Source organism: Oncorhynchus mykiss, chromosome 3 (assembly GCF_013265735.2).
Source record: "Oncorhynchus mykiss isolate Arlee chromosome 3, USDA_OmykA_1.1, whole genome shotgun sequence".
NCBI classification, from domain to species: Eukaryota; Metazoa; Chordata; class Actinopteri; order Salmoniformes; family Salmonidae; genus Oncorhynchus; species Oncorhynchus mykiss.
In genome coordinates this window covers 45,486,496-45,630,674 of record NC_048567.1, presented here as the reverse complement: position 1 = coordinate 45,630,674, position 144,179 = coordinate 45,486,496, and the positions used below count along the sequence as shown (strand labels likewise).

General features: G+C 41.6%; 6 protein-coding genes and 1 long non-coding RNA gene across 14 annotated transcripts; 2 read left to right on the top strand and 5 right to left on the bottom strand.

Moving 5' to 3' along the window:
- The first annotated feature begins 43,003 nt into the window (after positions 1-43,003).
- Positions 43,004-50,572, top strand: si:ch1073-416j23.1 (rac GTPase-activating protein 1). Of its 3 annotated transcripts, XM_036974256.1 has the most exons (18): positions 43,150-43,201; positions 43,381-43,484; positions 43,600-43,691; positions 44,240-44,442; positions 44,706-44,842; positions 44,934-45,006; positions 45,148-45,201; positions 45,281-45,379; positions 46,538-46,682; positions 46,772-46,938; positions 47,057-47,212; positions 47,302-47,397; positions 47,498-47,696; positions 49,058-49,163; positions 49,428-49,560; positions 49,789-49,915; positions 50,093-50,195; positions 50,334-50,572. In XM_036974256.1, the coding sequence occupies exons 2-18, from the start codon at positions 43,423-43,425 to the stop codon at positions 50,386-50,388; spliced, it is 2,007 nt and encodes a 668-aa protein (XP_036830151.1). In that variant the 5' UTR covers positions 43,150-43,201; positions 43,381-43,422; the 3' UTR covers positions 50,389-50,572. The 3 variants fall into 3 exon arrangements, with proteins under 3 accessions (XP_036830159.1, XP_036830151.1, XP_021452670.1); XM_036974264.1 differs by lacking the exon at positions 43,381-43,484 and having other exon boundaries at positions 43,004-43,201; XM_021596995.2 differs by lacking the exon at positions 43,150-43,201 and having other exon boundaries at positions 43,272-43,484.
- Positions 50,573-50,671: 99 nt separating this feature from the next.
- LOC110520030 (mannose-1-phosphate guanyltransferase alpha-A) lies at positions 50,672-59,025 on the bottom strand. 3 transcript variants are annotated; one of them, XM_021596996.2, is made up of 13 exons: positions 58,857-59,010; positions 58,264-58,361; positions 58,081-58,184; positions 57,551-57,743; positions 57,343-57,402; positions 54,243-54,373; positions 54,055-54,069; positions 53,154-53,294; positions 52,969-53,066; positions 52,846-52,892; positions 52,671-52,763; positions 52,326-52,494; positions 50,672-51,971 (listed from the first exon to the last, which is right to left on the bottom strand). In XM_021596996.2, the coding sequence occupies exons 1-13, from the start codon at positions 58,894-58,896 to the stop codon at positions 51,871-51,873; spliced, it is 1,290 nt and encodes a 429-aa protein (XP_021452671.1). In that variant the 5' UTR covers positions 58,897-59,010; the 3' UTR covers positions 50,672-51,870. The 3 variants fall into 3 exon arrangements, with proteins under 3 accessions (XP_021452671.1, XP_021452672.1, XP_036830169.1); XM_021596997.2 differs by lacking the exon at positions 54,055-54,069; XM_036974274.1 differs by lacking the exon at positions 50,672-51,971 and having other exon boundaries at positions 52,349-52,494; positions 52,575-52,763; positions 58,857-59,025.
- Positions 59,026-63,628: 4,603 nt separating this feature from the next.
- Positions 63,629-90,831, top strand: LOC110520026 (protein lifeguard 3). 4 transcript variants are annotated; one of them, XM_036974236.1, is made up of 12 exons: positions 63,629-63,944; positions 84,491-84,722; positions 84,850-84,920; positions 85,023-85,087; positions 85,214-85,267; positions 85,401-85,451; positions 85,555-85,594; positions 87,067-87,104; positions 87,227-87,314; positions 89,497-89,592; positions 89,734-89,787; positions 89,913-90,831. In XM_036974236.1, the coding sequence occupies exons 2-12, from the start codon at positions 84,512-84,514 to the stop codon at positions 90,060-90,062; spliced, it is 918 nt and encodes a 305-aa protein (XP_036830131.1). In that variant the 5' UTR covers positions 63,629-63,944; positions 84,491-84,511; the 3' UTR covers positions 90,063-90,831. The 4 variants fall into 4 exon arrangements, with proteins under 4 accessions (XP_036830131.1, XP_021452667.1, XP_021452666.1 ...); XM_021596992.2 differs by lacking the exon at positions 63,629-63,944 and adding an exon at positions 81,938-82,540; XM_021596991.2 differs by lacking the exon at positions 63,629-63,944 and adding an exon at positions 82,555-83,177.
- On the bottom strand, positions 69,293-80,763 carry pnkd (PNKD metallo-beta-lactamase domain containing). The gene is made up of 9 exons (XM_021596994.2): positions 80,576-80,763; positions 80,273-80,388; positions 80,047-80,159; positions 79,295-79,353; positions 78,935-79,027; positions 75,558-75,721; positions 75,269-75,355; positions 75,008-75,123; positions 69,293-70,496 (listed from the first exon to the last, which is right to left on the bottom strand). The coding sequence occupies exons 1-9, from the start codon at positions 80,731-80,733 to the stop codon at positions 70,323-70,325; spliced, it is 1,080 nt and encodes a 359-aa protein (XP_021452669.1). The 5' UTR covers positions 80,734-80,763; the 3' UTR covers positions 69,293-70,322.
- Positions 90,832-91,376: 545 nt separating the features above from the next.
- dars1 (aspartyl-tRNA synthetase 1) lies at positions 91,377-121,210 on the bottom strand. The gene is made up of 18 exons (XM_021596990.2): positions 121,040-121,210; positions 112,225-112,327; positions 108,880-108,909; positions 108,646-108,703; positions 107,210-107,302; positions 105,988-106,090; positions 100,796-100,898; positions 100,431-100,511; positions 99,349-99,408; positions 95,686-95,797; positions 94,907-95,041; positions 94,059-94,206; positions 93,258-93,404; positions 92,941-92,983; positions 92,740-92,820; positions 92,500-92,611; positions 92,240-92,311; positions 91,377-92,005 (listed from the first exon to the last, which is right to left on the bottom strand). Exons 1-18 carry the CDS (start codon positions 121,060-121,062, stop codon positions 91,914-91,916), a joined length of 1,596 nt encoding a protein of 531 aa, XP_021452665.2. The 5' UTR covers positions 121,063-121,210; the 3' UTR covers positions 91,377-91,913.
- Positions 121,211-128,535: 7,325 nt separating this feature from the next.
- LOC110520024 (C-X-C chemokine receptor type 4-like) lies at positions 128,536-130,537 on the bottom strand. The gene is given in 3 exon segments (NM_001124342.2): positions 128,536-129,074; positions 129,076-130,139; positions 130,481-130,537. Coding segments are annotated over 2 exon segments (1,088 nt in total). The 5' UTR covers positions 130,505-130,537; the 3' UTR covers positions 128,536-129,074.
- A 4,157-nt stretch (positions 130,538-134,694) lies between these two features.
- Positions 134,695-136,366, bottom strand: LOC118956876. Its single transcript, XR_005046279.1, has 2 exons — positions 135,912-136,366; positions 134,695-135,265 (listed from the first exon to the last, which is right to left on the bottom strand). It is a non-coding gene; the product is annotated as an uncharacterized LOC118956876 (long non-coding RNA).
- Between the last annotated feature and the right edge of the window lie 7,813 nt (positions 136,367-144,179).

Below are 144,179 nucleotides of genomic sequence, written 5' to 3'. Positions count from 1 at the left end.
TTCTATGCGATACCCTTTTGATTTGAACATGTGAAAAGTTTTAGATGGGCTATATGGTCTTCTAAGGTATGTGTTGAATGTGATAGTCTGCCTATAACCAGCCAGAGTAGGCCTATATCTCCATTTCTATTTTCAAGCATAGTGGTGGCTGCATCATGTTATGGGTATGCTTGTAATCGTTAAGGATTGGGGAGATTTTCAGGATAAAAAATAAACGGAATGGAGTTAAGCACAGGCAGAATCCTAGGGAATCCTAGAGGACAAACTGTTTCAGGACAACCTGCTTTCTAGCAGACACTGGGAGATTAATTTACCTTTCAGCAGGACAATAATCTAAGACACAAGGCCAAATCTACACTGGAGCTGCTTACCAAGAAGACGGTGAATGTTCCTGAATGGCCAAGTTACAGTTTGATTTAAATCTACTTGAAAATCTATGGCAAGATCTGAAAATGGTTGTCTAGTATAGCAAATTTGACAGCATTTTGAAAAGAATAATGGCCAAATGTTGCACAATCCAGGTGTGGAAAAGTCTTAGAAACTTACCCAGAAATAGTCACAGCAGCCAAAAGGTGTAAATTAGATATTTTTGTTTAATTTTCATGAAGTTAGAAAAAAAAAAAATCTAAAACACGTTTTCACTTTGTCATTATGGGGTATTATGTTTCGATGGGTGAGAACGTTTTATATTTAATCCATTCTGAATTCAGGCTGTAACACAAAATGTGGAATAAGTCAAGGCGTATAAATACTTTTAAGTATGTAGTACGCTAGAATGGGTATTGTCTTCATTAATCAACAGAAGGAAGCCCCTTCCCTCTGAGGCAGACAGGTAGGCAGTGCTCCATGGTGCACAGTGCAGTGCGGTGTGAGGCGAGGGGTACCGCTAGTGTTTCACAGCCCCGTTTCACAGGGAGGGCATGCTCTCTGATTGATGATTTTATAAGTAAGACCTTGCACCGCGTTCCCCCTGGGCCGGGCCTGTGCTTCCTGGCATCAATCACGTGTCATTTCCATTCCTGCACCACTGCGTGACAGAAATACTGTAAGGGTGATCTATGTGTGTGTTTTAAGTAATTATTAAGTGTCCAGCTACACTTATAAATCATTCACATCCACTCACCTCCCCCCTCAACACTCTCACATTCTCTCACTCCCGTTATTATACCCCCCCCCCCCCCCCCCCCCCCCCCCCCCCACACACACACACACACACACACACACACACACACACACACACTTTCTAAAATAATAACAACTCAAAGCTAGGGAGCTAGGGTTAGTGCTGTTTCCATCTCCTCTCAGTTCTCTTTCAGGGCTTTGTTTAATTGAGGTAGGGAGGCTTGGCTTAAAGGTGAGCTGAGGGGTTGGGCTGCCGGCTGGGTTGGGCTGTATGGCTCTGGACATGCCTCTGGCTGGTGTGAAGGCCTTGGCCTGGCGTTAATGAGAAGCCTGCCATCAATCAGAGGCTGCGGGATGGGAGACGACTGCAAATAAGTTAGTGATTACAGGAGGCCAGTGACAGGCAGAGGCCAACAGGGGCAAGGCGGGGGCAGGACCCTCCAATCCTCCACACTTGAGCTAAGTAAACACGTGTCAAGGTGACAGGGGTCAGGGCACACTGCTGGACCTTTATTAGAACCTGACGCAGAACCCAAGATGCTCTCTGTCATCATGGTGACCACACTGCTGATTGATGAAGCTGTGGGAGGGGAAGGTTAGAGTGGGGTGGGGGCCGGAGTGGGCAGGCGTTTAAATCTCTAGGCTTTTAAAAAAGGGTTCTTGACGGACAACATATTCAAATTACAAAAGGTAATGCAGACCCGATCAACGCCAAAAGATTCATCAAATTCAGTTGCTACTTCACATGGAGATGACTGGATTGCAGTTGATCACACTATGCACAAGCAGCGTCTCTAAATCAACATGATACGGATGGCAACCAAGTGCAAGTCCCTTGTGGAAGAAATATCTCCAAAATAACTGCTACGTGTGTGATGGAAAACAGATTAGAAATGTTAGCCAGCCTGGTGATATTTGGGCCAGTGATGCGTTCACACACTCTTTTACTGAGCAATGGTTTTGTAGATTGCTCAGGCTTCCCGGAGCATCAATCAACTTAGCAAATTAGATTCGGTTTAAAAGAGCTGTCTGTTGGTTAGTCAACAAAACCTTTATCTATTCAAAGCCTAACAAGGGGAATGTATGTAGTTCAACTCAACAGTTCAAACTATCACATCGAAGTTGAATATTTTTTTACAACACAAATTATACTAGTATACTAAATCTAGGCCTACCAATATCCTTTACCTACTTCTGTTCTATAGTTTTTCTAAGCAAAGTAGCTGAACGTCAGTATACTCAATTGCCTCCATTTTAGCATACCCAAGCTCCAATATGTTCATGCTACAAGCCCAGAGGCTGCTTAGATGAGTGCGCCTGAACTTCATGACTGAAGGCACAGCAGCCCAGACATGTTTTTATGCAAATTAGTCACAACATGACTTCTTTCATATAATCCACTACGGCGATTGCTAAATACCATTATGATTGTGTTTAACTTATCTTTAAGATAAGGTATAGAGTTCAAAATGTATCTTCAGAAGAGTAATGATGAGCCCCCCCCCCCCCCCCCCCCCCCTTTTACTAGCAATTTGAGAATGTAGAACTGGAGAATAAATGTTCAATGTAATATCTGACTGAGCTACTGGAAGACGCCAAGTGGAGGAATGTTGTGTTGTTTACACAGTCAATCCCAGTACGTCAGGGCAATGGTTAAAATAGAAGCACGGCAGTAACTACTCATTTTACTGTAGGCACGCAAGGAAAGAGGACCCACGTGTATTTCGACCTCCCCTCAAGAGTCCTGTCCAGGGTGGGTACTTGTACATCAAGCTGCCTCACGTTACGGAAACAGGAGATGCTGTCCTGTCCTATGGCCTGTTCTGGCTCGGACAAGGCTTGGGCTTAGCGTTTCCCAAACTTTGTCATTGGGCGACCCCAAGGGGTGCACTTTTTTTCTTTTTTTTTTGCCCTGGCACTACATAGCAGATTAAATTATCAAAGATTGATGATGAGTTGATTATTTGAATTGGCCGTGTAGTGCTAGGGCAAAAACCAAAATGTGCACTGCTTGAGGTCCCCAAGTACTTAGTTTGGAAAACACTGGTATAGTATATGTGTAAGAATTAAGGTGCACATCCTCTCCGGCCCAGGGGAAGTCTCATTGGATACATTTAAAAAAATGTAATAACTGACAACTTTCTGCTTTGTTTGTGTGTTTGGTAATGCCACTGTCAGTCAGGAAAAACATGCTGAGACGGATTATCACTACAGCGAGCGAGGTACTTGGAGTCAGACAGACAGGCTTGGGTTGGATCTTTAAGCAAGGGTCACGGAATCCTTTTAGACCCAAGCCACCCCCTGTACCTGGAGAAGATCTCAATTGCATACTCCTTGTGTCCTCTCGACTTGTCTCCTTATCAAAACCCATGTGAAAAGCAGAGGTCCCTCCCTTTTGATCTTCTCCTCCAATGGGTTTTGAGAAGGAGGCTAGGAGAGAGGATGCGAGGAGTAGGCAATTGAGATTCTCCCCTGGACCTTGAACTATTCCCCTCTGGGCGCAGATATGGGGGCACCTCCGTGCAGGAAAGACAGATCTAGACAATTGTTTGTGCCATGTGTGATATCCCTCCTAAAAAGCTTGAGTTAATGTTGATATCAGGCTGGTGTTCTTTCATCGTTATATACTGTATATAACTGTCGTGAGTTTGTTTGTTGTCTATGGTACATTTGCTTTTTCTTAACGCCATTTTAAACGTGTGCATAATACTGCGACACATTTTTCCACAGGGACAATGAGGTCCTTGTCAATGTCGGACCTTGTCAAACAATCTTTCATTGTGCCAAACTCTGTCCAACAACAACAAAAATGTATGGGGATGTATGACCAGAATAGCCAGTAAATATGAAAACACAGTTCAGTAAATCGTAGAAAATGAATCACAGATAACTGAATATTCATTATTAATCTGGATGCAGGAAGCACGATGTGCTTCAATTTAGTACAGCATATGCAACATGGATAACAAATCCTAATGAAAGGCTACTTCAATATTTAAAACAAGTCCTTAATCCAAATGTAGCTGGAACCCTTTCCAGTCCATCTGTCAGCCTGTGAGTCTCAGAGCCGGCATGGACCCCTGTAGATTCCAGGGGGAGTTTTGGATAAGAGTTTAGGGGTTTTGAGTTGTAAATTAGTCCATAATACGCTGGCCTATCGTTGAATGAGTGGGATCACAGTGAAAGTGAATGAAAGTGAAGGAGTGGGATCATAGTGAAAGTGAAGGAGTGGGATCATAGTGAAAGTGAAGGAGTGGGATCATAGTGAAAGTGAATGAAAGTGAAGGAGTGGGATCATAGTGAGAGTGAAGGAGTGGGATCATAGTGAAAGTGAAGGAGTGGGATCATAGTGAAAGTGAAGGAGTGGGATCATAGTGAAAGTGAATGAAAGTGAAGGAGTGGGATCATAGTGAAAGTGAAGGAGTGGGATCATAGTGAAAGTGAATGAAAGTGAAGGAGTGGGATCATAGTGGATGAGATCCGTCAACCCCAGAGATACACATATCATCCATCCAGTCTTCCAGCTGTACGGGGCCCGCTGGCCCCTGTCCTCACCTGGGAGGACCCTGGCATTGGAACAAGGAAAATAAAGCACATTTTGTTGAGATCAGATGAAGGATGACACGGTGTGTCACAGTAAACTGAATGAACAGACTATCGGTGGAGAAGGATACACTTTGATAAGATTTTGCTCAGTCCGTCTTATTTTTCAGTCGTAAAATAACACCGCTCAGCAAAACTATCGGAAACGTTTCATGTCAATCCCAGACGACACCAATAGGACATTCTTAGATCCTTTTCATATAGAGTATTAGACAGTATACTCAGTGGAGGCTGCTGAGGGGAGGACGGCTCATAATAATGGCTAGAAGGGAGTCAATGGAATGGTATCAAACAAATGGTTGGGGCTGATGCCATTCCAATGACTCCATTCCAGCCATTATTATGAGCCGTCCTCCCCTCAGCGGCCTCCACTGAGTATACTGTATAGTCAATATAATCATATGCACTTCTTCCAACCTCCACAAGCAAATGCCCTGAAACAGTACCAATTTCAGATTTTCTTCTAAAATGACTTCCCGTCTGAACATAGTTTTTTTTTCAAGTGACTGTGCACCATTTCAGATGTGTGTTGGCTGTACTATGCATACACACCATGCCTTTCAACTCATCCTAGAGTAATGAAATGACTGCACTTCATCTTACCGGTTTGAGACTGGAAGTGGAGAGGCAGGTGTTTTTAGTCACACCGCAGGCTTTAAAGCTTCTTCCTTTGGTGAGAGCGACAGAGTTCAGGTTGATCCCAGCATGTCACACACATTCAAACCCACTTCCATCGGGGGTTGCCTGATGAACCATAAAGCCCAATGTGACGCTGACCCTCAGCACAGCTAATCTCAGTGACTCAGAGTCCTGCTGGGGGAACCTAGACAATCTCAGTGGCCTTCCTGCCTCCCTGCCTTGCCATTGCCTGCATCCTTCAAAACTTCTCCATAAACATGAGGCTCTGGTCTGCTGGACACACACAGGAAGCCGCTGCCTCCCCCTTCCTCCCTCTCTCCTGCCTCTTCCACTGCCCTGTGTTCTCACTGCCCGGTAGATCCATCGATTTTCTAAACTAGTGTATAATGCAGGATGATGTCGCGCCCGCCCCCTCTGGGCCAGTGGGTCTGGCATGTCCAGAGGAGGACAGAAGGCCAGTCCAGGGTTGAATAATTCCCAGTGGCTGATGGGTTTGGAATGGATGAGACCTTGTCTCGGTCTCCATGGCGGCGGTAGTAATGATGACAGCAGTGGCTGCGATAATGGCAGCACACATGCGGACGGGAATCCATCCCGATAACAGTGAGATAACACTGATGGAGTCTTTCAATGTCATTAGTGTCCATCACGTAGAATTACAGGGCAAAACCTCAAAGCCATATCTGTAATTATCAGCATGGCAGCCTGGTGTGTGTTTCTCCTGAAACAAGACAGAGATTAGGCCCATCGAGCTGGTCAGGGAATCTAATGTCATCTACTCAGACCTGGAATGCTTCTACAGCTGGACATGCATGTGCCTCCTTTATCCCTGTGCCTTTTATTTTCATTACAGCAATTCTCTACATTCATGTGGACGTGCTGATACAAACCAACACAGACAATGCAGGGATAAAACCCATCCATGTCTCTCCAACTTTGTCCTAATCTTTAATAGAAAACTCAAACGTGGGATTAAATAATCTGCGCGTTGAAATGTTTCAGAAGCTATTGGATGTATTTTATCTCTCGCTACCTTTATAAAGATAATTGTTTGTTTTTTCACCTTTCTTTATACATATATGTCAATTAAGAACAAATTCTAATTTACAATGATGACCTGTCAGGGAGTGAGCACAGCACACATAACATACTAATAGATTAAACAATAACATACAAACAATAGTCAAAAATACACAATGCACAGTCAGTAAAACAGGCGGTAAGACATTTAGTAATAGGCAGTATTTAAGAGGCAGGGGAAACAAATGCAGTTATCTTTTCAAATCTCAGACAGTTTGTTTTTAAAAGCAGCAATGGACACAAAATAGCTTATTTTCGGTGTTTTTTTTTTTATGGATGGTCCGGTCTCTAGAAGCGGATAATTGAAAAGCATTTTCACCAAAGATACTGCATGTCTTGGAGATTGCCAGGTTTATGTACAGTAATTGCTGGATCTCAGGTTGCTGATGGTGGTGGGGAGTCTTCGTAGTGAGCTGAGATAAAGAGGGGTCTTGCTGAGGAGGGATTTGTATATGAATGTGAGCCAGTGGGTTTGACGTTGTACATGTCAGTTAAGGGATGAATATACTATAAGTCACAGTGATGGGCTTGGAATGGAGCACTAGTGGCAAAGCATATGGCAGAGTGATGAAGCACATCTTGTTTGTTGAAGGCGGACTTTACCACAGAATGTAAAATATTAACACAAGTGAATTTTGGCAAGCATCAACATGTGTCGCTATTAGCTTTGACACATTAAGAAAAAACGTTAGGAACGAACTTCTTCAGAATTGGTGACCCGTCCACGGGACGGTTGAGCTAACGTAGGCTAATGCGGTTAGCATGATGTTGCAAGTAACAGGACATAGACATACTCTATCTGATATTGCCAGAAAGCTTAAATTCTTGTTAATCTAACTGCACTGTCCAATTTACAGTAGCTATTACAGTGAAATAATGCCATGCTATTGTTTGATGATAGTGCACAGTTTTGAACTTGAAAAGTTATTAATAAACCAATTAGGCACATTTGGGCAGTCTTGATACAACATTTTGAACAGAAATGCAATGTTTCATTGGATCAGTCTAAAACGTTGCACATACACTACTGCCATCTAGTGGCCACAGTCTAAATTGCAAATGGACTGGAATAATACATTATGGCCTTTCTTATATTCTCCTACATTCGTTCACATTTCCACCAACTTCAAAGTGTTTCCTTTCAAATGGTATCAAGAATATGCATATCCTTGCTTCAGGGCCTGAGCTACAAGCAGTTAGATTTGGGTATGTCATTTTAGGCTAAATTATTTATTTTTCAAAGGGGTCGGATCCTTAACTAAAAAAACAATCTCTAACCAAATAAAATTTTAAAAAACATTTTTATTAAAATCACAGTGCAGTTATCACAAAACTACCACTAACAGGTCCCAACTATCATCATAACGGGGAAAATACTAAATTAAACATACAGCACCTAACGCAACAACGCTGTGACGTTAGTAGGAGATATGCCACTTTCAAATGATTTACCACGGATACAAAGCCCTCTGCACGTCATCGTCATTTAACAGTTGGAAAAATGTCAGAGAGTGAGACAGGGAAGCAACAGCAGTTAAGTTCCATATGACAATATTTTGAGGAGTTAAATGAGGTGTCGGTGAAATGCAAACTTTGCGAGGTGGAATTGAGTAACTGTGGCAATGCAGGTGCAATGCTCAGCTATATGAAAGGGAGGCACAGTGAGACCCAAACCGTTGCTGGCAGCAGTGCAGGTCTCCAACAACAGACATTAGACAGGCTCTTCACACAAAAGAAGTGTGATGAGGGACAGAGTGATAAAATCACAATGCTGATTACAAACAAAAAAGACCAGCATAGGCTGGTGACAAGCCTTCGCTGTGTTTTTGCTGCTAACCAGCCTTCATACATGCAAAAACATAGATACTGAAACAAACAATTATTTAAAAAAAAAACTGCAATAAAGCAGGCTGGCAAATCTAATACTGATGGACGTGGTTTTGCAGACCAGCTTGACCAGACAACGCTGGACCAGCATACACACAGAAACAAAAGGTTATTGAGGGGTTCTTTGTTAGGGGTGAGGGTGATGTGTAACCATTTTTTTTACATACCAGGAAGGGTTCTTTAGTGCTGTGATGGTTGTGAAGAACCCTCCTGTTCTTTAACTCTGCACCACGTCATCCTTTTATGCCATGTTATGCTACAATGTTAAAAGGTTCCTGTAATTTGACAGTACACTACAGGCCACTAGTTGCAGTGAAAGTAAGGTAAACATCAAGTTACTGCATTTTGACAGCTGAATGAAGGTGTTATTGCTGTAAATGGACAGTATGCTGCTTAATTCTGGTTACTTGAGACTATACCTCATTTTTTGAGCTTACAACCTCTTGGCTGCTAATAACCTGAATTTCCTTCTACACCACCAGGTCTGTGGGCATGACAGAGATTGGCCACACATTTAACGGCAAAAATACATTTCTACACTTTGCTAAAAGTTGCCCAGAATCAAGTCAAGTGCTCAGGCACCCTTGATGTAAAACGTGCATACATTCTTAGGGGATTTAAACTTGAACTTGCCAAAGTTTACAGTAATGCAAACTTTGGCAAGTTACCAAAGTTTACAATAAGTTACCAAAGTTTACAGTAATGTACTGTTAAAGCAAAGTTTATTTGGAATTTACGGTAACATACTGTACCATTTTTACAGTAACTTACAGGTAAATGGCTGTCAGTAAGTTACCGTAAAAACAACATTACTTTTTTACAGTGTGGAAGTTGCTCTGAATTGTACATTACCTAATTGGCAACCAGCTGTCAGTAAGTTATTGTAAAATTCACAGTAACGTAATAGCCAGTGACTACTAGTAACTCACTGGCAAAACTGGCAACCTAACTGGCAACAAGATGTCAATAAGTTATTGTGAAATGCACAGTAAGGGCCTCCCGAGTGGCGAAGCGGTCTAAGGCACTGCAATGCCTAGCAGTGCTAGCAACATCACTACAGATCCAGGTTTGATACCGGCCGTGACCAGGAAACCCATGAGGCACCGCACAATTGTCTGGGTTATGGGAGGGTTTGGCTGGCTGGGATGTCCTTGTCCCAATGCGCTCTAGCAACTCCTGTGGCAGGTAGGGCACATGCACATTGACAGGTATACAGTTTTTCCTCCGACACATTGGTGCAACTAGCTTCCAGGTTAAGCGAACAGTGTGGCTTGGCGGGTTGTGTTTCGGAGGACAAGACTGTAACTACCAATTGGGGAGAAAAAGGGGTAAAATGTACCAAAACATTTTTTTTACATGCACAGTAACTCACTGTACCTTCACTTCACTTTTCTTATTACAAGAAAGCTTATAACAGTAGGTGAAAACTACTAAGAATTCTTTGTGGTGAGCACACACAAGGCTCACCAGGCCTCAACCTCTCAGTTGACAGCAAAGTGACCTTCCTGCCACACCCTCAGGTCAGTGAGCATGACAGAAATCAGCTACAGTAAGTTACTGTGAATTTTACAATAACTACTTGCAGCAAGCTGACAGTAAGTTGAAAGTTGAATGAATTTCCCAATGACCAACTGCCAATAAAGGAAAAATCCACCCAAAACCACAAATTCCTATCATTTACAGTGTTAAATAACACTAATATGTGAGAACAATATTTTTGCTGAACAAATATTTTTTTAAATCCGTCATAATAAGGTTGGTAGCAATGTGAAAATCGTTGTAAAGGTCTGTTCAAGTTCAAGTCATGTTCAAGTTCAAGTCGACTACAAAACCCACAATGCAATGCTTTCTCTATGGGCTGGCTGGCTAGCTAGTTAGCAAATGTAGCTACACACGATAATACCAAAGCATGTGAAGGAGTTGTAAAATAGCCTAAACAAACAGCACTATCACCATGTTCAACCTGCAGATCGATGTGTCTCGCAGTTTGACATTCGCAACAGCAATACAATGCACCATAGAATGAAGAGGCAGACAAATAGGAGATATGTGGTGGACCCTCTGTTAAATTACACATATTTTTTTGCGATAGGAAGATCTAAAAAATATGATCTATGGCTCATTCGAGAGTAGACAACCTCCCGTGTTATGACATTGGCCAGTACTGAAATCTGACATGTATGATAGACATTTTTGCAATCTAAAAGTCGTATTCATATTAACTTCCAGTTTAGTGAGAGCAACTTAATCACAATAATACGTCATATCAGACACATTTTGGCCTGCTTGAACAGCAATAGCTCAGATACACATGAAAACATGAAATGACCCCGGAAATCAATAAAACTTTGCTCATTAATACACAAAAACAATATAACACTCAAAATGGGTGAAGATTTCCTTTAAGATACTGGAAAATGCACAGCAGTCTCTTAATTAAGAGTGCAGCTCTTGATTGACACCCGATTTGACAAAGATTGTAAAACTCAATGTGGACAAATGAGATGCTCAACTTTCATCAACATAACGATTAAACAACTTAAACTGGTACAACACTTCCACTAACGGTTGGCACAAATGCAACATTTTAGACCATGCCATTTTAGACAAATCAAAGAGTTCTATGTGGCACCCAAAATAGTTCCCCCATAGAGACAAATGACAGAATGTCCATTGGTTGTATGCTTTTACAATCTTTATTATACCAACAGATCCAGTGACGTAGCAGAAAATGAAGGTTGCTCACACGAGAGGTTCATATCCCAAGTGAGGTTGACTCCCAACCAACCCAAATTTTGCTGGTTTGCAAAACCACACCCATCATTATAATATTTACCAGCATGCTCTATTGCAGTTTGATTTTTTTTAAATTGTTTGTTGCAATATCTATGTTTTTGCAAGTGCATTAATCAATCAATAAATTCATGTATCTTATGCTGCACAAAGATATATAACATACACTTTTATAAACTAATCCAATATGTTAGTTGGATTTATTGCATCTGTTATTGAAATGGTTGTTCCAGTTTAGAAGGTTTAGGTAGTCTCATTAATTTAACTTTCTAACCCCGGTAGTCATTCTGTATGCAGATTGTGGGAATCTACTCTGGCTGGAATCCAATAGGAATTGAACAACATTGTAAACCAGCATAATGTGAATTGATGCTGGTTTAGCTTTAGCTGATGCTGGTCACCAGTGTCCAAAACACAGCAAAGGTTGGTCACCAGAAATAAAAAACACAAAGAAGGCTGGTCACGACGAAAATACAACGAAGGCCGGTCTGCCAGCATAACCAGCTAGACCATGCTGGTCAGCTAGCAGAACCAGTTAGACCATGCTGGTCAGACCAGCTTGACCAGCATCCAACCAGCACTGACTAGCTTAGACCAGCATGGACCAGCTTGAAATGTATGCTGGTCTACGCTGTTTATTTTCAGCAGGGATGATTACAATTGATATGCAGCCATTGTTAATGGATGTCGGCTTCAATGCCCTGATGGCATATCTAGAACCAGACTACAGGATGCCAGGTCTAAAAACCGCGACGGCCCGGATGGAGAAATTGTACAATGATTCCTCTGCATGTACAAAGCACAAGCTCTCAAACACCACATACGTGGTTACAGATGATTGGACCTCTATGAACATGCTGTCATACATCACTGCATCGAGCCATAATATAGATGACAGGTGGGACATGAAGTCCCATGTAGAGACCACTGAGAACATGGAGGAATGGCACACAGCACAGAACCTAAAAACGGCATTAACTACCATTATTGCTGAGTGGGTGGAGGACAGCAGGAAGGTGAGCGTCATCTGGTAGCCTTGACCGCGTAGATGGAACTAAATAGCCCCCTTATTGGTCATGAGCAGGACAATATCCGCATTATGAATTGACATGGAATTGTACAACAAACAAAAAAATCTTATAGTTCTAGACAAAAAATGGCTGTTTAAAGTTAATACTGCATATTCCAACTTCCACGAGGCGTATTTCAAACTCATGTTTGTTTTGCATGAAGAGAGGACGGAGAGAAAAAAACAGAACGGTCTGGGTGAGTAGCTGTAAAGGCATCATTCCTCTTTGCACCCACACTTCAATCTAAAATACACTACATGACCAAAAGTATGTGGGCACCTGCTCGTCGAACATCTCATTCCAAAATCATGGGCATTAATATGGAGTTGGTCCACCCTTTGCGGCTACAACCGCCTTGACTCTTCTGGGAAGGCTTTCCACTAGATGTTGGAACATTTCTGCGGGGACATGCGATACAGCCACAAGAGCATTAGTGAGGTTGGACACTGATGATGGGCAATTAGGGCAGGCTCGAAGTCGGCGTTCCAATTCATCCAAAAGGTGTTCGATGGGGTTGAGGTCAGGCTCTGTGCAGGCCAGTCAAGTTGTTCCACACCGATCTCAACAAACCATGTTTGTATGGGCCTCGCTTTGTGCACGAGGGCATTGACATGCTGAAACAGGAAAGAGCCTTCCCCAAACTGTTGCCACAAAGTTGGAAGCACAGAATAGTTTAGAATGTCATTGTATGCTGTATCGTTAAGATTTACCTTCACTGGAACTAAGAGGCATAGCCCGAACCATGAAAGACAGCCCCAGATCATTATTCCTCCTCCACCAAGCTTTACAATTGGCACAATGCATTAGGGCAGGTACCGTTCTCCTGGCATCCACCAAACCCAGATTAGTCCATTGAACTGCCAGAAAACAGTTTCCACTGCTCCAGAGTCCAACGGGAGCGAGCGTTACACCACTCCAGCCAACGCTTGGCATTGCACATGGTGATCTTAGGCTTGTGTGCAACTGCTCGGCCATGGAAACCCATTTCTTGGAGCTTCCAACGAACAGTTCTTGTGCTGACGTTGCTTCCAGAGACAGTTTGGAACTCGGTAGTGAGTGCTGCAAACGAGGACAGACAATTTTTACACACTACGCACTTCAGCACTTGGTGATCCCGTTCTGTGAGCTTGTGTAGCCTACCACTTCGCAGCTGAGTCATTGTTGCTCCTAGATGATCCTACTTCACAATAACAGCACTTACAGTTGACCAGGGAAGCTTTAGCAGGGCAGAAACTTGATGAACTGACTTGTTGGAAAGGTGGCATCCCATGACAGTGCCAACTTTGAAAGTCACTGAGCTCTTCAGTAAGGCCATTCTACTGCCAATGTTTTAATCTATGGAGACTGCATGGCTGTGTGCTCGATTTTCTATACCTGTCAGTAACGGTGGGGCTGAAAGAGTCGAATCCACTAATTTGAAGGGGTGTCCACATACTTTTGTATATATAATGTATCAACAAAGCTGTGTATATGGGGATATCCCATTACTAACACAGGGGAGGGAGAGAAAGCAGGAGAAATAGACTATTCTTCATGAGTTTAACATTCCAGGCATGCAGCTACCCAGAGATGACGGGGAGGCTGAAAGGTTTTTGGGTGCAGAATAAAAAGGACTTGGGAGGGTGATATAAATGTTGAGGTTGCTCTATGATTATTAGTCAAATGATGGTTCAGTAGCTTTAATAATATTTTTACAAATCAATTTTCATGGATATGAATGAAACAGACTGCAAGACAGACTATAAGTCATGCAAACCTCATTAGGCTTTCCTTTTGTAAATGTGTGTGTTCAGTAGTTATTGCATTTAACCATAATACAGATTACTTGATAATGGCTTATTAAATCCAAAGTTCACCGTGGTCCGGAAAATTAATTTCAACCGGAGCGCAGGCATTCCTGTAACATTTCGATTTGCCACCCCCCTAATTGCATGACAAACAGACACAGTTAGTACAGCAGATAAGCTCAAATAAAATCGTACCGCTGTGGTATAGACATGTGAAAATTGGCACACTTGTATAACTAAACAATTACTGATATAGTACCATTTGATCCAGGCATCATCGAAGACGGTAGCGCCACCTATAGGCTAAACCTGCAAATTAATATCGACATTATCTCATTATATTTTAGACTCCTGCTTTACGTATGTCAAATATTAACAGATGACTGTAATTACCAAAAATACCAGACATGTCTATTAACAGAGAGATTCCAATAGAATCTAAAAGAGATTCCAATATTATCCAAAAGAGATTCCAAAAGAATCCAAAAGAGATTCCAATAGAATCCAAAAGAGATTCCAAAAGAATCCAAACGAGATTCCAATAGAATCTTAATAGATAAATCCTCCAAAGCAGCAGGGAGTCAAGGGCCGGACTGAAGTTCATTAATTCGTCTCATGCAAAGATCAAACACATAACTAACGTGATAAGATGGGTTTAATAACAAAAGGCATGCTCATTTTGTACCAGATAATAACACATCCAAGATAGGTTATTTATAGTACTTAAAAGAGTAAAAGACAGATGCAACCAGGTTTTAAAAATCAGGTCATAGGGGCTAATGATGTAACAGACCATGGAGACAACAAATCCATGTGGAGCTCATTTGGGGAGAAATCAGGGTGGCTGAAATATTATTTTAAGAAACATCCTTCAGGGTACTAGAAGCCATAGAGTTGAGACCCTAGCATACCCATAATGCTAAGGATGTCCAGGTGTTTGGGTTCCTGGCCAGTTGATGATCCAGCCAGTTGTTGATCCAGCCAGTTGTCTGGTCCTGAGAATGATACACCCTGGTCCTGTTGACTTGTTGTGTGGGAGGTTCTTCTCTCAACTTCCAGCGTAATCACTTGGTTCAATTCATGACTGCATGGCTTCCTAGAAACACATGAACTGATTTTCCCTGTAGTGGATTTAAAATAGCCAGGGTCTCTCTGGACTGCGGCTTTCCAGAGGCAGGCCTGAGAGCTGCAGGTCCTTAGGGAGTCCCTTGGTACAGCACATCTGGCTCCATTAAGCCTGTGAGGCTGGCTCTCTGTGAACAGCACCCAACACACACATCGCCTCACACAAACTGCTTCACACACACACGCCACCTCACACACACTCCGGGTTGGGTTGCAGACGGGTGGTGTCAGATCGCCTCGCTCTGCAAACAAGCTCCGGAAGACATCATCATGCCAAAACACAGCTCATTAAATGCTATTAGCGAGTCATTTAAGCAAATTGAGTCCCCTCTCGACTCCTCTGGTTAGCAAACAGCTTTAGGGTCATAGCTAAAGATGGGGTGGAAAAGCAGGACAAATGAAGCTACTCTAGGTCACTCACCGTAACGCCGCAGAAATATCATGTTGTTAATGATCACAGACCAGTCTTTGACTCTAATGATATGCCAAGAGCAAACCAATGGGTTGTTTGAGGATATATCATATCCATGTGGCCAGAGTGAAAGCATGCCCTCAAATAACATCACAAACACCTACTGAGAGACACACATCAAACTTTGACAAAATGCTGTTTTTGATACTAGAAAATTGGAAGCTGATGCCTTTTCCCTCATGCTGCCGGAACACATAGATAATCTGAGGATTCTGAATCTCTGATGATAAACACTACGGATTTCTGATGCATAGGGAGGTAGAAGCAGGGTAGGAGGCATCTTTCCCTAACACTCTAAGCTACCAGCCCAAAACCCTGACAAGACAATTTTATACTAGTCAGAGGATGGTAGAAGCTTCTCAAAGATTAATCTTCTATTAGTAATGGGTCTTATGCAAGTGTTCTCAACCAGTCTGGCCCAAAGACGCATGTGGTTCTAAAATAGAATGTTCTGAACCAAAAAACTCCACACGTGTCGGACTGTGAACAAAAGTTTGTACATTTTGTTGAATTAAATAACTATCATCAATATGCCAATTCACTATAAGTTTGAGTGTCATGTAATATTCTGAAAGCGTTGTGGGAATATTGTAAGAAATACAAGACAACAATGTTGCAATAATAAACTTCTAGGCTAGTTATAAAATCAGGTCTGGCACATTCGTTTATGTCCATGTCGATCCACTTCCAACTTGATATCATTGCAAATGTTTTATCCACTTTCAGTGATTTACTGTCTTTTCTATTGGAAATGGAAGATGATCCAATCAAAAGTGAACTAAATGGCCGACAGGCCCTTCATAACCACTAAACCAACAGCAAAGGTTCAGTGACAGTCAGTTGTTTTCTTTCTTTCTGATAGACGGGATGAAATGATGACATTCACAGGCCTGTTTATAAAACCTGGTGTCTGGAGCCTGCCTCCAGACACTGCAATAAATCAGGATGACGTTGCCGAGTCCGACTAATGGCGACTAAACAGAAGATTAATACGACTCAAGGTTTTGATAAAGGTCAATTTGGTAAAAGTATGCATCCGTTTGAAGCAATTACCACCAGCGATCTGGCTGTACCTGCAGAATTAGGGTTGCCATGGATACCTGCTGAGCTGGAAATGGGAATGTTCCCCTGCATGACAACATATTGGATTGGTTCATTACACTCCTATTTACCACTGCTAAAGCCAAGCACGCAAAAACTTAAAGACACTGCCAGTCAGGTATAAAGACACTAGCTTTGCATTTAATTCATTAGATATACCAACATTGTAAATATATTTCAGCTTGTGCATGTCTGGGAGATTTAAGCATCATTCTTTCTTGACATGAAAGTTCATATTTTGTGGTTTATGCTTAAAGAAAAAGGGCAACAACTGTATTTTTTATTTTATTATTATTAATGTTGATTGACCTCCAAACTGGTACATAAGCTTGCATTTCCGTCCTCTAAAAATAAATGATAACCCTGGTGCAATGTGACGAGACGCCAATATCGAGCAGCCAATCAGAGTGCTGAGGCACCCTCTGGTTTGTTTTCCATTGTAAGGCTGCATTGATCTGATCATCTGTAGTAGCCCGGTACCTACCACTGTAATAGACAAATCGACACATCAAACCTCTAAAACAAGCCTAATCTAAGCCTTTTCTCCATATAGAGGGCGACAGGTAGCCTAGCGGTGAAGAGCATTGGGCCGAAATTACGCTGCTTCAAATCCCAGAGGCCGACTAGGTGAAAAAATCTGTCAATGTGCCAATGTGCAAGACACATAACCCGAATTGCTCCCGTAAGTCGCTCTGGATAAGAGCATCTGCTATAAATGACTGAAATGTACAAATGTAAATGGATAGACAATACAACTGACCTAACACGCCCATCAATCAAGTCAGAATCGGTCAATACCAACTGCAAGGGACTCTGTTTACATAATGTCAGTAACTATTAGGATAAAAGGTCTGCAAGTCTAATCATGTACACTAGTAAATTACAAATCATGAATGTCTGTGCCGAGGCATTTCTGGGGGTGTGCTGTTTACACGGGTGAGAGAGAAGGATTTCCATATGTCAATTAGACTTGCTTGATGAACGCTCCATGACAATCAACATGAATAATCTAGAGACCAATTACTTGTCTACAGGCCACAGGGCTGCAGAGAAAAACAGTTCCCCCCACAGGCACTGGAACATGAGATGTGCCGGCATAAACGACACGTCCTACAGGAACCTCAGATACCGATTAATAAAGAGAAGGAAACGAACTAGCCGACTTACTATACCCTTGTTTTTTCTCTGTATTCATCCCAGGGGTCAAGTGGAGTAGCATTGTGAGAAATAGTCAAATTATCAAGTGTTGACCATCTGCTACTGGACATTGTACAAATGGGCAAACTGTACAAATGCTGTAGTTCATGGCACAAAAAAAATGTACCCGCAATATCATCGTATCATTATACATTTCTCGTTCAGCTAACATGCCAAAGGAACATTGTATTTGTAAGGTACGAAATCCGTCAAAGCTTTATTCCGATGTTTGTGTTTTATCCTCTCTTGGTAAGTTAATGGTGGTGTTTCTCAAGTTCTCCAGTGCAGTATGTCTAAGGTACTGTGCGGCTTTCATTAAGACGACTCACCGACACAATATACCGATATATTACTGGAGGTTTACGACAGTCAGATTGATAAGATATGGCTGGAACCTCATCTTTTCGGGAGACATCTCTCTGTGTGGTGACACACTCCCCTGAGTGAACAGAGTTTTAATTAAACCCCAAGCACTAGAACGGAGGATAAAGTCTTCACGACTTTAATGCCTTGTCAGTCGCTGCCGTGGAGGTGAAGAGAAAGCAGGGAAGTTATTTACACCAAGGGGAGAGTTCATCTGCTTTGATGATCTTAGATCTCTAATCACATAGAGAAAGATTGTAAATATCATTGCAGAGTAACCCACCCTACCAATACACTGAGATGCCAGGTAAGGGCAAAAAGTTCCTTCACAAATATGAGTACATCTAGCGAGAAACAGGTAGCTCAGAACATGCGTTTACGTCATACTTATTTTCCACCATCATTTGCAAATAAATTCATTACAAATCCTACAATGTGATTTTCTGGATTTTTTCTTCTCATTTTGTCTGTCATAGTTAAAGTGTACCTATGATGAAAATTACAGGCCTCTCTCATCTTTTTAAGTGGGAGAACTTGCACAATTGGTGGCTGACTAAATACTTTTTTGCCCCACTGTAGCAGTGCAATGAATTACTTTATTTACTGACTGTGGGCTAATACGGTGGCGTGTGAAGTGTATTAGCACAGTATGGTATGTGGAAAAGGCTTATTCTGAGTACTACTCGTATCAGATAGGGAAGCTGAGCATGACAGACTACTCTGTCTGCAACAGTCTTACCAACAGCCTCCTTTAGCCCCTTATTTCAGGATTCATGTGCACTCAGGAGTGTAAGACTGGTGGTCTAAAAATGATATGAACTGCTTTGGAAATACCAAAGTAGAAAAAGGGGGACTTCAAACAGAATATATTTCAAGCTTTGATGTGTAGTTAGTGCCTTTATGGGCCCCAAAAAAAAAGCAAGAGTTTGCAGAGAGCTTAGTCAAAAAGGTAATAGAAGTCTTGCTTCTCAATACTCCAAAGTAGCCATACATTGTTCTTTGACTATGAAATCACTTATTTATTTATTTTTACAACAGTTGATTGGTCAGTTGGAACATCTCTGATTCGTGAATAGACGGAGGTCTGTGTGCATATTTCTTGGTTCATTGACATCTTCCATACACCCTGCAGGCCTCGGGCAAAACCTCCACTAAAATGATTAAGATCAAAGGCACGACGACAACAACAACAAAAATGACTCACTGACTCAGTCGTCGACCGCGCAGCGGGCTTCATGCAAGCGACACGACGTTCGTACAGGTCGGTCCAGTCGAACGCATGAAGGTGGCGCTCCTCTTCGGTCATGGAGAACCGGTCTGCTTTGCGTTCGACTGATCCACATGGCTGGTCAGGTTCGCTTTGTGTTCAGCGGAAGGAGCCCACATCTCCCCAACATGCTCCACATCGTGGGCAGTCAGCGCAGACAGTCGAACCGTATTGACAGGTTTCGGCAGGGAAGTATCTCTGTTGGTCTCTTCTCATCAAGTTTGGTGATATGATGGAACTAGAAGTAGTAAGTGAAAGCACCGATGCGGTGGTAGAAGAAGTAGCAGAGTGACCCGGAGAGAGCCAAAAAGGCAAAGCCCGATGCTGGAGGAACCGCGGCTGACTGCATGTAGTAGAACATGGAGAGACGTTCTGCTGGAAAACCGCTGCAAATCTTCTGGCATATTCAGCTCCTCGGGGTGAGTATGGATAGGACAGGACTCTGGGGAAACTTTCATACCATCCACCCAAATGTGTTGTTAACATTTGATACCTCATAGCCAAGTAACAAGACTGAAGTGGATTTAATGACCTTTTATACACAGCAGCCAGTTTATTCAGTACACCCCCCAATTTACAAAAATGGTTCGCTCCGACAGACAGCAGACAGTCATTGGGGCATTAAGTTACTGTTCCGTTGCATGTTAGATTGGACAAAACAAGTGACCGAAGCGACTTTGAGCGTGGTATGATCGTCGATGGCAGTTCCAGTATCTCAGAAATGGCCGGCCTCCTGGGCTTTTCATGCACAACACTTGTCTAAGGTTTACTGAGAATGGTGGGACAGCCCTGGTAGGCTTGTGGGTGAAAACAGCTCTTTAATGAGAGGTCGGAGGAGAATGTCAAGAATCATGCAAGCTAACAGGCGGGCCACAAACAGGCAAATAATGGTGCAGTACAACAGTTGTGTGCAGAACGACATCTCGGAATGCACAACTTGTCATTCCTTGTCACGGGTGGGCTATTGCAGCAGACAACCACGCCGGGTTCCACTCCTATCAGCTAAAAACTTAAGAAGCGGGTCCAATGGGCACGCGATCTCCAACACTGGATAATTGAGACGTGGAAAAACATTGCCTGGTCCGACGAATCCCAGTTCCTGTTGCGCCATGCTGATGGCAGAGTCAGGATTTGGCGTAAGCAACATGAGTCCATGGCCAGTCCTGCCTAGTGTCAACGGTACAGGCTGGTGGTGTAATGGTGTAATGGAATGTTTTCTTGGCACCTGTTAGGTCCCTTTGAGCAATGTTTCCGTGCCCGAAGAATTCAGGCTGTTATGGAGGCAAAGGTGGGTCCGACCCAGTACTAGATGGGTGTACCTAATAAACGGGCCACTAAGTGTGTATCTCTGGCATCGGAGAGACACAGCCACTCCACTGTTTCAAAATTACCATCGGCGGATTACACACAGGGAAAGAAACCACAAGTAGGAAAGTCAACCACATTACCCTTTCCATCAACAAACCTTTTATCATCAACGAAGCTCCTCACAACAGGAAAAATGCAATCAAATATCTAGATCATAAATGAAAAACAAAGTAGAATAGAAAAATGTCCATATAAAAAGCTTTCTCTTTTGGTTGAATGAGTGCAGGAAGCTGTTCTAATGGTCTTTGTTCCCTCTGGTTCAGATAGCAGGCATGGTAAGGGCTTATTGATCAGCAAAATGGGACATGCTTTAGCAACATTAGAACAGATTTGCGTGAAAGCATCCAAAAACATAGTATTTGTTTGAAAGCACTGTTGAGCAACCTTGAGAAAATATGTTTTAGGCCTACAGTTTTTGTGGTTCGTGTTCCATTTGAGCATTACTCAGTAAAATATCTTCAATGAAAAATACTCAAGCTAAATATTGACTACAAACGTCCTTGTAGATAGATTGTTCAACATTATGGTTATATCAAAAATAGATATTTTCGAGTGTTTGCCATCCTTCCACTCATGGCCAGACAATGATTTGCTGTTAAACAGAGAAGTGGGCTCTGGCTTCCTCCCAAACAACCCCCAACCCAGTGAGACATCTCACTATAGGGAGCGTGATGTCCTGCCGACACTGATCAGAGTGCAGCCAAAACACAGCATGTCCTCTCTGCCTGCCATCTCTACAAGATTAACACCCTCTTAGCCAGCCTTCCAGTACCCAGGTAATACTCTCAGGCTAGATATTGTACTGTATTGCCTGACAAAGGATTACAATCATCTCCCTCGGCGATGCTCCAACTTCATCCAATAATACATCTAAGAAACTCTCCGAAAACAGGATGATGCTTGGAACCTCATCAATTCTTCACTCTGAAGGTCACTACAATTTGCATGGTTGACATAAAGTTCATATGTTAAATCATTTAGGAGTTAAAGGGCCGGAAACTATTGCAATTAACCAAACATACCTCAAGCTGGGTCAAAAGATTTGTGGTACAGTGTTTGGAGAAAAACGTCCAAGCTCCCGGGAAAAACATGTCCTGTAGAATCTTAAATCATAGATTCCTATAAAAAAAATAAACTGTTCAATATATCATCTCCCCCATAACCTCTGTCATATCCCCTTTTGTAATGCATGAGTCTGTGAGAGGACAGCAACATGCCGCCTGTAGAACCTAGGCTCTTAAACCTGCTCAAATAAAATTGATCTGGCATTGGCCTAGCTAGCTTCCAATTAACTCCAATGCCTTTCATTTCTCTCTCCTGCGGCTCCAAGTCCCAGCTCTACCTCTCAACGTAGTATTTCTATGGCTGCTGTGGGTACAGGGTCATGGAAATGTCCAGGAGAGGCAACAATTTAATAGAAGTTGTGCTCAAGCTTGGATAGCCCCTATACTGCGCTGGATCATATTATCTGTGGGAAGAAGATTGATGTCTGAGTATCTGTTGCAGACATCATAGTCCATCTTTATATTGCCGTAAATTGCTGTAAACTTGGGCACAGAGAACTTTATACATCCAGAATATCTAGACTCTGTTAGACACTGACCATTGTTCTGTTTAGGCAAGTTACTAAACACAAATACTTTCTAAGAGAGTTGTAAATGTTCCCCATTCTCTCCTCAGTACCTCTCCATTACTAGATTTGGCTAAATTGTGCAGTTTAGATTAACAAATACTTGGGGGCGGGGGGAAGCGGCCAACTTGACGCTGTCTCCCATTTGTTAGAACAAACTGCATTAGTCTGAACCAGCAGCCAGCAGGACACGTGATGTATGTACAAGTGAGCAGTTCATTAGCAGCCCTATGAGAAATGACAGTGCAAAACTGTCCCATAGCGAATTAAAGACATTCTAATTGCTGGACCGGCTCACCACTTTCATTCTTTGAGGCCTTTTTTACCATCACAGGAATAGACTCTGGAACGTATTCACTCAAGTGAGTTCTAAATGTATCATTCCGCATCGCAGACAATTGGAACAAAAATAAAACGCACATAATGTGAAAAGAAACGGAAGAAGACACCTCTGGCCAGATATCATTTGACTTTCCAGAGAGGAAGTGTGGCCCATGAAATAAAGAAGAGTGTGAATAAATGGAAATGATAATACACACGGTCCAACAGGGGCAAGGACATTTAATTAAAACATATCATATCTGCCTCAAGCAGAAGAGACATGGACAGGTTTACCTGATGCCTTTCTATAAGACCTGCAGTGATTCGTGTGACATTCCCTGATTAAATTGTGCTGTGACGTTTGACACATAAATATATAGAATAAATTGTGATTGTTTGCTGTAATCCCTTTCTCCTGTTTGTTTAGAATTGGGCTCACAATTAAATCACAGGCCAAACTGCATGTTCATTAGAGACTGATAATGATTTTGTAATCCGACTCAATTTGCTAAAGTTCCCTTATAATAATCAAAATTACCCCAAGCAGGCTGAGCAGAAATATCACGATTTCCTACTCCTTATCCTCCCAGATATGCCTAAAAACCATGTACTTTGTATAATTAGCTTCCATAAATGATGAATCCCAACTAATTAATATTTCCATGTCTGGCTAGGGTAACAAAATTATGAGCTGAGTTTTTTTCTCACACTGAAATTCTCTTCTGCGTTTAACTGATTGCAGACAAATGTAAATAATAGGCTGTGTAATAAGTCTAGAAGTTTAACGCTTCCTAAGGGCTTATTTAGTGTTCAACATGATGATTAAACTCAACCCTCTCAGAAACTATTGTAAAAGGTTGCATCAGTACTCTATGCAAATAATTGTCCTTCCACCAATCAAGAATGCGCACACTAAAAAAGGGGTGTTAACTTACTATCTTGACCATATATGAAGATAAAGGCTCATTACTTTGAGGGTTAGTGTGTAAACAGTAAACACAGGTCTATATTTGGTCATTCAAAAAAAGTATTTGAGAGACATTTTGAACAATGAAGCGAATTCTAGCAACATTGGCCTCTGGCATGTAATGAATTGTCCCTTCTTACCTTATCAGCCAAGGCACCAATAAACACAGTCCTTGGAGCTCCAACTCTGAACAAAATGACTTTGAGGGCTTTCAGCCACCTGGAATTGTGCCATTATTTATGAAATATCAGGAAAAAAATACCCAACCTCTTGGGCTGATAGCAGTCTAATTTATGCAGTCTAATGCAAGTGGTCTTAAGGGCTCAACCAGGAGAGAACAAACATTTCCAGGAGCTCATTGTATTTGGAAAGATGCCTAAAACTAAAATAAACAACCTACATCCTAGAGTTAATGTAGTGCCATGTCCAGACTGGGCTCTATTCATAAGCATGAGCATTGAACTTCAAGTGACCCGTTATCACTAAATAGAGACCACAACACAATTTACATGGGAGTATATAATACGTTGACATAACAGAACAGTATATTTGTGGCATCATCACCTCTCTCACAGGAAATGTGCACGAATACCAGTCTTGTGTAAGATACAGTATTCAGATGCATGTGTATACTTCTTATCTGATTCAGAGCAAACAGAAAACACTACATAATACATATAATGCAAACAACAAACAACTGCTGGGCCTACAAGCAGCCGCCCAGCTGGGAGACTATCCTCAGAAGTCGTTATGACACAATTCCACTTGTGTCTTCATTCATTCGACAACCAAACGAAGACGCATTCGAATCAACGCAACATGAATAAAGAATAAAACGGGCTTCCTGAGATTGTAGAACAGAGATTCCTTCAGTATGTCTGGTTTACTTTCAGTTCATTCCTGAATTCACTGTTTCCTCTTGTACCACTCTCTCCCTCCCGATTCACTCTGAATTCATATGGGCCCTGTTTTCACACTAATTGTGTGTGTGTGTTTTTGCAAGAAAAAATGATGGTTGCTCTCAGGAGAAACATCATGAATGAAGAAAATAACTTGTAATAAATGAAACGAACATGTCCGATGGGAGCTGAGGGATGCCTCTCAACCTTAAAAGTAAATTGACAGTCTTACTAAGTGAGCAGTTGCAGCGGGATGTGATGTTCAAATAGAAGATTTGGGAAACTGTGACATTTCCACAAAATCAACAAATGAAGTGCTCGGCTGCCAAGTGTTCTATTAAAAGCTTGTCAGTAGTTCAACATGCTTGCTGATTCCACTAACATATCAGGGCACATAGTGTGGTTTGAAGTCGCATAAAACATGACAAAAAAATCTAATTGGGACACTTCATTTCGCTAATACCAAACATCTCGGGAAGGCTTATGGGAAGCCTATGCTAGCGTCCTTTAGTTAAATGGAATGGCAACCAAAAGGTCAAATAGTGACATTTGTACTGAACATCTCCTACTCACTGGAAATAGCCAATGGAGAAAACCATTTTAAAAGGGCTGCGTACGAGACGGAACAAGATTTGCGTGTTCAAAGTTGACATTTCGCCCCCATTGTAGGTTATCTTTCAAGCTTCCTTAGAATACATTAAAACATGACAAAAAAACTCCTCTGTTGACAAACATTCCAATAATTTGCATCTATACAAAACCCATGAATTCATTTATGCATTGCTTTGCCACAGTCCAGTGAATAGTCACCTTTCATTGGCTTAACTGAGACAGAAACACACCTCAACAACTGTTTGAAGCAATCAGTATGCCACAAAGTATTTGGGGTCTTATTCTGACAACTAGCTAAAAAAAAAAGACCCAGGTTTAAATACTACTTGAAATCTTTTAAATACTTAGCCTCCCCGAGTCTGCCTGGAGTGTCATAACTCAGGCGATTATTCTATTGGTTCTATTAAGCCAGGCAAGCTCAATCAACCACAGATAAGTATTTGAAATAGTATTTAAACCCATGTCCTCCTGAGACATGTGCCGCCAGATTGTCAATTCCGAATGTCCACTCGACTCTCTGACCACTGCAGCTGACTGACATGCTTGTAAGCTGAGCATACTCAAAACCCCACTCTCGTTTTCATCTCATTCCAATGTCAACGATCCAATGTCTTGAATGCTTTCTACACTAAAGAACTGCTTCAATCGCTCTCCTTTGCCTTCTTATCGACAGTCCCAAGGTCTCCCGCAGCTTTTTTTTTTTAAAACAGCACTTGTAAACTTACCTGCTCCGACCTCCCCTGGGTGCGGTCTGTTAGTGGCCCATTTAAAACAAATTAATTATTCAAAGGTATTATTTTCGACATTGAATCTATTCCCTGCATCGGCGATTGCTGATAATGGATCCCAGAGGATCCCTTGTTTAGTACACACCTTGACCTTCATAACAGCACCACAGACAAAAATGCTACACACTAAAAATCAATGTTTCAGCAGCAGGCCCCGGCAGTGTTTAAGCAAAGTACGCCACTAAGTGAATGTTCTGTCCGTAGCAGAGTGGCGGCTCTCGGTGTAGATGGCGTCATTCCAGTTGAAGAGATTTGACGTAGACTCTGGGGTGACCACCGTTCCAGATTGACACAAGCAGGCCCGTCAGCTGCAGGCTTCAGTATCAAACAGTGATACTTCTTCTGATGGTAAAAAAACAAAAACATTTACAGTAAATAGCCTACCCGTGACCATGGACAAGAACCAATTGTCTTCGACTCAATGATGCTTGCATAACAACCTTACTTAAGACATAAGACATAAGACCTCAACCTAATACTACTCAACTTGCGTCAGTCGTCTTGGCTAACCGTGAACTTGAACAAAATTCTATTTTGTGCTAACAAAACTGCCTATTGTAAGTGCATTGCCACTGATAGCTACTGGCTAAGAAGACAAACAATATAGCACAAATTGATATATAAAAGGTATAATTTCCTTACAGATGGTTGAGATTGTGTTCACGTCTAGCCTTAACGCTTCATCATACTAGATTCTCTTAGGGACATATTCTTCCTTTTATTTAGACTCGTTGTGCTTTGGACTAGATGTGAAACCAGTTTAAATGAATTATGAGGACTCTGAGTGAGACAGAGGAGGTCAAGACTGTAGAATCACTGAGGCGAGAAACAGAAGCTGCCCAAATGGACTCTCATTAAAAAATCATCTTTAAAATGCGCAAGTGACATCTTTTATTTTATTATATTTTTCGCCTTTATTTAACCACTTAGGCCAGTTGAGAACAAGTTCTCATTTACAACTGCGACCTGGCCAAGATAAAGCAAAGCAGTGCGACACAAACAACACAGAGTTACACATGGGATTAACAAACGTACAGTCAATAACACAATATAAAAGTCTATACACAGTGTGTGCAAATGTAGTAAGATTAGGGAGGTAAGGCAATAAATAGGCCATAGTGGCGAAATAATTACAATTTAGCAATTAAACACTGGAGTGATAGATGTGCAGAAGATAAATGTGCAAGTAGAGATACTGGGGTGCAAAGGAGCAAAAAAAGAAATAACAATATGGGGATGAGGTAGTTGGGTGGGCTATTTACAGATGGGCTGTGTACAGGTGCAGTAACCAGCTAGTGGCCGTCCCAAGACTACAGAGTAGAGTAAAAATGGAAGCTAAACACGTGGCTAATTCTGAATACATTTGGGTTGATTTTTAGATGGTCATTTCAACTAAGTTTCATCTGTGTATAGTTTGTTATATAGTACATTTACATTGACATAGCATCCCTGGTGTCCAATTTATACATTTGGCAGAAACCAATCAACAATAGTGGAACTCATACCACAATAGAAAACTAAGCTTTAAATGGTATGCTTATGATGACGCAATTTTCTCTCTACAAACATTAACAGCAGTAATGTGTGTTAATCCAAGGAAAATCCTTTGCAATGTCAATTTCCCCCACAAATGAAGGCTTTCATGAATCAAATGTCTTATTATCACCAATTGATTATTTTTAGGGTTTTCTAAACAACGCAAATGGGAATATACTCCAGAGAATAACAGATTTTGCATTCAACGCAACACTCCCTATCAGAATTACATTTTTATCAACATGGCACTGGGAGAGCATTTAATTTAGAGACCAAAACTCCATTTCTAAAATCACACTGGAATTATATGCCTGGGGTGAAGAGAGGGGGGCACAGAGAGAATAAAAGTGTGTGAGAAAGAGGGAACGGAGATAGAGAGGTGGGTGAAAGAGAAAGTTTAATAGAAATTGCTTCATACAAAGGATTCATTAAAATACCTCTAGTCTATTCTCGTTCAAATAGACATACTGCAACTAAAATAGGGTAAGGGTGTGGGAGTGATGGCTCACCTGCAAGATTACACATTATCTTTCTCCTAGATGTAGTGTACCATATTTGCATCACAGAGAGTCAAAATTGAGATCTAATACTGCACCCTTTCTAAAAAAAATGTTCTTAAAAACATGGAAAATTCAGATTTGCTCTGCACTCAGACTTGTGTTTAGTATTCAAAAACATTTACACATGCACTTCTGCTAAGCGTTAGCCATAATATGAAGTGCTTATTACATGAGTTGTAGCCAGTGTACTTTCCTTATTTAAATTTTTTGGAATGTTTGTGTTACAACTGACAGGCCATACACATTCTTGTGTTAACAGCGGAAAGCTTAAATTCAAAGATAAAATCTCTACCAGTGTCACATGAAGAGATAGATCCACTGTAATTTAACTTTCAATTACTTTCCAATCTGTCTAATAATAGTGATATTGACTTTCAGTCAATAATCAAAAATCAGTATGAGTAGGAAGCTAATTGTCTTCAAACTCATTAAGAGCTTAACAACCAGTGTCTGTGCTTACCTCAGAATGAATAAACGCTCAAGGCAAAGAGTAAAATCACAGTTTCACACCTGTGTCTCAAACTTGGAGCTAACCAAGCAGCGTTGCTTGTGATCTCGCGTTAGACTCAAGGGCCTCATTTCACGTCAAAATATGGGTCTCGAATTCAAGTGATTCCTAGCCAGCTAGAACTACTGTTTGTGTAATAGAGTCATTTCAACACTGAGACAAAAAGGACTAACACCTTTGATATCAGCAGGGAGCTTATTTTTTTCTTGTGAGTAGAGTAAAGCCAACCAAACACAACAAAGCTTTTCTCAAACATCGTCCTAATCACTGAGGCCACACAACCACACATTTAAACGAGGTACTGGCTACTGGACATCCTACAATGAACATCCACAGTGCCCTCTACTGGGGGAAAAAAACAATATCCCATTTCACCTTGACACTACAGGAGCAGTACGCAAGTGTTATGTATGGAGCTATGCAAACACCATCTGAGGCCATTGATTAAATAAAAAAACAATAAACTCTGCTGTGGCCTTCTAGACCTTACAGCGATTAAAACAGCAGATTGGTTTGATTTGGTTTTCTATACGCCAATGTAGAGAATCAACAAACAATGCAGAAAAGGCCTTTTTGGCCTGTAAAACGCACCATCAATGGCCATTATGTCATCACCCAAGGCTATCCCATGCAATCATTAGAGTGGTTGGTTTGTCCGGTGGTTGGCTTGTCCGGAGTCAATAAAAAGGCTATAAGTAACTGAGTCAACGTCAGACTAGCCGGGCACACATTTATCAAAATAGTACATTATGGTTTGTTAAAAAAATATATACTATTTGCAACTATTTCAAATGGCTCTTAAAACAATTAGCCTCACCAGTTTGTCTGTCTAACCAGGCTTATACAACATATTTTTGCAAACATTTCTTCTTCTTCTGTAGATGAGGTAGGCCTACGAACAGTATAGTAAAAATGTAATGGGCACATTGCTGAATATGTTATCCAGACTCCATGATTTACAGTAAAACCTGAAACGCGTTGCTTATTGATAAAAACGTTCACAACTGTTTGATTTTGAACGCACCCCTTGTACTCAGTCAGCTGAGATTTGTTGGTGAACATAACTACAGTTTGACAACACATCAATGTAACACGTATTATCATGCAGGGGCTGTCTGACAGCTGCTGCAAGCAAAGCCGTAAAAGACATCCCCCGGAATGCCAAGTCCCTGATACACTTTCATCTTAAATGTACCGAATGTGCAAATATTATGATTTTATGGAAATAATGAAAATAACCACACGGCCATCTCCTGTAAATAAGTGACAGCGTTACTTTCTCCAATCAAATGAATGATGTACCTTCTTCAGAATAATGTGTGAATGCATTGCAGCAGCATTCATTAACATCACGATGCTTCTGAGAACATCCACCCTCTGCTTTCTGGAAACTGGCAGTGCTTGATCTGATTTGATTTTATTAGGATCTTTTTTTAGTCCTCATTTGGACTAATATTCCAAGAGTCCTTAAACATTCAAATGCAATTTCTAATCCGATCACATTTTCACTGTTACAAACATACATAATACACTGACAACTTGACCAGATAGTCAATGTGTCGGTCTGAAAAGATAGATTGATTCCTTCATCTACCATAGTCCCACACAACCTTCCAATTTATTATAGTTAAATGGTTTTAAAGTATTGTTTGAATTTTATATATTGAAAGGTTTCTGGTTTGCTCAGATAAATCATTCGATTTCTTTACCGCTCTAAATCTAAATGTTCTTTTGCCTATTTCTCTTTTCTGTCAAGGTAACACATAGATGGTGGGAAATCTATTCCTAGTATTTACAGAACGTCTATCTCTTACCAACTAAATACTGTTGTGAATAGAATTTGACCATTTCAAATGGTGTGCATAGTGAAATAAAATAAGCATGTTTTTTTTTTAAAATGTATCTTGTTGATTGATAACCAACCAAGAGCATGACTACAAGAGAAGAACCATATCTCCACCTTAAAACAATCCCTGCTGCTTTGTTCTGTGCAATCTCCAGCCTCCTAATTTCACTTGACCACAGAACGACAGTTCACCTGACTCCCGATTAAGAATCTTTCCAGGTAAATATTTCGCTATCCTTCTGATCATTCATACAGTTTTTAATATTTTTTTTTACATGGATTAGTTATTTGAGCTGACCATGATAAGCAGTTGTCGAGCTGCACTCCTAGTAGTTTGGTTTCTGCCACTTCCTCAATTTGTGCTATGGATATGGAAGGGACTAAAGCCTCACAATAAAATCAACCTTAGACTAGGCCTACTCATAGGCCTACAGAGGTTTTCACAGCCAACCTACATAACCCAACCCTATATTTTCTTGCACTGCAATAATGCACATTACATTATTCATGTAGGCCTAGTAATCAAAAACAATGTAGCCTAGACATATTTTTTTGCATATTTCAATTCAACCTCACCTGATTTGTTGGCAGAAGAGTAGCAAGGTGTTTGCGAGGTGAAAGGTTTGATGATTTTCAATCCCAACTAGGCTATGCAATAAATGTTTGCTATGGAAGCTTGTTCCCACCCACCCCCAAAAAACTTTTAGTTATGAGATATTAAGTCATAATTATGAGATAGTAAATCATAATTATGAGATAGTAAGTCATAATTATGAGATATGTGAGTCATAATTATGAGATAGCATGTCGTTATTTTGAGAATGTAAGTCAATAGGTCATGACGGTATGAGGTGTATATCCTATAGTCAATCACACATTGTGTGTGTGTGTGTGTGTGTGTGTGTGTGTGTGTGTGTGTGTGTGTGTGTGTGTGTGTGTGTGTGTGTGTGTGTGTGTGTGTGTGTGTGTGTGTGTGTGTGTGTGTGTGTGTGTGTGTGTTCGAGAGAGATTGTTTGTGGTGATATTGTTCCATATTAATGGATTGGAGAGATTTGTTGAGCTGAGTTGTCGATGATCTGTTTGACATCAGATTGATTGATTCAGCTTGTTTAACTCCATTGTTTGTAAACGATGTAATTGTAGACAAAGACAGTATACACTGTGACCTACTATCTGATAATTATGACTTCTAGGTGGTGGGCCGAAACCAAAAAACTATTCCCGTCTAGGGAGGAGCAGATTTTTGTACTATAAAATGTATTGGCAATTCTTGCACATTTTCTCATAAAAGTATATTTCAACACTGTTTCTCAGGCAAATTTGCCGAAGTGCTAAACTTGGAACCAATCAGAACTCCCGTACATACGCCTCGTGATGAAGGCAGCCAATGGCCCGGCTTCTATTTAAGATGTAAACACAGACAGACAGTCATTGAAACACAGCCTCACATGAAAACTCTGGCTGCTGTCTGTGTGTTATGACTGAAGTAACCAAAATATATGTTTGAGTGCACTTGAAATATACAGCATGCAATGCAAATTGTCTTGATCATATGAAGAGGTAACTCTGTTGACCACTTAGCCAATTTATTGAACGCTAGCCAATGTTACAGTTTGACTAGCCTAGCTATTGTAAATGTCAATTTTCCTGATCAAGAAGCTAGTGTTTCATTAGCTAGCACTCTGTCTGTGAATTACATTTTTTCATAATGTGTTGGCATGGTTACATGTCTAATTTCAATTAACTAGCTGCAGGCTTAAATAAACATTCAATCATATAATGTGCATAGAAACACAATTAAAAGCATGTACTGTAAATGGAAAGACATGTGGTGTGTCATGTATGCTACAAATGGAGGTTTAAAAACCAACGTTACAGCTGCAAATGCATATTATCCAACACTGCATATCCTACACATATTGCAATACAGTGTTTAAAAAAGGCTGGGCAAACTGTATACAATGTGCTCTGCGATAAGATGACCAGAGTTTGATTTCTATACCAGATGAGTCCGCCGCTGCCCAATACCATGGTGGACATGCACAATGTTGAATGCATTGGAATATAAGGTAGGGAGAATGATAAAGATCTTCTAGGATTTTAGAAAAAGCAGTTGGGGAATGTTTGAGTTTCAAATACTAAATGTTCAGGGATTGTGAATATATTTAGGTGGTTTAAATGATTAGGCTAACACGGAACCCACACCGGCTGCGCGCGTGCACCATCGTGCATAAATGTCTTTTGTCCCCATACACCAAACGTGATCACGACACGCAGGTTAAAATATCAAAACAAACAAATTTGGGGACATGTCAAAAAGTATTAAACATTTATGGCTAGTTAGCTTGTTAGCAAATTTGTCCTAATTAGCTAGCTTGCTGTTGCTAGCTAATTTGTCCTGGGATATAAACATAATTTTTTTAACTAGGCAAGTCAGTTAAGAACAAATTCTTATTTTCAATGTTGGCCTAGGAACAGTGGTTTAACTGCCTTGTCAACTCAGGGATTTGATCTTGAAACCTTTCGGTTATTAGTCGAACGCTCTAACCACTAGGCTACCTGCCACCCCAGTTGTTATTTTACCTGAAATGCACAAGGTACTCTGACAATTAATCCACACATAAAACGGTCATCCAAATCGTTTCTAACCATCTCTCCTCCTTCCAGGCTTTTTCATCTTTGAATTTATATGGTGATTGGCATCTAAACTTTTATAGCATTACCAAAATGACTGGCAACACAGTTTGTCTTTCAATCACCCACCTGGGTGTGACCAATGAGGAGATGGCATGTGGGTACCTGCTTCTATAAAACAATGAGGAGATGGGAGAGGCAGGACTTGCAGCGCAATCTGCGTCAGAAATAGAAAGGACTTATATTTTAGCCCTTGGCAACGCAGACGCTCCTTGAGCACGAGCAGTGTGGGTGCAATAATTGAATAACATGGATTTCTACATTTATTTTTCAAAGTCAGGTTCAGAACTTTCCGACTAACCTTTTAAAAGTTCACGGCCACAAATTCTTGCCAGTCCATTATTCTACGACTAACTTTGACTGAGTGTGAGGGACGTTTTCCATAATGTACAGTGGGGAGAACAAGTATTTGATACACTGCCGATTTTGCAGGTTTTCCTACTTACAAAGCATGTAGAGGTCTGTAATTTTTATCATAGCTACATTTCAACTGTGAGAGACGGAATCTAAAACAAAAATCCAGAAAATCACATTGTATGATTTTTAAGTAATTAATTTGCATTTTATTGCATGACATATAAGTATTTGATCATCTACCAACCAGTAAGTATTCCGGCTCTCAGAGACCAGTTAGTTTTTCTTTAAGAAGCCCTCCTGTTTTCCACTCATTACCTGTATTAACTGCACCTGTTTGAACTCGTTACCTGTATAAAAGACACCTGTCCACACACTCAATCAAACAGACTCCAACCTCTCCATAATGGCCAAGACCAGAGAGCTGTGTAAGGACATCAGGGATTAAATTGTAGACCTGCACAAGGCTGGGATGGGATACAGGACAATAGGCAAGCAGCTTGGTGAGAAGGCAACAGCTGTTGGCGCAATTATTAGAAAATGGAAGAAGTTCAAGATGACGGTCAATCACCCTCGGTCTGGGGCTCCATGCAAGATCTCACCTCGTGTGATATCAATGATCATGAGGAAGGTGAGGGATCAGCCCGGAACTACACGGCAGGACCTGGTCAATGACCTGAAGAGAGCTGGGACCACAGTCTCAAAGAAAACCATTAGTAACACATTATGCCGTCATGGATTAAAATCCTGCAAAATCGGCAGTGTATCAAATACATGTTCTCCCCACTATGTTTCATGCATATACAGTTGAAGTCGGAAGTTTACATACACCATAGCCAAATACATTTAAACTCAGTTTTTATTCCTGACATCTAGTAAAAATTCCCTGTATTAGGTCAGTTAGGATCACACTTTATTTTAAGAATTTGAAATGTCAGAATAATAGTGGAGAGAATTACTTATTTCAGCTTTATTTCCTCATGATGCCATCTATTTTGTGAAGTGCACCAGTCTCTCCTGCAGCAAAGCACCCCCACAACATGATACTGCCATGTTTCACAGTTGGGATGCTGTTCTTTGGCTTGCAAGCCTCCACCTTTTTCGTCCAAACATAACGATGGTCATTATGGACAAACAGTTCTATTTTTGTTTCATCAGACCAGAGGACATTTCACCAAAAAGCATGATATTTGTCCCCATGTGCAGTTGCAAACCGTAGTCTGGCTTTTTATTGGCAGTTTTGGAGCAGTGGCTTCTTCCTTCCTAAGTGGCCTTTCAGGTTATGTCGATATAGATCTTGTTTTACTGTGGATATAGATACTTTTGTACCTGTTTCCTCCAGCATCTTCACAAGGTCCTTTGCTGTTGTTCTGTGATTGATTTGCACTTTTTGCACCAAAGTAAAGTACGTTCATCTCTAGGAGGCAGAAAGCGTCTCCTTCCTGAGCGGAATGGTGGCTGAGTGGTCCCATGGTGTTTATACTTGCATACTATTGTTTGTACATATGAATTTGGTAATTTCTCCCAAGGATGAACCAGACTTGTGGAGGTCTACAATTTTTTTCTGAGGTCTTGGCTGATTTCTTTTGATTTTCCCATGATGTCAAGCAAAGAGGCACTGAGTTTGAAGGATCCATGAAATAGATCCACAGGTACACCTATAATTGACTGAAATTATGTCTATTAGCCTATCAGAAGCTTCTAAAGCCATGCCGTCATTTTGTGGAATTTTCCAAGCTGTTTAAAGGCACAGTCAACTTAGTGTATGTAAACTTCTGACCCACTGGAATTGTGAAACAGTGAGTTATAAGTGAAATAATCTGTCTGTAAACAATTTATGGAAAAATATCTTACAATGCTGCAGTCCAGAAATTTGATCTTTTACCATCTACAGTACCAGTCAAAAGTTTGGACACACCTACTCTTTCAAGGGTTTTTCTTTATTTTTACTATCTTCTACATTGCAGAATAATAGTGAAGAAATGAAAACTATGAAATAACACATATGGAATCATGTAGTAACCAAAAAAGTGTGAAACAAATCGAAATATATTTTATCTTTGAGATTCTTCAAAGTAGCCACCATTATCAGCAACCATCACTCCTGTGTTCAAAAAACGTGGTGTTAGTTAATCCAAGTTGATAATTTTAAAGGGCTAATTGATCATTAGAAAACCCTTTTGCAATTATGTTAGCACAGCTGGAAACTGTTCGTCCTTAGACTCGTTGAGTATCTGGAGCATCAGCATTTGTGGGTTCAATTACAGGCTCAAAATGGCTAGAAACAAATAACTTTCTTCTGAAACTCATCATACTATTCTTGTTCTGAGAAATGAAGGCTATTCCATGCGAGAAATTGCCAACAAACTGAAGATCTCGTACAACGCTGTGTACTACTCCATTTACAGATCAGTGCAAACTGTCTCTAACCAGAATAAAAAGAGGAGTGGGAGGCCCCGGTGCACAACGGAGCAAGAGGACAAGTACATTAGAGTGGCAGCTTCAACTGGCAGCTTCATTAAATAGTACTCACAAAACACCAGTCAACAGTGAAGAGGTGCCTCCGGGATGTTGGCCTTCTATGCAAAGAAAAAGCCATATATCAGACTGGCCAATAAAAATACAAGTTTAAGATGGGCAAAAGAACACAGACACTGGACAGAGGAAGATTGGACAAAGGTGTTATTGACAGACAAATCTAAGTTTGAGGTGTTCAAATGACAAAGAAGAACATTCATGAAACACATAAAAATTAAAAGATGCTGGAGGAGTGCTTGACGCCATCTGTCAAGCATGGTGGAGGCAATGTGATGGTCTGGGGTGCTTTAGTGGTGGTAAGGTGGGAGATTTGTACAAGGTAAAAGGGATCTTGAAGATGGAAGGCTTTCACTCCATTTTGCACTGCCATGCCATACCCTGTGGACGGCTCTTAATTGGAGCCAATTCCCTCCTACAGCAGGACAATGACCCAAAACACAACGAGAACTATTTAGTGAAGAAGCAGTCAGCTGGTATCCTGTCTATAATGGAGTGGCAGGCACAGTCACCGGATCTCAACCCTATTGAGCTGTTATGGGATAAGCTTTACCGTTTGGTACATAAGAAGTGCCCATCAAGCGAATCCAATTTGTGGGAGGTGTTTCAGGAAGCACAGGCTGAAATCTCTTCAGATTACCTCAACAAATTGACAACTAGAATGCCAAAGGTCTGCAAGGCTGTAATTGCTGCAAATGGAGGATTCTTTGACATAAGCAAAGTTTGAAGGACACAATTATTATTTCAATTAAAAATCATTATTTATGACCTTGTCAACGTCTTAACTATATTTCCTATTCATTTTGCAACACATTTTATGTATGTTTTCATGGAAAACAAAGACATTTGTACGTGACCCCGAACTTTGGAACGGTAGTGTATATATATTTTTCATATACTGTTTTAATTAAATCTACTATATTCACTGAGCTTGTCTGATGCTTTAAGCACAATGTTTGATGAAATAATTAAGACACAAATGACTCATCCTGCTCCCGCTGCACAGAATCCCCCTTTGCCGGCACACTCCTGAAGTTGTCGGTAATAGGCTAGAACCAGGGGTCGTATACCTTTTTCATGTGGAGTGACAATTTACAACTAATCTTACTATCTTTCTACTGATCTGCATGCTAGTTATGAATTTCATGTGCACATTTTCATTGAACAGTTAATTTCAATTATAATAATGTATTTGTATCTCAAAATCATTGTCATGTTGGTAATCTAAATTACCTAAATATAAATGAAAATGATACAACTCTAAAACTGAAAATGTATCTAATGCAAGAGCGCCTCCCTCTGCCAAATGGACACATTGTATGATAGCCTACACCGTGAGCAAATGGCAGCTAAAGAATTTAGCACAGAATGCAGAGATAGGCTTATAAACGCAGAGGCTCTTTGATTATCGAAAGGGAGAGAGCTGTAAAGATTGTATAAATACACTGAACAAAAATATAAATGCAACATGTGTTGGTCCCTTGTTTCATGAGCACCTGTGTAATGATCATGCTGTTTAATCAGCTTCTTAATATGCCACATCTATCAGGTGGACAATTTATCTTGTCAAAGGAGACAACAAAAGGCCCCACTAAAATGTGCAGTTTTGTCACACAACACAATGCCACAGATGTCTCAAGTTTTGAGGAAGTGTCCAATTGGCATGCTGACTGCAGGAATTTCCACTAGAGCTGTTGCCAGAGAATAGAATGTTCATTTTTCTACCATAAACCGCCTCCAACATCGTTCTAGAGAATTTGGCCTCACAACCGCAATGGCCTCACAACCGCAGACCACGTGTAACCATGCCAGCCCAGGACTTCCACATTCATCTTCTTCACCTGCAGGATTGTCTGAGACCAGCCACCCGGACAGCTGAAGAATCTGTGGGTTTGCACAACCAAATAACTTCTGCACAAACTGTCTCAGTGAAACTCATCTGCATCCTTGTCGTCCACACCAGGGTCTTGACCTGAATGCAGTTTGGTGTCATAACTGACTTCAGTGGGCAACGACTCTCCTTCGATGACATGCTGGAGAAGTGTGCACTTCACAGATGAATCCCGGATTCAACTGTACCGGGAGATGGCAGACACCGTGTATGGTGTTGTGTGGGCGAGAGGTTTGCTGATGTTAATGTTGTGAACAGAGTGCCCCATGATGGCAGTGGAGTTATGGTATGGGCAGGCATAAGCTACGGACAACGAACACAATTGCATTTTATCGATGGCAATTTGAATGCACCGAGATACCGTGACGAGATCCTGAGGCTCATTGTTGTGCCATTCATCCGCCGCCATTACTTCCCGTTTCAGCATGATAATGCACAGCCCCATGTTGCAAGGATCTGTACACAATTCCTGGAAGCTGAAAATGTCCCAGTTCTTCCATGGCCTACATACTCAAAAGACATGTCACCCATTGAGCATGTTTGGGATGCTCTGGATGTAAGTGTACAACAGCGTGTTCCAGTTCGTGCGAATATACAGAAACTTTGCACAGCCATTGAAGCGGAGTGGGACAACATTCCACAGGCCACAGCTAACAGCCTGTTCAACTCTATGCGAAGGACATGTGTCTCGCTCCATGAGGCAAATGTTGGTCACACCAGATACTGACTGCTCTTCTGATTCATGCCCTTACCTTTTTTAAGGTATTTGTGACCAACAGATGCATATCTGTATTCCCAGTCATGTGAAATCCATAGATTAGGGTCTAATGAATGTGTATCAATTGACTGATTTCCTTATATGAACTGTAGCTCAGTAAAATCTTTGAAATTCTTGCATGTTGCGTTTTATATTTATGTTCAGTGTACATTGAGGAACTAGTGTAATTTTCAGAAAGTATTCAGACCCCTCGACTTTTTCCACATTTTGTTATGTTACATCCTTATTCTAAAATGTATAAAAGTTTTGTTTACCCTCTTCAATCTATACACAATATCCCATAATGACAAATCAAAATCCAGTTTTTAGAAATGTTTACAAATGTATTAAAAATAAAAAACAGAAATACCTTATTTACATAAGTATTCAGACCCTTTGCTATGAGACTCGAAATTGAGCTCAGGTGTATCCTGTTTCCATTTATCATCCTTGAGATTTTTCTACAACCTGATTGGAGTCCACCTGTGGTAAATTCAATTGATTGGACATGATTTGGAAAGGCACACACCTGTCTATATAAGGTCCCACAATTGACAGTGTATGTCAGAGCAAAAACCAAGCCATGAGATCAAAGGAATTGTCCGTAGAGCTCCGAGACAGGATTGTGTTGAGGCACAGATCTGGGGAAGTTTACCAAAAAGTTTCTGCAACATTGAAGGTCCCCAAGAACACAGTGGCCTCCATCATTTCTTAAATGGAAGAAGTTTGGAACCACCAAGACTCTTCCTAGGGCTGGCTGCCCGGCCAAACTGAGCAATCGGGGGAGAAGGGCCTTGGTCAGGGAGGTGCCCAAGAACCCGATGGTCACTCTGACAGAGCTCCAGAGTCCCACTGTGGAGATGGGAGAACCTTCCAGAAGGACAACCATCTCTGCAGCACTCCACCAATCAGGCCTTTATGGTAGATTGGCCTGGCGGAAGACACTCCTCAGTAAAAGGCACGTAAAGGACTCTCAGACCATGAGAAACAAGATTCTCTGGTCTGATGAAACCAAGATTGAACTCTTTGGCCTGAATGCCAAGTGTCACATTTGGAGGAACCCTGGCACCATCCCGACAGTGAAACATAGTGGTGGCAGCATCATTTTGTGGGGATGTTTTTCAGCGGCAGGGACTGGGAGACTAGTCATGATAGAGGGAAAGATGAACGGAGCAAAGCACAAAGAGATCTTTAATGAAAACCTGCTCCAGAGCACTCAGGGCCTCAGATGGGGTCGAACGTTCACCTTCCAACTGGACAATGACCCTAAGCACAGCCAAGACAATGTTGGAGTGGCTTCGGAAAAAGTCTCTGAATGTCCTTGAGTGGCCCAACCAGAGCCCGGACTTGAACCCGATCAAGCAACTCTGGAGAGACCTGAAAATGTGATTATTTATGAATACCTATGAAACGAGGTCTACTTGCGACCGCAAATGGACTAGATTGTGAAAGACTCTTAGAGGAATGCAATTGCTTGGCAGCCGCAAGGGAGATGAGCACAATATCGTTCGCGAACTGCATTAGCCCCCCCCATGTGATTAGTTCTCCAGTTTGAGTGCTAAGCAGAAGCAGGCTGTGTATGTTTTGGTTCTACAAAGCTGTGTCCATCGATAACATTCAATAATCAATTAATTGCATTCATTATTGCACCATGCAATCATTTATCAGTACTAAACATGCCCTTTTCTTCTCTATGCTGCCTGCATGCATGATCAAATTTTCTGCGTGCACATGATAGACAGGTGGAGCTGCTGAGCCGGAGGAGCATGTATTAATCCTCCTGTATAAATCATTACTGCAAGTCAAATGAATGACTAAAATTAATGAGTCACTCTGAAAAACAGATCATGACTCTCAAGTAAGTAAAAAGAGTTGTTCAAAAAGAACACATCATTCGCAAACTGCACATCATTAAGGCACGTAACTTGCAGGGGGGATGGGGGTCATGACCCCCCCCCCCCCCCACCACAATATTAGAAACAGGTAAATTTGACCCCCCTTTTAACATCCTACCATGATTAGTTTGATTGATTGGTGAGAGAAAAAATCCCCACTGTAAAGTGCCAGGAAGCTACTGGCATTATGTGGCATCGCACCGCAGTGACTCAGTTCCTCATTTTATGATTGTATCCCCCCACAGACAAATATGCTTTTAGTTGCAGGTAGTAGGCTTCGTACAAATGTTCCAAAATACAATTAGCGGTAACACGCTGTTCTAAAAAGCGCACTGCACATTCAGGCGGTTTCATGTGACAGAGAGGAAAATATCAGTTTAAAATTTAGAAAGACGGGAGATCCAAAGATGCAACATACCACCCTGTATCCCACTGCTGGCTTGCCTCCCACTGATGGCTTGTCTTTGAAGCTAAGCAGGGTTGGTCCTGGTCTGTCCCTGGATGGGAGATCAGAAGCTGCTGGAAGTGTTGTTTGAGGGCCGGTAGGTGGCACTCTTTCCTCTGGTCAAAAAATATATATCCCAGGGCAGTGACTGGGGACATTGCCCAGTGTAAGGTACCGTCTTTCGAATCAGACATTAAACCGGTGACTCTTTGTGATCACTAAAGATCCTATGGCACTTATTGTAAAAGGTGTCCTGGCTAAATTCCCAATCTGGCCCTCATACCATCATGGCCACCTAATCATCCCCAGCTTCCAATTGGCTTATTCATCTCTCCCCTGTAACTATTCCCAAGGTTGTTGCTGTAAATGAGAATGTGTTCTCAGTCAACTTACCTGGTAAAATAAGGGTAAAATAAATGTTCAAAAAACAAGCATGGGTTGATAATATAACTAGGATTGTGTCTTTGGCTGCTGGACAATGAAAATAAGTTCATTTGAAATCCAACAGAACATGAGAGAAATGTTGGTTTCAATGGCAAAAAGAAGTGTTTATAAAATAATTCCCTCAACTAAGGTCTGATTTTGCATAGGCTACTTTAAAACAAGTTAAGACATGCCTCATAAAATGGCATAACACCTCCAGGATTTAAACAATTAAGTGTATGATTAAATAGTTTCCAAATGCTGACGGCTTCTGCTCAGATTGCAAGGTGGGTGATGTGTGCTGGCCTTTCTCTCCACTCTTGTGACCATTTGATCTGAACGAACTGTTCCTCGAGTATGTCAACAAAATCAAGCTTTTTAGATGTTAATATAATCCTACATTATATTTGTCAAACATGAATGGCGTTTAGCCTAAATGTAGGTCATTAAAAGTTTGGCTACATTTTCTGGTGCCTCCCTCATATCAGTGTGTACATATATCCGAGGCTACACTTTGAAATGTAGGCTACTTATTGATGTACAGGTAGGCCTAACTGACAAAATAATGGGAACACCAACATAGTGTCATAATAGGGCGTTGAGCCACCAGAACAGCTTCAGTGAGCCACCAGAACAGCTTCAATTTGTGTCCGGGACTCTATTGGAGAAATTCCATAATTTGGTGTTTTGTTGATGGTGGTTGTCTCAGGCCCTGCTCCAGAATCTCCCATAAGTGTTCAATTGGGTTGAGATCTGGTGACTGAGATGTACGCATGCACACCCTTTAAACACCCTATGCTCCTTTGAGACCCCTGAGCTCTCTTCTTTTGCCATGGTAGAAAAAAATAATGGGCAACCTGGCATTTTTACATCCTACATGTACAAAACCCTAAGCATTATGGGATGTTAATTGCTTAATTAACTCAGGAACCACACCTGTGTGGAAGTACCTGCTTTCAATATACTTTGTATATCTCATTTACACAAGTGTTCCCTTTATTTTGTCAGTTACCTGTACATTTATGCGAAATAGACTTGAATATTATTACAATGTTGGCCTTTTTAGAGGTGAATTTCTGGCTTAGTTGACAGCCCCGTTCATCTATTTTAGTAATACTCTTATTAGCCTTTAAAATCACTGTGAATTACCTACTGTAGGTCCTACAGTAGACCCATGTTGGCATATCAAACAAAAATAAATGAAGTATTTTATTTTGGGAAGGTTAAAATTTCACTTTGGGATGGTAATAAAAGAAATGGTGATTGGGGTATATTGACCAAATTATCAGGACATTTTTGGATGTATTTTGCCTTTTGACACTGGAACACATTGACCCATACCCCCCAATATCCAAAACAAAGTTATGCCCTTGACATCACTACACTCTAATGAGGAAATGAATGGTAGCTAACTGGGCTAGACAGGAGATTCGTCATTCATCGTTGCCTCCTATGCCCAGATAGACCTACTGGTTCAGCGCCGACAGTTTTTGTAAATGTTTGTGATGTTACTAGCGTGTAGGCTAAAATGTTAACATCAAATAGCATTGTTAAGAAGTTACATTATATTGCCGACCTGTAGGCCAGGTCTACTAAACACCACAGCTGTTTGTTGGACAGGCAACGGGATCGCGCTGGGTGGTCACGTCCACATATCCAGCAGCAGGTGCGCGCACTTTGTAATTAGAATGTTCTATATTTAGGTGTGTATTCCTATATTAGTCCTCAAATGTTAATGTGATATTATATCACAAATTGTCGTAATGTATTTATTGGCTATTGATTTTGAAACTAGTGATACGTATTGATTATTGATAGATTTATTCATTTAAATCCATGAAATAGCCTACCTGTTTCGGTGCAGTTTGGATTATCCCAGTGATAGGTATGGGCTTTTATTTGGCTCCCCGAAAGCATGTTCATTTGACACCCTGCGTCCTACCTGAAAGGTAAGGAGGAGCTGTAGTGTAGGCCTATTGATAGTTTTCGATTTTTAGGCCATCGCTCTATGCGTCTCTGAATTTAGTCTCAATGTATTTAGATGCAAACTATTCTATCCATCAGTAAAATGGGCGAAGCCTTTATCAGGGAGCTTCTCTCTCTGTGCCTTCAACGGATTGCTGTGGAGGAAAATGCAATGAACAACACTGAACTTGGTAAGAATGCAATCTGAATAGCCGTTGTGAACTTGTTGCAGAATGCAGGTTTTCTTTCTGGCTCTACACTATACATTTTGGTTTTGGCCAGAGTGTCTGTTTCAGACTTAGAAGTCCATTCTGCAATACCATATTCCTTTTCAGATGTTTACAGTCCATGGGCTTACCTGGGACTTATATAAGTGAATGTCCAGTCAAATCCATTTTTTTGTGTGTAAGTGTTATTTTGGGTTTTTTTCAGTTCAGGAAGTGTTACGGCTCCTAAAATGTGAACAGACAATGTTGAATGGTACACTACAGTATAGTCTCAGACATGTGACTTGAGAACCTTTTCAAGGTGTATTCCACTAAAAGACATGTTCATGTTTTTTTGTTTTTTTTGTAGTGAGATGTCATGGCCAAACTTTGCATGTACTCATTTATTGTTATGGTGTATCCTTTTTGTTCTGGCGTTTATATACACAGGGAACAGGCAATTATTGCTGCCCAGGGCGTTCAAATTGGTATCTGACCTAAGCCTCGTCGCTTTCGTCTTCTCCTTCTGCCAGAGTTTATTGAGGTAGTAAATAACTACGATGCCACAAGGAAGAAATGGTTACATGCAGAGCTGGAGCTGAAGAGGCACAAGGCGCTACTGTTGAAGTCCGACATAGCCCAGGCTGCCCTGGAGGTCAAACTAAAACACTGTCGCAACCAGGTCGATGTGGAGATCAAGAAGCGCTACAAGGCTGAGGCAGACTTTCAGTACCTGGTATGGCTCCTTTTAACCTTGTTGCTCTGTCCTATTGGAACTCGTGATTTACACTGTTCGAAGTCCTTGACTTTCACAATGTCATGGTCGGTGTCCAATTCATGGAAAATGTAGTAGCACCATTATATCTTGCGTAACACTTGTGAACTTATCAGTGATGCACTTCAACATTCATAAATTAACGCATGGCTTGATTTGTAACGTATGTAATGAAGACCGGACATGTTCCTCCCTTTTAACTGTCATATTGTATTCCTACGCAGCAGCGGCAGATGCAACTGATGTGTGACATACTGGTCCACGACAGCAAGTCCAATGCGTGTCTGAATGACGAGCAGAGATCTCTGCTGGCCAACTTCAACCACAGGGGAGCCAACGTCACCCAGCACAAGAGCAAACGGTATCGCACGTACAGCCGTTACTTTTTAGATGACTTCACATTTCCGTTGTTTTTTTGTGTTTTTATTTTGTTTCTTCTGCTCTCTCATTAGATTATCTGTCATCGATGAGTCTTCATTCCTGTCTCACTCTGATATTAGTTACGATAGAACTGATGATGACATGGTAGGTGTTTTTTTATTTTATTTTTTAAAATGTTTTTGGGGTATTTATGACTGAACATCCACATAATTAAATGTCAAAGCTGGATGTGACTTGTCCATGTGTCACCTTTTGCCGTGAATATTTTGTTTTCAATATGAACAGGACCTGGATGTGACAGCTGTGAAACCACTTAAGTCGAGAGCAAGGGAAAAAAGGGTAAGTGTGGACCTCTGAGGTTGAAGCTATGATTACGATGGTGCTTTGACCTATGTTCTGCACTTTTGGGCATTACCAGCGCTCCTCCATGGGACCGACTGTCGGTGCGCACGCAGCGAAGAGGGGAAGAGTAGGTGGCCGTTCAGACGATCTCCTTGAAAGAAGACCAATGGAAAAGGTAAGCAAAGGCTAAATATGAGTGATTTTTGACCAAACATTATTTTCATCAACCTTAGGCTGCAATGTGGAGGTCCATGGAGTTAACTTTCATAATAAGAAATTCACTGGGGTTTCAGTTTCAACCACACAAAATGGACTCTAAATTGTTCATGTTGCAAATTGATGCTTATTCCTTTGTTTAAAAGTGGACGCCCTCTGGTTTTACACCATCATCTGCTAAAACGTATTTGGCTTCACAATGCAATGGCAGTCTAGTTTTTCTGAAAGTTATTTGAATCAGCTGGAGTGGAACTAAGGCCTTTTCACCGGGGAGACAGTGACTAGGTTCAGCCAGTCTATCTTAAGCCCTAAGCACAAAAATATGAAAAGTTTTTTTTTTTTTTTTTTTTCCAAACGTATACATTCATTTTATCAGCAGGTCATTAGAGCTTGTGTCTTTTTGAAAATAAATCATTGAACATTTTGTGGTATAGAAAGAACCTTGCTGGATTAACAGAGAATTGTTCATTTGCACCCAGGATGGTTTAGAATGCAGTTAAGACATTAGCCGTTCCTGGTTAGACGTTTAATCTGCGGAATCATCTGTGTTCCTGGCCATTGGGTCCCTGGACCTACCCACTCGGCAAGAACTGTGTGAATCAACGTTGTTTCCATGTCATTTCAACCAGATATCTGTGACTGAATTCACATGGAAAACTGATTGGATTTGAATTGGTCACCGCAAAGGAATTTCATATTTTTAACTTAAATCCAATGACATGGTGACATTTTGTTTGTTGCATTCGCGCTACTTGACAACTCAGTCAACTAGGCGTTGGACTGACGTCTGTGCCCAGTGGGTTGTCACTTGCTATTAGGTGGCTCATTCGTCAGTTTCCGGGCCCTCTGCTCGGTGTCATCCTTTCAGTGCACAGGTGGAAATGTCACCCTATTTTCTATGGTGTACTACTTCAGTATATAAGAAATGGTGACATTTGGGATGTAGTCTTTGTCTACTTCGGTCACATTCCTTCTCCTCCCACATGCGCTTTAGAGACCACTTCACTCTGTGAACAAAGACAATTCAGCACTGACTAACTCCGTTAGCATGGCATGATCAGATTAGTTAATGAAATACGAATTGTGACAATGGCAAGTGTTTCGCACTCTTATTCAGGAAGTTGAGACTACGATTGTGACCGCGTCCGTCACAACCCCAGAGAGCGGAGGTCAAATTCACATGGTGATCGACATCACCCAGGAAACACCTGAGAAACTACCCAGGACTTACCGGAAGGAGCACCAGATTTCATCTGTTGGCGGTAAAGGAGATTTACTCCACGGTCGCTGTGGCTCAAGCGACGTTTCCCAATTCCCATTCAAATAAATTGTCAACATTTCTGTTCTTCAGAGCAAACGTCCGTGTGGACTCCCAATGATGAAACCGCTGTTGAGCATGATACTACTGTGGAGCCGGACACCATGACAGAAATGGAGTCCACCACAGAGCCTAGATTTAACCAGGTGTTCACTCCCACTGTTAGCAAAACTTTGAGACACTACTTCCTGTCTAAAACGGTAAGAACTGTTTCATGGATTCCCGTCTCATGTTAAACAACATATGGACTCTTGAATAGGAATTGTTAGTACTATTTAGAATGTGAATGCAACTTCTAGCCATCTGGGCCCTTTTCAGGTGATTCGTCCAGAAACGTGTGTTCCATGTGGGAAGAGGATCCGGTTTGGGAAGATGGCTGTGAAGTGCAGGGACTGCCGTGTGGTAGCTCATCCCGAATGTAAACCGAAGTGCCTAGAAAGCTGCTCTGCCTCATGTGGAGCTCATGGAGCTGAGGTACCTCAACTCAATATTCCTTAAGGTTCCAACCTTGCTTTGTTCTGTTTTAAGATAGATATATATTATATATTTACATTCACTTGCAGGACACGTTAGAGAGCTTTGCCCCACCTACCCAGCCTAGGATCCCTCAGATTATTGTTCAGTGCGTGAATGAAATTGAGAAAAGGGGATTGGAGGAGGTATGTTATTCTCAATCTGGAATACTTTCCATTCAGACGTTTTTATATTTGCCTAGTTATCAACATATATAAGTTTGACTTCCTCCTCCCTCTGTTTCAGAAAGGCATCTACCGTGTTCCTGGGGGTGAGCGTATGGTGAAGGCGCTGAGGGAGAGATACATTAATGGGAAAAGGCCGCTCATGCTCAGTAGAGTGGATGAGATCCACGTTGTCTGTGGACTTCTCAAGGACTTCCTGAGGAAACTGAAGGAGCCTCTCATCACCTTCAGGCTGCATAGAACCTTCATGGAGGCCTGTGGTATGTGTTCCCTGGTCAACAGTAGTACAGCAGTGCACTATATAGGGTGCCATTTGGGACTCCTCCACTGTCACGAAGATGTCACACCACCAAATGGAAGGGACACTTGGGCTGCGTCTACAGACAAATTCAGATTTTTTTTTCCCCTCACACATTTTGACCAATCGCGCGATGAGCTCTGAAAGAGTTGATGTGAAGAGCTGACATGATTGGTCAAAAGACCAGTTAGTGGAAAAAAATATCAGAATTGGGGTTGCCTGTCTAAATGCAGCCATAGTTTCTCAAGTGGAGGGTATACAATAGTCATCCTCTCTTGAGGTGGTCTTAATTGCCTGTTGAGCAGCTGTGATTACAATTGTATTGGATTATTAACACCGAAGAGCACTAGGTTATAACCACTGTGCAGAACCAATACAGTAGTAGTCTGTCCGCAATAGAGTTTTCAGACTACATAAATGGTACCGTAGAGCTGTCGTGACACAACGGGATGCATTAGTTCCGGTGCTTTGTATAAATCATGATTTTTGCAGGTGTTGGCATCTTTCAAATTTCAGAAGTGACATTTTGGCCCATAGACTTCCCCGTAACTTGAAAAGAGAAGTTTTCTCTGAACACGTATGGACCCAGAACTTAAACAGGATCTGAGTGTTGAACTCAAGACTTTGCGATTTGGCCTCTGGTTTTAAGCCGCGCTAGAGTATCTGCGCTATGTAATCTACATAAATGGAATGCTTGATAGAATGCATTTGGCAGTAACTCATGGATGGACTTTTAATGATCTCAATATCGCCTTGGAAAGCTTTAGGTATAAAGTGCTGGAGAGATGGAATGTGTTTACTTAAGTTCATCCATTTAGGGCAGATGGTTATTTCGTTGTGATTCCTGACCAACTCCCTGATGACTGTAAAACAATCAACACTCAATATTTCTCCCAGCCCAGTTTGTCTACTTTCAGCATATTCGCTTCAATCTTGTATATGATCTTGAGTGAAGGGTAAGTGGTAATTTGCACCGTGCCGGGAATTATCCAATCTAAATCAGTCTTTCTCGCTGCCTCTTAGAAAAGCCGATTTGACTTTAGGACATAGCACCTCTCTTTTGTCAATTGCGTTGACGTCTGAGGGAGCTCAGGGTTGCTTTTGTCTAATTTCCTTGGCAGCCAATAATAGATATATGCTACAGAGAACTCTAATTTCCACACTCTCGAGGCCTTCTCGGTCATAATGAAGTGAGCAAATCAGCTGAAGGATTACAATCCGCCGAGGGGTTATAGATTTGAGGTGTACTGTATCTCTAGGCATTGTTACCTTTATCTTACGGTGTCCCAAGGGCCTCGCTGATGGGATGTGTGTCAATTACAGAGATTCCAGATGATGACGACAGCGCAGCAATAATGTACCGAGCCATAGGGGATCTGCCTAAGCCCAACAGAGAGACACTGGCTTTCCTCATGCTTCATCTACAGAGGTAACACCTACGGGTGATGGGATACCTCTGGCTTTAGTGATTTTATTGGGTTTCTCTCCATGATCGGGCACTGATGTGACGTTGACCCATTTTTCTCAACCTGCAGTTCCATAAATGTCGAGTTCCATAAGTCGTCACGATAATTGTAGTTAAGCAAAATTGGACCACTCGGCTGCAGTTTATTGCATGAGTAAACAGGAAGTCTATATTCAATAAGAGTTTTGTCTTAATAAAAACTGCACACTGCCTTCCCTCTCACTGTAGAGTCATGCAGAGCCCCCTCTGTCAGATGGACAAGAACAATTTGTCCAGAGTGTTTGGACCAACCATTGTTGGACATGGAATGGCAGAGCCCTCCCCAATGACCATTATGAGGGACACAAACATTCAGCCAATGGTGGGCACTGTCTTGTGCATGAATGTAATGCAATTGATATCACTATTCCAGTATTTAGCAGTGTTCCTGAAGGTTTAAAAAAATATATATTTTAAGTGCCACAGTATTTCCAGTGATTTGGTGCTGAAACACTTGCACTGTCAATGTCACCCATAGAGATGGTAATACAATTTGAATTCTGCGTGATGCCTCTGTATTTGAAACTGGTTTGTTGATTTAATCTCTAAGGTCATAGGCAGAATGCTGTCGTTCCCTGCTGATTACTGGAAACGCCTCATCATGGTGGCGAGGGACCAAGTTATATCATCAGTTGTCGACGCCAACATCAATAGCGAGAGCCACAGTACAGACAGAGGTAAACGCACAACTTGCCAGCAACACTAAGCTGCTGTGCTATTACATTTTCCCCCATCAATGGGGACTCAACAGCCCTCACCCAAATGTCACTGGCGTTACTTGTGTACATGATGCTGGACTATGACAAATGCTAAATCATCATGGTGCCTCTAACATGCATGTACCACCTCTTCAGATCGTCTGTTTAAACCGCTGACTTCCCCTGAGCTGAGTAAATACCCCAAGACTCCTACCAGTGGTTCTCTTAAGGGCAGAATGAAGAATGCCTTCAACAATACGTAAGACCACTTGATTTTTTTCTTCTTAAATTAAAACATTTTTGTAAATTGCTTAACTATTGTGGATGGTATGACAATGATGTGCTAGCTCTTCATTGTTTCTTGTGACTTGTGGTGTTTTTTTGTTTGTTTTTTCAGTAACAGGGCAAAGACTGACCCGGGCAAAAATAAGTTCTTCACATCCCCCAACTGATATCATTGTGGCATAGACTGTTGGTATATTCATGAGTAACTAAAGCACTTCACATTTGGCTATCTTTTCAGTGTTTAAAAATGTTTTGTATCATAACATGGAGTATAAGGGTTAGAATGGTGTACATTTTAGGAACCACACTAATGCATGAGAAACTTTAAATAAACTACATTATGAAACTGTTCTACTGTTTCTAAATGGAGAGATCTGTGAAATGAAACATTTCTGCATGAACGTGAGAATCGACACCTTTTCTCCTATACTTGGCGCACAGACATTGCAATTTAGTTAAAAGTTTTTATTTTATTTTTTTAAAACAAGGAGTGCTTGATTTTGAAGCAAATTAGGCATGCAGCAACAATTTTATACTGGGTAACAATCTCCCATTTGATTGTCACATGTACAGAATCAATGGCTACTCATTAAAGTAAATCTCTCCTACAGCCCCGAATCTAAGTTCCCTGCCATGTTCAAATTGAAAGCAAACATTTCTTGATTGCAATTGGTACATTCATTTTTGGACAAACACTAGCCTCAAGGTTAAACTTTATCTCATGGTTGGTCAGTCCTTGCATCCCTAGCGCTGTCTATGAATTTGAAGTGGTAGAGTTCAACAGCCCCATCCCTCAGCTATTTACCAAAACGGGCAAGGTTGCCACTTATTTCGAACTACTGCTTGCCCCTTTAACCAAAAACATGAGGCAGTCATTTCTTTCAGAATGTAAACGCTTGCAATTAATTGTCATGTTTTAATCAAAGCGCGTGTAAAAAGGCCCCCAAATTACCCCTCAAAATTAAACAGCAAACCAATTCCTTTCATTTTGTAATCTTACTAGATCAGCTGCAGACTTTCACTTCTTTCCAAGATGACATTTCAGTAACTAGGCTAGCACCAATGAATGGTAAGTACTGCTACCAAACCCTATGCCAAAATTACCATTGTTTTAATTTCCCTTACATGGTAGTGAATCCAGAGCTAATCATAGGGATAGTGCAGAAATGTAAAATTAGAATCCTTTAGTTGCTCCATCAATTTGACTTAATTGTGTGCACACACCCTTTTGATTCTTGAAGATTAACTTATACCTCGTGCTTAGCTCAACTGTCGTACCCCATCAGAATCCAAAATAAAAGCTTGTTTTACGCAAATGTTTAAACACTGTCTAGCCTCAACATGGTTGCATCCATAGCTCTGAAATTGAGTGGTTTACATTTCTCCAGGCTCATTCCTCAGCTTTTTAACAAAACACAGGCGGGCGGCCGCTCAAAGTTACGGGATGACATTCATGTCGAGGTAATCTAACCGACCCACTATCATCCTCCAAACCATCTCATTTACATCCTTTAATTTATAAAGGCTAAAACCTACAATCTTTCCAAACACCTAGTGTCATCTTCTATACAATAACCCAGAGGCAGTGACATTGATCTTCAAGCTACAATCCTTAATTAGTTTGACACTAAATGAACGCAGCAAATTAACTACAGTATAATTTGGTTTTTGAAACTCCTGTTGAGGTCTTTGTGTGGCAGAACAATTGAGTTGAGTATGATCACCTCCGATGGGATAGTCACATTACAACCTGGGGGGAAAAAAAGCAATATTAAAACATTGTCAACTGGAAATCAGCCAATCCTGTCGTTCACACACTAAATACTGAAAAAGCGTGGACAATGGCGAGAAACAGAATGGTGCAGTTTGAGGCCATGTGGCAGAATGTGATGAGTGGGGGCAAGTGGGTCTGGGCAGGTGATGTATGTAGTTTAACTTCTGTATACAATGATTTCACATGATCTAAACACGTATCCAATATCTTTTTCACACTAACGTCAGACTGTGCTAGCTCTGATAGTTTCTGAAACCGTGCTGGAAAGGACTATGGTGTATGCGTAACCAAGCCAGCTCAGTGTTAAATGTGAAAGTATACGAAACTTACCAAGAATGGTGATTGATGGTGTGAGTTTTCCATCTCTGAAGAGTGTTTCACTGTCTATTTTTGCATAGGGGTCATTTGGATTTGGGTCACTGGGAGTTCCTTCAACTCTGGCCCACTTGCCAATAGTGCTGTCCCACCCCACTATACAGTTCAACACACAACTGTGATCCTAAAAGAAACATGACAATGGAATTGGGTCACTCGATTATCAATCATACTTTAAAACACATGGACATGATCATAGCTCACATTTTTATATTTATCAAGGGAAGAGCCATTTCAGCATTTTTCGCCTGGGGAACTGGCAAATTTAAACAATGACATTTGCCACTGGCAACTGCTTGCCTGTAGGGTAGCCCCGTGGAGGATGACGGACTCTCTTACACGCACCCCAGCCCCGATGGTCACTCCTGTGCCTATCGAGACGTTGGGCCCCAACTATAGAAAAACATTATTAGGAATATGTTTGTGTCTTGTGCTGTATGTGTAAGTAGTAATACTGAGGAGAAGAAGCACTTACCACCGCAGTAGGGTCAATATTGGCTGTTGGGTGAATGTAAACATTTCCTGGGACACAACAAAACCAAATCACTGGTGTGAACAAACCAGAAACTGCAAAGCTAAGAGTACTGGATTAGTTTACCACTTATTCTAGGCCCTCCATCCTCAGTTGTAGCCAGTCTTTCAGGATGTGTTTTATGGTACTGGTTAAGGTACAACCGACTGGCGTATATTGCAGACCTGTTAACAAAAATGAGACGAAGCCGATTCATGACAGTACAGTACGCCGACGTCTTCAGGTTTCACAGATGGAGACGACTTACTCACCCTGCAGATTTGATCTGGCTCCAGAAGGCAGGTGTTTTGTAGACGTAGAGCTTGCCCTGCCCAGCCAGGGCTGTGAAAATGTCCTGTTCTAACCGAATGGCCTCAGCCCGATGCCAGCCGTTGCCATTGGTCTGCTCATCTCTGAGGAAGAGATCAATGTATGAGACTATTCTGTAGTATTCTGTAAAGTGTTTACCAAAGGTAGATCACAACTATTTCTGATTGAATTTTGAAAGGCAAAAAGACAGTTAAGGGCTGTAAACAAAAGTGAGTAGAGGATTCACGGAGTGTTAAGTTGACAAGCTCAGTAGAATTAAAATGAATTGTGACAGGAACATTTATTTGACAGAAGAGGCAACATGGTTGACTTGAGTAATGGTATACATACTCAAAGAATCACTACCCCTTTGTGTCCAAATGTTATTGAAATGATTGTACATGTGATTAATAACCAATTGTATAGATCTGTATGCCAACTTATATTGAAAAGTGATGAGGATGTGCAGTGTGTGAAAAGTTTGACAAAACAAGCAATGTCTAGATAATCATTGTACAATCTAAACCGCTGTGGAAATATATTTTCAATAACCAAAAATATTGTATTTTCAGCTGTTTGAAGCTGGTGTACAAAACACTGAAGCACAGGCGGCATAGAAATAGTGCACATAGAACATCTACCGCTTCTTAGACTTGCTTTCCATGAGAATGAAAGATCTATAACTCACAATTCTGTGAATTGTCAGGTCGCCCAAAAAGTGCTACATTGCAGCTTTAAGAATGATCTACTGTCATCACCCCCCGTGCTGGTATTGACTCCATGAAGAAACATATTTTTGTGTGACGTATTTTACTAATGCCCAGCTCTACAACCACACTGTGCAGCCTAGCTGTACCGACTTACCCCTCATATGGATATCTGGTGATGGGAAATGGAATGATGGCAGGAAAGGGGAAAGGAAAAAAAAGACATGAAGGACAACCAAGGATAGGAATTGATAAATGCACCACTCCCACGCACAGAAATCCTAGGATCTTTATAGGATCTCTATGCTCCCACGATAGGGTCCCCGAGGGATTCCTCCCACTTACAACAGCATGTCCTGCTGGTTCTTCTGGAAGACTGCCCCAATGTGTTGGAAGATCTCCGGGGTAAACAGGTATATTCCACAGTTGATGATGTCACTAACAAAAGTGCTAGGCTTCTCCACATAATGTAAAACCTGAAATAAGAGCAGAAGATTACTTTCTGAATCAGGTAAGAACTGTCCAATGTTCATAGAAAAGCACCAACATGAAGTGGATGGCAAGTAATCTAGCAGTTAAGAGCGTTGGGTCAGTAACCAAATGGTTGCTGGTTGAAATCCCTGAGCCAACTAGATGAAAAATCTGTCCATGTGCCCTTGAGAAAGGCACTTAACCCTAATTGTTCTGGATAAGCATGTCTGCTAAATGACTAAAATGTCAATGTAAAGTTCATAGGAGTATGTCAAATGAAAGGTAAGTCTACTTTAGAAAAAAAGAGACATTTTTCAACCATTTTCCATCCTAAAAATTACAAATAAGCAAAGGCTTTGATTTTAGGTCAAACAGATGGGTAAGAGGTCATAGAATACATCTAGGAGAAAAAGTCTTAAGGTATTTACATAAACACAATCATGAAGTAAAGACCCCTGCCAACTAATATCAACACATATTTAGTTTGAGAATTTGTTCTGCCTTCTGTAGGTTTAAAAAACATTGCCTTAAAATTCCATTACCAAAAACCCAAATCATTAAGATATTTTCACATTTCTCTCCCTAATAATGAAAGGTAGACCTATCAATTAGTTAGTTTGTAATGATATCAATTTTGTTTATGAACTATTACGTGATTAACTCGTGATTAACTCAATTCCATTACCAAATTTCTGGAGAGAGCAAGAGGACAAGTACATTAGAGTGTCTAGTTTATTAAGAAACAGGCACCTCTCACAAGTCCTCAACTGGCAGCTTCATTAAATAGTACCCACAAAACACTAGTCTCAACGTCAACAGTGAAGAGGCGACTCCGGGATGCTGGACTTCTAGGCAGAGTTCCTCTGTCTGTGTTCTTTTGCCAATCATTTATTTTTATTGGCCAGTCTGAGATATGGCTTTTTCTTTGCAACTGTGCCAAGAAGTCCAGCATCCCGGAGTCGCCTCTTCACTGTTGACGTTGAGACTGGTGTTTTGCGGGTACTATTTAATGAAGCTGCCAATTGAGGACTTGTGAGGCGTCTGTTTCTCAAACTAGACACTAATGTACTTGTCCTCTTTCTCAATTGTGCACTGGGGCCTCCCACTCTTTCTATTCTGGTTAGAGCCAGTTTGTGCTGTTCTGTGAAGGGAGTAGTACGAGATCTTCAGTTTCTTGGCATTTTCTCGCATGGAATAGCCTTCATTTTCTCAGAACAAGAATAGACTGACCAGTTTCAGGAGAAAGTGATTTTGTTTCTGGCCATTGAGCCTGTAATCAAACCCACAAATGCTGATGCTCAACTAGTCTAAAGGTGGCCAGTTTTATTGCTTCTTTAATCAGAACAGTTTTCAGCTGTGCTAACATAATTGCAAAAGGGTTTTCTAATGATCAATTAGCCTTTTGAAATGATAAACCTGGATTAGCTAACACAACGTGCCATTGGAACACAGGAGTGATGATTGCTGATAATGGGCAAGCCTATGTAGATATTCCATTCAAAAAATTTTAAAAAAACATCAGCCGTTTCCAGCTACAATAGTCATTTACAACATTAACAACGTCTACACTGTATTTCTGATCAATTTCATGTTATTTTAATGGACTGTTTTTCAAAAACAAGGACATTTCTATGTGACAACTTTTGAATGTAAATAATGTGTGTGTGTATGTAAATAAAAATAATCAGTAACAGAATTTCTGCAAATGAATTGGCTACAGTGGGAAATCATAGTAGTCACAGACCAGTTGGGTTCACAAGTTGGGACAACCCAGTACAGTAAAGAAAACTATAGTGGAGTTCAGTACAATACACAGTAGAGCACACTAGAGTTGAGTACACTAATGTACTGTATTTTAAAGTACTCTACTGAACTACAGTGTACAAAACATTCGGAACACCCTCCTAATATTGAGTTGCACCCCCGTTTGCCCTCAGAACAGCCTCAAGTCATCAGGGCATGGACTCTACAAGGTGTTGAAAGCGTTAAAAACAGGGATGCTGGCTCATGTTAACTCTAATGCTTCCCACAGTTGTGTCAAGTTGGCTGGATGTCTTTTGGGTGGTGGACCATTCTTGATACACACAGGAAACTGTTGAGCGTGAAACCTAGCAGCGTTGCAGTTCTTGACACACAAAGCGACGCGCCTGGCACCTACTACCATACCCTGTTCAAAGGCACTTAATCTTTTGTCTTGCCCATTCACCCCCATTTACCCTCTGAATGGCACACATACACAATCAATTGTCTCAAGGCTTAAAAATCCTTCTTCAACTTGTCGTCTCCCCTTCATCTACACTTATTGAAGTGTATTTAACAAGTGACATCAATAAGGGATCATAGCTTTCACGCGGTCAGTCGAATGTTCCTAACATTTTGTACATCAGTGTATATTTTACTGAACTGTACTGAGCTCTACTGTGATGTCCAAACTTGTGAAACATAAATGTCTATAATTGGTTCAGGTTTGGACAGTTTGTAGGCAGAGCTCATTAAAATAATAACCAGTGCGTTGAATAATACCCAAATATGCTAAGGGGATAATGCATATTTAAACCTTTGTGTACCTATTTAGGATACATCACCATGAAGAGAATGACGTTCATATCCTTAATTATGCATTTCTGTGTAGTAAAGATCAAGGACCCATGATGAAATTCTGTTACCGGGTGTAAATCCACTTACTGTAGTTCAATAACAACGTCTTTATGCAGACGTAATTGAATCTAAATTTGGTGCAAATATTACAGTTTTGAAGACATGGAGATTTTATAGAAATTCCGTTACCTAACTTTGCATCTGCAAAATGTTCAGTCTAAATTGTTAAAAGTAGTCCTTGTGCATAGAGTTGTATGGTTTGTTAAACTTTGAAATCAATGGTTTTTGTTTGGCATACATAAAGTGAAAGATTGAGTCTCAGCGCAAATTCTGTTACTGTGGAATTGCCCATGACTAAAATGTGCTGCATCATCACCTCATTTGTTTGCTGGTTTTCCACAATACAGCCATAATTCATGGACTGCTTTCTGTTTGCCTGCAAAACAAAGAAAAATAAATAAATAATGAAAGTCAAAGGAATTATACCCCAATGTCCCCATCAAACATACTCCCAACAATTAGTTGTTAACTTTTCCCTGTATTGGTCTTGGTCATAGCCATAGAAATCATGGATGTCTCCTCACAGTTGTCCCCATGATGACGAAACTGCTTGGCTCTCCGTGTTCTTTCTGGAAGTTGAGCATCTCTGGTAGAGGAAACTCAGAGCACACGTCAGCATTCATGATGAAGAATGCCTCTGGGCCACCAGATAGAATCTGATCTCTGAAGTGGTAGATTCCGCCCCCAGTGCCCAAAGCAGCAAACTCCTGCAAATACCTACAGAGGTTCAACAAGTTTATCAATGATCCATCTCATATGTATATACTGTACTCGATACCATCTACTGCATCTTGCCTATGCTGTTCTGTACCATCACTCATTCATATATCTTTATGTACATATTATTTATCCCTTTAGACTTGTGTGTATAAGGTAGTAGTTTTGGAATTGTTAGGTTAGATTACTCGTTGGTTATTACTGCATTGTCGGAACTAGAAGCACAAGCATTTCGCTACACTCGCATTAACATCTGCTAACCATGTGTATGTGACAAATTTGATTTCATGTGTTCTATGTTTGTTTTATGACATTTCTGTAAGATCCTCTTGTTTACCTGATTAAGATTTTGAATTCCTGCTGTGCGCTACAAATGAATCTGGTAAGTTCTTCATTTGGCTGGTAAAAGCCAACAAGCAAAATCTCCTTCATATTTGGCACCTATGGGGAAAATTAAAACCATGTTTCTTTCTACCAATGAAGATGTAGAAATTGATAATTTTTATCAGTGCTAACCGACCTTGGCACATGCTTCAATGTGATGCTGTAGCATGGGCACACCAGCAACTGGAAACAAGGGTTTTGGGACCTCAAATGACAACGGTCGAAACCGTGTCCCTGTATGACAATGAAAGTCACCTGCTCAGTTGATCACATAACATTTTCAGACGTTACCTTAGGAAAAGTAAAAACGAATTATTCCATTCTAGATTCTGATGTAGTAAAAAGCACTCTAACCTATTATATTCTAAAGGAGTTGAACGCACCCAACTCGTTCAATTAATGCCAATGCAAGTACTGGTAGCTAGCACAGAAAGTTTATGCCAGGCTATCAACTATCTTGATGGTGAATTGTCAGCCCATGCAATCGTTTGCTTGCTTTTTCGACCAAATGCTTATTGCTAAAATGTTTAGATATGCAAACTGCACCGGAGGGTTTCCATGATCACTCCACGTCATTCATTACAACTAACGTTAGCTAGCTATCAACTAGCTAGCTAGCCCTTTAGAGCAAGGCTAGCTAGCTAACGTTAGCAAGATACATGGCTATATAGCAGTACTGGAGAATGAACATGTAGGCATTTGTAAAATAGTGATTTATTTAACACTTACCTTTCTGCGGGCCTCCAATGAGAATCACAGCCTTCAGCATTTTGAATGTGTAGGTAGCTGTCTAACCTGGATCAAATATGCTCTTCCTGAGTTGTTTGTTATGCTCAATACGTCACCGCGTAAAACTGAGGATTATGGGAATGTGAGTTATTTTGCGGGTCAGAAAGAGAATCCTCAGTCATAGAACAATAAGCAAGAGATTTCAACGGATGTATAAATGTGAAGCATCCGGTAGTCGTTTCCACTTCCTACCAAATATGGTCATGAGAGGAAACCCATTTCCATCTCGCATTAGTTATTCAAAATATTTGCCACAGTGGCGTGAATGAATCAGAATGAATGGGTTGTGACTATATAGAGTACAGCTACGACCGGAAGTGACTTTTCGTAGCAGGTTAACATAACATTTTAGGTAACCCTAACCCTAACCTTAGCCTAATTATTCTAAACTGCTACGTTATTTATTCTAGCTTGCTGCGTAAGACAACCATGTCCACGGTTTTCCTGACAAATTGTTATACTTTGGAAACAATGTGCTAGTGAAAATGTATTGGTCACAGGTGGTGGGTTTTTGGGATACTTCTAAATTGCACCGCAGGGGCCATGGAGTTTGGACATACCTACTCATTCAAAGGTTTTTCTTTATTTTTTACATTGTAGAATAACAGTAAAGACATCAAAACTATGAAATAACACATATGGAATCATGTAGTAACCAAAAAAGTGTTAAACAAATAAAAATATATTTTAGGTTCTTCAAAGTAGCCAGCCTTGATGACAGCTTTGCACACTCTTGGCATTCTCTCAACCAGCTTCATGAGGGACACTTTTCCACCATTCTTGAAGGAGTTCCCACATATGCTGAGCTCCTTTTCCTTCACTCTGCGGTCCAACTCATCCCAAACCATCTCAATTGGGTTGAGGTCGGGTGATTGTGGAGGCCAGGTCATCTGATGTGTTGGGTCATTGTCCTGTTGAAAAACAAATGATTGTCCCACTAAGCGCAAACCAGATGGGATGGCGTATCGCTGCAGAATGCCGTGGTAGCCATTATGGCTAAGTCTCTTCTTATTATTGGTGTTCTTTAGTAGTGGTTTCTTTGCAGAAGTGTGACCATGAATTGTTGCAAAGTCTCCTCTGAACAGTTGATGTTGAGATGTGTCTGTTACAATGAACTCTGTGAAGCATTTATTTCGGCTGCAATTTCTGAGGCTGGTAACTCTAATGAACTTATCCTCTAAAGCAGAGGTAACTCTGGGTCTTCCTTTCCTGTGGCGTTCCTCATGAGAGCCAGTTTCATCATAATGCTTGATGATTTTTGCGACTGCACTTGAAGAAAGTTTCAAAGTTCTCAAAATTTTCCCCACCTTAAAGTAATGGACTGTCCTTTATCTTTGCTTATTTGAGCTGTTCTTGCCATAATATGGACTTGGTCTTTTACCAAATAGGGCTATCTTCTGTATACCACCCCTACCTTATCACAACACAACTGATTGGCTCAAACACATTAAGAAGGAAAGAAATTCCACAAATTAACTTTTAACAAGGCACATCTGTTAATTGAAATGCATTCCAGGTGACTACCTCATGAAGCTGGTTGAGAGAATGCCAAGAGTGTGCAAAGCTGTCATCATATATTTTTGATTTGTTTAAAGCTTTTCTGGTTACCAAATGTGTTATTTCATAGTTTTGTTGTCTAAACTATTATTCTACAATGTAGAAAATAGTCCAAATATAGAAAAACCCTTGAATGAGTAGGTGTGTCCAAACCTTTGACTGGTACTGTATATTTATAGCTCTGGAAAAAGTTAAGAGACCACTGCAAATTATCAGTTTCTCTGGTTTTACTATTTATAGGTATGTGTTTAGGTAAAATTACCATTTCTGTTTCTATAAACTACTGACAACATTTCTCCCAAATTCCAAATAAAAATTATCTCATTTTTAAACAACACAATACTAATGTTTTTCACTTTGGAAGAGTTCAGAAATCAATATTTGGTGGAATAACCCTGATTTCCAGTCACAGCTTTCATGCTTCTTGGCATGCTCCCCACCAGTCTTTCACATTGATGTTGGGTGACTTTATGCCACTCCTGGCGCATAAATTCAAGAAGCTCGGCTTTGTTTGATGGCTTGTGACCATCCATCTTCCTCTTGATCACATTCCAGAGGTTTTCAATTGGGTTCAGGTCTGGAGATTGGGCTGGCCATGACAGGATATTGATCTGGTGGTCCTCCATCCACACCTTGATTGACCTGGCTGTGTGGCTTGGAGCATTGTCCTGCTGGAAAAAAAACAATCCTCAAAGTTGAGGAACATTGTCAGAGCAGAAGGAAGCAAGTTTTCTTCCAGGACAACCTTGTACGTGGCTTTATTCATGTGTCCTTCACAAAGACAAATCTGTCCGATTCCAGCCTTGCTGAAGCACCCCCAGATCATCACCGATCCTCCACCAGATTTCACAGTTTAGGCTTGTAGGCCTCTCCAGGTCTCGCACACACTGTAAAATTTGGTGGAGGACCGGTGATGATCTGGGGGTGCTTCAGCAAGGCTGGAGTCAAGCAGATTTTTCCAGAGCTCGATATGGCACATAATAACGGCACAATTAACCAACAAATTCACATTCAAGTGTTGCTTGCACAGAGATTTAGAGATCCTCTGTCCAACTTGTATCACTCAAATTCTCCTGTCGGATTTATCTATAGTTATGAAAATGTGCAAACAGGCTTTTTTTAATAATTATAAACTTGGCGGTGTGAACCCTGAATGCTGATTGGTTGAAAGCCATGGTATATCAGACGTGTACCACGGGAATGACAAAAACATACTTTTTACTGTTCTAATTACATTGATAACCAGTTTATAATAGCGATAAGGCACCTCAGGGGTTTGTAGTATATGTGCAATATACCACAGCTAAGGCGTGTTCTTTGTGGTATATGTCCGATATACCACGGCTAAGGGCTATGCCCTAAGAACAGCCCTTAGCCGTGGTATATTGGACATACACCACACCTCCTCGGGCCTTATTGCTTAATCATAGCAGTCAAAACAAGTGAAATTTACATCCATTGATGAAAATGATCTGGAGAGTTTAATAAGGGCGATTTATATTTTTTCTTACGACATATTCTTAAACTCGCAAGAATTGTTATTTTGATGGAAAACTGAATTTTGCATCGTAGCCTACGTTGTTAAGAATCCTTCTTAATTCTCTCGATGATGTTATAGAAAAGGCTTTATTGGTTAATGTGGCAACTCCTCTCTTGCTGCACAAAACATTCTTTGGGCTAGTTTTCAGGCCTTGTGGGTGGGTTTTCAGAGGTCACTGGACTAGACATTTTAGCTAGACCTTGGAACCCTGCCTGCTACGAAAAAGTCACTTCTGCTAAATATATTTGACCTTAACCCTCCCTGAACGCTTGAAAAAAAAAACAAGTGACCCTCCCCTATACCCAAAATAATAATTAAAACATAAAGTGGATAGCAGAGAACCTGTCTACCATTTACCTTCACTTATTGAGCCTTAGATATGCAGTTTTAGACACTGTACTGTAAACATTGCATGGCAACGCAGGAACTTCGATAGCGCACAGGGCTGCAGGCCAGAAGGTTGTGGGTTTGCCCACCACCATGGACAAGAGTAGGGGTGGAAAGATCTCCTTTAAAAGTAAAAGCATTGCATGAATCTATCATCGTATTTGCAGGTGTCGTGGAAAATTGCGAGATTATGTTAGTGCTTGTAAAATCATATTATAATCTTTGTATTGCATTAGAATGGTTGTTTTATTTTGTCAACTATTGTCGAATCTGTCGACTATTGTGTGTTCAGTGTTCCACTGAGGATGGACCTCTGTGAGATAGCACTGACAGAGGAGATTTACGATGTCTTTGGCCAATAAAGCCTAAAGAGCATTCCAGATAGTGAGGTAACGTTTTTGTGCTATGAAGTACTAGGAACGAGATTAGAACCTTGTCTTAGAGACCAAACTGAACGTTAATTTATAGCTAATGCTATCTGGCTATGGGATACTCCTTTCTCAAGTAAAAGGCCCTTTGTGAAGAGTTCCTAAGATCAGTGGTTCGTCATGTAAGTTGAGAGGGGTGTATCTTTGCTATAAAATATCTCAGTTGCCATTATGTTGAGGCTAGTGAATTGTGAATTGTTGAGAGTCAAATGCTATTGCAAAATCTTAATTATTATTAAAGGTGAAGTTTAAGTATAACTCTGACTGGTGTGTGGTTTGTAACTCTCCTCATTTGGTAATACAGGAAATTGCCACGACATTTGGTGACACAGATGGGATGTGAATCTTCACTTGGCGACCGCTCCTGATGACCTAGGTAAATCGTGCAAGAGGGATCCCTTAAACTTGGGATCTCAGGGAAACCACACTTCGGGAACGAAGCAGATGGACCCACCTTTGATCTGAGAGGCAGCGAGCCAAGTGGATACCACATCTCGAACTTGTTTTTTTTAAAGAAAGAGGTGAGCGAACCACACACACTTGAAGTCGAGTTTTTAGAAAAGCCTCTGTTACGTAGCCTCTGAGTGTGTATTATTTTGTGAGGAGGACACCTTGGAGGCGTAAACAGGGCCTAGTCAGAGGAGAGTAATCTGAGAGTTTGCGGACTCAAAAATACTCTATTGGTTTGCTATTGGTCGGTTGCGGGTGACCTAGAGCCGTTCTGACACTGAATTGATCACAGTGGGGATTGGTGAGGTCTGTGGGGGTCAGGGGCCAGGGTGACTATGTGTTCTGTGTGAAACACGGTACTTGGTGAAGCCCTTTTGGAAGAAGGACCTCATTCTGAAAGTGTCTGTGTGACTGTCTAAGTGACCCTCAGGGGTGGTGAATTCCAATTATTTAAAATGTGCTAGCCAGGTATGCCCTGGGTTACTCTGTGTGAGTATTTTGTTATGGGATCACTAGGTAATCTTTGTAGGAGCGTTCTGTGTGAGCGGGGTAGGTTGACTCTGTGTGGGTAACCTTTTAATTATATTCTGATGTTCTGTGTGAACATCTGACCAGTTCTGTGTGAACATCGGACCAATCCTGTGTGGGTGATCCTTAAAGTTCTGTGTGAGTACCTAAGAATTTCTTACGTTTTATATGGATTCTGTGAATATAGGAAAACATTATCAATTGTATGTGTGTATAATCGATTACTTGAGATTTGATAAAGTAATGCTGAGAATATAATTAGATACAATTTAAACCACCCATTCGTAGACGTACATAGGTTTTGAGTTGGTATCTTTGATGGATAATTTGATAAAGATTAAGTTTTAAGCACGATTAAACTAGTCTACAAAATCGGGGAAATTGAGCTCTAGAAACTGATTAGAGTGTGTCCACTTTTGGTTATTTTACCCTAACGATGTATCTATAAATACTTATTGGATTATCTCCGACTGGGTACAACATTTGAAATAAAACTGCCCTTAAGGTCTGAAAATGTTTTATTTTTCTTCCCAGTATGAGAGGAGTTGCGGGGTTCATTGAATAAACCGTTTTTCATAAAGTTAGAGCGAATTAAGAAGGATTCTCTAATTTATAATGTCGTACAAAGCCTAAGGTATCCATCAAACAAATTATCATTGCTTGATTAATGTGATGTAGTAAAGTAATTGAAATACGTTGCATGAGAAAACATAATCTACTTTTATTAAAAGGCGCAAGATCTGTTTCCTAGTCTATGAATGTCGATTTGACTCTTTAACTGCTAATCTATTCATTTGGCATGTGAGAATCATCGCCGGAGTAACGCTTGGACCTTTAAATTAGGGCTATTTTACGACTACAGACAATTGTAACGTTTGTTTATTTGCGGGGAGTCTTAGTCATTCAAGTAGCGTTGGTGGTATAGTAGTGAGCATAGCTGCCTTCCAAACTGGGGACCTGAGTTCGGTTCCCAGCCAAATTAAAGAAATTCTAAATAATAGTGGAGAGATAATGGCGATAGAGTGGTGCCCACCAAAATGTTTTTCATTCGTATGGATTAGAAATATGGCGCTATGCGTGTTATTTTTAAAGTCTTGTGAGGAAAGAGTTTGGTTTTAATCTTTTTTCTTTCTTAATTTTTTTTTTTTTACCCCCTTTTTCTCCGCAATTTCGTGGTATCCAATTGTTAGTAGCTACTATCTTGTCTCATCGCTCGGGAGAGACGAAGGTTGAAAGTCATGCGTCCTCCGATACACAACCCAACCAAGCCGCACTGCTTCTTAACACAGAGCGCATCCAACCTGGAAGCCAGCCGCACCAATGTGTCGGAGGAAACACCGTGCTCGGCCTGGCCCGCCACAGGAGTCGCTGGTGCGCGATGAGACAAGGATATCCCTGCCAGCCAAACCCCAAACCCCTAACCCGGACGACGCTAGGCCAATTGTGCGTCGCCCCACGGACCTCCCGGTCGCGGCCGGTTGCGACAGAGCCTGGGCGCGAATCCAGAGTCTCTGGTGGCACAGCTATTTATTTATTTTTTCCAGTGGGCAGAAATATAACCCCTCTCCTCTCAACGTTCTGCCCTTAACCACTGCGCCACCCGGGAGGCCCGAGTTTGGTTTTAATCTTACGATAGAGGTAGGGCAGAACGTTGAGAGGAGAGGGGTTATATTTTTGCCCACTGGAAAGAAAATAAAATAGGATATGTTAAGCTGAAAGTGATTCAGGTGTGAATAAGGAAACATTGTGATAATGTATTCTGATGGTTATTGATTCTTTGTTTGATTGTTTAGGTAACACCAGTGAATTTGAGCAGGAAGAAATGTATTACAACATTGTAATCTGTTTCCATTACGTGGAACAATGTCAGGTCATTAAAGTTGATTGCAGTTTGAGTAATTTTTATTTTTACAGGGACAGTGCACATTAATCACAGTTGTGTGTGTCTAATGGCAGGGTATTCCAGACATGGGAAGCTCTCACACTGAAAGCAGATTTAGATTTAGATTGACTAAAGGTACTTTTCTTTAAGGGAACTATACAGTCATCTCTCATGGTGGATCTTGTGGATCTGCTGCCATAAGGTTTGGGTTTTCTGCTTAACAAAAGTACTGAGTAGAGGGGGAGCCTGGACATTTAGAATCTTGAATACAAGATAGGCGTCAGTGTATTGCATAAGATTTTTTTCAACTCAGGAGCTTATGCTTTCTATAGCTATTGGGTTTCCTATCAAGTACTTTGAGAGCCTGTTTGCAGACAGACTGAATGGGTTTTAATGTTGTAAAGCAAGCTTGGGCCAAACTAGTAAGGTAGTATGTTAAGTGGGGGAGTATCATATATTTTAATTATAGTTTGGTTACCTCTGTAGTCAAAACAATTTCATATGTTTTGGAAAATTAGCTAGGTTGAATTTGGTTATTTTAGTTATTATTAAAATGTTATTTTGCCCTGATACATAGACATCTGTCTCAGGGGCATCAGTTGTTTTCTTTGTGAGGAACATGCAGACTGTTTGTTTTTTTAATTGAGATGCAGACATGAGTCTCTGAGCAATTTTGTCATCTGTCATCTGAACCATTACAGTAGTGAGTTCTTGTGTAGCTTGTTGTTTGTTATTTGCATGCATTTATCACTGTATCATCTGCATACATTGGAACTTCAGACCCTGTACAGGCAGATGGACGATCATTAATGTACGAGCTGAACAGTATTGACCTTTGGGGAATGCAAACCTTGTAGATATGAGTGGAAAAAAGTTAGTTTTGATTTTTACGCTGATGAGACAGCACTAACTTTTGAAAGATTTTAGATTTGTTAAAAATCAGGATAGTTTTTACTAAACATATCAACAGGTTGAAATTATTAGATTGCTGATTAAAGGGGTTATGGGTTTGTTTATTTGTTTACTGTTTATTGTTTATTTTAGGTGTTGATTTTACTTAATTAAACATTGTATTATCTGTGTGTGTTTGAGTAGGATTCTTTCTTCCGGGACAGATGGAAGTTATCTAAAGTATGTATGTTAAAGGAGACATGGGAGAACACGTGTACATTTTTATTAAATGCCTGGGATTAAATATCACTGATTCCTTACGCTGAGAAATGTACTACATTTGCGACAGAGGAAAAAATAATTACATTTAGATAGTAAAGACACCAGGATAATTGTATCTAAGTGTATGTTCAATTAAGCATACATATACATTTATGTAGATTCAAATGTATGATTAATGATTTGAGGTACAGTGGAATTATCATTATTATTAGGTTTTGTTTATAGTTCACTTTTGAGTTTCTGAATCGGTGTAGTATAATGAATGCTAACGAAGTGTTTTGTGATTTTCTGGGAAAATGGGGGTGTCAAGCCATAAGACTCCTGAACACCTAATTTAATGTCTACCAGTACTATTTACATTGTGCCCCCCACCCCCCCCCCCCCACCCCCTCTTTTACACTGCTGCTACTCTGTTCATTATATATGCAGTCAGTCAGTTCATGTACATACTACCTCAATTAGCCTGACCAACCAGTGCCCCCGCACATTGGCTAACAGGGCATTCTGCATTGTGTCCCGCCACCCACCACCCCCTCTTTTACGCTACTGTTACTCTCTGTTCATCATATACAGTGCCTTGCGAAAGTATTCGGCCCCCTTGAACTTTGCGACCTTTTGCCACATTTCAGGCTTCAAACATAAAGATATAAAACTGTATTTTTTTGTGAAGAATCAACAACAAGTGGGACACAATCATGAAGTGGAACGACATTTATTGGATATTTCAAACTTTTTTAATAAATCAAAAACTGAAAAATTGGGCGTGCAAAATTATTCAGCCCCTTTACTTTCAGTGCAGCAAACTCTCTCCAGAAGTTCAGTGAGGATCTCTGAATGATCCAATGTTGACCTAAATGACTAATGATGATAAATACAATCCACCTGTGTGTAATCAAGTCTCCGTATAAATGCACCTGCACTGTGATAGTCTCAGAGGTCCGTTAAAAGCGCAGAGAGCATCATGAAGAACAAGGAACACACCAGGCAGGTCCGAGATACTGTTGTGAAGAAGTTTAAAGCCGGATTTGGATACAAAAAGATTTCCCAAGCTTTAAACATCCCAAGGAGCACTGTGCAAGCGATAATATTGAAATGGAAGGAGTATCATACCACTGCAAATCTACCAAGACCTGGCCGTCCCTCTAAACGTTCAGCTCATACAAGGCGAAGACTGATCAGAGATGCAGCCAAGAGGCCCATGATCACTCTGGATGAACTGCAGAGATCTACAGCTGAGGTGGGAGAGGTGGGAGACTCTGTCCATAGGACAACAATCAGTCGTATATTGCACAAATCTGGCCTTTATGGAAGAGTGGCAAGATATCCATAAAAAGTGTTGTTTAAAGTTTGCCACAAGCCACCTGGGAGACACACCAAACATGTGGAAGAAGGTGCTCTGGTCAGATGAAACCAAAATTGAACTTTTTGGCAACAATGCAAAACGTTATGTTTGGCGTAAAAGCAACACAGCTGAACACACCATCCCCACTGTCAAACATGGTGGTGACAGCATCATGGTTTGGGCCTGCGTTTCTTCAGCAGGGACAGGGAAGATGGTTAAAATTGATGGGAAGATGGATGGAGCCAAATACAGGACCATTCTGGAAGAAAACCTGATGGAGTCTGCAAAAGACCTGAGACTGGGACAGAGATTTGTCTTCCAACAAGACAATGATCCAAAACATAAAGCAAAATCTACAATGGAATGGTTCAAAAATAAACATATCCAGGTGTTAGAATGGCCAAGTCAAAGTCCAGACCTGAATCCAATCGAGAATCTGTGGAAAGAACTGAAAACTGCTGTTCACAAATGCTCTCCATCCAACCTCACTGAGCTCGAGCTGTTTTGCAAGGAGGAATGGGAAAAAATTTCAGTCTCTCGATGTGCAAAACTGATAGAGACATACCCCAAGCGACTTACAGCTGTAATCGCAGCAAAAGGTGGCGCTACAAAGTATTAACTTAAGGGGGCTGAATAATTTTGCACGCCCATTTTTTCAGTTTTTGATTTGTTAAAAAAGTTTGAAAAATCCAATAAATGTCGTTCCACTTCATGATTGTGTCCCACTTGTTGTTGATTCTTCACAAAAAAATACAGTTTTATATCTTTATGTTTGAAGCCTGAAATGTGGGAAAAGGTCGCAAAGTTCAAGGGGGCTGAATACTTTCGCAAGGCACTGTATGCATAGTCACTTTAACCATATCTACATGTACATACTCACTCAATCGGCGTGACTAACCGGTGTCTGTATGTAGCCTCACTACTTTTATAGCCTCACTATACAGTCTCTTTTTACTGTTGTTTTATTTCTTTACTTACCTATTGTTCACCTAACACTTTTTTTGCACTGTTGGTTAAAGCCTGTAAGTAAGCATTTCACTGTAAGGTCTACACCGGTTGTATTCGGCGCATGTGACAAATAAACTTGGATTTGATTTGAAAATCTTTATTGCAATAAAATCCAATTCATTTTCATCAAATAACCAGCGCTCTCAATCTTCTACCAAATATCAAACTTACTGATGACTTGTAATCGTCTCCTTCAGTGCAGTATAAAGGATATCTAACTCGTTAAGTAACACGTTCAAGAAAAGTGGTTATAAAAAATTTAATTAAACTTTTCAGAAGTCAGCAGTCACCTATAAACTAGAGGGTTTCTTTAATTCATTTCTGCACATAACAATAACTTAATCTACAGCCATTTGGGAAAAAAAATCATAAAATGGCAACAATTCTTAATCATTTTATCACAGCATACAATGTGGAGATACAGTATCAATTCAGCCAAAATACAAGATAGAAACATGTGCCCATTGACTGAAGTGGTATCAATATGGTCCAGTAAAACTGAGTTAACACCCATGTACCTGCCGGAAGTTTGTCATTTAACCGTAAAAAACATAATGCAGGTTTTCCAATATCAATCTGTTTACTCCTATTATCACCGCGTGTCAAATAGAAAACAAACCTATAATAGCAGCTAACTAACAGTACCTATCCCTTGATCTTTATTGTTCAATATTAATGAAATCTGACAACAAATAACATGAATGTGCAAACAAGTCTTTTAGACGCCGTGTCTAGTTTGAGTACCAGAAATGGTACAATTGTTTGAAAAGACTGCTGCATTACAGTAATACATTTGTTGACCATGTCAACTTTTAGAATCACACACACAAGATCAACTTTACAGTGAGATACTACAACTAGTGTCCTGAATTAAACTTTTCTGTCTGCATATTTCAAGCAATGGGTTTCATATTTGTCACCTGCAATATTAGAGCTGGAAGGTCAGAACAACCAACATGGAATGGAACGGAACACGGCATTCTTAAAAAAAGAATAAGAAAAAAAAAAAGACATCTGCCTGTATTTATTTCGAACCTCACATTACATCAATATAGAGTTCCCAATTGGCTTAATTCACCTCAAGGCATTTTGTTCAAATGTATTCTCATCGCTATCTGCCCTTGTAAATATCCTTGCGCCTTCGCAGCTCCTCCAAGACCCGAGCCCGGAACAGTGTCCAGTCCTCATCCTGGTCCTGCTGGAGGCCCAAAGCCTGGTGCAGCTCAGAGGAGTGGATGCGCAGGAATGGGTTGTACTCCTTTTCCTCTCCAATGGTGGAGGGACTCTGAAACCACATGATTATGGAAACAATGTATGAAGAACAAAAGAGTAATAGTAATTCTCTCAACTCAACATACTATAGGTAGTTTTTGCCTTAGCTTTTCCAAGTAGAGGTCTGAAAGGTTTCTTCAGTTAATGGTTTGATATAAATTATCTGCATGTGCTGTATGTAAAGACAAAAGAGGTATGCTCGTGTAAGCACATGGGAATGTGGAAAACATACTCCTCAGCCTGAAGGGTCACCACTTGCGGTAGCGGATAGCTAGCTTTACGCCTGGCCCGATTGGTAAGACGCTTCAGGAGGGTGGCCACGTGTGCTGGCAAGGCAGAGGTCCTGGGTTTGAGCCTCAGTGTGAGCCGAATCAGGAGGAAGCGGTAATGGCTAAGCAAGCAGCGTGACGTCCTTTACACTAGCTGGTAGTCTCAATAGGTTTCTACCTGGGGGGGTGACTTGTTAGCTGGCTTTTGGCCGTCAAAAAAATTGAAAAGCCAATAAAATTGGAACAGGGCAACAAAAACAAAAAATCTGCCAAAATAATCCCATTGTGAAATAACGCTTTTTAGCCTGTTCATTGATGGAAATACCATTTGATGGAAATACATTTGCGCCATATGCCGTAAATGTGCATATTTTTGTGGAATTAAATTGCCACTTGTGTATATTCGTTATGCATCTCATCTATCACACGAACACAGACACAGAGCCTTTGAACGGAAAATCTGTCAAACAGTGATTTTATATGCCCAATCATTGCGCAACCATTCTAAATGCAACTGTGTGTTAAAAATAGTTGTTGGGCCACAATTAAAAAGAGCTACTAGTTTTATTTCTCAACTGCTAATTAAAGAGAGTCACCAACACTTTGCAATGAGCTGGAGGCAGTATGCATTTTGAAAACATATAGCTACTTAATTGTTTGAAACCTGAACATTTTACTTCATACAATGAGGCAAGTTTGACCTTGCTTCTGAGTAGCCTTGGCAAAATCCGACCATATCCGGAGGCAATTATTCTATAAAGACTTCCATAAACTATTGAAACTAGTAGCCTACTTCTCTCGTGTTCTCACCTTTCTTTCATTGTCCGGTAACCAAATGCACATTTGCCCATAGCCTACTGCCTTGTGCGAATTGCTGCGTTAATAATGTTAATAAATAATAGTTGAGCAACATTTTAGGCTAAACATTCTGATCTTACACCAGATTCATTGTCTTGCTCCCAGACAAACTAAACCCGCTACCAAAACCTGCGGTCTCTCCTTCACCGCAGCCAACATGAGTAAAACATTTAAACGTGTTAACCCTCGCAAGGCTGCCGGCCCAAACAGCATCCCTAGCCGCGTCCTCAGAGCATGCGCAGACCAGCTGGCTGACGGGCCTCCCCCAGGTGGTGAGGGTAGATAACAACATCTCCACCCCGCTGATCCTCAACACTGGGGCCCCACAAGGGTGCGTTCTCAGCCCTCTCGTGTACTCCCTGTTCACCCATGACTACGTGGCCATGCACACCTCCAACTCAATCATCAAGTTTGCAGATGACACTACATTGGTAGGCTTGATTACCAACAACGACGAGACAGCCGACAGGGAGGAGGTGAGGGCCCTCGGAGTGTGGTGTCAGGAAAACAACCTCACACTCAACGTCAACAAAACAAAGGAGATGATCGTGGACTTCAGGAAACAGCAGAGGGAGCACCCCCCTTTCCACATCGACGGGACAGTAGTGGAGAAGGTGGAAAGTCTTAAGTTCCTCGGCGTACACATCATGGACAAACTGAAATGGTCCATCCACATGCCTATTTAACCTCAGGAGGCAGAAAGAAATTTGGCTTGTCACCAAAAACCCTCAAACTTTTACAGATGCACAATCGAGAGCATCCTGTCAGCCTGTATCACTGCCTGGTACGGCAACTGCTCCGCCCACAACCACAAGGCTCTCCAGAGGGTAGTGAGGTCTGCACAACGCATCACCGGGAGCAAACTACCTGCCCTCCAAGACACCTACACCACCCGATGTCACAGGAAGGCCAAAAAGATCACCAAGGACACCAACCACCCGAGGTCAATACAGGTGCATCAAAGCTGGGACCGAGACTGAAAAACAGCTTCTATCTCAAGGCCATCAGACTGTTAAACAGCCATCACTAACATTGAGTGGCTGTTGCCAACATACTGACTCAAATCTCTAGCCACTTTAATAATTAAAAATTGGATGCAATAAATGTATCACTAGTTACTTTAAAACAATACAATTTTATATAATGTTTACATACCCTACATTACTCATCTCATATGTATATAGTGTACTCTATACCATCTACTGTATCTTGCCTATGCTGCTCGGCCATCGCTCATCCATATATTTATATGTACATATTCTTATTCATTCATTCCTTTACACTTGTGTGTATAAGGTAGTGGTTGTGAAATTGTTAGATGACTTGTTAGATATTACTGCATGGTCGGAACTAGAAGAACAAGCATTTCGCTACACTCGCATTAACATCTGCATGTGACCAATTTGATTTGCTTCTTAATGTTTTTTTTAATGTAGCCTGAACCCACTGGCTTTGTGAATTTGGGATCCATCGTCCCACAACTGTCCCAGAGTCTGTTGTTTGGGCTATTTCTTTCTCGAAAAGCTGACCAATAGAACAGGTCAACTTTTCTACTATGGAGGGTAGTGGATTGACATAGCCTTATGAACACGCCACCTATGAGCCTACGTACATTGAATTAAATTGCCAGACTGATATAGCCTAATTAGCCTACTCCTGTCTATACAGAAATAAATCAAGTCATTCAAAATAGGCCACTAAAGTATGACCTGGCAACAGAGGATCATTAGCTCACCCTTACAAAAAAAAAGTTGTGGATTGTTTTAAAATCGTATTGCCTACAGTTTTTTTTATTTATTTAACCTTTATTTAACAGTTGGAAGGAAAGACAGAGCGCAATGTATGCAGTGCGCCCAGCAAATACCAAATACATGATTGTTGAGTAATGAGGCCCAGCCAGGCATATCGCAATACGTCAAAATTCAATTGTCCGTGAAGCAAATGGCTATTTGCTGTAAAGAGAAGACAATGAAAAGACCAATCTGTCTTTCAGTTATCAAAAGTCTCAATTTAATTGACCCGAACAACAGTAGGCCTATAGCCTACCTTATTGGCAGTAGCGAAGAGCATCGGCCATATCACCAGGTGAGTGCGCACTGCACATATTCACTCTTTATCACTGTTGGCTCAATGCCACTTACATTTTTTATTTTTTATTTTTAGGACAATCATTTCCTCCTCCAGTTTAGACAAGACGTCATATTATTTGCGTCTCCCCTTCTCATAGGCCTATTATATGGACAACGTCGTTTTGATTGATCTGCTTGTCAGTGTCAGCAGAGTAGGCTAACCTGGAATTTGTCGTATAAAAAAAAAATATTCTGCTAATGTCTCCTGTCATATAAAGTGCTGTAGAATTGCATTAAAACGTGTTTTTCCCGCGCAAAGAAAGAAACGTACCTCTCCGCTATACACGCTCAGCCATGCCTTGTTTTTTTTTTTTGCGAACAGTGATCGAGTTATATTATTAGCCTAAATGATGACTATCCAATCTACTCATCGCATAAATCGGCAAATACAATGATGCATCGAATGCTTTATTACAAAAGGTTAATTTTTATGCGCTTCCCCAAACTTGAAACTCACGCACCGTCCATACATAGACTAGTGATTTGACGGTTCTTTACTCGCCTTGCTGGCTGAGGAAGTGGACCGTTGCTCTAACATCTTCAAAGTGCGCGGTAAGGACACACGTCATTGCATTCTCAACTTGCATGTTCTGTTTTAACTACCATAATCTAAATGCGATTTCTAGCATTCTGAGCACCGTTAGTGGATGCCCTAATTAGGTTACGCCCCCCAATGCATACGGATCCCGTACATTTCTCAAAACGTCCGGTCGAATAAAATGCTGCCAGTCAAAATGTTCGCCGCCATATTTTCATAACATACAGACACCCTGCTTGTTAGTAAAGCATCCCCTGAGGGCAGAGGCATCAGACCCACACCCTGATCCCAGCAGCTCAGATTAGTCAAATCCACAGCAAAGACCGGGTATTATCCTCCTGACCAAATGAAAATCCCACCCACAGCTCTAGTCTGGCATGCATTCCACCATTGGAATCTGCATCCACTAACGTCAGACACTAGGAGGATGCGATCACTGATGGTAGGGCTATTTCTAGTCTCCTACATATAAAAGTTTCATAGACATGAGGTTATGAGAATTGATTTGCGCTGTTTAACACGATCGGCATAGATACAGTAGATACACTGACTGTTGTACCGCCGAAGACGGGAGCATTCAGTGAGAGGAGAGAGTGCAAAGGCATTCCGACAAAGACGGTCCTGTGGGCCCCCCTTGACAAGCCTCTCTTCCACACAGCCTGGGATAGTGACTACCTTCGGGATTTGATGCCAGTAAGGAATAACAACGAGGATGGATTATTCTCCGTACCGTACACAGCTTTTGACCTCTCTGTTGTAGGACCCACTGGTACTTGTTTTCCCTGGCTGCGTTGTGGGGCTCCACCTCGGCAGCAAACATCAGGTTGTCCTCTGCATACTCATGGCCTGGGAAATACAAGTCCGTGCACACGGAACACAGACATCAATACAAGTCTTACAGAAGGGACTGGTGCTGAAATATTTTGTTTGTCATTCTAATGCATACAGTTGCACTTAATGCAAACAGACAAGGAGGAGGTCATTTCCCTACCAGGCCATAAGAGGGTTTCATCACTCAAGGAGCCGACCGTGTCTAGTGACGACAGCATTGTTAAGGCACTGCCTTCAAACATCCTCCCTGCAGACAAAATAGATGATCTGCCGCAATTACCGAGTTATATACGCGCACGCGACGCAGTGGATGACACTCAAAGCAAACACAGTGCATTACAGCTACAGAAGCCGAACAACTGTGAACCTGCTTTTCAATACGTGCCCATTGCTCACTAAGTGCATCAAAAAATAACTAACTACAGAGGTGATTTTGGAGCTGGACTTACCGCATCCGGAGAGGAACACCAGGTCACCTGAGAACAGGCTGGAGGGGGCTCCTATGGTACGACCATCCAGGAGGTAGATCATATGACCCACTGTGTGACCAGGTGTGAACAGTGCCTTGAAGTGCATACGGCCCACGTCTATGGAGTCTTTGTCTGTCAGTGGGCTGGAAAACCAAGCAAAAGACAATAGGCTTCATGCAGGCGGTCATCAGATAAGTTCATGTGACCACCTGGACAGTTGATGTGCATATTAAGAGTCACGCACCACTGCTTACCTCTTCACACCACTCAGATAACAGTGAGATACTTCGAAGTACAAATAAGTCGCCTTGCACAAGCCTTGGTTTGTGTGAATTGGAACGGCTTACAGGAGCACGTCTTCTGTAGCGTGAGTCAGCTGGACGCACAAGTACATCCCCTGGACAGGACGCTGGCCCAGATTCACACACAGAGGCAAAAAAGTTTGATGAAGGCGGGATCTTCATTGAATAGCAATGGAGGTTGGGCATTCATTACCCGATTCCGCTTTGTTGAAGAAGCTTATTTGCCGCTAGTCTGTGAATCTGAGCGTGACAGTAGGCTGTTCCAAGATTGAGACATATTGAACATGTGCCAGCCTGTATGGCATGACGCGCTGTTTCAAGTTGTCAAATGAGGGTTTGTAAGGTCATGAAAAGTCATGGAAATTAGTTTCCTAATTGTTGTTAATGTAATTCAGGAAAGCACACTTAAATATGATCAATCAATTAAGAAAAGGACATATCAGCCATTATTGGATTGACCTTTCAGTGCGCGTCTGTGGTGCTGCGAGTGCCAGTGCGAGCGGGCCGCTGCCCGAGGAGGGAGAGCGTGACACTTCAGCAGCAGGTGTAAAATAATGACAGAGTAAATAGATCACCAATTCACAAACACAACTAGCGAGATAACTGCTACACATTAACTATAGCTAACTAAGCATTCACGTTGTTGTTGCCTTTCCACCGGCACGGTGTAGCCTAAGTAAATCTGCGCAGTTGGAAAGCTGGAATTCCCCTCTATTAAACAGTAGCCATGTAATTGCAATGTTAAAAATATTCCCCACAAAATAGCCATATTGACAAATAACTTGCTGTGCATAGATCTTCCCCGAAACAGGAATATTTTAGCCTTATAAAACTATGCAAAAAAAGAAACGTCCTCTCACTGTCAACTGCGTTTATTTTCAGCAAACTTAACGTGTAAATATTTGTATGAACATAAGGTTCAACAACTGAGACATAAACTGAACAAGTTCCACAGACATGTGACTAACATAAGTTGAATAATGTGTCCCTGAACAAAAGGGGGGGGGTCAAAATCAAAGGTAACAGTCAGTATCTGGTGTGGCCACCAGCCGCATTAAGTACTGCAGTGCATCTCCTCCTCATGGATTGCACCAGATTTGCCAGTTCTTGCTGTGAGATGTTACCCCACTCTTCCACCAAGGCACCTGCAAGTTCCCAGACATTTCTGGGGGGGAATGGCCCTAGCCCTCACCCTCCAATCCAACAGGTCCCAGATGTGCTCAATGGGATTGAGATCTGGGCTCTTCACTGGCCATGGCAGAACACCGACATTCCTGTCTTGCAGGAAATCATGCACAGAACGAGCAGTATGGCTGGTCCCATTGTCATGCTGGAGGGTCATTTCAGGATGAGCCTGCAGGAAGGGTACCACATAAGGGAGGAGGATGTCTTCCCTGTAACGCACAGCGTTGAGATTGCCTGCAATGATGATGATGCTGTTACACACCGTCCCAGACCATGACGAACCCTCCACCTCGATCCCGCTCCAGAGTACAGGCCTCAGTGTTACACTCATTCCTTCTATGATCTGGTGAGGACCTGCCTACAACAGGCCTACAAGCCCTCAGTCCAGCCTCTCTCAGTCTATTGCGGACAGTCTGAGCACTGAAGGAGGGATTGTGCGTTCCTGGTGTAACTCGGGCAGTTGTTGTTGCCATGCTGTACCTGTCCTGCAGGTGTGATGTTCGGATGTACCGATCCTGTGTAGGTGTCGTTACACGTGGTCTGCCACTGTGAGGACGATCAGCTGTCCGTCCCGTCTCCCTGTAGCTCTGTCTTAGGCGTCTCACAGTACAGACATTGCAATTTATTGCCCTGGCCACATCTGCAGTCCTCATGCCTCTTTGCAGCATGCCAAAGGCACGTTCACACAGATGAGCAGGGAACCCTGGGCATCTTTCTTTTGATGTTTTTCAGAGTCAGTAGAAAGGCCTTTTTAGGGTCCTAAGTTTTTATAACTGTGACTTTAATTGGCTACAGTCTGTAAGCTGTTAGTGTCTTAACGACCGTTCCACAGGTGCATGTTCATTAATTGTTTATGGTTCATTGAACAAGCATGGGAAACAGTGTTTAAACCCTTTACAATGAAGATCTGAAGTTATGTGGATCTTTACGAATTATCTTTGAAGGACAGGGTCCTGAAAAAGGATGTTTCTTTTTTTGCTGAGTTTATATAAGCATGTCTAGTTAGATACCTTGCTTCACAGTAGCCTACCTTATCCATTTGATCCCTGATTTATTGAATGAGGGAATAATTTTATAAAGACAAAAGTATTTGGTTGTAATGTTGAAAAAGACAGGCCTGCACACCCAGGAGCTCTCCAGATGGAGGGTTGACCACTTGCGACTAACAGTGCAATTCTATATGGGGGGAATAAGTGCCTTGATCAAGGGCACAACGGCAGGAGGTGGTAGGTCTACATGGGATCAGACACAGTAGCTTTCCAGTGTCAATAATGTTTACTTTTTCATGTAGGCTATAATAATCGCCGTGAAAATTTGGTTCAAAGTCATGGAGAAGTCGTGGAAAATGTGTAAGAACTGTTAAGAGACTAACCAGAGATCTGAAAAAGGAAAAAGACACCTCCAGTACTTCTTCCATCCCAAGTCTAGCACTGACGATATATGAAATATGAATTATTAATTAACATGCTAAATACAAGCCAATAATAGTGAGAAGCTGTGATGTCACAGTGAATCATTTGACCTTTTCTGATTTTATGTAATCTGAGACTGAGGAGATAATTCTCCACAAATCCATAGTAGACAAATCAACGGACAGTGCCATGGGAACTACTGGTGACATTCTGTTTAGCAAGTAAAATGCATGTTTGCCCTCTGGATCAATATCTTCAATGATACATACCAATCTCCTCTATGACTTTGAATCACAGAATTGGGCAAATAACATGCAATTTCCCCTATAATGTTTGCCATAACTACAATTTTCACGAGAACATAATGACGAAAGATGAAGGCTGAAATTCCAAACGCAACGGAAAAGCTGTCAAAGATAAGACCGCGACTTACTACGCAGCTGTAGCCTAGACTTACTGTGTGAGGCCAGGAATGTTATCAGTTGCATTTCCATAAACACGACATGAGCTGTACAGCTTTTTAAGTCCTTTGTTACCCCCACTGTGGTCCCTAGGGATAAAAACAAAAATATGTCTATTACATTTTTTTTTTAAAGCAGCTACTTAATATCACACTATAAAAAGTGTGTAGATTAACAACACAGAACATGTCAACATAATATCACACTGCAATCCGACCTATAACATTTGGATGTCGCATCAACGACAAAATATTGAACAGGCCCATTGATATGTATGACACCTACAACCCAGTTCATCTAATCCTCCATCTACAAGTAATTTTGGCATTCAAAGTAATGACGCTCTCGGTTCTCACCAGTGTTTGTGTGTGCAGAGGATCGCTTCTAACATCACCCCTTCTTCCTCGAGGACTGCCTAAAACGATTACAGACAGTGGCATCAATTATCGTCGACAGGGTATAAACATTCCTATCACGACCGTGGCTGAAACCCGCCACTTTAAAGCACTAGATATAGGCTACACCTAGATGGAGGCGAAACACAGACTGGAACTGAAAAGTGCTGTTTGTATTATATATATATATTAACTAGAGATAATATAACACGTTTGAAGTCATAGGGGTGAAAATGTTACATGAAACATGCACTTTTATATGAAACATGCTGTGGATATATCGAGGACACCATAAACCACAGTGTGGCCTACTCCAGACTGAGCAATCATTGTATGTGTATGGGACAGAGGCCAGACTGGCACCAGAGTCGGCTACATCCAATCAAAGAGGGTCTTATTGAGGCCAAGAGGAAGTGCCACAGATGAGATGAGGCATTATGACAGTCAGCCCTTTCAGAGGCTCCTCCATATTTACATTTAATAGTGTATTGTTCTGTGTTGCAATCACTCAGTGTCTCAAATTATCTTGTGAACGCTGACTTATATACTGAATGTCCACTGTAGCATAGGCCGATGAAATGCCAAGCTCACCAGATGCTTTGTTACGTTTACACGACATAGTCGTCATAGTGCCCCAACTATTTCAAGAGAGAGTATTAAAATGGTCAGAAAGTAGATCTACAAAGAAGGCATAACCATGACCCGTCACCCACCTGAACTGTCTGTGGGTCTGCAGGGTCTACCACCACTGCAACGCTCGAGGCCATGTCAATGACAAGGTAGCTGTAGTTATCAGACAGCACTGAAATGGGCATGATTTTAATACCTGTAGATAGATGAGTGACAGGAGACGTGTAAGTGATGCACTGATCTTTATGCTAGCTCACATTATTAACTGACTAAACATGAGTAGCCTGTTGGAACCACAGCTAACGTTACCATTTAATTCCATGGGCTGTGCTCTGGAATGTCCAGTGGGGAACTGCTCGCGTGCCTTCCTCATCTGCCTCTTGTAGTACATGTAACCAAGTTTGGTTCTTGTGTACAATGTATACCTAAAATGTAACAGCCTGTGTTATTTCAGTTATTTTCATTAGTTACATTATTTGCAGGCAAAATAATGACAGATGTAACTAGTTCGCTAGCTAACAGAAGCATCGCTTCATTTTGTAAGAAGTGAGAAACGACAATGGAGAAAAATACATTTTGATTCGGAAAATACTGAAGCTTCAACCAACTTACGCGATCCGAAACAGGGGTTTCTCAGTGCGTGCCATTATTTGACCAAAAAAGCTTTTCCAAATGGTACGTCCTGTGCGCCTAAAACGAAGACATAAACATAACACGCTGCAAAATGATGCAGTTGCAATGAGGGTTACCGACCAGTCAGGAGGCGCCATATTGCGTGGGCGGTGCAACGTATGACCCAATTTTCGTCACATTTCGCGGAAGTGTTTTCACCAGTGTGTTGTGACCAACATTAGCGTGAGCAACACTAGTGGAATCTTCGACTCTCCTTCAAAATAAAAGTATCCCATTGAAACTAAAACTGTTGAAAACATGCAACAGTCAGTCTATTGTGTGTTTTGGACATTCATATTGCACTGTACAGCCTAACATATGGGTTATGCACCTATGAAATGGGGGTATCAGTGACACCCACAGAACACAACTATGTAGCTATGTAGACGCTAATAATTGTATAAACTCTACATAGTTGTGTTCTGTGGGTGTCACTGAGTAGGCTGATACCTAATTTCACAGTTGCACAATCAATGCTTGATGGTGAGCTGAGTACCAGCACTTCAAATGTCCTACTGCTACCTGTTACCATACCCAGTTCAAGGGCACTTAAATCTTTTGTATTGCCCATTCACTCTCTGAATGGCACACAATCCATGGCTCAATTGTCTCAAGGCTTAAAAATCCTTCTTTAACCTGTCTCCGCTCCTTCATCTACACTGATTGAAGTGGATTTGACAAGTGACATCAACAAAGGATCACAGCTTTTATCTGAATTCACCTGGTCAGTCTATCTATGTCATGGAAAGAGCAGGTGTTTTGTAAACTCAGTGTATTTCAGTCCAAGTCAAGCACTGTGCATAATCCATGGGATAGGCTGTACAGTGCATATACGTATGCCCCCAATGCAATTCTGAATTAAAATATATCCACAAATCAAAATCAAATAAAAGTTTATTGGTCATGTACACAGTTTAGCAGGTATTATAGCGGTGCAGCGAAATGCTTATGTCACTAGCTTCTAACAATGCAGGTGAATGTCAAACAAACATTTAAAGAAAAATGTAAGAAAAAAATAATAGGGATACAATATTTAAATACAGTTTGAAACATTTTTTGGGGTCAAATTAACTAATAAATATATTTTGTTGAATGTATGTAACACCATTCAAAACGTGTTCAGCACTATCTAGTCAAATTGTGGGATGTTTTCACTATTTGTATCCGTTTGAGGTGGTTTTAATTTGGCACTTTTATTTTGAAGGCGAACCGCCGATTCCACCATTGTTTCTCACGCTAATGTTGTTCACGACACACGTGTAGCCTACGTTTCTCCTCCTCCCCCTCCTCCTCCAGGGTGTTGTGGGAGAGACTATTGCCGCGTTCAAAACAACGGGGAGCTCGGAACTGAGAAATCTCTGACTTCCAAATTCAGTGCGCTCAAGATAACTGGGAAATCGGGAAAAAAACGAGCTCCAACTTGGAAAATCTGACGTCATGATTTGTCCCCGTTTTTCCCAATTGCCTTGAAAGCACCATTAGGACACAGCTGGCGCTTAAACCAAGTAGCGAAAACTAAAACGGACCCAGACCTTAACCAAACCCTTAAACATACCCCTAACCAATACATTTTGAAATATCGGGTTGGGCGTCAGGCGTGTCCTAAAAGGCGTTTTCATGTGTTGTCCATATCATTGCGAACCATATAGCCAAGTCTGAATGTAGTTTCTAGTCAGTAATATTAATTGAATATTGATAACACATACAGTTTACACCCGACAAGTCAAGAGCCTACAAACAAGTAAAGAAAGTGACAACTAAATCCAAAGGTCTCTAGTCTAGACATCCGCGTTCCCACAATTTTCAAATGCTTCGGGTCTGGTTTTCGAGACTAGTGGTGTTGGGTGATTATGGGCCCAGTCACTTTTCGGTCACTATCGCCTAATTGTTATTTCCACTTCTGCAGTAAGTATCTGAAACGATGTGGATGCAATACATATTGTGATGTTTACAAGACTACCAGTTAATAGAACACAGTGGAACTTTGGCCATAATGTGTACGTTGTTTTCCTTTAAAATATGTAAACACGAGAGTATGAATTGGGCCTGTGTCGTACTTTGTTTCCAAACAGCGATGCCTAGTGACGCCTACTAAGTACGACATGTGAACTAATATCGAACTATGAAACATTGTTGACACATTGTTACAGTGTAACTTCAGCGGAAATGTTGCTATTTGGTCGTGCCTATTGGAATGTATCTAGTAATCCTGCGTTATTCGGATAGGTATTAAAATAATTTCTCCAGCAAATGGTCTCAAAATATTGTCTTAATAAAGGTGAATAAATAATGGTTTTAATGACAGGCCTTCAAATTTAAACAATTGTTAATTTGGAACAAAACAAAAATAACCACATTTTTTTCTTACAAATGTATGCATCAGCCGGGGTGGGGGGGCATGTTGGGTAAGGATCGCATTACAACTCCGTGAAATGTAGGCGACACAGGAACAGTGCCCCAGACTTGACCAAACTAAATGATCAAACCATTTAACCGTTAGGTGTTTAACATCGCAGATCGATATCTCATCATAATCCACTTGGTGAGTATACATGCGTCTTTATGTTTTTGCTAAGTTTTAGTCGAAACTACGTTATGAAATTTAATTCAGACTTTGTTATAACAATCTGGATGGCTATTTTGTACTCACATTTTGTACGATTATTATGGTGTTATACGCCTCTATACAGTTCATGCTAGAAGGCTTGTCATGCCAGACAGTGTGGTCTGCGGGGTATTTGTGGTAAATGTGATGTTATCATTAACATCAAACATGTCATCTGAATCATGCAGGAGTCCCTATCTGAAGTTACTGAGACTGTTTATGTTAAACATTAAATACCCTGCTAGTCATAGTGTATTTCCAAAACGCAATACCCAACCCACATTTTTTTTTTACATTTGCGTTTTTTTCTTCAGAAATGATTGCTTATGGGTACCTTCATGTGTATGTAAAATATTACTGTTCTCAGATTTTTCATTCATAGATTTTAGATGTGTATGAGCCTGTGTTTCTTTGCACAATAGAGGCCTATCCATAGTTTAGCTGGAATGAAATGTTCATATCCTGTACATTTGACTGTGATGTGTGGTTGTCTTACCTAGCTATCTTAAGATGAATGCAGTTACTGTAAGTCGCTCTGGGAGAGCATCTGCTAAATGACTCAAATGTAAATGTTTTGCATACAGATATTACTGTATACAATATTGAAAACATGTTTTTTTTTTTTTAAATATTGATGTCACAAATGTTTCATCTGTACAGTTCTTTTTACATTGTTTTTGTTATTTGTTACATTGGACTGTGCAAAATCTAGCAGGAGGCTACTACCTATTTCTCTGAGTGAGACGGACACATAGCATTTAGCAAAAAAAACATGATTATTGATTGGTCTCTGAGAAATGAACCCATCAGGTGATAGATTCTTAACAAATACAGCACATAAGCTATATGTCATTGAACATCATGTCATGATTAGATAGTGAGAAAACACACATATCTTTCATAATTTATTTAAACAACGAAAGCTAATTTACCAACATTTCTGAAAATGGATATATAGCGTTGTGGGACAAATATATGTGATGTCGTTGGCATGGTCTATTGGTGCTTTCAAGACAACTGGGAACTCTGGGGGGGGGGGGGGGGGGGGGGACAAGGTCAAATCTTTCTGAGTTGGATCACCGTTCAAACCGATTTTTCCCAGTCTGAGCTCTTCCCCACCCCCAGTTGTCTTGAACGCGCTGAATTCGGAGATGGTTCGCAGTTGTTTTGAACGCACTGAATTCGGAGATAGTTCGCAGTTGTTTTGAACGCGGCATAATGTTTCCTTCTTACCCCCTCTGTCTTATAAGGTGCCCATATCGCATGTCATAATGTCAAAGTCGGATTTCCCTCCAGCCTATGAAGATGCACTACATGGCCCCAGGCCCCGGCATGGGAACTACCCACAGCCCCCACCAGCGTATGGACCATACCCTGCTCAGTCCTCTGCTCAATACCCAGGACAAGCAGGGTACCCTCTGGGCTACCCTCCTTCTGGGATGCCTTATTCCATTCCTCTAGGAATGCCCACCTCCAACCCAGGTTCTGAAGCTATTTTACTGTACAGTATAATATATTACATATTAAAAAAGATATACTGTTAATATCCGAAGTTTGTCAAAATAGTTTTACTTGGTCATTATTGACTTTGTGTCTTTCTTTAATGCAGTGGAAGACGATGAATATCCTTATTCTACAGCATGGGAAAGCATTTCTATTCGACATGCGTTCATCCGAAAAGTATGGGATCTTATACCTTTTACACATCGACTTCCTAATCACTCAGTCCACTTCTACTGGCTGTGATCATGACAGAATTCACCCTTTTTTGTGTTGGGACAGGTGTACTTAATATTGGCTGCTCAGCTCATCGTCACGGTATCAATTGTGGCTGTGTTTACATTTGTGTAAGTGTCAACGGTGTGACATTGTATTATCTCTGTCATACCATGCAATATCAATGTGAGCTCTTTTCTGTTTTAGTTTTCTGTTTCTGCAATGCTAACGTTTTTAGCATTTTATCTATATTACAGTGAGGAAGTACGTGCGTTTGTCATTAGGAACCCAGCCGTGTATTGGACATCATTGTAAGTACTTCATATTCCATTGAGGTTCCTTACTACATGTATTACTCATTCATTATTTCTGAATGAGATATTATAATAAAACACGAGCAATATATTTTTGACCTATCATACTAATGGCATCTTTGTCTTCCAGCGCTGTTTATTTAGTCACTTATTGCATTCTTGTCTGCTGCGAAGGGCCAAGGTAAGATTATCCATGCCCTCTTTATACTCTGCAAACAACAGTACACCGTTAAACGACAGATAATGATGACATTTATCTTTTGATCTTAATCATCTTTGTTTAGGAGACGCTTTCCTTGGAACTTTGTGCTGCTGGCCATTTTTGTAAGTAACGCTTGCAAAAAATAATCTCTATATCATGCCTTAACACATAATGGAACTAAACTCAGCAAAAAAAAAAGAAATTCCCTTTTTTCAGGACCCCCGTCTTTCACAGATAATTCTTAGAAATCCAAATAACTTCACAGATCTTCATTGTAAAGGGTTTAAACACTGTTTCACATGCTTGTTCAATGAACCATAAACAACCAATGAACTTGCACCTGTGGAACGGTCGTTAAGACACTAACAGCTTACAGACGGTAGGCAATTAAGGTCACAGTTATGAAAACCTAGGATACTAAAGAGACCTTTCTACTGACTCTGAAAAACACCAAAAGAAAGATGCCCAGGGTCAATGCTCATCTGCGTGAACATGCCTTGGGCATGAGGACTGCAGATGTGGCCAGGGCAATAAATTGCAATGTCCGTACTGTGAGACGCCTAAGACTTCGCTACAGGGAGACAGGACGGACAGCTGATCGTCCTCGCAGTGGCAGACCACAGCAGACCACACAGGATCGGAACATCCGAACATCACACCTGCAGGACAGGTACAGCATGGCAACAAAAACTGCCCGAGTTACACCGGGAACGCACAATCCCTCCATCTGTGCTCAGACTGTCCTCAAAAGTCTGAGAGAGGCTGGACTGAGGGCTTGTAGGCCTGCTGTAAGGCAGGTCCTCACCAGACATCACCGGCAACAACGTCGCCTATGGGCACAAACCCACCGTTGCTGGACCAGACAGGACTGGCAAAAAGTGCACTTCACTGACGGGTCATGGTTTTGTCTCACCAGGGTTGATGGTTGGATTCGTGTTTATCATCGAAGGAATGAGCAATCTCAACGCTGTGTGTTACAAGGAAGACATCCTCCTCCCTCATGTGGTACCCTTCCTGCAGGCTCATCCTGACATGGCCCTCCAGCATGACAATGCCACCACGCACAGAACGAGCAGTATGGCTGATTTCCTGCAAGACAGGAATGTCAGCGTTCTGCCATGGCCAGCGAAGAGCCCAGATCTCAATCCCATTGAGCACTTCTGGGACCTGTTGGATCGGAGGGTGAGAGCTAGGGCCAATCCCCTCCAGAATTTTCCGGGAACTTGCAGGTGCCTTGGTGGAAGAGTGGGGTAACATCTCACAGCAAGAACTGGCAAATCTGGTGCAGTCCATGAGGAGGATATGCACTGCAATACTTAATGCAGCTGGTGGCCACACCAGATACTGACTGTTACTTTTGATTTTGACCCCCCTTTGTTCAGGGATACATTACTCCATTTCTGTTAGTCACATGTCTTGGAACTTGTTCCGTTTGTCTCAGCTGTTGAATCTTTTGTTCATACAGATATTTGCGCATGTTCAGTTTGCTGAAAATAAATGCAGATGACAGTGAAAGGACGTTTCTTTTGTTGCTGACTTTACATCTACAATATAGATATGTTATGATTGTATTGTTTTATATGTCATATTCTAGACACTGGCCATGTCCTACATGACAGGAACAATATCAAGGTTTGCTATAGAATTTTCATATATTTTTTTCTTTTCTTTTACATAATACTACTACAAATACTAATGTAAGGTGAAGTTGTATTGTTTGTTTTGTGACTCAATCTACTTTGCATTTCTTGCAGTTACTATGACACAAAAGCAGTGTTACTGACCATTGGAATAACAGCAATAGTGTGCATAATTGTCACCATCTTCTGCTTTCAAACTAAGGTACGTGGATAAAAAAACTGCCTCTTTAGAACCTACAGCCTGTAGCTTGTGAGAGTGTCTTTGTTGTCAGTATCAAATGACTCTTTTGTCTAGGATTACAATGGGCGACTGTCTTTTAAATATTCATGACATTTTGGGTAAGATCTTGTGCAATTCCTCCTTATGTAATCGATTGTCTAAATAAATAGCATACATTGATTCCCTGGGTTTATTGTGCACATTCCATGGTTGTTCATTTTTGTAGACCTTTCATATGAAGTTATTGGGGCGGCAGGTAGCCTAGTGGTTAGAGGTTAGAGCGAAAGGTTACTGGCCCCAAGCTGACAAGGTAAAAATCCCCAAGCTGACAATCCCCAAGCTGACAAGGTAAAAATCTGTCAGTTAACCCACTGTTCCCAGTGTAGGCCATCATTGTAAATAAGAATTTCTTCTTAACTGACTTGCCTAGTTAAATAAAGATTAAATACAATTTTTAAAAATGCCCATTCATGTGACATCCTATGAAACATTCCAACTATTGAGTCATTTGTGTACCTTAATGATTGTCGTTTGACCAATGTCGTGAAGTACATGTACAGACGAAGTCAGAAGTTTACACTTAAGTTGGAGTCATTAAAAATTGTTTTTCAACCACTCCACACATTTCTTGTTAACAAACTAGTTTTGGCAAGTCGGTTAGGACATCTTCTTTGTGCATGACACAAGTAATTTTTCCAACGATTGTTTACAGACAGATTAATTAACTTATAATTCACTGTATCGCAATTCCAGTGGGTCAGAATTTTACAAACACGAAGTTGACTGTGCCTTTAAGCAGTTTGGATTCCAGAAAATGATGTCATGGCTTTAGAAGCTTCTGATGGGCTAATTGACATCATTTGAGTCAATTGGAGGTGTACATGTGGATGTATTTCAAGGCCTACCTTCCAACTCAGTGCCTCTTTGCTTGACATCATGGGAAATTCAAAAGAAATCAGCCAAGACCTCAGAAAAAAAATTGTAGACCTCCACAAGTCTGGTTCATCCTTGGGAGCAATTTGCAAATGCCTGAAGGTACCACGTTTATCTGTATATACAATAGTATGCAAGTATAAACACCATGGGACAATGCAGCCATCATACCGCTCAGGAAGGAGACGCGTTCTGTCTCCTAGAGATGAATGTACTTTGGTGCAAAAAGTGCAAATCAATCCCAGAACAACAGCAAGAGACCTTGTGAAAATGCTGGAGGAAACAGGTGCAAAAGTATCTATATCCACAGTAAAATGAGTCCTATATAGACATCATTTGAAAGGCTGCTCAGCAAGGAAGAAGCCACTGCTCCAAAACCGCCATTAAAAATCCAGACTACGGTTTGCAACTGCACATGGGGATCAAATATCGTACATTTTGGAGAAATGTCTTCTGGTCTGATGAAACAAAAATAGAACTGTTTTCCATAATGACCATTGTTATGTTTGGAGGAAAAAGGGGGAGGCTTGCAAGCCAAAGAACACCAACCTCAACCGTGAAGCACGGGGGTAGCAGCATCATGTCGAGGGGGTGCTTTGCTGCAAGAAGGACTGGTGCACTTCACAAAATAGATGGCATCATGAGGAAAATCATGTGGATATATTGAAGCAACATCTCAAGACATCAGGAAGTTAAAGCTTGCTTGCAAATGGGTCTTCCAAATGGACAATGACCCAAGCATACTTCCAAAGTTGTGGCAAAATGGCTTAAGTACAACAAAGTCAAGGTATTGGAGTGGCCATCACAAAACCCTGACCTCAATCCTATAGAAAACATGTGGGCAGAAATGAAAAGGTGTGTGTGTGTGAGCAAGGAGGCCTACAAACCTGATTCAGTTACACCAGCTCTGTCAGGAGGAATGGACCAAAATGCACCCAACTTATTGTGAGAAGCTTGTGGAAGGCTACCCGAAACGTTTGACCCAAGTTAAACAATTTAAAGGCAATGCTACCAAATACTAATTGAGTGCATGTCAATTTCTGACCCACTGGGAATGTGATGAAAGAAATAAAAGCTGAAATAAATCACTCTACTATTATTCTGACATTTCACATTCTTAAAATGAAGTGGTGGGTTGAATGGGTCAGGAATTGTGAAACTGAGTTTAAATGTATTTGGCTAAGGTGTATGTAAACTTCCGACTTCAATTGTATGTCTATGCTTATGACAGGTGGATTTTACATCTTGTGGGGGACTTTTCAGTATTCTTGCCATCGTAGTCTTGGTTACTGGGATCATTACAGCCATCGTGCTATCCTTTAAATATGTAAGTGCCTCAGTTTGGTCAAAAGTTGAACTGCTTTAATGCATTTTTTTCACATTTTAATGCACTTTGTCTCTATTTGCACAAATCTGAGAAATGAAGGCCTATACATACAAAATGTCCTGTGTTTTCTTCCACTCACAGGTCCCATGGCTTCATATGCTCTATGCTGCAATTGGAGCTGTCATTTACACCCTGGTGAGTTTTTTTTTTGTTGGTTTTTCTTGAAAAGCCTCAGTATATCAAAGGGAATAGAATGGGGACTTTATTCATTTCTCTTGAACCAACCTGTATGAATGAAATTAACCATTTTTATTTTGTAGTTTTTAGCATACAACACCCAGCTTCTCATCGGAAACCGCAAGCTTTCCATCAGCCCAGAGGAGTATGTTTTTGGAGCACTTTCACTTTATGTTGACATTGTCCAGATCTTCATTTTCCTCCTGCAACTAGTTGGGGCTTCCACAGATTAAAGGCAGGAGGATGACATACGACCTAGTGTGGATGGATCCTACTTATATTGTATTTTGTCACCTCAAACTGTTGCTGCTCATACAGGACTGTAAATTAGTTTTTTTTCTTCTTGTAATACCATTAACATAACCCTATGAGAGTGCTGCAAACTTTCAATGAAGATCGTTGTATATTTACTTATTCCCAGAATGGATGTTGGTTATGTGATGATTTGGTAAGTTATGAATGCAATATGCATACATGATTGTCTGAATCGCATTTGATTTGACCTACATATTTGTTTAAAATACAGTTGTCCTCGTGTTGCCTTTTTCCTTAAACCGTAAAAATGTCAAACGTAATTAATTCATTGTCAAAATGGCTCAAACTGTCTCTGAATGCATCCATTGGTGGTGTTACAGTTCAGCAACAAGGCCAGAGGGGGTGTGGTATATGGCCAATATACCACGGCTAAGGGCTGTTCTTAGCGTGACGCAATGCAGAGTGCCTGGACAGAGCCCTTAGCCGTGGTATGTTGGCCATATATCATAAACCACCAAGGTGCCTTATTTCTATTATAAACTTGTTACCGATGTAATTAGAGCAGTAAAAATGTGTTTTGTCACACCCATAGCATACACGTGTCAGCCAATCAGCACTCGAACCACCCAGTTTATTATAACATCGCTTCCATTTTCCTCAATTGTATATGTGATAACTGTAAAGTTTACTTTTCTTGATATACATTTCTGATTATCAGAACCAATAATTAAAGACAATATCTCAGAAGGTTCTGTTTGTCATGCAGTTTTTTTGTGAGAAAGCAATTATTGCATGGGGACTTTTTCAACCCAACTGAATCTGGATGGCATAGAGATGGGAAGTCATGAAAAAGGCATGTTCTCTTATACAGATTGTTAGTGTGTGAACTTTTCCAATTATGAGTTGATTTCATACAGTATTCCTTTCAGGTGCCAGTTCACTATGGTTCTTTTCCTTACAAAAAGCACTTCATGTCCACCAATTTCAAAATATAACAAACATGACAGCATTCCTCCTGAAAGGGAATCAAAAGACTTCTACGTGAATGTTTCTCAAGTGACAGGGCTTATAGTGATGAACAAGGCAAGCTCCTTAGCACATAGCAAAGAACGTGTAGAATATGATAGGGGTTGTTTCCCCCCCCCATTGTTTTCAATGACTTGGTTAGTGGCTCCTCCTTGAGCGATCGAGATATATATCCGAGGGGCTTCAGTAACCCAATACAGATTGTATGCACCCCGAAACTAAGGATTGTCTTTTTGAAATAAGAGAGCAAAGATGGAAAGCGAAACAACTTTTGGAAGTACTTTTATTAATTTTTTCCTCCAATTACTTTAAAAACAGCTGCAATAATTAAAAATGATGTCACCAGACCAAGACTATTTATTATTCATACCTCTGTACTCTGACAAAGACTGGTATCAAAGTTGATAAAGTGTTAGACATAAAACACAGGTTTATTATCCCCATTGGTGAGCCTAGGGAAGCTTGGAAACGGTTTGTACGTTTGCCTACTCAATTATCATTGTCAAGCCAAACATGGCAAGACGGCAGAAACAGACAGGCACTCAAGCTAAGCCGAAGTTATTACATCTCTAAATCATATTCCACTTCTATAATGTCTTCAAATTATTTATCCCTTATATTATGGTTCTATTTCTGAATACTGGTAACCGTAGTAGCCTGGCTTGGTTATCTATTATTCTCTTGTTAATCACAGTGGCACTTCAGTGTTGCGCCACTCATGTCTCCTCTGTCTGGTGTGTTTGGAGATTAAAATGTAGTTTCCCCATGTCCTGCATCTGTGTCCAATGGCGATCGATGGCCGCTCAGGGGGTCAGGCGTTTGGGATCACGGGGGAACATGGAGGTCTGGCGGACATTATGAAGACCCAGGTAGAGCATGCAGACTCTCTCGAGTCCTGAGGGAAACAACTCACATATCAGCATTACAGTGCACTTACAATGAATAGATTTAGAGTACCATGACCATATCTTTCATGCGGAGTATACTTACAATGGGTATATTTGGAGTACCTTGACAACATCTTTCATGCAGAGTATATTTTCACTGAGTATATTTAGAATAGATGTACAATGGATTTCTTATGGAGAGGGTATGGGCCAAGGTTTAGAGTCAGTATTTTATTTCTTACCAATGCCACCACCTCCATGTGGGGGAGCTCCGTATCGGAAGGAGTCAATATAGGACTTGATCTTCTCCAGGTCTGCAGCAACACAAATCATTGTAATATTTGATACTAGCATCACCACTTTACATATTAGCACCAGTGTATTCGTAACATAGTAATAATATACAGATTCTCTAGCAATCGCTTAAGAGAAGAAAAGAAGCTTGAGTTACTGATTGACCAATATGGCTGCACTGAATAACAAGGCAGAGTTGTTTCATTACCAATGTTGTGGTGCATGGCCCTCTCAGTGAGCAGCTGGGCATCGTGGATCCTCTGGGCTCCAGAGAGGATCTCCTCTCCTCTCATGAACATGTCGTAGGAGTTGGAGTATTTCTGGGAGGAAACATCAGTCAAGTCAGTTACACCTCTGGTATAACACTGCCAATGTCCTGCCACAATGGTGTCATGATCGACCTGTTGAAGTGTGGTGTGTGTATGTCTGTGTTTAGTGACTTGCATACTTTGTCGTTGGGGTCAGGCATGGTGTAGAAGGGCCTCACTGCCAGGGGGTACTTGTCCAGCACGTAGAAGTCAGTGTCATACTAACAGAAAGGCGATAAAGAGGTGCGTTAGTCTGCTTTGGAAGTCTAAAATGCTCAGCACGTACCATCTAGAATAACATAAAATCTGTTGACATCCCAAAGAAACTGAATGTAACATACTTTTTCTTTCACCAGACGACCAAGCAACTTCTCATTGGGAGTGCTATGAAAAACGTTTTGAAAAAATGGTTATTTTCAGTAGAAAAACAGTCTTTTGCTCTTTACATTTTTGTCATGAAGCAGACGCTCTTATCCAGAGCGACTTACAGGAGCAATTCCAGTTCAGTGCCTTGTTTAAGGGCAGGCACATTGTCCGATTTTTCACCTGGTCGGCTCTGGGATTCGAACCAGCAACCATTCGGTTACTGGCCCGATGCTCTTAGCCGCTGTGCTACTTGCCGACCCATTTCAATGTCTTATGTCGACCTGCTACTGACCTGAGGTCCTCCTCGTCTCCCATCTCCACCCCGGCTTCCCGGAGCATGGCCACACCTTCCGAGTACTCCAGCCTCAGAGTGGGCTCCAGGAACTTGAATGGCTCGCTGGGGTACTGCTTCCCCACTGTCTGGATCTCTGTCTGGAACCTGGCCAACACACACACACCACATGCAAAAAAGGTCATTCAGCAACTCTTGGAGGACAGTAGAAGTTGATAAGTGCCTCGATTGTTAAAAAGGAAAACCTTCCCTTAAAACACACAGGCACACACAACTGTGTCACTCAAATACTAATCTTGGTTAACCAAGAACTAAAGTCTTGCATAATTGGTTGGATACTGGATTAAGTTCTGGGTCCATACGTGTTAAGAGACGAGATCGAATGTGGATCGGAACTGGAATGAAGCACTCCACCCTCTCTCTTTGTAAATTAGTCTGAGCCAAATGTCCCCTCCCCTTCCGAAATTCAAAAGATGCTAACACCTACGAAACCGAGATTTGCCCAAAGCGCCGGAATGAAAGCTGCTCGTTATCTCACGCATCCCGTTGTATCATGACAGATCTACGGCACCATTTATGTTTAAGTAGTATGTCCACGAGAGATTACCCAAATACCATCTGCTCCCTCATCACAGATGCAATGCCCTTTCATACCAGGAGATGGCGGTGGAGGCACGTATTTACTTAATATGGGGCTCATCCACTTGCTCAGTTTACAGCCCTGAAATAGGCCCTCGAAAGTTTAAACCAGAATAACTCACTTTATTTGCAAATATGGGTTCAAAGTGAATCCCAGCTTACTTGTCTCGGAGTCCTTTAAAGATCTGAACCATGGTGTCGGTGATGGACTCGATCACTTCGTGGTAGTGGTAGTTGAACGCCAACTCAATATCCAGGCCCACAAACTCTGTCAGATGACGATGGGTGTTGGAGTCTTCTGCTCTGAACACTGGAACGGAGAACATCTTCAGTTAGTATCAGCGACGTCGTATTTCAGTGTGAAGATTAGATCCATCACCCCAGAGATAAACTAGAGGCACCCTATTCCCTTTATAGTGCACTACATTTGACCAGGGAGTAGGGCACCATTTGGGACACAGAATAGATATGTGAGACTGCAGGGGGGGAGGGGGTCGATACTCCTCTGGTTACATGTGGATCCGGCCAGGTGCTAGCCGTGTTGACCTACCTCACAAAGAGACATTGTGCGACCAAGCACAAGTCAGTCAGATACATTATGTTTCCTATTGCTCAACGTGAGCCCTATCACAAAACCGTCTATGTGTAGAAATGTGTTGTGTTTGCAGTTATCTGCCCAGGTTTAATATTGTGTAAGCCACTGTTTGTTTGTTGACTACATAACTAGAGTGACTGATGTATTCAACCCAATAGTCCAAATTAATTCCCATTATTGGATACAGGGGAGATAGGTGAACGGCTTAGATGTGGCATTATATATAGATTCATATTATTATTATTTTAACTTTATCCAGACAGTTGGAAACAAAGGGGGAGACAGACCAGAGGGAACACATAAGTAAGGGTGGACACAGGGATTGAACCCCGGTCTCCGGTGGTGAGTAGCGTACACGTGCCTGGCTAGTAGCATTCCCACTAGCCCATTGGTTCTTCACAAGGTGCTGCCTTACCTGGTCCCACACAGAACACCTTGTCAAAGTCAGCACAGATACACATCTGCTTGTAGAGCTGGGGAGACTGGGCCAGGTAGGCGCTGGTTTTGAAGTAGGACACAGTGAAGACGTTTGCCCCGCCCTCACTGGCAGCTAGAGGAGAAAGACACCTTTTAGTCAACTGTCCCAGGAGAGAAGCAACACATGGCACAAAAATCATCTGTCTGTAGTGAACAGCCTTTTTTCAAGTCGTCTATGTGATGACACCATTTCCTAACAGCGCCATTAGCTTATTTACGCACTTGTTAGACGTTCCTGTCATATAGTAGATTGTCTGATGTGTTTTCCTTAACAGAAGGGTGGTCACATAGAACATTTTGTACAGGGTACGTGTGATGGGTGTTGGCAGAGGTGAATGCGGTTTTTAGATTAGCGCACACTGTTGATCCGCAGCTGCTCTCACCGAAAAGGCGGCAATTTTAAATGCGTCAATGCCAGGCTTTGTTGAATGCCATTGGCTCCTACCGAAGATGAGGAAGTGAAAGCAACACTTGTTTCACCACAGCTCAGTTAAAAAAAAAAAAAACTAGCACATTTGGGGTTGTGGTAGCAAGTACTGTAGTAAACAACACTGTTGTGTTACACATTTCTATGGCTACAAAACGTGACACATGGTCACACATTGTCTATGTGCTCAAGCTTGTGAAGTGCAATTGAGAGTCAGCTCATCAAAGAGCACAAATGACCAGATAGTCAAGAGTTGAGCCTGCGCTGCTTTATGAGCTAAGTGCTGGTACCTGATATGATTTTGGGGGTCTGGATCTCCACAAAGCCCTTGTTGGTCAGGGTGTCTCTAAAGAGTTGGCACACTCCGGATTGCAGGCGGAAGATGGCCTGGCTGGTCGTTGTCTACCAGAGGAGAAACAAGCAGAAACACACACACACACACACGCAAAAAAACAAAAACAAAAGTACAGTCAATTAAAATCAATTTGTATTTCCTGAGAGGGAACTTCATGTGTGGTGACGGATTGCTATACAAGACACAACATAAAACATGTACAGTATAAAGGACTGGAAGCATTCTATGCAATCGCAGGAGATATAAATATACAGTACCAGTCAAATGTTTTTTGGACACACCTACTCATTCAAGGGTTTTTCTTATTTTTTTACATTGTAGAATAAAAGTGAAGACATCAAAACTATGAAATAACACATATGGAATGTAACCAAAAGGGTGTTAAACAAATCAAAATATATTTGAGATTCTTCAAAGTAGCCACCATTTGCATTGATGACAGCTTTGCACACTCTTGGCATTCTCTCAACCAGCTTCACCTGGAATGCTTTTCAAGTAAAGCCCACATATGCTGAGCACTTGGCTGCTTTTCCTTCACTCTGCGGTCTAACTCATCCCAAACCATCTCAATTGGGTTGAGGTTGGGTGATTGTGGAGGCCAAGTTATCTGATGCAGCACTCCATTCCTCTCCTTCTTGGTCAAATAGCCCTTACACAGCCTGGAGTTGTGTTTTGGGTCATTGTCCTGTTTTAAAACAAATGATAGTCCCACTAAGCGCAAACCAGATGGAATGGCGTATCGCTGCAGAATGCTGTGGTAGCCATGCTGGTTAAGTGGGCCTTGAATTCTAAATAAATCACAGACTGTGTCACCAGCAAAGCACGCCCACACAATCACACCTCTTCCTCCATGCTTCACGGTTGGAACCACACATGGAGAGATCATCCGTTCACCTACTCTGCGTCTCACAAAGATACAGCGGTTGGAACCAAAAATCTCAAATTTGGTCTCATCAGACTAAAGGAAAGATTTTCACTGGTCTAGTGTCCATTGCTCGTGTCTCTTGGCCGAAGCAAGTCTCTTCTTATTATTGTTGTCCTTTAGTAGTGTTTTCCATGCAGCAATTCGACCATGAAGGCCTGATTCACGCAGTCTCCTCTGAACAGTTGATGTTGAGATGTGTCTGTTACTTGAACTCTGAAGCATTTATTTGGGCTGCAATTTCTGAGGCTGGTGACTCTAATGACCTTATCCTCTGCAGCAGAGGTAACTCTGGGTCTTCCTTTCCTGTGGCGGTCCTCATGAGAGACAGTTTCATCATAGTGCTTGATGGTTTTTGCGACTGCACTTTTTTTCCAGATTGACTGACATGTCTTAAAGTAATGATGACCAGTCGTTTCTCTTTGCTTATTTGAGCTGTTCTTGCCATAATATGGCCTTGGTCTTTTACCAAATAGGGCTATCTTCTGTATACCCCCCCTACCTTGACACAAACCCAAATGGTTGGTTCAAATTGAAAGAAATTCCCAAAATTAACAAAGGCACACCTGTTAATTGAAATGCATTCCAGGTGACTACCTCATGAAGCTGGTTGAGAAAATGCCAAGAGTGTGGAAACAAAGGGTGGCTACTTTAAAGAATCAAAAATATATATCTTTCAAAAACAAGGACATTTCTAAGTGACCCCAAATGTTTAAAAGGTAATGTACATAAATACAATAAAGAAAAACTGAGCAATTTGATGTTGGCACAAAACTACAACATTCCACCCACACCCACACACACACACACACACACCATTTTTCAAAAGGTTGCAAATCAATGGAACACTGGTTTTAAACTTTGAAGTTTCAAAGTGGGATGCAGTCGTTGCAGCTTCTATGATATGAAGACTGACGTACAGCATATAGAAAAGGTTCCTCTGAAAAAAAACATGTGGAGTAGATAATGACCCACACACAGAAATATTACACGATGCCAAAAAAAAAAAAAAAAGAGTGAACAGACAACACTGCTTGCGTCACATCTTGCCTTGTACTGTCTCGACACCTTTCATTTCATAAGAGGGAGTGGAGACAGGGTGCAATTCACATGAATCTAAGCCTTTAGAAAATAAACATGAGATAGAGCTCTTTGTCATATTTTCAAAACCTAACATTGGCAATTCATTCTAGTTGTATACAGAGGTCAACTTAGTGGCGTAGAAAATAACCCAGTCATCAAAATGACTCGTGATGAGGCACGTCAATAAGCTGGGTATTACACATAACGTCTGGGAACGAGCAGAGGAACAGCCAAAATCCCCAAACCCTTTGACTGTAAGGCTACTAAGAGCCAATAGGAGTGTTCTTCTCACTTAGTTCTCAGTTGATCAGATTACTAATTTCCTAATATGACTGGTGTTATTACTGAGGATTTATTCAAACAGTTCTCTGGTTTCATCTCTGGTTTTAGTCATCTACACAAAGAGTTTAATACAAAAAGCTCTGAGCGTCCTGATTGAACACTGAAAGCTGAAGGCTCACATTTCTATCTTCTAAACATTCCCAAATGCCTGAACGGGAGTTTTCGGACTCTCTCATTGTCAGAGAATGAAACTGCAGACAATGACTCTGGTCCAGTCAGGCCCCGGTTGAAATGGTAAATTGATATGTAGCCTATAGTTGACTGTGGTTAGAAAATAACTCTGATGAATAACTGCCACTTCTGGATAACACTAGATAAAACTGCTAAGCAGATACCTAGTGAGCTAACGAAACTGACATGAAAGCCTGGTTAGATAAGGACTTATACAAATAAGTTACATAATTCCTGTGCAAAATAAACACTTCTCTCTATTGTGAGTTGAGAGGAGGGGTCCGTTATCTTTCTATGTCCTCACACCAGGGCGGGATGTATAAAAGAGAGTGGGAGCGATAATAACTCAGTGCGTCACTCTCGTTGACATGCAAGCTCTCAAAACAATCGTGCCTAACAGCCCATGGCTTGTGGTTTTGGTCACACGCCACCACAACGGATAGTACCGTATTTCCCTAGAGAGCATCAACCTCTTATTTTCAACAAAATGGCTGGCCTGTACACTGTGAAAAAAAGGTTAAAAAAAAGTTATTTGTGAAATAAACCTTTTATTTTCACTGAAACGGTTCTTGGCTGGTAGGTGCCTTTTCATTATGGTTGCCCTTTATTGTTGACTGGGGTTAGGGATAGGGGTCGGTCTGTGTGAAACCCTGTTTATGGGTTTACCCTTCATTTAAGTGTGGTTGTGATAACAGGCCCAAGTCCTCAAGCTCAAAGAGACATTTTGTAGAAACAGGTGTTGTGACAAAGCCAGGGTGAGGCGAGCGGTAGGGCTGTTTTCCTGCTGCCACATCACTAGTGTGGGTATGCCTCAGAACAGAACAATGAGGCTGGTTTAGCACCCCTCTCCTAAAACCTCTGAACCCATGCACAGTTCTATACTCCATTCTACCAGCAGGCTAACTAACGGGCCTGCAAAGTGGGATACATACCACGATGCGGTCATTTTACATCTCATCATCACAATATTTTGTTGATACAAATGTAGCGTCTTCAAACCAAATTTGAATCTAAAATAACTCATATGTCTTTGGAAAGAATGTAACACTGGTTGAAGTGTGATAGTGTAGTAGAACTTACCCTGAGATCAATGACTCGGTTGTCCAATCTGGTGTCCTGGTTGACCGTCGCTCTTCCATCCTGAGTAAACGCATAACGCCAACATCATTTGACCACATTACAAAACATTTAAAAAGTATTAAACACATCTGAAGTATATGGGAACAAACTATTGGACATGTGTGAAAACACAGGAGGACATTGAAATACAATGTGCGACATGATCTATGTGTTCTAATGTTTGTTTATTTCCCTCCCTGGAAATGAATTACTATCCTGTTGTATTTTAAACCTTATTAACCAGTTTTTAAATTTTTTTTTATAAACTAATACAACCAATTTACAATCCAATAAAGCAGTAAAAGAGCACCGAAGCTCCTAAAATGTTACATCACAGGTTGTCAGGCTTTACTGGAGCTTCCGTGGCATTAAAACAAGCTGTGAACAAGCTCCACACATCCAGCTCACATTGAATCAGAACATGAAGACGGAGACACAGACCGAGCCCAGTCCAGAGCCTCCTCCCCAACGGTAGTTCCTGTAACTGACAGACAGACAGACTTCCCCAAAGACAAAACCTTAAGACAACTGCCGTTGGGGTTGGCTTACTGCATAAACACTGACACACTTCAGCTGTCTCTGAATTACACTGGAGAGTAGACCCTTAATACAGATACGGACTGACAACATGGCTCCCGAGTGGCGCAGCGGTCTAAGGTACTGACTCTTAGTGCTAGAGGCGTCACTACAGACTTTGGTTCGATTCCACGCTGTATCATAACCGCACGTGATTGGGAGTCCCATAGAGTAGCGCACAATTGGCCCAGCGTCATCCGGGTAAGGGTTTGAACGGGGTAGGCCGTCATTAGAAATAAGAATTTGTTCTTAACTGACTTGCCTAGTTAAACAAAGGTTCAATCAAATAAATGGCAGCATTGAACCAATACTATTCAAAAACAACAGCGGAAGGCCTTGAGGGTGTGTACGTATTTTTCACCAAGCATCAGGACGGAGGATGTTCTCTGGATGAAATTAGTTTGACCTTTGATCAGCTAAGAAGAGCTGCCTGCACGAGGCCCAAGAGCCCTGGCCCTCATCCTCACCTCATCCCCCTCTCCTTCCGGCCTCACGCAATCCTCCAGTTGCAGGGGCAGACGAGGCTCGGCCTGGCTGACGACAAAAATCTGAAACAGGAAAAGAAGGTGAGATTTTTCTTTAGAAGGGAGACATTGGTTCAACTAGATTCACAGTTAGAAAGTTGCTCTAAACTCACAGTACTTTCCAGGTTCAACTGCTAGGCGGAACGGAAAGTACCACAATTCCAAAAAGAAAAAGCAGTCAAGAGAAGTCGTAGACTGATATCTTTGAACCAGTAGCTCCTCTGATTCACGGCTGTCCTCCCTCCGTGTGCATGTCTGTCGGTTTGTTTGTCTGTGGTGTGGTCAGACAGAGCAGAAGACAGACCTACCCTCTCAATGTGCAACTCCACATCCTGCTGAGAGCAGCTCTCGATCGTCTGCTCCACCTTCTTCACCACCGCCTCCACGTCCACAATGCTCTCCTTGTTGATGCTGCAGACGAGGGGGGGGGGGGGGGGGGTAAAGAGGCACAGGCCTTATCAGTCTACACAGATCAATTGAAGTCAAACGAGTGGGAGTCAGAGCAGTTGGTATACACGATATAAAGAAACAAAATACAAAAATGATGGCTACATAAATTCACCTGATGCTACTCTTCCGGAGGCAAAATGTCACAGGATAATGTTGTTTTGATCCACGGTTACCATGGTGTCAGACATTCTTATTCTCTTTTCATTTAAATCATCCGATTGCGACAACGTGCAAACACCAAACATCACAGCTATGAACTACAGTAAAACACCAGTGGCCACACAACAATAAGACTGAGGTTAAACAACCCTCTGAAAGACATGCTGAGTGACTACCAGAGCAGGCCACTGCTATCCTATCCCACTGTCCCCAGGAACCCCCAGGAGAGCCTCATAGAAATATGAAGAACTGTCATTACCAACTGTCACATAGCACGGGGCCAGATGGAGCAAGCCCGGTGTGATCCTTCACCTCTTCTCATTAAAAAGCAGTAATGAGAGACAGGAGCGTTGTGAATGGTGAACCCAGTCAGTCCACTGCAGCTGCCTCTGTGAGATGTTTCACACTATGGGGGGGGGGGGAAATCAGCTAGACAAATAAAAAGCCCACATTAATAAGCTCCTCCCTCTAACACCTGGCCAGCCTGCCCATCAACTAATATGAGTAAGTCATACAAGTAAGTATTTTGATTACCTAGACTAGTGTCATGTCCATGGGGTGTACTTGTACATCAAGATGACTCACACCACAGGAGATCCTATTCTAGCTCAGACAAGACAACTGACTAGGCTGTGTCTTATATAAAGATATGTGAAATCGATTGTGTAATATTATGTTCTAGTAAGAGAAAGTTAACCAAGATACTTTGGTGCAGAGGATACCCTAACCCTAATTTAACTCGGCATGAGGAAGTGGAAATACTATACATGACACAAGCATTACACGCTCTTCCCTATAGGTCACCACTGGCCTGGCTTAACCTCTTGATGATTACGAAAGGACCCATGTGACCCAGAAGCTTACTCAGCTTCCCCAGAATTCAATCAACATAGAACATGTCCAACAGCTAGAGTTCATTAACCGTTTAAGGCCAATAGTTGTGATTATTTTATTTGTTTAATAGTTGGGAAAAGTACAATATGCATTGTGTGGATTGAAAAGATTGGGGAGCAGGATGTTTAGATCTCTGCGGGAGCTGCAGGCCTCAACCCGATCTGTATCTCAAAATGGCACCCTATTCCCTATGGGCTCTCGTCAAAAGTAGTGCACTTTATAGGGAATAGGGTGACATTTGGGACACAACCCGACTATACATTTGTCTTGAGTATGTTTTGATGTAAGCTGGTTCATGACAGACGTTTCATCATGGATTTGGTGGTTGTGTGCAATAACTGCAATACAATAAAGTGCTGAATCAAAACACCTATTTACACAAGCAAAGTAAAAACAAAAATTATTTTGGAGCAATCGAGCCACAGGATTTCAAAAAAAAAAACATGCTCTTGATAGTCTAGATCTAGCCAAAGTGTGAGGAAGGGTGTTTGAAGGTACAGGTGAATGAGTGGTAGCGATGTAGAGCACAAACAGGGACCATTATTGTCCTTAAACTAGAAAGAAAAAAATTTAATAGGAACTAAACGGGCAGAAACTACGAGGGGCCTACCTGAATGTGTAATAACAAATGATTGAAAACAAAAACAGTTGCATAACGTTTTGCTACAGCGCACACCAGCTCTGAAGCAACCTCCTGATTGTATCACAGGCACTGGGATTGAGAGGAAACAGTGAGCGGTCAAACCACTGACACAACTTACAAGGTCAGAGGGTCCTGTCAATGAGGTGAATGTTTTGACCATGTGACCATGGCCTAGATAACATGTGTGGCCTTTACTACTGGAGACACTGTCATTTTTAGAGACATGTTATTGACACGGAAGCACTACTGTAGCTAGCAATAAAGTGTAGGAGCAATTGCTAACTGTAATCAATTTTAACTGTGGGGTGGAACAATTCACTAATTTACCGTTAATTAGTCCCCAAAACGTCTCCAGTAATGTTAACTTTTTGACGTTTGTGACGTTTCCACCTTCCAAGCATATTGGACTGACCTACTGATCATACAAGAAGTGGCGTTGGGCCTATATAGTCCTTCCGTTTATACTTCATTCAGCGTTTTTCATTGAAGGGTTTTAAGAGGCATTCATTAAGTGTAATCATGTCAACTTAGAGATTAGAACGTGTTTGACAAACCTGGCTTGGAAAAGTGCAGTATCCTCATGCTGTTATGCTTTTCATAAAGGCCTCCAGTAGCAGACTAAGTTGAGTCTGACCCATCGGTGAAAGCAACACGCTGACCCCACCGCTTGTGTCACGTGCGCAGAGCGTTGCAAAATACATTTATGCATAAATGTTATTCAATCATTATGCGTGGCCAGGCTCTAAAATAGAAATAGGTTCTATTTGTGACGCTCAACGCGCTGCAAGTCCGGCCTCTCCCATCTCCTCATTGGTTTTTAAGAGCATATACCCACGTAGGTGATTGAAAGATGAACTGGTGTCCACACTCCAGTCAGTTGTACAGTCTTGGCCACAAGTTGAGAATGACAAAAATATTAATTTCCACAAAGTTCGCTGCTTCAGTGTCTTTAGATATTTTTGTCAGATGTTACTATGGAATACTGAAGTATAATTACAAGCATTTCATAAGTTTAAAAGGCTTTTATTGACAATTACATGAAGTTGATGCAAAGAGTCAATCTTTGCAGTGTTGACCCTTCTTGTTCAAGACCTCTGCAATCCGCCCTGGCATGCTGTCAATTAACTTCTGGGCCACATCCTGACTGATGGCAGGCCATTCTTGCACAATCAATGATTGGAGTTTGTCATAATTTGTGGGTTTGTCCACAAGTTCTCAGTGGGATTAAGGTCTGGGGAGTTTCCTGGCCATGGACCCAAAATATCTATGTTTTGTTCCCCGAGCCACTAAGTTATCACTTTTGCCTTATGGCAAGGTGCTCCATCATGCTGGAAAAGGCATTGTTCGTCACCAAACTGTTCCTGGATGGTTGGGAGAAGTTGCTCTCTCAGGATGCTTTACTGTTGGCATGACACACAACTGATAGCGCTCACCCGGTCTTCACTGGACAAGCTTTTTTCCGGATGCCCCAAACAATCAGAAAGGTAATTAAGAGAAAATGACTTTACCCCAGTCCTCAGCAGTCCAATCCCTGTACCTTTTGCAGAATATCAGTCTGTCCCTGATGTTTTTCATGGAGAGAAGTGGCTTCTTTGCTGCCCTTCTTGACACCAGGCCATCCTCCAAAAGTCTTGCCTGCTGCCATTCCTGAGCAAGCTCTGTACTGGTGGTGCCCCGGTCCCACAGCTGAATCAACTTTAGGAGACGGTCCTGGCGCTTGCTGGACTTTCTTGGCCGCCCTGAAGCCTTCTTCACAACAATTGAACCACTCTCCTTGAAGTTCTTGATGATCCGATAAATGGTTGATATAGGTAATCTTACTGGCAGCAATATCCTTGCCTGTGAAGCCCTTTTTGTGCAAAGCAATGATGACGCCATGTGTTTCCTTGCAGGTAACAATGGTTGACAGAGGAAGAACAATGATTCCGAGCACCACCCTCCTTTTGAAGCTTCCAGTCTGTTATTCGAACTCAATCAGCATGACAGAGTGATCTCCAGCCTTGTCCTTGTCAACACTCGCACCTGTGTTAACAAGAGAATCACTGATATGTCAGCTGGTCCTTTTGTGGCAGGGCTGAAATGCAGTGGAAATGTTTTTTGGGTGATTCAGTTAATTTGCATGGCAAAGAGGGATTTTGCAATTAATTGCAATTCATCTGATCACTCTCCATAATATTCTGGAGTATATGCAAATTGCCATCAATTTGCAGCAGACTTTGTGAAAATTAATATTTGTGTCAAAACTTTTGGCCACGACTGTAGTAATGCATCGTAAAGTTGGTTTCCAACCGCCATATAAAGTCCAAAGAAGTAAAAAAGAAGCCTGAGGAAGGAGGAGAGATGACGAGAAAGGAATTTGGTTTACCATTTTATCTGTGGATTAATTGTCTGAGTAGAGGTCCTTGTGTATTTCAGGCATAATAACAACCAAATGTTTATTTCCCAGGACAAAATAACTAGCAACAGCAAGCTAGCTAGCTAAATTGCCATACATGTTTAATGCTTTTCGACCTGTCCCCCAATTAATATAATTGGTTCAAAGTTTGTTTTGAAAATTCAACCAGCTTGTCCTGATCTTGTCTGATCGTGTCCGGTTTGGTCAGCATGTAAGCCAGAGGGTAAATAATAAAATAGTAGGGCTACACTGTACCGGTTGAATATGTCACAATAATTAAAATAAAGATGTCAAGAAAAATAGATTTAGAGCCTACAGTTATCATTACCGCAAGTCACCCGCATGAAACATGTGCGAAGGGACTTGAAATCATGTGGAATACTCTCAGAATGCGGTGTGGTTCGACGATAACGGTGACATTTTTCAAAGGCAGAGATGAGTGGCTGAGGCTGAGACGCGCCGACAGTGGACACTTTAATTCAGGTTTCAAGTGATAGGCAATTGTCATTCAATAAACTTTTGGATGTTTTGTTAGTTTGCAGTGATTGTATGGCAATCAGATGAAAACAGCATGAGTGGTTACGTTAATGCCACATTAAAAGTTAATACTTTTAAAAATGGTAAACAAACTTTCAGACCCATAGATATCCTATTATATTAATGGGGATTCTACATGTAATTCTGTGTTTCTGCTCCCCCAAAAACTCCAAATTGGAGGACCCAAGAGTGATTAATGATGCTCAGGCTCTTCCCATCTGATCTACTGTATTTACTCTTATCTGGGCAGGAATGGCTCCATTAAACACTGCTGTATCCCATCTGAAAGTGGCCGCTTTTGTCATGAGGTGAAAAATGATTGATTCCTTCAGAATGTGTGAAAATGGATTGGGCCCATTAGGAGCCAGCTTTTCCCACCATTGTTTGTCGGGGGCCTACAGGATATTCAGTCTTGTACTCACTTGGCGGCAAACTTGACCATCTGCTTGCTGGCACGCTCCCCCACGGCGACCAGGGCCTGCACGTTAAACTGCTGCTGACGCAGGACCAAGAAGCACTGCTTCCCTAAAACGATGACAACAATACAATAGGCATCAGCAGGGCCCCTCTCATTTTGGCTTGCAACTCCTAACTCACTTGTCAAAACAGGTGCCACGGTGGTTCTATACAAGGCCATGTCACTCTCTCAGGCCAACACGTCATACCTGTTTCAGATTCCACCTCTCACCCATTAAAACGCTTTTCACAGCATTTCCAGGTAACTGTCAGAACCGTGAACAGGCAACCCTTTGAAGAAAGGTGTATGGAAGGAGGCTGAGAGCTTATTCCCAACCAAACACCTTGAGACTGTGTAAACCAGGTTTGTCAACCATCAGACACCACCCAAGTGCTTTGATGTGGTGTCCTCTGTTCATTGACAGGGGGGGGGGGGTGCTGCAATCCCCAAAAAGCAGTCACTTCATCCCAGTGTAAATCAGGATGTTATTCTGCTCAAGGACATCCTTCACTGTGGAGCTGAATGAAGGTTGAGGAAAATGGATTTTGACACGGAAGTTGTCCTGGAAGGAAGCCGTAACGATATCATCATAACACGATGGTTTATTTATTAGCATATTGTTAGCACAGTTGTGTACGTGCTGGATGTTTCGAATAATTTTGGATGGAATCCGACAGTTAGCCAAGGCTCAATGAGTTCATTGTATTATAGCCTCAAGCTCTGACAAGTTTGGAAAATAACAAATTAACCCACATTTGAGGTTCCATTTAAATAACTGAGCTTTGGTTGGAGTTTTCAAACTTTTCAAAAAGAGACTTGCATGTGCTTGTGTAATGAATCTATAATAGCAAAAACATTGCACTCCACAACCCCCATCCCCTATGTCCCACATCACCAGCAAATAAGGTAAAAACTTCAAGTCTGATGCCATACTGTGATTTTCCAAGATTGTGCACAATTCTTTTAGCTTTTTGACCTTCCATATTTGCCAACCTGAGGAGAGTTGACTGAAAAAATTAAAGCTCTTCTCTGAATAGTGACTATCTAGCCCAAGGACAATTGGTAATCTTTTTGGTAAACCCCAAGGTTCAGTTACGGCGCCATTTAGATTAGAAGGCTGGCTGTGTCCTGAGGACTAAAGGGAAAATATGAGTGATTGGGAGCTGGACAAAGATGGAGAATCTCACCTTTAGCTCTGCTGGTGTGAATCCGGGCACGCACCCAGATCAGCTGGCCTGCCTTCTCAGGTGTCAGCTCATGGACACGCACCAACCCTCTGTCTGGCTCACAGGGGAAGAAAAGTGTGCCTTTCAAGAAAACTTCAAAGACCATATACCTCCTTCCCCCTTCTGCCCACACACACATTCACACAAAGAAGCTCATGGGTTGTTCCACCAATTCGGTGCCTTTTGAGAAGTGTAACTTAGTTGTTGTTTTTTTAAGTCAGTCATAAAAAGCACATATTCAACTTCACAAAAAACATTTTTTTCCATCTCAAAAAAAATTACTATAGTAGGCCTAAGTGCCAAATAAAGTAAGGGCCATAAATCCCCTCTTGACAGGGGGAATGGAAACTTGTGTGCTACAAGGAGCAGCAATTGAATGTAGTTTTCCACCACAAAACTGAAAGAAAGGGAAAAAAAGGAAAACAAAGAGTAGAACCAGCGCACCTGGTTATACACTATGATTTGTCTATTAGATGTTCAATGTTCCTTTTGAAAAACATTTGAAAAAGGAATAGTTTCACCATATTAAAACGAGAGTTCAGTTCACGTAACAGGGTGACCTTAAAATGAGGGACAGATGTAAACGAATCACAGTAAATAAAATAATCATCTTTAAAATGAGTGTCAAAGCAACAAAATAACAAGGGCTTTACAATGATGGTGAAATCTGAAGACATTTTGGGATTAAGGGATTACTTTAGCAAGCCTTTATTCATAGAAAAAAAATTGATCGATTAAATTATCCATGTGGTCTATATTAAAAGGGCACCTAATTTAATATAAACAGGCTTTTAAAATGCAATATCGGTGTGCAATTTCTCCTTAAAATATCAAAGGGACGCAAAAGGCACCCTATTCATGGAAAGACACTCATATTACAAGGAGAGCAGAAGTCACAAATATGAAACACTCTGCGGCCCTGCGTAGAAGTCGCCCCATTCTCTGTCTTATGACAAATGAACTCCACTTTGCCCTGTGTCACTGATGCATGCTTAACGTTACATGCACCCCGATGGCAGTGAGCCACCCATTTGGCTGAATCTGATTCCACCCACACGTAAGGCAGGCTGTCTCGCGCCATATTTCCTCATCCCTGTGGACAAGCATGCAGGTGGGAAGGCAACTTTGTTGTATGCCATTGGAGCTGAAAGAGCAGGTAGACAGGTGGACGACCCATCCGTCACATTTATCTGGGAGTTATGGCACGCCACAATCATCTTTGATATCTACGCCGTCTTTACTACTGCCACTACTGGCGCCATGTCACTGAGTCACTCCGATATAATCACGTTATCTATATTACCTAACAGTAGGGGCTGTCGAAAATGGGGATATCCTCTGTAAATAATATGTTGAAACAAAGAAGAGAGGAGTTAGTTGTTGACTGTACTACTGACCCAGTTTCTGCTGGGACTGTACCATCGGAGGGACACCGTACCGATCCTTGGCAAAATCCTGATGAATAAGAGAAGAGTTCATCTGCTAAGCATTTAAATACAGTAGCTTTATAGGAAACATCACTAGAGGTGCATACGTTTTGATTTTCATTTGGTATTGCGCCATATAGAAAAAGGTGTAAATAAATGCTTAATATCTGAAACATGGAAGAATTGATCCTCAAGGATACTTACATCGTCATCTGTGCTTTGTTGGTCAGCAGACTGAAAAGAAAAGGCAAATCAATACAGTGGGACATAGGCCTAACATTGCATTTAAATAATGGTAAACTGCCTTGTATTAGGAACAGCAAGTGGACTGATTATCTGTGCAACAACTTCTTGGCGACCTTCATGCAAAATCTCCATACTATGAAAGTTAGCATTAACGGTTAGGCTACCATTTCATTTCCCATGCAAGTTGATATGTCTACGGAATTGGCTGGTGGAATAGAGGGAGAATGAGTGGAATGGCCATGTAAGAGGATGGATGCTTTCGCAGTTTCTAAGATTCAAGGGAGAACGTATTCCATCTGAAATATAGGTTACTTTAAGTGTTTCCCCTATGATATTTTTCAGCAGCGGTGGCTGACACCATCTGAAATAACTGATGCGTGCCACTGCACTGTAGGGAGATGAGGAGCAAGCGGTGGCTGTGCACTCATGGGTCTTATCTGCGCAACTGCTCACCCTGTTTGCAACTAATATAAGTTGTAACTTGTTACTATGATCTTAAAAGGGTAGGTAGCATAAACGTAACCACATAACATACGGATTTGCATTCGTATACGCATCAAAAGTTGCAATGCAAAGTTACACCTCACTTTTACATTTAAAAAAAAAACATTTTTTAGTTAATACATAAAAACGATCCAAATTCAGAAGAAATGCCCCAAAAAATGCAGTTCCGGGGGAGGTGATGTAATATGGACCCGGTAAACCAGCCTATTCCCTATAATGTAAACTCCAACAGTAATAATTTCAAAATGTATAACTTCAAATTAAACCAAATCATTTGCACTCACGACTAGTCGATTCAATTTTATTTTCAGACAACTTACAAGCAAATACCTTATTAAATTTGTTGTTACAAATCAACTTGCAAGGTTGCTAGCCAACTAGCCTGCTAACGTCAGCCCTACTAGCCTGCTAATGTTAGCACTACATGAGTCAGCAAGTTGCTAACGTAATGTAAGCAGCCTGGTAGTGCTATCAAATGATATCTTACAGACACATTCAAGAAAACCAAATACATTAAATCATCTAACCAGTTATCAAAGAATATTAGCTGTATGTAGTTGTCTTAGCCAGCAAGCTAGCCAGCCTACTAACATTATCTATTTTGCCAACTAGCTATTAGCCTAGCCAGCCAAGCCTCACGATTATAGTCGGAATGCTAGAGCCCAATTACTGGAGACCAGCGAGAACACCGCTAACAAACTCAAAGCAAAGAAAAAGCAAAGACTTACAGATTGATAGCTGGGGCCATCCGAAGGGAAAAATTTTAAAAGTGTGCAGGTGTAACAGTATAGCTTACGTACCTCTCCCCGCCCCAACCTGGGCTCGAACCAGGGACCCTCTGCACACATCAACCACAGTCACTCACGAAGCATCGTTACCCATCACGCCACAAAAGCCGTGGCCCTTGCAGAGCAAGGGGAGCCACTACTTCAAGCGCACCACCGCTAACTAGCTAGCCATTTCACATTGGTTACACAGGCTGAGTTAACTACCAAAGCCAGGCAGGCGGTTCACAGGCCTGATGGAGAGTCAGGGAAATCACAAATAGATTCCAGATGTCCGTCAGATGGCACGCTAGCACTAAGCCAAGGTGGGAAACTGCACAGAGAACATGCCGAAAACGTACAATCCCTCCATCAGTGCTCAGACTGTCCGCAATAGGCTGAGAGAGGCTGGACTTAGGACTTGTAGGCCTGTTGTAAGGCAGGTCCTCGCCAGACATCACCGGCAACAACAACGGGCACAAACAGGTCGCTGGACCAGACAGGACTGGCAAAAAGTGCTCTTCACTGACGAGTTGCGGTTTTGTCTCACCAGGGGTGATGGTCGGATCTGCGTTTATCGTAGAAGGAATGAGTTACACTGAGGCCGGTACTCTGGAGCGAAATTGATTTGGAGGTGGAGGGTTCCTCATGGTCAAAAAACACAAGCAATGGGCGTTAGACCAAAGAAAATATTTCCACTGGTCTGATGAGTCCAAATTTGAGATTTGTGGTTCCAACCGCCCGGTCTTTGTGAGACGCAGAGTCGGTGAACGGATGATCTCGGCAATGTGTGGTTCCCACTGTTAAGCATGGAGGAGGTGGGATGGTGTGGGGGTGTTATGGTGACACGGTCAGTGATTTATTTAGAATTCATGAAACACTTAACCGGCATGGCTACAACAGCATTCTGCAGAAATACGCCATCCCATCTGGTTTGCGCTTAGTGGGACTATCATTTGTTTTTCAACAGGACAATGACACAACACACTTCCAGGTTGCGTAAGAGCTATTTTGACCAAGAAGGACAGTAATGGAGTGCTGCATCAGATGACCTGGCATCCACAATCATCTCAACCCAATTGAGATGGTTTGGGATGTGTTGGACCGCAGAGTGAAGGAAAAGCAGCCAACAAGTGCTCGGCATATGTGGAAATTCCTTCAAGACTGTTGGAAAAGCATTCCAGGTGAAGCTGTTTGAGAGAATGCCAAGAGTGTGTAAAACCCATCAACGCAAAGGGTGGCTACTTTGAAGGATCTAAAATATATGTTGCTATGTTTAACACTTTTTTGGTTACTAGATGACTCCATGTGTTATTTCATTGTTTTGATGTCTTCACTTTTATTCTACAATGCAGAAAATAATAACAAAGAAAACCCTTGAATAAGTAGGTGTGTCCAAACTGGCGGCAAAGATTTAGCAGTGGCGGGGCACAGCTGCTAAATTAATTTAGGGGAAACACTGCTACTTCATGAAAGCATCTGAACTGAAATTGTCCCTAATGAGAGAATGACCCTGTCAACTGGGTTAGGGCAGGGATGTCCTTGTCCCATTATGCTCTAGCGACTCCTGTGGCAGGCCGGGCGCATGCACGCTGACACGGTCGCCAGAGGTACGGTATTTCCTCCGACACATTGGTGTGGCTGGCTTCCTGGGTAAGCGGGCATTGTGTCAAGGAAGCAGTGCGGCTTGGCTGGGTCGTGTTTCGGAGGACGCACGGCTCTCGACCTTCGCCTCTCCCGAATCCGTACGGGAGTTGCAGCGATGGGACAAGATTGTAACTACCAATTGGATACCACTAACTTGGGTAGAAAAAGGGGTAAAAACAAACAACATAAAAACAGTTTAACTTTCTCTCACTTGCTTACGATGCAACACTGATACCCGACTTAAGAAAATGGCTCTTTGTTTGAGTGGACAAAAACAAACCAACGACAGGAATTGCAAAACAATGGACCCCCCCCCCCCCCCCCCCCCCCCCCGATTGTGTCAAGTCAATAGCACTGAGGGGCAGAGAGGCATACAAAACCCACTGACCAGTTTGGCCTGCTTCTCAGCCTTCTTAGCAGCTTTCTCCGCTTCCTTCTGCTGTTTCTTCAGGCCTTTCTTCGACGGGGCCTGGTCCGCCTCCTCCACGACCCTGCAACAGGAAGTCCAGACCAATGCAAAACATAAGTCAACTAGCTACCTACATTTTTGGGGGCTTCCTGTAGGAAGTTTTTGACCGCTGGGAAAATGTATTCCAGCCATCACCACCATCTCTGAATGTGGCTAATGGCACAGGTTGATGAGCCATGTTTCTGTCCGGGCTAACAATAAACACAGCTACTGGGGAAAATTGGATCACTTAAAATTCTAGGTCAATATGATTCATACAAGGGTGTCTAGACTTTGTTATGACTACAGGAAGCACCAAGGAGCTGTAGGCATAGGCGATTTGTCTCCAGACTGAGATCAAAGATTCCATGAAAAATAAGAACTTTGCACCTCCTCAATAATATTACTGCGCATGTTGCACATCCACAGCAGGAGGTATTTTTCTCATCCACAACCTGTGATCGTGCCGGGTTGTGTCATTGTACTCCCTGACAGTAAGCGTCTACAGGAAATAACACTGATCAAAAGGAGAACGGTGACATAAATAGCCATATAAAACAACAATCACAACAGCAACAGATGGCGTTAAGCAATGACTTCAAAAGAAGGACCTGCCAGTGTTTTTACAATGTTTTCCCTTCCACTTGTTTCCTGTCACAAAGGAAATCATAATAGGCATTAGGCAAAGGCAATTCTTCACCAAAACTCAAAATTCTTGATGTTGAATCTTGAACATTTTCAAAAAATACCATCCTTATCTCCTGTAATACTATAAAAGCAACCCCTGGGAACCATACGATTGTCAACAGAGTCAGGATGAGTGAGGGCGATTAAGCACATTCACACCTATATACATATCCAGTGGCATTAACACACAATGAGGAGAGGAGGAAATGGTGGTAGGACCCCTGACCAGGCTGCAACTGATTTAATGGCATCTAGCATTACTGATAACATAGGCCGTTTTTCACAATGACGATAGAAAAGGGACATTTGAGAGGTTTTCGAAAGGCATTGATGCTGGAGAGACAATACTGTTTGTGTAAACTTGATCACATTGCAAGTGCTAGAACAGATGTCGCATTGGGCCATGTTTTTGAAACAGCTGAAATGTATAGCCACTTTCCTTATATTTGAGACTTGTTTAATTGAGGTTTTACCTGAAATTACACTAACAGTCTGTTACATTATGAAATTGGCACAATAGCTGCCGCCTGCCAGCTGCACTGAGCCACGGAAAACTCTAGAAAACCATTTCCGCCACCATTTCTTTAAAAACATGTTGATACGATCTTAAAATGTTGACATAAGCAAGTAATTTGTGATTTCAGAGTTGGCACCACAGGTACCAGAGTGCTGGGGGGGGGAAACATTGTTTTCCTGAGGACCAGAGTTTCTCCTGATCTGGTAGTCTAACCTAACCAGGTAAAACTCCAGGTATAACATAGTAATTATTCAGCAGATGCAACAACCCAATTTTTTTTAAATATAAACTATGATGGAACTCGATTTTTTTTATAATTAGGTAATATGGAGAGAAAAAATTCAAACATATGGAAAAACTCCTGGCCCTAGGGAGGATGAAAACATTAAAATCCTGTCAAACAAATCATGAGGCGAATCAGTCTAAAAAAAAAAAACAGCAATTTGTCCTTCTTTTCAATGGTTTTCTGGCAATATTTTTTTTATTAAACCAAATCAAAATTGCCGGGGCAAATGGCAGCTTGCCACACGTCTGCCGGCGGCCCTGCTGTGCTGATCCCTGCAGCGTGGATAGATGGAAATCGCCACACAATGATGCAAATTAAGAAACAACCTGTACGACCTATATGTATTTTATTTTTGGGTGGCGAGAATGGGTTTCCATGTACAGTGCATTCGAAAAGTATTCAGACCCGTTGGCTTTTTCCACAATTTATTACGTACCCCCTCATCTACACACAATACCTCATAATGAAAAAGCAAAAACAGATTTTTTGAAATAGTTGCTCCCAAGCTCCGTCAGATTGGATGGGGAGCGATGCTGCACAGCTATTTTCAGGTCTCTCAAGAGATGTTCGATCGGGTTCAAGTCCAGGCTCTGGCTGTGCCACTGAAGGACATTCAGAGACTTGTCCCGAAGCCACTCCTGCATTGTCTTGGCTGCGTGCTTAGGGTTATTGTCCTGATGGAAGGTGAACCTTCACCCCAGGCTGAAGTCCTGAGCGCTCTGCAGCAGGTTTTCATCAAGGACCTCTCTGTACTTTGCCTCGAACTCAACTAGTCTCCCAGTCCCTGCCGCTGAAAAACATCCCCATAGCATGATGCAGTAACCACCATGCTTCACCATAGGGATGGTGCCAGGTTTCCTCCAGACGTGATGCTTGGCATTCAGGCTAAATAGTTAAATATTGGCTTCATTAGACCAGAGAATCGTGTTTCTCATGGTCAGAGTTGTTTAGGTGCATTTTTGCAAACTCCAAGCGGGCTGTCATGTGCCTTTTACTGATGAGTGGCTTCAGTCTGGCCACTCTACCATAAAGACCTGATTGCTGGAGTGCTGCAGAGATGGTTGTCCTTCTGGAAGGTTCTCCCTTCTTCACAGAGGAACTCCAGAGCTCTGTCAGAGTGAACTTCAGGTTCTTGGTCACCTACCTGACCAAGGCCCTTCTCCCCCGATTGCTCAGTTTGGCCAAACAGCGAGCTCTAGGAAGCGTCTTGGTGGTTCCAAACTTCTTCCATTTTATAGTGATTGAGGCCACTGTGTTCTCGGGGACCTTCAATGCTGCAGAAATGTTGTTGTACTCTTCCCTGGGTCTGTGCCTCCAAACAAGCCTGTCTCCGAGCTCTCCTTTGACCTCATGGCTTAGTTTTTGCTCTGACATGCACTGCCAACTGTGGGACCTTATAGACAGGTGTGTGCCTTTCCAAATCATGTCCAATCAATTGAATTTACCACAGGTGGACTCCAATCAAGTTATAGAAACATCTCAAGGATGATTCAATGGAAACAGGATGCACTTGAGCTCAATTTTCAAGTTTCATAGTTTTCAAACATTCTCAAAACCTGTTTTCACTGTCATTATGCGGTAGTGTGTGTAGATTGATGAGGATTTTTCCCCATCCATTTTAAAATAAGGCTGTAACTTAACAAAATGTGGAAAAAGTCAAAGGGTCTGAATAAGTTAGCTTATAACAGTGAACCTTTTTTGTTGGATACACATAAGGCAATGCTAGGTCTTGTAGCATATTTTTATTAAACTATCCCCAAGTCAATGGAATTGCAAGCCTCTGCATGCACAGTGCATTACTCCATCACATGTACAGCTGATTCTCAAGATCTTCAGCCCACACTACTACACTGTCTGAGCCAAGGACTACATGCTTTCTGATAACGATATTGTAATGTATTGTTGTATTGTTATCAGAAAGCACGTAGTCCTTGGCTCAGACAGTGTAGTAGTGTGGGCTCAAGATCTTGAGAATCAGCTATACATGTGATGGAAGAATGCACTGTGCATGCAGAGGCTTGCAATTCCATTAACTTGGGGATAGTTGTAAGGTGAATATAATTTATGACATGTTTTGCTAACTAGTAAATAGTAGCCTACAGCAAAGTGAATTTAAAACATTTCCAACTTGTTAATTTCTGCTCATTAGTTTTTGCTACCATGTGGGTTTTAGCTTGCTTGAGCCTGCTAACTAAGTGTTAATTTACCTGTTTCCATACGTTTCATTTTAAAACGTTTATCTTACAAAGGAGTTGTTTAATTTAACTGCTTAACTATTTATCTGTACATGGAACTGTTTATTTTTTTTACTCTTTTTCTTCTAATCTTTACAGGAAAGGGCACTATCTGATGTGTGGAGACAATTCACTGCAGCTAATGTAGAAGGAAAAGCTGTGTACATTTGCAAATACTGTGCCAAATCATATGTGACGAATGCAACAAAGATGTAAAATCATCTGTCCAAGTGCATAAACTTCCCTCAGGGCTCACAACAAGCAACCTCTGACAAAAGACCCTCTACTTCTATTCGAGGTGAAAATGATGAATCAGACACCTTATAGCAACAGCTCATGGTCCTCCAGGAATCAGAAGTTTTTTTGACTCAATGGAGGAACATAGTCAGAGAAATGCTGATTAATGTCTTGCTCGAGCTGTGTATGCAACTGGTTCACATCTGATGCTCACAGGCAATGTGTATTGAAAGAGATTCTGAATGTTCTTCGTCCAGCATTCACCCCTCCAACCAGACATGCTTTATCTACTAATTTGCTGGATGCAGAGTTCAGAGTTCAAGTGAAGGTCAAGCAAATCATAGAGAAAGCAGACTGTATTGCAATGATCTCAACCAGTATTCTACAAGAGCACAGACACAAGGGACAACAGACACACCGGTCTCTACATTGCAGATGAGCTGAATGCAGTCATCAATGACCTTGGACCACAGAAGGTATTTGCACTGGTGACAGACAATGCTGCGAACATGAAGGCTGCTTGGTCTAAAATGGAGGGGTCCTACCCTCACATCACACCCATTGGCTGTGCTGCTTGTGTATTGAATCTGCTTCTCAAGGACATCATGGCACTGAAAACAATGGATACACTCTACAAGAGAGCCAAGGAAATGTGCTTAGATTGTTGGACTAGTAACCGCAAGGTTGCAAGATCGAATCGCCGAGCTGACAAGGTAAAAAAAAAAAAAGTTGTTCTCTGCCCCTGAACAACGCAGTTAACCCACTGTTCCTAGGCAGTCATTGAAAATAATTTCTTCTTAACCGACTTGCCTAGTAATAAAAAAAAAAAAAGGTTAGGTATTTCACATACCTAACCATTTTTTAAATGTTTACTAAGTTGGGGTCATCTAGCAGCAATCTACCTCACCAAGCAAAGTGAGAAGAATAAGAGCACCACATTGAAGCTGACCAGCAACACCAGTTGGGGTGGTGGTGTTGTCATCATGTTTGACAGTCTCCTGAAGGGGAAGGAGTCTCTCCAAGAAATGGCCATATCACAGTCTGCCGATATGGACAGACCCATCAAAAGGATACTCCTGGATGATGTATTTTGGGAGGGAGTGGTAAGCAGCCTGAAACCTATAGCAGTAGCCATTGCATGGATTGAGGGAGACAATGTCTGATGTTCAGACTCTGCTTGCAGATGTAATAGAAGAAATCCATACTGCCCTAACCACTTCACTGTTGCTTCAAGCAGAGGAAACTGCAGTTCTGAAATACATCCAAAAGCGTGAAGACTTCTGCCTGAAGCCCATATCCGCCCCAGCGTACATGTTGGACTCCAAGTATGCTGGGAAGAGCATCCTGTCTGGCGCAGATATCAACAAGGCCTATGGTGTCATCACTACTGTGCCTCGCCATCTTGGCCTGGATGAGGGCAAGGTTCTTGGCAGTCCGGCGAAGTACACTTCCAAGCAAGGGCTTTGGGATGGAGATGCAATATGGCAGACATGCCAACATATCTCATTAGCCACCTGGTGGAAGGGACTCTGTGGATCTGAGGCTCTTTCCCCTGTTGCCTCCATCATCCTCCAAATCACCCCAACATCAGCCGCCTCAGAGTGCAACTGGTCCTTGTTTGGGAACACACACACCAAAGCATGCAACAGGCTGACCAATACAAGGCAAATGTGAGGCTTTTTGAGCCTGACAACGAGCCATCCTTAACCAGGTTGGAAAGTGACAGTGAAGATGAGGTGAAGATAATAATTTTCAAATACGTCTACTTATGATAAGGTAAAATTTTTATGTTTCTGTCTCCATATGATATGGTAAATATATCCAATGCAAAAAACATCTACATTTAAATGGTATTCATATTAATTTGCATATATTTCCGTTAATTCCCATATATTCCCACGGAAAGTTTCCACCTCAGAATATTCCCCAAAATGTGCAACCCTATTCCCATGCGTAGCCTCCTGGCTAGTGGCTGGCTATTGTGACATTTACGGTACTTTTGAGTTGCTAAGCAACCTTCTAAGTGTATATTATGTAAATAAAAAATTATTCCCGACAAATAAGCCCATATTCCTCCAAATGAAAGACTCAGAGTCAGTGTGACTACTTCAACATGTACCATCATGCATATGGGTTATTTTACAGAAAACAAAGGAAGAAATTTGATGACTGATTATGCACCCTACTCATTTCAGATTTTCATCATATATAGGCCTATTTTAACATTTTTGTCTACACTTTTTGGGACACCTGGGCCACGTTCAGTTACAAAAACCTTGCAGATATATTCATGGATTTCTATATATATATATTTTTTTTAACCTTTGATTTAACTAGGCAATTCAAATTCGTATTTACTGCCTACCCTGGCCAAAACCTAAACCGGACGACACTGGGACAATTATGCGCCGCCCTATGGGACTCACAATCACGGCTGGTTGTGATACAGCGTGGAATCGAACCAGGGTCTGACGTGACGCCTCTAGCACTGAGATGCAGTGCCTTAGACTGCTGCGCCACTCGGGAGCTCCTAAATAGAGCAGACATGATTCCTTATTCTACAGGCATGTTTGTTATACTGTAGCATATTTCTATCTGAACATTCCAAAACGTTGCGTCTTGCTGAACATCCCCCTGCCCTCATGTAAAATCAGTCTTGGGCTTCACCTGCTGTGAACAAGGCAGGGCTTGACAGTAAAAAAACAAATTGTCACTTGTCCATAGGACAAATAGGACAGATTCTTTTTACTTGTCCAAAACTTCAAGTCACTTACAAGTGAAGAAACATCTGTAACACCATGGGCCAAAACAGTGCTTGAAAATTGTGTTGCATCATGCAAGGAACCACTTCAAAAGATAAAAAGCATTATTATCACTACTTGACAATGGAAGGCTGCTGGTCTCTGATCCCATGTATTATATCTCCTGCCTTTGTTGCCTTGAGAAAGGCACTAACCCCCCTCTCCCAAAGTAAAATACTGCACTGATAGGCTACTGTATAAAACATGTGGTCAACTCTCCATCTGGAGAGCTACTGGGCGTGTAGGCTTTTGATCCAACCCTGCTCAAACACAGTCAGCTTATCAAGGGACTGCTGAGCAGCTGTTTTTTTTTTTTGTCTTTATAAAATAATTCCCTCATTCAATTACCAGGGATCAAATGGCTAAAGTGGGCGACTTCAAAGCAAGGTAGCTAACTAAGACACGTTTCTCTGTTACTTGTCAATTAGGCTATTTTAATCATTTTTTTCAACGTTTTTGGAATTATATGGCCAGTATTGAATAGAGGAGAATCACAGCTTTCCAACGGTGTCCGAATTATTTCAACACCCAATTTTGAGCACTTGAGAGACGTTTTATAACCGGAGTACTCAGCATTGGTTTCAAACTGTGCACCCATATTTGCGGTTGTACACGAGTGCCGGGTGGGAAAGTTATTTAGGACATTGGACATGACATTAATACATGCTAATACGTAAATAGTTAACTAGCGAGATAGCCAATTCAAAACACATTGTGTAGTTTGGCTGGTTATCTAGTTAAAATAATGATATACAATAGACTATCTGCTGCTACAACGTCTCTCTCGCCTCTGGCAAAAGCCCACTCGCACTGGCATGCATGCAGGTGATGCAAACACCATGACCGTTTACAGCTATAACTGGGGAAATAACTCACTAGCAATGAATATCAACAAATATGCGCACGCGGTTACGGTGGCTCGGATCTCAAAAACGCATCTTGCGACTGCATGATTGAAAGACCACTAGTGCCTGTCAACGTAGGCCTAAAATAATTATACTGTGATGCGCTCTGCAGAGATTGGGGGGCCAGTGCACAACACACCGCATCCAGAGGTAACTTCAATCTGATTTTTTTTTTTTTTACTTGTCCAGTCGGGCAACTTAAATCTATAATCTTCTCGACTGACAATTTGTTTAACTTGCCTCGGCAAGGGGACAAGCGTTAATGTATGCTATACAATGTCCAACACTGGCTGTCAAACAGTGATCTAGACTTGTCAGTTTATTTCTGTCCCAAAATCCATTGTAATGCTTCCCCTACACGTGCCTAGCTGTTTTAAGGAAAACACTGCACTTTATGACATGGTTGTGCACTCTGACCCGAGCAGAAAACTGCCACTGGTCAAACAACTGGGGGAATGTGTATGGATGGACAGGTTATGACAAGTTCCCTTTTGCAGAGCCTTTACAACCACACTCAATAATGAATGGCACATGTCATGCTACCTTTCTCACAAATAGGTTTTATACGATATACCGGTAGTTAGCTATGTACCTCGTTTATTTTGAGTACGGAGACATGCAAATTGCAAAATGAAAGTTCAACCACTAAATCAAGGCTTTGTTTTTAACTAGCAAGCTAGCTACCGAACTAACTACTAGGTTCAGCACGCATGAAAAGCAGCTGTTAGCCAGCTAAATTTAGTGGCATGTATTATTGAGCATGATGGCACGGTCAGAGAGCATTGGCATGTAATGGTGCTTAGCTTGCTACTGTTAAGATTCTAGCAAGTTAGCTAGCTGTCAAACTTTAACTGTAGAAGCCAGCAGAAAGAAACGTGGACTTCACGGCTGTAGCTGCTATTCGTGACATGTTCTGTTTTAAACTAGCTAGCTAGCAAACTAGTTTGCTATCTTGATGGAAAACGGATACATTAAATTGCTGATGCAATCATCTGAAAATACAACCGGCTTTAGCTAGCCAGCTAACGTTACAGTATCTAACGTTAGCGTTTAAAACATTCTGAGACACGAGAAAGCATTTATCTTACCCTTGGACTCCATCTTTAGTCATGACAGTTATTATTCTTTTGAGATGGTAGATTCTTGACAGTTACTTCTGAGACAGAGTCATCTGTTCAGAGAGCATTCATAGGTGGTAGAAGACGGGCCTATTTCCCTGATGCACAGAAAAATAGTTTCTCAATCCGGGCTGAAACTAGGTCAAAGAACAATAGTTCCGCAAGAGCTGTGGAAATATCATCCTGTCATATTTCAAATCAAGAGCTTACTTTACAAGCCCTTAACCAACAATGCAGAGTAAGAAAATATGAGCTAAAAATAAAATAACATTAACGAGGCTAAATACAGGAGGTACTGAGTCAATGTGGGGGTAGGGGATAGTCGAGGTAATTGAGGTACTATGTACATGTAAAGTGACTATGCATAGATAATAAACATTGAGTAGCAGCAGCGTAAAAAAGGGGGTCAATGCAAATAGTTCAGGTAGCCATTTGATTAACTGTTCTTATGGCTTGGGGGTAGAAGCTGTTAAGGAGGCTTTTGGACCTAGACTTGGTGCTCTGGTACCGCTTGCCATGCAGAGTAGCAGAGAGAACAGTCTAACTTGGGTGGCTGGAGTCTTTGACCATTTTTAGGGCCTTCCTCTGACACTGCCTGGTATAGAGGTTCTGGATGGCAGGAAGCTTGGCCCCAGTGATGTACTGGGCCATACGCACTACCCTCTGTAGCGCTTTGCGATCGGATGCCGATCAGTTGCAATACCAGGCGGTGATGCAACCATCCTCTCAATGGTGCAGCTGTAGAACTTTTTGAGGATCTGAGGACCATGCCAAATCTTTTCAGTCTCTTGAGGGGGAATAAGTGTTGTCGTGCCCTCTTCACAACTGTCTTGGTGTGTTTAGACCATGATAGTTTGTTGGTAATGTGGACACCAAGTAACTTGAAGCTCTCGACCCGCTCCACTACAGCCCGGTCAATGTGAATGAGGGCGTGCTCGTTCCTCCTTTTCCTGTAGTCCACGAACAGCTCCTTTGTCTTGTTCACATTGAGGGAGAGGTTGTTTTTCCTGGCACCACACTGCCAGTCTCTGACCTCCCTATAGGCTGTCTCATTGTTGTCGGTAGCAGGCCTACCAACATTATGTCGTCGGCAAACTTAATAATGGTGTTGGGGCCGTGCTCGGTCATGCGGTTGTGGGTGAACAGGGATTATAGGAGGGGCTCCTGTGTTGAGGATCAGCGTGGTAGATGTGTTGTTGACTACCCTTACCACCTGCGGGTGGCCCGTCAGGAAGTCCAGGATCCAGTTGCAGAGGGAAGTGTTCTCACGTAGGTGTTCCTTTTATCCAGGTGGGAAAGAACAGTGTGGAGTGCAATAGAGATTGCGTCATCGGTGGATCGATTGGAGCGGTATGCAAATTGGAGTAAGTCTAGTGTTAATGGGATGATGGTGTTGATGTGATCCATGACCAGCCTTTTAATGCACTTCATGGCTACAGATGAGGTGTGCTACGGGTCGGTAGTCATTTAGGCAGGTTTCCATGGCGTTCATGGACACAGAGACTATGGTGGTCTGCTTGAAACATGTAGGTATTACAGACTCAGTCAGGGAGAAGTTGAAAATGTCAATGTAGACACTTGCCAGTTGGTCAGCGCATGCTTTGCGTACACGCCCTGGTAATCCGTCTGGTCCTGCGGCTTTATGAATGCTGACCTGTTTAAAGTTCTTACTTACATCGACTATGGAGAGTGGGCTCACACAGTCGTCTGAAACTGCTGGTGCTCTCATGCATGCTTCAGTGTTGCTTGCCTCGAAGCTCATCTGGTAGGCTTGTGTCACTGGGCAGCTCGCAGCTGGGCTTCCCTTTGTAATCTGTAATAGTTTGTAAGCCCTGCCACATCCAAAGAGCGTCAAAGCCGGTGTAGTAGGATTAAATCTTAGTCCTGTATTGACACTCTGCCTGTTTGATGGTTCGTCGGAGGGCATAGCGTGATTTCTTATACGTGTGCCCAGCTCCTTGAAAGCGGCAGCTCTAGCCTTTAGCTCAGTGCAGATGTTGCCTGTAATTCATGGCTTCTGGTTGGGATATGTACGTACAGTCACTGTGTGGATGATGTCATCAATGCACTTATTGATGAAGCTGGTGATTGATGTGGTATACTCCTCAATGCCATCGGATGAATCCCGGAACATATTCCATTCTGTGCTAGCAAAATAGTCCTGTAGCTTAGCATCTGCGTCATCTGACCACTTCCGCATTGAGCGAGTCACTGGTACTTCCTGCTTTAGTTTAGCTTGTAAGCAGGAATCAGGAGAATAGAATGATGGTCAGATTTACCAAATGGAGGGCAAGGGAGAGCTTTGTACACGTCTCTGTGTGTGTAAGATCATGCAAGATATGTACGTTTTGCTTACACTCTTAGCAATAAGGCATGCGGGAGTGTGGTATATTGCCAACATACCATGGCTAGGGGCTGTTCTTAGGCACGACGCAAACTGGAATGCCTGGATACAGCCCTTAGCCATGGTATATTGGCCATATACTACAAACCTCTGAGTTGCCTTATTGCTATTATAAACTTGTTACCAACGTAATTAGAGCAATAAAAATAAATGTTTTGCCATACCCGTGATATACGGACTGATATACCACGACTGTCAGCCAATCAGCATTTACGGATCAAACCACCCAGTTTATAATTATATACTGTATATATAATATATTTGGGGCAGCAGGTAGCCTAGTGGTTGGGCCAGTAACCGAAAGGTTGCTAGATCGAATCCTAGAGCTGACAAGGTAAAAATCTGTCGTTCTGCCCCTGAATAAGGCAGTTAACCCACTGTTCCTAGGCTGTCATTGTAAATAAGAATTTGCTCTTAACTAACTTGTGTGGTTAAATAAAGGTAAAAAATATACAGTACCAGTCAAAAGTTTGGACACACCTACTCATTCAAGGGTTTTTCTTTATTATTATTTTCTACATTGCAGAATAATAGTGAAGACATCCAAACTATGAAATAACACATATGGAATCATGTAGTACCCCAAAAAATGTTTAAAAAAGTAGATTATTCAAAGTAGCCACCATTTGCCTTGACGACTATGACGACTATTGGCATTCTCTCAACCAGCTTCATGAGGTAATCACCTGGAATGCTTTTCAATTAACAGGTGTGCCTTGTTAAAAGTAAATGTGTGGAATTGATTTCCTTCTTCATGCATTTGAGCCAATCAGTTGTGTTGTGACAAGGTAGGGGTGGTATACAGAAGATAGCCCTATTTGGTAAAAGACCAAGTCCATATTATGGCAAGAACAGCTCAAATAAGCAAAGACAAATGACAGTCCATCATTACTTTAAGAGATGAAGGTCAGTCAATCTTGAAAATGGCAAGAACATTGAAAGTTTCTTAAAGTGCAGTTGCAAAAACCATCAAGCGCTATGATGAAACTGGCTCTCATGAGGTCCGCCACAGGAAAGGAAGACCCAGAGTTACCTCTGCTGCAGAGGATAAGTTAATTAGAGTTACCAGCCTCAGAAATTGCAGCCCAAATAAATGCTTCACAGAGTTCAAGTAACAGAGACAGCGTGAATCAGGCCTTCATGGTCGAATTGCTGCAAAGAAACCACTACTAAAGGACACAAATAAGAAGAGACTTGCTTGGCCCAAGAAACACCAGCAATGGACATTAGACCGGTGGAAATCTGTCCTTTGGTCTGATGAGTCCAAATTTGAGATTTTTGGTTCCAACCGCTGTGTCTTTGTGAGACACAGAGTAGGTGAACGGATGATCTCCACATGTGTGGTTCCCACCGTGAAGCATGGAGGAGGAGATGTGATGGTGTGGGGGTGTTCTGCTGTTTACACTGTCTGTGTTTTTTTTTATGATTCAAGGCACACTTAACCAGCATGGCTACCACAGCATTCTGCAGCGATACACCATCTCATTTGGGTTGTGCTTAGTGGGACAGTCATTTGTTTTTCAACAGGACAATGGCCCAACACACCTCAAGGCTGTGTAATGGCTATTTGACCAAGAAGGAGAGTGATGGAGTGCTGCATCAACCCAATTGAGATAGTTTGGGATGAGTTGGATCGCAGAGTGAAGGAAAAGCAGCCAACACGTGCTCAACATATGAGGGAACTCCTTCAAGTCTGTTGGAAAATCAGCATCATGTTGTGGGGGTGCTTTGCTGCAGGAGGGACTGGTGCACTTCACAACATAGATGGCATCATGAGGAGGGAAATTATGTGGATATATTGAAGCAACATCTGAAGACATCAGTCAGGAAGTTAAAGCTTGGTTGCAAATGGGTCTTCCAAATGGACAATGACCCCAAGCATACTTCCAAAGTTGTGGCAAAATGGCTTAAGGACAACAAAGTAAAGGTATTGGAGTGGCCTTCACAAAGCCCTGACCTCAATTCTATAGAAAATGTGTGGGCAAAACTGAAAAAGCGTGTGTGAGCAAGGAGGCCTACAAATCTGACCCAGTTACACCAGCTCTGTCAGGAGGAATGGGCCAAAATTCACCGTTTGACCCAGGTTTAACAATTTAAAGGCAATGCTACCAAATACTAATTGAGTGTATGTAAGCTTCTGACCCACTGGGAATGTGATGAAAGAAATAAAAGCTTAAATAAATCATTCTCTCTGCTATTGATCTGACATTTCACATTCTTAAAATAAAGTGGTCATCCTAACGGATTTAAGACAGGGAATTTTTACTATGAATAAATGTCAGGAATTGTGAAAAACTGAGTTTAAATATATTTGGCTAAGGTGTATGTAAACTTCCAACTTCAACTGTATAAAGCTATATCATATCAAGGACTTCATTGAGGGCCTAACTACTTTATAACTACTTTAAGGTGGTTCAACTTCCAAACAGGAAGTTGAGGAAATAATAATACACAGAAAATACCTGAATTTACAGGTAATGTCAAAATGTTTTCAAAACCGTGTAAGCTTTTGAAGTGCGGTCGATTTTTGGAGGCGTTTGCACTTTTGGGACTATTCCATTTGTTGCCTTGTATCGGTCAAACTAAATCACCCGTGTGTTGCCCCGCTGACATTTTATTTTACATGAATGGCCTTTGCGACGAAATGGCTTTGGCACCCTGCTCTTAAATGCATCTAGTGGTCCATTGGGAGGGTTGAATAGAGTCGGGGGGGCCTAAGTATTTTCACAGGCTGTTGGCCACAGAAGCTCCTGATGCAGGAAACAGTCTTCCTGCTGGTCACTTCCCAACCAAAACAATGTAACCGTTAATAATAGGTTACTGTCCCAGAGGAACCTTGTCTGTTTATTTTACTTTAGCCTCCAACTAATAACACTTCCATCAGGTTAATATGAAGGAGATCTCTATTACCCTATACTTTAATCTCCCATAAATGTAATCTTAGCTCAGTTTAGCTGAGTCAAATCTTGTAGTAGAAGTTATCTTTATATCTCCCTCGATCGGAACCTCCAAACAGTTGAATGCACATTGCTAATGAACCCAGGTTAGAAACAATTTCCTGTGTATGTCAACAGCTTTAGCCTTTAACCTCTCGAAATGAAAAAAACATCCTATCCAAACCAGTGAATCACCACGGAACATTTTTGACTCAAAATGTGTTGACCATTTCTTCCTGAAAACACATGAGTTTTGAGTTTGAAACCATTGGTTTGTGTGATAATCAAGACGGATCTAAATGATTCAGTCTAAATTAGAGGATAATGATGATTATGATGATTGCATTCAACTGAATTGTGCTTCGGTCATACTAAACAAATCATTTCCGCATCATTTCAATATAATACATCTCTGATGCAATATCAAAGACATTGACTTTCAGATGGAGTATAAACATTAGTCTTTGATCAGTTCTATATAATCTCATATAGAGGTTTCCAAGTGGCAGTTAAGAAGCAGAAGTAGTGAGCCCAGCTGAACTCAATGGAGTGTGAATGGCCCAGTTCTCCCTCAGCTGAGTGGGGCAATTAGCTCTTATGCTAATAGGTGGACCATTCCAATACAAGTCCAGCAGGAAAAGCACTTCTTATTTCATCCTGTTTTATTGTGAGTCAACTGTGAGAACCTAGACTAAAAAATAAGCATAAACTTATGGGGGTGATTTACACCTTTTTTAAAGGTAAAGTCATGGTAATGCCTCCTAGTTGGACTCTGGTGCAATGGCTGTAACCACAACAATGCAGTGAAGCCCATTCAACATCTTAATTTACTACGGCATCCATTGTTTTTGGCTTCCTCCAGTCTCCAAATTGATCATCAGCCTTTCATCATTTCAAATGGATACATTCACTGTTCACATTTACCAATGGCTTACTATCAATTAATGAGTCTGTCTGCTTGTTTTTTTCTGTTTCACTATCCATAGGCCTACATACTGTACATGAGCCATACTCAACAAGTGGACCACGGACTGGATCTGGACCCAGAACGGTGTCAATACGGCCCCGGGTCACACAAAAAATCGAATGTTATGCAGTATTTGATTTGTAATAGTAGAAGCCACAAGGTGCAATGTCAACATTTGGTAGTGCATGAGTAGTTTTCCATTTGTCATCTCATTCACTGACAGACCTTAGAGAGATATTTATAACCTGTCAGAAATGTCCTGTTGATAAACTAGCCCATGTTAGCTAGCTAGGTAAATTAGTCTAACCAGCTATCTAAATCTTGTAGTTATCAGACCAGATGACATGCCCTGGGGCCTTGACCCCATGGGGGCACCCATTGATTTTTGTGGAGTCACTCAGGTATCATATGAACACACATAAGAATTTGCTAAATGTGTGAAATTGCAGTAAATTAGCTTATAAAAAAGCACATTTTCTCTGCCCCAAGACAAATGTGTAGAATTGCAGGAAATTAGCTTTAAAACTGCAAAATGCTATCTCCGCCTACAAGAGGGGTGTTAACAGTTTCGGGATAAATGCGTTGTGAGGTGGGTGTTTGTTACTACGCCGATAAATGACTATATTCATCGGGACCTTTTGCCACCTAGGGAATGTGTGACCGGGCCTTCTTAAATAACAGTTCATCACCCCTGCTGTACATCTTTTTTTTTTAAGTCCATGAAATGGAAATCATGTGTTCCCTATTGTATTATCATCACCAATATTGGATTGGAACGAAGACATCGGTCAGTCAGCATCTCTATTTGTGTATTCGTGCAGATAGATTGCTTTAAAAGGTTGTAATTAAGTTGAAACACACTGGATCATTACAAAGCCACTACATTATTGGGGGAGGGGTGCAGTTTGTCTACCTAAACTAAACATACATTATTTTCTTACTCCAGAACCAGCCATATGGGTGCTCGTCCTTCTGACTCGACCTCAAGAGCTTTTGTAGTGCCGCGGCTGCTTAAGATATAAAAGTGCACAGATGTTCTTGCAATTACAAGACTCTCTGGTCAGTCCTCCTCTTCAGTCAGATAAGGCCCCCGGGGGGACATTAGTCACTCATTTAGAGAGAAAAGTTTGAGAAAGCAATGAACACCATGGCCGTTACATGTCATTTATCCACATTTTATTTTAGAACACTTGAACAAAATGGCATTGACATTGAAATGATACAAACACTTATAACAAAATAGTGAAATAATTATACCAAACATTCAGTGTGAGCGACAGCAATAAATAATATAACTTCTAATCACACAAGTTAAGTGCGAACGGAAAAAAGGCAAACAACTATCTACAAATATTTTAAACGAACAAATAGTATCCCTAAGCAGACATGATGAAGTATGACATGTCCCGTATTAGAACAATGTATCTTCTATGATAGTCCGCAAGGAATTGCGTCTGTAGCAGAATTGATATATACAGTTGACCAGTCAATGGACATCAGGCTCTGCCTGTAGATTAAATCTCCTTTGTACATAAAATTATTTTCTTGACAAGAACAACAAAAAAAAAATGTAAGTGGCAACTACAAATAGAAAGAGCGTCTTTTTTGTTTTGGTGTCAAAACTGTACAAAATGTAGTTTGTCCCTGAAAAAGAAAGCTTAGTTTCAACCTGAGATTTAAAAGTCAAAGGATGGTGACTTAACTGCACAAGACACTTGAAGACTCGGATTCAGTGGATACAGATGAAATGGCTCCTCTTTTTTTAGTCAGTACTTTATGACTTGACCTACTGCTGACAGCCAGTGCATCTCGGGCAGATTTCTTGAACTTAACGCCCAGGAAAGCATAAAGGATGGGGTTGAGACAGCAATGAAAGTATGCCAGAGCCTCTGTGATTAAGAGCCAGGTCTGCAGACTCTGCTCCAGGGCACAGCTATGGGAGATCACATTGAGCAACATTAGGGTGTCCAGAAAGATCCCCACACAGTACGGCAGCCAGCAGCTGAAGAAGCACAGGATGAGGATTACGGTGGTCTTGAGAGCCTTCCTCTTCAACACTTGACCCTTGGCTCCCTGGGACAGCTTGGCAATGATGATGCAGTAGCAGGTGAGGATGACCAAACCAGGCAGGACAAAGCCCACCAGAATGTGCTGGAAACGGAACCCAGCCATCCAGTAGAAGCTGGTCTTCTGGGGGTAGATGCGCTGGCAGATGGTTCTGGAGCCTCCATCCAGAGCTGTGGCAAACACTATGTCAGGCACAGTGAGAACAGCAGCAGGTAGCCATACCGCCACATAGATCCATCTCTCTGCAAGCAGCTTCCTCTTCCTGGTGGTTTGGCTGTTGGTGGCATGCACCACTGCCAGGTACCTGTCCACGCTGATGAAAGCCAGAATCAGAACACTGCTATACAGGTTGATGGTGTAGATCACGTGCACAGTGGTACAGAGGAAGCCACCAAAGTACCAACTGCTGGCCGCATCCACTGCCCAGAAAGGTAGCGTGAAGACGAGTAGGAGGTCAGCCACAGAAAGATGGAGCCTGTATTTATCAGTCATCGTTTTGACCTTTTTCTGGTAGCCCATCACTGTTACTACCAGTCCATTTCCGACGATTCCAAGCAGAAAGATTATTCCATAAACTGTCGGTAAGAAGATCCTTTGAAAATCATCACCTCCGACTCTGTTGCACGGCTCCTCGAAACCCAAATCCAAGTCAAAATCCCCTGATTCTTCATAGCTGGTGTTGTCAAAAAATATGTGCTGCAAAAAATAATTATAATAATTATAAGATTATAATCGTTTACAATATGTCTATTAAAAATTATAATTGGCTATTTCTGAACATTATTAAAACTAAGTTAGTTATGACGGAATAGTTTAGGCCTATTATAAGGCTATATTTGTGTTATTCGAGAAACATTGATAAATTACTTCGAGAAAAGAAAATGCATACCAAAATTGCGGCGAAAGTATACAGAATAGTAATTTGAGAAACAGCCTCGTTTGTTATATAGAACAATGTGTTATAGAACCTATGTCTATATTAAAGCTATAGATACAATTACTATAATTTTAAATAATGACTGAAATGGTAAACTCACTTCGACCTCGTAAAAAGTAGACATCGTGGCAACGCAGTGATGCAGGTTATCTCCGCGGGTCTGAATAACTTTAGTAACCTAAAGATTGAAATGCACCTAAATAGCTTACCCTCCTTGCGCTCCTCCCAAAGGAGGAGCCTTGGCCGCGTGTGACACAATGTCGTTTTTAGGGTTCTCACAGAAGTGGCCGACGTCACTTGAATGCATAGATTAGTAACCTGAGGATTGAAATGAAACTATAGACTAGGCTATGATAAATCGACGCAGTAGCCCTTTTGCAATATTTAAACATTGGACAGATTGTACACATGGAGTGTTGAATGAGCCGTTAATTGGTATTGGAATCTCCGTGCACTTCAGTGGCGATTTTTAGCATGTACATCTTGGTGGGGCAAACTCCCAAACATGTTTTTAGATGAATGCCAGCAAAGCCACAACACTAAACAATACATTAATTGGACTATAACGGTGACAAATGGTAGCCACAAACTGTACATAAAGCTGCCCCAACACCTTACCACTGCTACACCTTGCTACCAGCAAACAGTTCATTCAATCTAATTTACTGCCATTTAAAAAAAAAAAACATAGCTGATATGGCTGACTTGCTTAAACTAATGTGGTTTCTCTTGACAATTGAGATGTACAAACTATGGCATAAGGGGACGACGAGCGGATAAGAGGCTATCCGTAATTTCGATTAAGGCATTAATGACAGAGCTAGGACGGACATAGTCAATATAAAAAACTATTTGTTCAGCACTTTTGAAATGTACAGCTACATAATTCAGAACATGGGCCTTTCTTACAGTATTCTCCCTGTACACCAAGTCAGAACCATAGCATAAATAAAAGAGGGCTTTAAGCAGACAATGAAAGCACTTACAATATTTGATGATGACATTTCTCTAAAACAGCCTATAGGCTACATGTGCACCACCAAATCAGAACAGTATGCTAAATTATGAGGGGAAAAGGGACCAAATGATTTGGGTGAGGCACATGGGCTACTAACAGCTTACTAGGCAACATACACTTAGTATTACTTTCTTAGCTACAGTAAACATATCTCCCTGGCATATTACATCATTTCTGCAGCAGCATACAATACATTTTTGGACTTCTTCTTGTGCTATGCTCACTTGGAACAGTGGCACGGCGGTCCTTCATGGGAAAATTTTGTAATCGAATGTTGTCATCAAAGTCTGGCATTCTCTGGACTTATGGTGCTCTCAAGACAACTGGGAACAATAAAACAAGGTTGAATCATGGCGTTAGTGATCTTCAGGTCGGAGCTCTAGAAAGAGGCCTGAGTTCCTGACTTGGAATTCTGAGTTGCATGACCGTTCAAAAAGGGGCTTGAATTTTCGAGCTCTCCCCGTAGATTTTGCTGTGACGTAGTGTCCCCATGAGTGACAGAACACTGAGCCAATCACAGCGCAACTAGAGAACATTACCAACCCCTATGCTCCGTATTTTCCGCTGGCTGCCCCACCACCACAGAAAGCACTGAGCTAGGCTGGAACACTTGCATTTTGGAGCTGCCTTACTGAAGAAAGCCAAACAAGACCATGTTTGTATGCAGCTTTATTAACTCAATGATAAAACTTTTTTTTACATTGTTTTGATGCCAAAATAACATGCAAAACAGGCAAAAATCGACGAGGAGAGCTCGAAAATTCAAGCCTCTTGGCTGCTGCCATGGAGTTACATTAGAAGTGCCCATCCATGAAGGCTCAAGGGCATTGGCCACAGATAGAATTGTGTAAAATCCCGTTATATCTACAGTAGCTTTGATTGGACTGACACCATACTTTCAAAATCTTAGCAAGCAAGCTAGCAGTCATCATGAATCAAGTCGACAATATACTGGCAAATATATTTTTTTATTTGTTTTTGTAGCTAAACAAGTGCGGCTCAAAACAGGTGGGGCAGAATGACGAGTCGCCAATGATGCACTTATGTACTTTTCTCACTAAATCAACTATACTCCTCCGCGACAGGTAGCCCAGCGGTTAAGTTTATTGGGCCAGTAACCTAAAGGTCGCGGGTTTGAATCTGCAAGCCGGGAAGGTGAACAAATATGCAGTCCTGCCATTGAGCAAGGGAATTAACTCCAACAACAACTGGTTCCCGGGCGACCGATGACATGGATGTTGATTAAGGTAGCCTCCCGCACCTCTCTGATTCAGAGGGGTTGGATTAAATGCGTAAGACATTTCAGGTGAATGCATTGAGTTGTGCAACTGACTAGGTTTCACCTTTCTTTCATCCAGCCTGGTCTCATAGCGGCCCACAGCATCATGGATAACATCGATTCGGTAGTGCTGATAGGCATTTTCTGGCATTCGATATGTTTGATACGTTTTTTCCACAGGTCGTCACTTTCTAAGTAGGCCTACTGTTATGTCTACACTTTCCAAGTGTTGAGTGACCCAAAGGATTTGAAATATCTCTCTCTTATGTGCTCATGCTTAGACAGATCGTGGCACTCATTTTTCTCGCCTTTTTCTAACCATACTACTCTCACCATCTCTTATTTCAGTTGAAGTAATCCCCAGCTAGTGTTGGGTGATGATGGGGAAGGTCACTATGATCTTTAGGTAAAAAAAAAAAAGGGTTACTCAGTAACCAAGTAGCTGCAGCCTGTAGCATGCAGTTATCCTCTTTGAAATCTGAAATTACTGACCGATTAAATGAATCCACCCACTTTATCAGTTCAACGTATATTTGTGTTGTAAAGCAAGTGTTTTTATGTACCACACCAATTCCATCAGATACAGAGAACAGGTAGCAGCAGTATTGTTAGGAACTCAACTCTTTTAACTAACACATTTTTGGGCTCTGTTTCCTGCAGATCCTGAGGAGAGGGGCCAGAGGGAGAGAGAATGCCCACTGTAAAGGATTGGATGGAGTCCTCTTATCAAAGCCAGCCACTGGCAAACAGTTTTTTTTCTGTCCCTGTGGTTGAAGTGTGTGCTGATGGATTAAATGTAGAGGCAGTGACTTACTACACGTTAAGTAAAACAACAACAAAAAACGATTGACTCCACACTCAATGATGAATAAAGATTTAATTACAAAAGTATACCTTCATAAAATAACATTTATTGATTTAGAATACTCTTGGGGCCAATGCTGAGTTCAAAAACAATTTCTAGGGCTAATAAAGGGTAAATAAGACTGTTATAAAGACCTTTTGAGACTTCAGTACAAATGTTTACCCAACTATTCATTGCATTTTGTGCTCACTATCATGTTTTAGTAGATAATTCACTAATCTATGCATGGAACAAGAGAAATTACTGTGAAATACATTAGTGTTGCTCACATTGTTTCGAGTGCATTTAAGAGACATTGAAACCATTTTCGTGAAGACCGTTTAAATGAGATCAATGTTCCAAAAGGTTATAGGAAAAAGTCTGCAGACCCCAGTGTAAGCAGCAGGAGCTTGCAGATAGCATTTAACAATCAGAATACAAAAGATCTATGAGCTATTTAGAATACAAATCAGAAGTGTAAAGAGCAGTAAGAGGACTCTTTGGTCATGAATGGGTATTAAAATGAAGTAAGAATGCAGGGGAGATAAAGAGAAGAATGAGCCATGCCTTGGAGAGGTTGAGTCAACAATGGGTTTTTTCCAGTCAGAACTCATCCATGGCCCACAGCAAGTGAGCAAAGAGAACATTTTTATCATGGTTGAAGTGCTCAAATATCACCTTCACTTTTTTATTACCGCATAGAAAATAAGATACACCCTTTGTTGTTGAATCTGACTTTTGGGTTACCCCCTTAAATCCAAAATAAAGGGTTTAAGTTAGCAAATATGATTTTTATCTACCATCTGTTGGGCTCCTGAATGGTGCAGCGGTCTAAGGCACTGTATTTCAGTGCTAGAGGCGCCACTACAGACACCCTGGTTCGAATCCAGGCTGTATCACAACCGTCCGTGATTGGGAGTCCCATAAGGTGGTGCGCAATTGGCCGGTGTAGGCCGTTATTGTAAATAAGAATTTGTTCTTAACTGACTTCCCCAGTTAAATAAAGGTTATAAATAAAAATCTGTAAGAAATGCCAACATGTTTCAGCATATTTAAATGGGTGGTTCTTCAATTTAAAAAAATCTACATTTTATTCATTACACAAGATGGTTGTTCAATGGATATTTGTCTTGGATGCATAGTAGGCTCATTTGATTGCTACAATTTTTTTTATTTGGAATGCAGTCTGGTTTACAGAGCATTTCATTTTCTCTCGGTTTATTATGTTCCCCTTTGCCAACAGGTTGATTTAGCAACATAAAACATTTTAAAGAGTTTTGTCGATTTTAATTTAAAATTTCCCTGTCCAAGTCAAATCAAATCAAATTTTATTTGTCACATACACATGGTTAGCAGATGTTAATGCGAGTGTAGCGAAATGCTTGTCCTGATATTTGCATTGCCATACCTAAACAAAGAACCAAAGGAAAGCGAGCCCATCCATCTTCCTGTTGTCATGTGATTAAGCCTACAATAGTGCGCATTTTGGATTGTTTTGTGCATAAATCTCAGTTGCATTGTTTGTTCCAATATGTCTGAACATAAAGGTATTCTCAGTATTCATATTAGAATGCACAACACCATTATCTGAAGTGATTTTACAGGGGTACTACTGATCTTCGTCTGTGGAGTCTTGGGGGAGGGGAAGCTTTTTTGCCAGCTTGTAGGAAGGAGGTAGTCAGGTTGAGCGATCCCTCATGCTTGTTTTTACCTGCTGCCTGTGCTTTTGTGCAAAGTTTGTCTCCTGTGAAGAGAGACGAGGTGCATTTTGGGGTTGCATCAATAGAACATGACACCTATGGAGAGAGGTTCAAATCTGGGACTTATCACTGCATGTCAACCATAAACAGTGGTGATGTAGACAATTAGTCATAAAAACAAACAGGTTTTGCTTTACATAACACTAAGTAGCTGGAGTTCATCAGAATTAATTCAATTCCTCAAGAAATTGGCATTATTAAAAATCTTAACAAGCCTTTTCACACTGCATATTCTTAGCCCAAGGCAAGACTGACCCTGGGATAGCTTAGCCTGTGTACACACAAACATTTGTTAACCATGGACTTAGTTTTTTGCCTGGCTACCCAAGGCCTTTTCACACTGCATTGTTCTTAGCCCCAGGCTATCCTAGCCCCATGCTAGACAAGACCTGGAATAGTTTAGCCTGTGTTCACACAACCATTTGTTAACCCTGGGCTAAGGATTCACACTTTTATTCCAAAGCCCTGGGCAAACGTGAACAAACACAACATGCGACCAACAAGCATTTCGGTACACTCGCATTAACATCTGCTAACCACGTGTATGTGACCAATAACATTTGATTTGATTATATCTCTGACACGTGACCAATGTTATAAGTAATGAGACATGTGTTAATAACACATTACCTTTCGCTTCGAGCCTAGCATTTGATTTCCAACCCTGATGGTTTGTATAAACATTGCCGCCTCTGTCTGACCTCAGAAACAATTGTTTCACTTTTGAAATTCAATTTCGCCCTACATCAGAGAATTATGTGCACGAACGAGACAACTTCTCCGATTAAGGCGGAACCATGAAGCAATATTATTATAATGAATATATCCAATAAAATGTCAATACAAAAGCTATGAAAACAAATGAAAATTGAGCGTTTGCCAGCCTGCACAGCAACCAATGTTTTTGCAAGGATGAAAGTATTTCGTTTTTTTCTCCTCAGAAGGCGTTCGGCGATCGACGTCACCGGCTTTCTAGCCGTCGCCGCTCCATTTTCAAGTATCCATTCGTTTTGTCTTGTTCCCTGCACACCTGGTTTTCATTCCCCAATCACACTACACGTATTTATTCCTCTGTCCCCCCCTCATGTCTTTGTGTGAGATTGTTTCGTGTTACGTGGACGCGCTATTTCTGGTGTGCGGTTATTCCGTGTTGTATATTCACGAGGTATGTTTATTTGTCTGTACTTTATTATTATTGTGACTGTTTGCGAGTTTTTGCACTTTGGCATATTGGATGGAGATTTCGACGCAGTGGCGTCCGTCCGTCTGTTGGTTTTTTCCGGCCTAAATAAAGTGTGCGCCTGTTCACAACTCTCTGCTCTCCTGCACCTGACTCCACTCCCAGTACCCACTCCATTGACAAATAGGATGAATTTGCTTATCAAACTAACGTATAGAGTACATTACAGACATCACGAGCAAATGTTAATTAAGTGACAGTGCAACTTGTTGTGATTGGACAGTGAGCATTCAAGGCATTGTTTTTGACCTTGTTTCACACTTGCTATTTTGTGTTTCTGGGGATAACTCTGAAAAGTCCGTGCTAACCCTGCACCGGAACAGGTCCAGCTAACCCTGGGCTAAGGGGGATGCTAGACCACTTTAGAATGTGCAAGTGTGAACACATGCTTAGCCCCAGGCTAAACTCTCCCTTAACCCTGAGCTGTGAATGAGCCTAATTATTGTGTAGAAAAGTCTTTCAGTACGCTTCCAGAAGGCATGTTTAAATACTTATGATTAAAGAAAGTCCTAAAAATGTGAACAATACTCACTATAGCGACAAAGGGTGTCCTTATCTTAGAGAAGGCACCTTCAGAAACGTCCTACGTGGGGTGACTGATTGGCTTTAGGAAAGTTCATCCAGGGGCATCATTGGTCATGATATCCAGGTTAGCAGGACTGTTGCAGTATCTGAATCACCTGTCAGAGGAAAAAAACTCTTGTAATATGTTTTATCTTATTAAACAAACATGTTAAGTGTCCTTTATTCAGACAGTTGTACCACACCAAGTGGAGACAGACAGGTAGGAAGGAAAGGCCTGGGGATTGAAGCCAGGGCTCCGGTGGGGAGAAGCATATGGGGAGTGTTCACTGCTACACCGCAGACTCCGCATGTGAAGTTCAGTCTTGTCAATTGAGCAGATCCCCCCCCCCCCAAATAAAGAAACAAAAATCTAATCAAATGTTATTTGCCACTGGCGTCCGAATACAACAGGTGTAGACTTGCTTGCTTACGAGCCCTTCCCAACAAAGCAGTTAAAGTAATGGTAAAAATACTAACACGAGGAATAAAATGCACAAGAATGGAGTGATACAGGGAGTACCAGTACCAGATCAATGTGCAGAGGTATGAGGTATTTGAGGTAGGTATTACATGAAGGCAGGGCAAAAGGACTAGGCATCGGGATAGATTATAATACAGTGGCTTGCGAAAGTATTCACCCCTCTTGGCATTTTTCTATTTTGCTGCCTTACAACCTGGAATTAAAATATATTTTTGGTGGGTTTATCGTTTGATTTAAATATGCTTACCACTTTGAAGATGCAAATTGTTTTGTGAAACAAACAAGACCCCCCAAAAAACATTGAATGTGCATAACTATTCACCCCCCCCCCCCCGCCCCCCAAAGTCAATACTTTGTAGAGCCACTTTTTACAGCAATTACAGCTGCAAGTCTCTTGGGGTATGTCTCTATAAGCTTGGCACATCTAGCCACTGGGACTTTTGCCCATTCGTCAAGGCAAAACTGCTACAACTCCTTCAAGTTGGAATGGGTTCCGCTGGTGTACAGCAATTAAGTCATACCACAGATTATCAATTAGATTGAGGTCTGGGCTTTGACGAGGCCATTCAAAGACATGTAAATGTTTCCCCTTAAACCACTCGAGTGTTGCTTTAGCAGTATACTTAGGGTCATTGTCCTGCTGGAAGGTGAACCTCCATCCCAGTCTCAAATCTCTGGAAGACTGAAACATGTTTCCCTCAGGAATTTCCCTGTTTTTAGCGTCATCCATCATTCCTTCAATTCTGACCAGTTTCCCAGTCCCTGCCGATGGAAAAAAATCCCCACAGCATGATGCTGCCACCACCGTGCTTCACTGTGGGATGGTGTTCTCGGGGTAATGGGAGGTGTTTTTTTTCAGAGGTGTTGGGTTTTCCTTGATGGCCAAAACGCTGAATTTTTGTCTCATCTGACCACTGGCCTTCTTCTGTTTGTTTGGGGAGTTTCCCACATGCCTTTTGGCGAACACCAAACGTGTTTGCTTATTTTTTTCTTTAAGCAATAGCTTTTTTCTGGCCACTCTTCTGTAAAGCCCAGCTCTGTGGAGTGTGGGCTTAAAGTAGTCCTATGGACAGATATAGGGGCCTTTCAGAACAGGTGTATATATACTGAGATCATGTGACACTTAAAATGCACACAGGTGGACTTTATTTAACTAATTATGTGACTTCTGAAGGTAATTGGTTGCACCAGATCTTATTTAGGGGCTCCATAGCAAATGGGGTGAATACATACTGTGTGCACGCACCATTTTTCAATTTTTTTTTGCATTTCTTTGAAACAAGTTATTTTTTTAACTTCACTTCACCAATTTGGGCTATTTTGTGTATGTCTATTACAGGAAATTCCCCAAAAAATCAATTTAAATTACAGGTTGTAATGCAACAAAATAGGAAAAATGCAAAGGGGGATTAATATTTTTTCAAGGCACTGTATTAGTAAAATAAAGAACAGAGTAGCAGCAGTATATGATGTCTGTATGTGTGTGGGTTTTGTGTGAGAGTGTCAGTGTAGTGTGTGTGAGTGTGTACAGAGTGTGTATATATAGTATTGTGAGTGTGCATAGAATCAGTGCAAGATAGTTTGGGTAACCATTAATTAACTATTTAGAAGTCTTATGGCTTGGGGGTAGAAGCTGTCTCTGAGCCTGTTGGTCCGAGAGTTGATGCTCCAGTACCGTTTGCTGGATGATAGCAGAGTGAACAATCTATTGCTTGGGTGGCTGGAGTCTTTGGAAATTATTCGGGGCTTTCCTCTGCAGTGGTGTAAAATACTTAAGTAAAAGTATTATAAAGTACTACTTAAGATGTTTTTTTGGGGTATCTGTACTTTACTTTACTATTTATATTGTTGACAACTTTTACTGTTACTCCAATACATTCCTATAGAAAATAATGTACTTTTACTCCATACATTTTCCCTGACACCAAAAAGTAGGCCTACTTGTTACTTTTTGAATGCTTAGCAGGACAGGACAATTGTCCAATTCATGCACTTATCAAGAGAACATCCCTGTCATCCCTACAGACTCTGATATAGCGGACTCATTAATCACAAATAGTTCATTTTTTATTATGTTACAGTGTGCCCCTGGCTATCCTTTAATTAAAAAAAGATACAGCCATGTTGATGTGGATGGGGCCGTGCTCTCCCCTCTTTCTCTTGTAGTCCATGATCAGTTCCTTGGTCTGACTGACGTTGAGGGAGAGGTTGTTGTCATGGCACCACACGGCCAAGACTCTGACCTCCTCCCTGTAGGCTGTCTCATCACTGTTGGTGATCAGGCCTATCACCATCGTGTCGTCAGCAAACTTGATGATGGTGTTGAAGTCATGCGTGGCCATGCAGTTGTGTATGAACAGGGAGTAGAGGAGGGGACTAAACAGTGGGGCCCCTGTGTTGAGGGTCAGCTTGTCACAGGTGTTGTTGCCCACCCTCAGCACCTGGGGCTGTCCCGTCAGGAAGTCCAGGGTCCAGTTACAGAATGCAGTGTGGAGTGTAATAGTGATTGCGTCATCTGTGGATCTATTGGGGCGGTATTCGAATTGGAGTGGGTCCAGGGTATCTGAGATGATGGTGTTGATGTGAGCCATGACTAGCCTTTCAAAGCATTTCATGGCTACAGATGTGAGTGCTACGGGGCGACAGTCATTAAAACAGGTTACCTTGGCGTCCTTGGGAACAGGGACTATAGTAGTCTGCTTGAAACATGTAGGTATGACAGACTGTGTCAGGGAGAAGAAGAACATGTCAGTGAAGACACTTGCTAGCTGGTTAGTGAATGCTCTGAGTACTCGTCCTGGTAATCCGTCGGCCTTGTGAATGTTAACCTGTTTAAAGGTCTTACTCACATGGCTACGGAGGGTGTAATCACACAGTCGTCCGGCATAGCTGGTGCTCTAATGCATGATTCAGTGTTGCTTGCCTCGAAGCAAGCATAGAAGAAATTTAGCTCATCTGGTAGGCTTGCGTCACTGGGCAGCTCGCGGCTGTGTTTCCCTTTGTAATCCATGATAGTTTGCAAGCCTTGCCACATCCAACGAGCATCAGAGCCAGTGTAGTAGGATTCGATCTTAGCCCTGTATTGACTCTTTGCCTGTTATGGTTCATCGCAGGGCATAGCGGGATTTCTTATAAGCGTCCGGATTAGAGTCCCGCTCGATCAAAGCGGCAGCTCTAGCCTTTAGCTCAGTGCAGATGTTGCCTGTAATCCATGGCTTCTGGTTGGAACATGTGCGTACTGTTACTGTGGGGACAACCTCGTCGATGAACTTATTAATGAAGCCCGTGACTGATGTGGTAAACTCCTCAATGCCATCGAATGAATCCCAGAACATATTCCAGTCTGTGCTAGCGAAACAGTCCTGTAGTTTAGCATCCAATTGAGATTGCGTCATCAGCGGATCTGTTGGGGCAGTATGCGAATTGGAGTGGGTCCAGGGTGTCTGGGATGATGGTGTTGATTGTGTGTCATGACCAGCCTTTCAAAGCACTTCATAATCATAGATGTGAGTGCTACAGGGCGATAGTCATTTAGGCAGGTTACCTTTTGAGTTCTTGGGTACAGGAACAATGGTGGTACAGCTTGAAACATGTTGGGATTACAGACTGGTACAAGGATAGATTGAAAATGTCTGTGAAGACGCTTGCCAGATAGTCTGCGTATGTTTTAAGACCACTGTATTCACTGTATTCTGCTGTTTTATGAACAACACCCTTTTTGTGTAAGATCTCTACATAGAGTAATGCCACTCAAACTTGTGTAAACAGAAATAGATTTTTGGTTTCACCACCTGTTTAGGGTGAGGCCTGTCTATATAATGCTTACAAGCCAGTTCATTGTTGCTGCTGGCTTTGGAACAGCCAGACAGACTCTTAGGCGATGTTTACAGCTCATTGGTAATAAACCTAACACACGCGGAGTAACTCATTGTTGAAAAGTATTTTATTATTGTATTTTTCTGTGCTAGCAGTTGCCTACATCAGAACAGGCAGTGAACGTACAAGTGAAGTGATGACTGTGTCCATCCTTTACTACATGCTTATAAGCGGTCATTAGCTCTTCTCATACAGAAATATAAAGAGACCTGTATAAAGTCAGCAAACACAACTTTCTCTCTAAAGGCGGGTGAAACAGGAAGTGGTAGGTTTTGGAACATCTCTACCCTGCTGACGTGTGCCCTGACACGGGTTCACTCAGTAGTAGAAATTTGAAAAAAGGCACAAGCCAATAAAAATGTAAATGGGTGAAACTTCCCTTGGGGCTGTTGGGGAAATGCATATCCAATTGGCTCAGAGCCCAAGTACAAGCCACAAGAGTGGGTGAGAAACACAATGTTATGTTGTATAAGGGAAGGGTGTTTTTTTCTGTGTGTCCATGATAAATGCAACACGGGTTCCCTTTCCTTTGCTCCTAACGGCTAAATTGTGGTTTGCTGTGTGCAATAGCCTTAACAATAATTCAGAGAAGGCGCCAAGTCTTTTTTTTTGATATCTCTGATACTGTATGTACAGTTTATACTATTTACACAGACCTGATGCGCTAACCGTTTTGATTGCAGGCCTACACTTTTCAATGTAATCAGAAGTTTCAGTGGTTGATACAATCATTCTAAATGTGGATCTTTTTTTGTGAGAACTGTTTTGTGTGTCAATGTTCAATGAAAGACAAGTGATTTAGCATATCATTCAATAGATCCCCTTCAGTCTGAATGCTCCTCCTTCAGTGCTCTTCTTTCCATGGGCAGGAGGAGAGCTCTTTGCGACACCTATTCATGACAGAAGGCACTGAAAGGAATCCCCACAGGCTGCCTTTTCAAGCTTTCACTGGTCTGAGACCATCCATTTGGCTTCAGTGGCTTATAAAGTAGAAGGATGACCCCATCCAACGTATGGGCAGGTCAACACTGCCTTGATCTACCTGCATAAGAGGAACTATGGTCCAGATGACAGTAGATAAGGTTTATAGACAGTCTGAGTAGAACAAGTCATAAACCTGCTGTTAATCCAGATTGAATTCAAATCCACTACAATAGCAATCAGTGAGATATCAACATGTGAGTAAGCATCACTATTGAATAAACGTATATCTTTATTATTAATTATCATTATTACAGAATACGCCAAATGATGCTTTACTTATTGAAAAAGGGAAGACATATGTTTCAGTAATATATAGAGGACAAAAATAGCTTATAAACATGCGGTGAACATGGATGAAAAACATCAGACTATTACCACATAGTTTTACATTATCCCCCCTAGAGTTGATGCGTCAATTTAAATGATATAACAAAACATAAAAATCCATCAGTTTAAGAGATATCAGTTTTTTTGCACTGGATGCGTCTCAATTCACCGCAGTGTCGCACTTCCGCATCTGTGGTGAAAGGTGGCAGAGCTAGAGTCTGTCTGTAGCGTCTGAACGGTTTGACCTACAAACTATTATGACCACTCTATGGAAAGGGGAGATTCTAACGTGTCAGGAGACTCGTCGGAAGTCGGTGCCATCCATGTGCCAACTTCTGTTTGGTCGTGTCCGAACTATTTGGGCTACAAATGAATGGGCTCTGCGACCCCACAAGCATCACAGGACTCATCTGAAGGTAAACGGTACTGGTTTAAAAATATGAATGGAAGTATGAAGGTAGTTTTGTGCCTACCCAACAAAAAGGGTTTAAATGTCTAAAAAAAATATATACACTTCCGATCAAAAGTTTTAGAAAACCTACTCTTTATTTTCACTCATTTCTACATTGTAGAATAATAGTGAAGACATCAAAACTATGAAATAACACATATGGAATCATGTAGTAACCAAAAAATTTTTTAAACAAATCAAAATATATTTTATATTTTATACTATTCAAAGTAGCCACCCTTTGCCTTGATGACAGCTATTGCCATTCCCTCAACCAGCTTCACCTGGAATGCTTTTCCAACAGTCTTGAAGGAGTTCCCACATTTGCTGAGCACTTGTTGGCTGCTTTTCCTTCACTCTGCGGTGCGACTCATCCCAAACCATCTCAATTTCGTTGAGGTCGAGGGATTGTGGAGGCCAGGTCATCTGATGCAGCACTTCATCACTCTCCTTCTTGGTAAAATAACCCTTACACAGCCTGGAGGTGTGTTGCGTCATTGTTCTGTTGAAAAACAAATGATAGTTGTCACACCCTGATCTGTTTCGCCTGTCTTTGTGCCTGTCTCCACCCCCCTACAGGTGTTGCCCATCTTCCTCATTATCCCCAGTGTATTTGTACCTGTGTTCTGTTTGTCTGTTGCCAGTTTGTTTTGTTTCCCTGTGCTCCTGTCTTTCTCTAGTTCCAGTTTTGACCATTCTGCCTGCCCTGAGCCTGCCTGCCATTCTGTACCTTGTCACACCACCCTGGATTACTGACCTCTGCCTGCCCTGACCCTGCCTGCCGTTCTGTACCTTTTGGGCTCTGCTCTGGATTACTGACCTCTGCCTGCTCTTTACCTGTCGTTTGCCTGCCCCCCCTGTTTTTGTAATAAACTTTTGTTACTTCGAAACTGTCTGCATCTGGGTCATTTGGGACAATAGTCCCACTTAGCGCAAACCAGATTGGATGGCATATCGCTGCAGAATTCTGTGGTA

Coding starts and splice junctions, on each gene's coding strand:
- si:ch1073-416j23.1 (XM_036974256.1), top strand. CDS start 43,423: ATGGGCTTTTATTTGGCTCCCCGAAAGCATGTTCATTTGACACCCTGC. Junction 44,843..44,933: donor ACCCAGCACAAGAGCAAACG/GTATCGCACGTA, acceptor CTCTCTCATTAG/ATTATCTGTCATCGATGAGT. Junction 49,561..49,788: donor ACACAAACATTCAGCCAATG/GTGGGCACTGTC, acceptor TTAATCTCTAAG/GTCATAGGCAGAATGCTGTC.
- LOC110520030 (XM_021596996.2), bottom strand. CDS start 58,896: ATGCTGAAGGCTGTGATTCTCATTGGAGGCCCGCAGAAAG. Junction 54,374..57,342: donor AAAACCAGCAAACAAATGAG/GTGATGATGCAG, acceptor CTCTTATTTCAG/GTTTTACATTATGTGGAGAA. Junction 53,067..53,153: donor AGCCAGATCAAATCTGCAGG/GTGAGTAAGTCG, acceptor TTTTGTTAACAG/GTCTGCAATATACGCCAGTC.
- pnkd (XM_021596994.2), bottom strand. CDS start 80,733: ATGGCGCCTCCTGACTGGTCGGTAACCCTCATTGCAACTGCATCATTT. Junction 80,389..80,575: donor AAACCCCTGTTTCGGATCGC/GTAAGTTGGTTG, acceptor GTTACATTTTAG/GTATACATTGTACACAAGAA. Junction 79,354..80,046: donor CAGACCCACAGACAGTTCAG/GTGGGTGACGGG, acceptor TAATCGTTTTAG/GCAGTCCTCGAGGAAGAAGG.
- LOC110520026 (XM_036974236.1), top strand. CDS start 84,512: ATGTCAAAGTCGGATTTCCCTCCAGCCTATGAAGATGCACTACATGGC. Junction 85,268..85,400: donor GCCGTGTATTGGACATCATT/GTAAGTACTTCA, acceptor TTTGTCTTCCAG/CGCTGTTTATTTAGTCACTT. Junction 87,315..89,496: donor TCTTCTGCTTTCAAACTAAG/GTACGTGGATAA, acceptor TGCTTATGACAG/GTGGATTTTACATCTTGTGG.
- dars1 (XM_021596990.2), bottom strand. CDS start 121,062: ATGACTAAAGATGGAGTCCAAGG. Junction 95,042..95,685: donor GACCCCCAAAATCATATCAG/GTACCAGCACTT, acceptor TTTCTCCTCTAG/CTGCCAGTGAGGGCGGGGCA. Junction 92,612..92,739: donor TGCCTGACCCCAACGACAAA/GTATGCAAGTCA, acceptor GTTTCCTCCCAG/AAATACTCCAACTCCTACGA.